Here is a 144,179-nt window from a genome sequence, read left to right as displayed (position 1 = left end):
TTTTATTTCCCATTCTTTTGTGTGTTATTCTTGTCAGCAACTTGGGTGCATGAGCTGTAAAGCTGATTGTGAGGTAATTCTCGCACTTGTTAGCTCTTGGAGTCTTCGGAATTGTGTGGATGACATGTTTTCCGAAAGACAGTTGGTATGTCGCCATACTTCTATATACTACACACCAACATGAATAATAGTTTTGCTGCCACATCCCCCATTGACTTTAGAAACTGAAACACGTATGTTGTGTGGCGGCGATGGCGAGGCATTGCAGAGTCTCTGACCAGAGAGCCATTTATCGTGGCTAGTCTGCGCTTGACCGAGCGAGTGTTGCGAGCAGTAGTCTGTGGGCAGTCTGTGAGCAGTGCAGTCTGTCAGTAGCAGTAGGCCAGTGCAGTCTGTCGGTAGTAGCAGTCCAGTGCAGTTGTGTGATGTAGTCTGTCGGCAGTAGTGGTCTAGTCCTATCACGGTCGCGAGCGGGACGCAGTCGCAGGCGTCGACATGGGTCTCTGGTCAAGATGCTGAATGAGGTATATTGTTAATTAAGGTAGCCATCAGATAATGTAAAGTTTATTTATTGTAATTAATTTTCAACAAGTGCCCCAATAATAATTTTGATTTCAAAGCAATATTTTTAACAAAAGAACTAATTAATTGAACGAACGATTTCCTTCCGTTTCCTTTAAAGAAAAGTTTCAGTTAAATTTAAAAAAAAAAAAAAAATATTACTTGCGATGCAGTTCCTCCAAGCCGTGGCCAACAGTAAGAGCAGAAATTTGACATGCAGTTTCAATGAGGTAAGAAATTAATTATGATTTTTTGCACAGGGCCAAAGACCGATATTTTGGTTTAATTGAGTTTACATTGTCACTGAAGTCTCATTAGCATTGAATTGTTTTTTCATTATTTTCGTGACAGCTTACACCTTGAGTCAGATTGCGATTCTCATTTTTATTGTCATTAAATTTAATTGCTAGGGAGGTTACGCTTGGCTCCCATTCATTTATTATTTATGTCTTTTAAAATTTTCGGTGGGGAGGTTACACTTAGCACAATGTCCATTAGCATTTAAAATAATATCTTTTAAATTTTTGTGGGGAGGTTACAAAACTCGTATACTATACCTTCTGCTTATTTGATCTTAAGCCCTCCAAAGCTCTTAAATTGATTCTAATATTGAATCCCCGAGCTCTTCTAAATTGACTCCTGTTTGTTCTTCTATCACAGACAGATTTTATCCTTCAGAGGCAGTCAAATGTACTCTCTCCTATCCACTCTCTCCTCTGCATTTAGCAATGGAATTCCACCATTGCTTTTAATTTCACAGGTTACTTTGACTTTCCTGTATGCTGAGACAGTCCTTCCGACAGTCATTTCGTTCTGTTAATTCACATATTTAATGCAACCATTTCGTATTCGTTTTCCTGCAATCCCTATTTATTTCATTTCTCAGTGACCTATTTCTGTATTCCTGAGTTTTCCGGGACATTTTTGTACTTTTTACCGATCAACTGAAGTAATTCTTCTGCTACCTATGATTTCTTCGGCGTTACCTTCTTTCTGCCTATGTTTTTCTTTCCAACTTCTGTGACTGCCCTTTTTAGAGATGTCCATTCATCTTCAACTGTACCGCTCGTGAGCTATTCCTTATGCTTTATCTATAGCCTTAGAAAACTTCAAGCGTATCTTGTCTTCTCTTAGTACTTCCGTATCCTGCTTCTTTGCCTATTGTTCCTTCCTGACCAACCACAAACTTCAGCCTACTTTTCGTTACTAAATTGTGATCAGATTCTATATCGGCTCGAGGGTACGCCTTACAATCCAGTATCCGATTTCGGAATCTCAGTCTGGCCATGATGTAATCTAATTGGTATCTTCCCGTATCACTCTGCCGTTCCCAAGTATACCTCCTGCCCTTGTGATTCTTTGACAGAATATTCGCTACTACTAGCTGAAATTTATTACAGAACTCAATTGGTCTTTCTCCTCATTCATTCCTTGTCCCAAACCCATATTCACCTGTAAACTTTACTTCGACTCCTTCCCCTACAACTGCATTACAGTCCCCCGTGACTATTAGACTTTCATCCCCCTTAACATACTGTAGTACCCATTCAGTATCCTCGTATCCTTTATGTCCTCTTCTTCAGCTTGTGACGTCGGCATTTATTCCAGAATTATCGTTGTCTGTGTTGGTTTGCTGTCGATTCTGGTAAGAACAACCCTGTCTCTGAACTGTTCACAGTAACACGCTGTTGTTGATATTACACTATACCCATCTCACCAGAAATCTGTCTTCTTTCCATTTCACTTCATTGACCCTACTATATCTAGACTGCGCCTTTGCATTTCCGCTTTCAGATTTTATAGCTTTCCTGTGACGTTCAAGCTTCTGACATTCCACACGCCAAACTCATAGAAAGGTAGCCTTTCGTTAGTTATTCCATCTTTTTCTCATTAACAGGAGAAAAAGATAGAATTACTAACGAAAGGATATTCCGGAATCATTTTAAATGAACACACCTCTATTTGACCCTACTACTGTCTAATTACGACACAGGTTACGACCTTTTATGCCATTTTCAAGTGACTGAGTTTATTTCATTAGCATTTATTGCAGGGTATGACATGACAAGCAAACGCAATCATTTGAAAATGGCAAAGGCTGAAACCACTGTTGTAATTAAATAAACGTAACAGTCAAATGGCGGTATATTCATTTGAAAGATATTGTACGACTTGCTCAGCGACATTAATATATCAAAAAATCAACGAACGAGCTTTCGTATGACATCGAGATTCGTTACTGTAATAATTAACGTATCATAGTATCGTTTGACGTGAAGAATGATCCAATACAACCTTCAGAAACATTTAGAAAAATCTTACTTCTCCGATACAACCCGACCTTCCCTTAGTAGCCAACAGATTTTTTGAAAGCAGCTTGTTTATTTGAATTGCTTAACAGAACCTGAGATTCCAGAACTACGCTGCGACTCCGCTATGCCAAAGAGGACATGCCAGTTCTACTACGGTCAGGAATTATCCGCAGGATCCAAGTCCTTGTGGGTGTGTCACTAGGTTGGGCTGGAGAACCATCTACCAGCTTGGTAGTGAAAGGTGTTAGTGTATCATAGGCCATGTATCAAATAGTGCAGTTCGAGAGGTAGCTTTATGGATTCCAGAAAATAAATTGATGTTAAAGCACAGTAACACTCGATTTTCACCGTTTCTAACACAAACCGAGACTGAAGTTTTAATTATACAGAACGGACATTAGTGAGGTTTAACAGTACAAATTCCTGTGTATTAAGGTGGACGGCGAGCTATCAAGGAAAGCCTTCGTTCAGTATTTCGGTGAGAACTTAATGCTGCTATATTTACCTTTAGAACAGTATCTGCAAGAAGTGATAGACACGAAAATTAGTCTACTTTGTTTATTTTCATTCGCTTATGACGCGCGACATATTCTGGGATAGCTCTTATTCACAAAATGGGATTTGGTCAAAGAAACGGGCAATTCGAACGATGTGAGGGGTAACTTCGCGAAACTCTTGTCGGTCCTTGTTCAGGAGGCTTCGAATTATGACATTTTCCTCTCAATATATATTTTTCCTAAAGTCGTTTGTGAAGAGTATGAACTTATTCGGAAGAATTAGCAGCTTTCACTCAGTTCATACCAGGCAGAAATCAAATCTGCGTTTGGACGAGACTTGCTTGACTCACGTGCAGAAAAGCGTGCGATATTTTCTGCTCTATCAAATCGCAAACTGTGAGAGCTAACACATTTTAGCAGTAGTCCACGCATTTCCAAGCCGAAACTGACGACTTCTCACGGTTCACCATTCTATTGTGGAGTCCCTGAAGAAATAATTAAGCTACTTCCTGTGTTATATTGTTCAATAAGATAGCATATATTTAGCAAATTGTCTGCATAGGGTTTGTGATTTTTTAGATGTTTTAACATTTCTGATAACTTCATGTACTGACTTGTTCCATCATCACGGATTTTTGCTCCTTAATTTGATGATAAATTACGTGCGGACAGAGACTGAGCACTTTCCAAAAGGCTTTATTGAAAGATATCTTACTGCATGCACAAGAGACTTCTTTTTTCCATAAATAATTTAAAACATTTAAAATTTGCCGTTTGCTTTGTACATTACCGGAGGGCTAACCTTTGCAAGGCAGTTTTGTCTTGACGAGAATCAGAACACAACACTGAGGTATTAAAAGAAACATTTTTTAGGAAAGTTAAGTTTCAGGACGTCAGAAGGCTAAAAACCGTACAAAATTTCGAGAATGTGACCGTGTGTAGCGTACTGTCAGCTGTGTTCGTTGACCGTATGTTCAGCAGTGTTTTCATCAACATCCTTAGGTAGGGATTCGGTGGTTTCCGTTTGTTTCGTAGCTCCAGCACCTTCCTCCTCCGCAGACATCGCCGAGTTATGCTCTTGCTTCGCCGGAGGAGAAATTCCTGGAATTGTTTCCGTAGGGCTCGAGATTCTGTGTCCCGGTTCGTTTAGTAGGAAAGGTTCGTCTTGAGCAACGAGTATCACTTTGCCATAGTTTTCCCTTTTGCACAGCTGCTCTATCGCGGTTGTAACCTGCAAGAAATACGACGGTAATTAGTCCGAAAAAATACTTCTTATAAAATGTTTCCGTCACAAGCCGCAAGGAAGGACTCACCTGTTCGATTTCGATTTTGGAGTGGATGCAAGGCCTTATCTTCCACAGCGCACGCAGTTCAAATATGCGATTCAGTATTGACTGCACCTTCTGTGGGTAACGTTCCAGGAAGTGTCCAATGTTTACACCGACTACCCTCTGGCTCTTTTGGATTAATGGAGTGGTAAATATGGATCTGCAATCCCACGTAGGCATTTTTCCTCGCCATGTAACTGATTTTGGGTATATAACTGTGCTGTTTGTACCTGGAACACCACAGAAGCATGGAACTGCCACTTTTATGAACAGAGTGGACTTTTAGATGAATCATATACCATAGTGGAGTATCTCTACTTGATCCACCGTTACTCCGAAAGTTTTTTTACTACCAATTTAGTCGCTGACTAATTATCTGTTAAGGAACAAAATACTTATAGGAAATGTTTTGCAAGCTCTTAGTTAGGCAGTTCATTCTGATGTGATGTAGTTAGTTCTGCCGAAAAATCTTAAATTAACAGAAATTCCTAGTATCTGAAATTACATATACCTTTGCGGGAATATTGATCTCTACCGATTTAAACTACGAAGTTCCTTGATAGGACTCTTGGACTTTCAGATTTAAGTTTTTGGAAGGTTTTGTAAGATTAAATTGTCGGTACTGAAACGTAATAATTACTTCCGCTCCAATAATATTGATAAAAGCACATGAATTACATTAAGCTTATATCGATCAGTTAACATTTCAAGAATTCGTGAAGTGTTGGTGTATATCGCTCTCAGACTGAGTCTGCTGGCGTATACAGCTCTTAGCAGTTGTTTGACTGGGTAAGGTTGGTTATTAATTCAGTAAATTGTCTCTTCTCTGAACAAGCAGAGAGGTAATTTTCATCGTCACGTAAATGTGAGACAAAGGCGCCTAAGACATAAGTGGCACCTTTGCAGTAAAACCGGTGCTTTCACAAACAGTCATCTACAATTTCTCTCATGTTGTCACAGGTATTTTCGGTTTCGTGATTCTGGTCTGTAGGTTAACCTCCAAGGTATCAATGACATGAGAAAATTGCATAAATGACAAGGTTGAATGGGGGCTGTCCCTGAGAGAGTCGCTCTATTTGCCTTTACGATTTTCAGCTAGTTTTGGCCATAAATATGAATGAAGTTGCGAATTTAATGAATGTTCTCAACCACTGTAATATCGATATGATCATATTCTTTGTAAGACTGTGAGAGACCAGAGATGTTGGTCAGAGTGAGGGAAGGTGGGACACAGTTTAACAGGAGAGTAATTTTTTGAAATTTCAAAATTGATGTAAAACTGCTGTTCGTTTCAGAGCTTTTGTTTAGGGAACCTTAATCATTAGAAACTAGCAGACTCAGTTTGGCTATGAAATTGGTTTATTTATAGATACTATTAAGAATGACTGCTGACTGTTACAGCGTACCCCAGTGTGAAGCATAGTTAAAGACATACTGGGGTACAGTGTAATAAGCATCCAAAAGTTCATTCATGTTGGCCTAACTTCTTTAACACATTCAGAACACAGGCTACATTTAAATGTTAGACAAATTTATTATATGGAATCTATGAAAATAATTGCAAGTGTTCTTACAATGTTCACTGACGTTTATTATTTTTAATTGATGTTAAATTTGAGGCAATCCTGCTGTCTTTTTGTTTTTCCCAAGCGAGCAGGTTTTGGTAAGAACATTACTGCACTTTTTCTGACATGTGATGAATCAGCTACGTATGGATATACAAACGCATTGGCATTTTTGGCCCCCTACGGAGAAATGTTACTTGATAGGCCCCATCATCTTTCAATGTAGTGAGCTGGGTTCTTGCCAGGAAACTCTACTGAAATTTAATCATCTTGAACAGCTGGGCAGTTTTCTTCTTCTTTGTCCTCAGTTGACTTGATTATCCACCGTTCGAATGATCGTAAATTTTACCTTTAACTATCCCAGTGAAATCAGACAGTCTTGAAAACGGACATCTCTTGCGAGTTTTAAATTTACTTTCTTCTTTCATCCTCCACAATCTTAAACGTTCTTCAGATACCTCTTTGATTGGATTATCTGTGGCGATGTAACGCATTCCCCTCTTTCTATTTCTTCTGTTGCTTATTCTTCCGTCGGCCTTAGGACAACTTCTGAAAAATATCGGAACCAATAACAGGCCTACTCTGCAATAATGGATCTTCCTCTGGTAGTATATTAGAAGAGACTCCCTTTGACCGTCAATAGCTCCTAGGGTAGGGACTGCACTGTTCGCATCACCATCTGTCGCAGGAAGAATAACTAAACTTTGATTTGATGAGACTTGAGAAAATGTTAGTACATTATCAGAAGCTACTGAAGGTGAGTTCTTTGATTAAAACACTGTCACAGAGTTAAACATAAAAAATTATCTGTGGAAACATCAGTCATATGAAATAATGCTCGTTTTCTTGAAACGTGTCAGGATGTTGGGTGGTGTCATTGACCAAGTGAAGGCTTCGCCAATACACCCAGCAACCTCAGACAGTTGCTTTCAGGGATGATGTATTAGCCATGCATCAGCTCCAGAACTGTAATGAGCCTGAAATGAACTAAACACACTATCGTATACAGGTTGCATTCGATTGCTGCAGTGTGATGGAATTCTTAGCACTGTTACACCATTTTCCTTGAGAATATTCATTGTCTCAGCAACAACGTGGCTCTGATGGTAGTCTAGAAAGAGAAGTGAAAGATTTTCCTTTGATGATTGTGTGCGCTTCACAAAATGCTCCATAACACGTGATAATAACTCACTGATTGTCCGCGTTATGCAGCTTCAAGTACTTGTGTCCCAGGAGGAGCGCATGTAAGTATCTGACCCTTGAAATTGACTCTGGGGAATATCATCGCTGGAGGAAGAGCAATACCAGAAACACCTATTACGCTTACTGTGGTCGCAAGTGTACCTTTTTCCCGATCGGTAACCTTGTTCAACTGCTTAATTCCTTTAGCAGCAAATACTTCTTTTGGTGTCTGTACTGCTGAGGTACCACTACCCTCATCCAAATTGGAACTTTTGTTCCATCACTAAACGCTGAATTGCGGTTCAAAATATTTTTCAGATTACTCAAGAATATTTCCACATTCGTTTTATTGAAGGATGTGGCCCCTGATAAACTGCAAGCTTCTGGCGAAGGCTTGGATGGTGTCCTCTGAAAGCCTAGAGCTAATCTAAGCCAGCCGTGTTTTCTCTTCCCAGATTCTTGCGACTGCTAGCTTATTATGCTGAGGCATTTGGAATGTCAAAGCCTTACTTCTGCAATGTCGAGATCTCAGAACACTTCAAGCAGTATACTAAAGACTGTTCCTGTTCATCACAGAAACTTCGCCGCAACTTTATTTTTGACACATGTGACCATCTGTTTTTGTTCTTTCCATACTCTTAACATACCTGCAATATATTGAAATGTAAATTGCTCAAATTAAATTTGCTGTGTTTTCTCCGTGAAGTGCTGATTGCTTAATCGCCGTTTTACCTGGAAAGAGTGCCATAGTTCAAATACTTAACAGCAGCTATCGCTAGTTCCAGAAAGCAGTAGTACAATGTCAGCCCTCTTATTCTTCGTTGTTTTGGTCCTTTTACAAATCATGTTGTGACAATCTATAATTGAATATCTTAATTTAAGACCTCTGGTTTATATTCTGTTCTTAGTTGTATTTGTAAGAAAAATTTTAGAAGCAAATAGCTACTTCTTATCAGCGTGCAACGTAATGGGATACACTGTAACATTGTTAACGAATTATATGAAGTTTTGAAAAAAAAAAAAGGGCAAAACATAAAATATTAGATATGTGGTATTATACACAACTATATGACTGTGGGATTATTACTCAGAATTGCTTTCCATTACAAACAGAGAAAATGTAACGAGAAAAATTTACTTCACATACATCGAAACAAGTTTTCTTCACTACACAAAAAACATGGATTCTGCTTGCTTCCATAGTACACTGGCCAGAAGCGGTGACAAACGATCGTGAACAGGTCGAACAACAGTCTGCACACCCGGATAAGCAACAGATCCAGACGTTAACGCTGTACCCACCTTCCTCAGTGAGAGAGTAGCGGCGGAAGAGAGAGAGAGAGAGAGAGAGAGAGAGAGAGAGAGAGAGAGAGAGAGAGAGAGAGAGTGTGTGTGTGTGTGTGTGTGTGTGTGTGTGTGTGTGTGTGTCAGGCCGGCAATGTACTTTGTTTAGAAGGACGGAAGCTGGTCTGCCCTGTAGAACAGACAGCATTATTTTAAAAAAAGATTTGGTAATAATACGTTTTAAGGAAAGATATTGAGCAAATGGGATTATATATTAAAGGAATAATGGTAAAAGCCAACTTTTAAGGTAATCCAATTTTTTTTGTATTGATGACTGTGTAGCTTCTTATTGTAGAAACATTGCTTATGGCTGAAGTTTGCTGTACAAATTTTGTAGTCCAACATATGGTATTGTCTTTTAGTTTAAAGAAGTGTCGAGAACAGCAGTTCTTAATAAATATTTTTGCGAACTTGTCTAGGCGTGGGAACTTCATGAAATACTGGACTGTTGTCATGGCTTAATGAAGCGTAGTTATACTGAGTCTGTTCCGCTATATCAGTTGTTAAGATTAATTCCTGTTTTCATTTTCACTTTCGCGACTGTTTGCACACTCGCACTGCACGTCGCGAGTTGCGTATTGAGAAACATTTATGAACTGGTAAGATACCGTCTTGCATTGCACATCGCAAGTACGTCAAACGAAATTAGATTTTTGAGAGTCGTGTCATTATTCCTAATAGCAACAACTTTTAAAGCAGACAAGCCTTCCGTGCGCACAGGTAGGCCAATTAATTACCATCAAAGTCCATGTATAAGGCACCGTGTTGTCAGTTTTTTTCAGAGCCTTATACCAGTAGATTTCAGTAAGTACTACCTTGTAAATTCTTAAATAGTTTTATGAGAAAGACGCGTTAATTTTTATGTTCATTTGCTGTGTAATTATAGTAACAGTTCTGATACAGTGATTATATTCGAAGCCAACATTGTAATCTGTGTAGTCTTGTTTTGCCGTCAGATGACACAGGCCAAGTAAATTTAATTGAAAACCATACTTCAGTCTATCTGGGAAAATACCCTGCTTCAGAGAGCTATTACATATGTGGCTAAGAATCCCACTTATTTCTTGGGAACAAGCTTTTCTTATCCTGCTGAACATACCATCAATTCCATGTGAGCTTTTATTCTTGAGAGAGTTTATTATCTTCCTAATTTCAGAAGGAGAGGTGAGTGGAATTTCCATTGTATCAAATGGTGTGGGTAAGGCCTCTTCCATTAATTGCCTTGCTTCTTCTAATGAACATTTAGATCCTATTTTTTCTACAACATTTAAAAATTGATTATTCAAAATGATTTCGACTTCTGGCTTCTTGTTTATCAAGTTTCCATTCGCTTTGATGGTGATACCGTCATCCTGTACTCTTCGTTGCCCTATCTCCCTTATAATAATATTCCAAATTGTTTTGATCTTGTTATCAGAGGTATTAATCTCAGACATGATGCACATGCTTCTGGACTTTCTTAATGTAGCACAGTAGTTTTTATAATATTTGGCTGTTTCTGGGTCATTACTATTTCTTGTTGTTAGATACAGTTCCCTTTTGTGGTTACAAGATATTTTTATTCCTTTAGTAAGCCGAGGTTTTTTGCATGGTTTCTTATAATTAGATTTAACTACTTTCTTGGGGAAACAGTTTTCAAATTCTCTTACAAGTGTATCATGAAATATGTTATATTTTAAATTAGCATCGGGTTCCTTGTACACCTCATCCCAGTCTAACTGCTGAAGATTTTCTCTGAAATTTCTAATTGTTGAGTCATTAATTGAATGCACAACTTTGGAGGGTGATTTTGAATTACTGAATGGAGCTATGTCATATACTGTAACTAGCTGAGCATCATGATCAGAAAGCCCATTCTCAACAGGACAAGAATTTATGTTTTTAAACCTATCTTGGGCTATAAAAGTGTTATCTATCAATGTGCTGCTGTCCTTTACTACTCCAGTAGGAAAATTAATGACAGATGTCAAATTGAAAGAACCGAGCAAGACTTCCAGGTCATTCTTCCTATTACACTCTTTCAGTGAATCAACATTGAAGTCCCCACAAATAATAATTTGCTTTCCCCTATCTGACAACTCGCACAACGAGGCATCCAAGTTTTCCAGGAATAAATGAAAGTTTCCTGAGGGGGACCTATATACTGTTGCAATTATAAAAGAGCCCTTCTTCAGTTTAAGTTGACAGGCACATGCTTCTGTATGTTGCTCTAGACAAAACCTTTTCTGTATCTAAGCGTTCTACACAGTGATAACTTTTGACATATATGGCAACTCCTCCTCCCACCTTATTCTCTCTACTCATATGCGCAGCTAGTTTATTACCACTGATATTTATCTTTTCCATATCGGACACAATGTGATGCTCAGACTGGCATAGTATATATATTACATTATCAGATTCAATATCATCTAAACAAATCAGGAGCTCATCTACTTTATTCTTCAATCCTGGAATATTTTGGTGAAAAATGGTAGTTTTTACTTTTGAGAGAATCTACCTTTTTCTTTAATCCACCAATATTTTGGTTAAATATGGTAACATTATTATTTACTTTCCTGTTGTGAGAATTTTGCGAGTTTTGGATCTCATTAGCACCTGCCTGCCTGAACACCTCATTGGACACTGATATTAGTCTAAAAAAGAGGTACATCCATGAGTACTAGTGTCCCCCGTTATGGATTTCGCTAACAACCCTGCCAGTTTACCCTTCCCTTTCCTATTGAAATGTAGGCCATGCCTTGTGGAATCCCCCTGTCAATAGCCTCGACAGGAACAAATACAATGTCTGACAGAGTGGCCGCCCTACGCAAGCGATCCAACTCCATATTTACTCTCCTGACAGAGCGGTTAAAGTGGGGCTGATCACGCCGCACGAAAGCAGGCACCAGCCCAACATTTGTATGGGTCATTGCCGAGGCTATTTTCACCAGGTCGCACTCAGTACTGTAGCCCTGATCCCTATCAATACTGTTTCCCACTACACCCACTACCATCACCTGATCCTGCTTTGTGAATCCCTTGCACAAGGAATCTGTATCCTCTACCATCTGGCTAAGACTTTCACTTGGCATTAAAATGTTTGTGACCTGGTACCTAAGTTTTCCAGCAAAATCTGGCCCACATCTCTTCCATGGCTGCTACCTAGCAAACAGAACTTTCCTCTTACTTTCTACTTTTTTTTTTGAAACAGTTGGTTTCCTAGTGAGATTCTGTTGCATCTTAACTACTTCTACTGGAGCCACTTCCCTACTTAACTGTGGTAGCAAGGCAAATCTATTGGTTGTGCCAATTGGGAAACTGTCAGACACTGTCCTCTTTCTGTGGCCCCTGTTCCCAGCTGTCCTCCTCCCCTCTTAACCTCTTCAATTCCTCCCTCGCTCTGTCCAAATCAGCCTGAAGGGCTGTTCAGCTATAATCCTATCTCTTGAGCAAACCCTGCAAAAGAATGGAAGAGTCTCGTTTCCTCCCCCAATTCCCACGCCGCTACAATTCCCCCAATGAAACCACCTGTCACAACAGCTGCACAAAACCCCGGAACTCACTTTCCTACTGCAGCTCAGACACTTAGTATCCATGGTAGTTTGGAAATTAAGAGATTTACTAAGCGATAACGATAATATATTAAATACAGATGCAAAATGACACTAAATATGTTTTGGAAACTAATATGTAATTAAACTATTACTGCACTTAAATTTGGGGTACAATGCTAAATATGCACCATCAAAAATTAGGCCTAAACAGCCGAATGTAACCCAAACGAACTTTTTGCGATAAGTGGAAGAATACGTAACTAAAAGAAAAACCTTTAATGGCAAGCTTGGAGAGCACACTAATGAATGTATTTCATTAGTTAATCTATACCAAATGCACTTAAGATTGCGGTATAACGCTAAGTATGCACAATCGGAAAGTAAGGCAAAGCCGCGAAATATAAACAAAACGAACTTTTCGCGACTACTGGAACAACACGCAAATAAAAGAAAAACCTAATGGTGGGCTTGAAGAGTACACTAAAGAGCGTATTTAATTAGTTAAAAGTGTTCAACTACAATTAATTACAACCTAAATTACGTATCTTTCACGAGGGCTCTGTCTCCGTACGTGCGGCCTTGTGCAGAGCTACCAACACAGCCAACATTTCTGACGGAAACAAATTAGGAAATTACACGCTGAAAGTTTTAGGGGAGGTTTGACAATCTGCCTTGCATCAGTGTTGTACGAGGGGGCGTTCAATAAGTAATGCAACACAGTTTTTTCCTCGGCCAATTTCGACTGAAAAATGCGGAATTTGTAGGACATTGTGAAATGTTCCCGCTTCAGCCCCTATAGCTTCATGAAGTTCTGGGAAGTGACGGCGCCTTTCGTATCCGTCAAAATGGGGTCTGTAACAGAGGTGCGTTCGAAACGAAGACCTGTCATTGAATTTCGTTTGGCGTAAACCACAGCAACGCAGTCATTCGTACGCTCTGGTAGAATATCTACGAAGACTTGGCAGTGAACAAAAGCACGGTAGGTCGTAAGGCGAGGCTGATCATGACAATTTTTTTGTCAAACATCGTCACAGGCAATGAAGCATGGGTCCGTTACTCCGAACAGACAACAAAACTGCCTTCCCCCGAACGAACAGTTCAGAGCCGCTCAACTTCAGCGTATTCGTCGCTACAAAAATGCGTACGAACTTTATGGAAACCTAAGGCCTGAGAAGTCTGTGCAGCTGGGAGCAGCTCTCAAAACTTCATTGGACTCTCCCTCAAACACCTACAGCTCCGATCTTACTCTTTTCATCAGTTTGGCCCAATGAAGGATGCACTCCGCGGGAAGCAGCATGAGGTTATTGAAGTAGCAAAACGTTAGCTCCGACGTCGACCAGACCAGTCCATACGGGCGCACAAGCCCTCCCAGTAATAAGGTGTAAGACTTTCGCATTTAACAGAGATTATATTCCAAAACAGGATCTGGTAGCCAAAAGGGTGGGGAGTAATATGGTGTATTTGAATCATGAAGAAATTTCTATCAGAAAAAAAAATTGTCATTACTTACTGAATCCCCCTCATAATATGTAAACCTGTGACAGCAAGGAAAGGTTTATCGGTTTATTTACTATCGGTTTATTTACTATCGGTTTATTTACTATCGGTTTATTTACTATCGGTTTATTTACTATCGGTTTATTTACTATCGGTTTATTTACTATCGGTTTATTTACTATCGGTTTATTTACTATCGGTTTATTTACTATCGGTTTATTTACTATCGGTTTATTTACTATCGGTTTATTTACTATCGGTTTATTTACTATCGGTTTATTTACTATCGGTTTATTTACTATCGGTTTATTTACTATCGGTTTATTTACTATCGGTTTATTTACTATCGGTTTATTTACTATCGGTTTATTTACTATCGGTTTATTTACTATCGGTTTATTTACTATCGGTTTATTTACTATCGGTTTATTTACTATCGGTTTATTTACTATCGGTTTATTTACTATCGGTTTATTTACTATCGGTTTATTTACTATCGGTTTATTTACTATCGGTTTATTTACTATCGGTTTATTTACTATCGGTTTATTTACTATCGGTTTATTTACTATCGGTTTATTTATTTTGTAAAAAATACGCTAGCGAAGAGTCTTAATTTGAAGTATTTGGAAGTCTTATTAGAAAGTACATAAAAGAAGTTAATAGCTTTGGGGATCAACTACAAAAAGTTGAGATATAGATGGGTGGATCGGATCAGTAAATGTGCCGAATTTTGGAAAAATAAACGTTGTTACAGTTTTGTCAGTAACGGAGTAGCTGATGGGTCAAACCCTGTAGGCATCAACGAGCAATTATTTCCGCAATGAAGCTAAGTATAGGGATAATGTAGAAATAATAGAGGGAGATCAGTGATTGTCTACAGTAATCAGACAAACCAATGCTGGTTGTAGTCGTAATGCGGGGGCGAAGAGCTTGCACAGGGATAACTAACATAGAAAGCTAAATGAAGTAAGTGTTCGGAATGAAAACTACAAAATCAATGGTGTCAAATTCATTTACCAAGTTTGTAAAAATTTTAACAAGAGATGTAATTAATTATCTGAATTTAGAATTATCTGATTTCTAATTATGAAGTGGGGATTTCAGCTACTCCGGTAGTTTACTTACCTATGTTTATTAATCTTCCACAAGGTTTTAGGAATTTCAAACACTTTTCGATGTCTCTTCCGCCGTTACTGTTTATGATAATATCGGCGCCATCAGGATATTCTTTCAAGATCTTGTCTAAATATTTTTCCTTGTGGTGGAAAATTCGATTCACTCCGAGAGCTAATGCTCTTTTGTGTTTGGACTCTGAAGCTGTCCCTAAGACTGTGACATTGGGAACAGTCCGGGCTAACTGGATAACAGATGTGCCGACGCCACCTGCAATGAACATTCTATACAAATACCAGACAACAATCTAAGCAAAAACAAACGAACCAGACGAACAGGTATACGTATGTTAGGATACCAGGGGTATAAAAGACAGTAATTTCAAGAAACAGCACAAATTTCAAAATACGAAGGATGACCCACACTAACGGCAGGAAAGAGATAACTAGCGATTCACCATTAGCTGAGTAAGTTGTAAAACAAAACTGTACACTTTCGAATATAGATTGTCGATTATTAGCTGCACCATTTACAAATATATTTTGTGTCTAACTCGGTACAATATTTGGTATAAACTCCGGTAAGAAATATGGAATAGTTTTCTTTTTAGAGTCGGTGGAGTCTATGGGAGACAAGCTGAAGTAATGTAAAAACGTCCAAAGGAAAAGACAAAACACTGTTACATTGATATAATCTAGTCACCTGTTCTAAGACTTATGTTTCGGTGCGGATGCACAAATACCATTCGACTCTCTTTGGGAATCAAAAATTTGCGAGTAGGAGGTGTAACGTGCGACGGACGCAGCGATATGTTACGAATTTCGGTCAGACAGGAAGTGTGTCCGGATGGAAGAGAGCGTTAACGTAACCGATATAGAGAGTTTGAGCATGAAGGTTCGAGTCCCAGTCCGCCACTGCAATACCGGAAGCCCCATGTGCGGCTGGTAGTCATGATTTCCCACCTACAACTCTCTTCCCCCTACGACACGATTGTGAAGTTTTAATGCAAGTGACGGTTACAGATACTGCAGTTCGCGCTATCTACATTGATACCCTGCAAATCATATTTTAGTGCCTAGCAGAGGGTTCATCGAACCATCTTCGCAACTTACTATTATTCCAATCTCGTATAGCGCGCGGAAAGAACGAACCCCTGTATCTTTCCGTACAAACTCTCATTTCCCTTACTTTATCGTGGCGATCGTTTCTTCCTATGTAGGTCGGTGTCAACAAAAGATTTTCGCATTCGGTGGAGAAAGTTGGTGATTGGAAATTCGTGAAGCATTCCGTCGCAACGAAAAACTTCTTTCTTTCAATGATATCCAGCCCAGTTCCTGTATCATTTCGGTGGAACTCTCGTATTTCGCGATAATACAAAACGTGCTGCCCTCTTTGACTTTTTCGATGTACTCCGTCAGTCCTATCTGGTAAGGATCTCACACTGCGCAGCAGTATCCCGAAAGAGAACGGACAAGCGTAGTGTAGGCAGTCTCCTTAGTAGATCAGTTTCATTTTCTAAGTGTCCTGCCATTAAAACGCAGTCTTGGGTTAGCCTTCCCCACAACATTTTCTGTGTGTTCCTTCTAATTTAAGTTGTTCGTAATTGTAATACCTATGTATTTAGTTGAATTTACGGCCTTTAGATTTGACTGATTTATCGTGTAACTGAAGTTTAATGAATTCCTTTTAGCACTCATATGGATGACCTCTCACTTTTCGTTATTTAGGGTTAACTGCCAATTTTTCGCATCATTTAGATATCTTTTCTAAATCTTTCTACAATTTGATCTTCTGAAGACTTTATTAGTCGATAAACGACAGCGTCATCTGAAAACAACCGCAGACGGCTGCTCAGATTGTCCCCCAAATCCTTTATATGGATAAGGAACAAAAAAAGGGCCCGTAACACTACCTTGGGGAACGGCAGAAATCACTTCTGTTTTACTCGATGACTTTTCTTCAGTTAGTACGAGCTGCATCCTCTGACAGGTCACAGATTCAGTCACATAACTGAGACGATATTCCACACGCAGGCAAATTTCACTTCAAGCAGCTTGTGTGGTATAGTGTCAAAAGCCTTCCGGAAATCCAGAAATACGGAATCTATCTGAAATCCCTTGTCAGTAGCAGTCAATATTTCATGTGAATAAAGAGCTAACTGTGTTTCACAAGAACACACATTTCAGCCTATCACTATTCTCTTCATTCCATAGCCATCAACAGTATAACGTCTACAGTGATGAGTCCAGTACAGTGCTCCTTATTTGTGGACAACTTTGCTGTTTTCTGTTCCTCCTCCAGTGTTGCAACCGTGAGCCGTCAGTTGCAGCTAACAATGCGGCGGTTAGAGGAGTGGGCTGCGAAAACGGGTTTTCGGTTTTCTGCCGAAAAGTGTGTTTGTGTTCATTTTAATCGTTCTCGTCATCTTTTTACTTTGCCTGCCTTGCATATGGGGGATACTGTCCTACATTTTAGAGACGCAGTGCGGTTTCTGGGCCTAATTTTTGACTCCAGGTTGTCATGGCTGCCACACCTACGTGACTTGAAAGCCAGAACGCTGAAGGCACTGAACATCCTCAAGTGCCTCAGCCACAGGTCTTTGGGGCACGGACAGGGCGCGTCTCCTACAGTTTTATGGAGCTTTTGTGCGTTCACGGCTGGACTATGGGTGCACAGTATATGGGTCAGCGAGGCCATCTTATTTGCGGATCCTTGACGCTGTTCACCATGCTGGGATCCGACTGGCCACGGGTCCTTATCGGACCAGTCCCGTACCCAGCCTCTGTGCTGAGTCTGGCGAACCGCCACTTACCATCCGGCGGCAGCTCTTGCTGGTGCGCCAGGCTTGTAAGTTTCTTGCAGCTCCCAGATCGCCTGCTCACCATCTTGTTGCCCATCCACCTCTGGACCGCCTTTTTCCCCGCCGTCCCCGGGCTACGTTGCCGTTTGGGATCCGTGTGCAACGTGTACTAGAGCCCCTCGGTGTAGAGTCTGTACAACCCCAAATCCAAGGTTTTAACCGCCTGCCACCCTGGTTACTGAAGAGGCCCGGAGTGATTTTAGATTTATTGCAATACAAGAGAGATTGCACTCCTGCCACCGTTTTTAATGCAGCATTTTCTGCCATTTTATCTGAACACCACGACTATGTAGCTGTTTTTACGGCTGGGTCGAAACAAGGGGATTCTGTTGGTTGCTCAGTTGTTTTTCCATATCGTGTCTTCAAGGTCCGACTGCCTCAGACTTTTACTGTCTTTGATGCAGAATTGCTTGCGATCTTGCGGGCACTGGAGCACATGAGACATTCTTCCTCTCCTAAATTTCTTGTCTGTTCCGATTCACTCAGTGCCCTTCATTCATAGCAACGTTTGTATCTGGCAGACAAAATTGTCCAGACCATCCAGAATGCCCTCCTCCGACTACAGCGACTGGGGAAGGTTGTAGCTTTCTGCTGGGTTCCGGGGCATGTTGGGATTGCTGGGAATGAAAGGGCAGATTTCACAACCAAGGAAGCGTGTCTCGCCCTACAAGTATCTCACTGTGCTATCCCCTTGCACGCACTCACCTCGCTGTTGAGCTCACGGGTCATGCGTCGGTGGGAGGATGAGTGGCTGGAAGTGACTGACAATAAGCTCCGTATAGTCAAGCCCACAACGCGTGTGTGGTGTACTTCCTTTCAGCCCCATCGACGGGACGAGGTTCTCCTCTGTCGGCTTCGAATAGGCCACAGCCCTATGACGCACGGCTTCCTGCTCCGGCGAGAGGACACTCCAATTTGTGGTGCTTGCGGCGTCCAGGTCACTGTGCGCCACGTTTTATTGGACTGCGTTTTATTTTCTGACCAGCGGGTCGCGGCTGACTTGCCAGCGGACCTGCCATCTCTTTTAGGCAACACTCGGACGAATGTGGTTAAAGTTTTAAAGTTCTGTGCCCTGTCAAATGTTTTTACAAAGATTTTATGGAGAGGATTTTAATTTGCTCACTGTGTGACAAGCTCGCCCATATTTTATGTAAGTGGCCAGCCAGTAATTTCCTGTGACATTCTTGTTGCTATGTTTCCCCTTTCCGTAGGTTTTACTTTCTCAGCTAGCATTTTCCTTCTTTTCCTGCTTTGTTTGAGTGTGTGTTTTAGTTTTCTTAGGTCTGTCCACATTCGTTCCTTTTAATGTGCGTCAGGGAGCTGATGACCTCGATGTTGAGCGCCCATAAGCCCCAACACACCACCACCACCACCACCACCACCACCACCACCACCACCACCACCACCAGTCACACATTTAGCGAACAATAAGCGGTTTGACATAAAGAAACAAGCTCTCCGAATTAGAAGTAAACTCTTAAATTTGTGCTTACTTTCATACTGTACATCTGACGATTTAAACGAACGGAAGCTAATCAAATCATTGCGTTCAGGTACATCAATAGAGTATTCTTCATAAAATTTGATATAGTGATAAGTGGGCGTATCCGTCGTCACGGATTTTTTTAACATTGTATACAATTAAGTGCCACGTACTATCAGCGTACTCACAGTTTTTACATTCTAGAAAGAACTTCCCATTTGGATTGAACCAGTTTTAAATTTCATTCTTGCAGTTTATACTGCTCACGAAAATACAATGCTGGAAAAAATTAGTAATCTCTTTTACAAGTTTTCAATTCACTCAATATATGCAACCGTGCATATGGAACAGACGATGTGATTACATTTGCAGAGCAATAGTGCAAGCAGTTCTGAACACTGAGAACAGACCCATACTGAAACACCCATATTAAAACGTGGTGTAGCGTCCAGGGGCGGCAATGCAGGCGCTGACTCCAGCATATAGTCGACCGTACAGATGATGAAGACTGTCCTCGGATGTATTATGCCATCCCCGCTCGACCCGTTCACGTAGTTCTGTGAGAGTAGTAGTTTGACAAATTGCACCAGTCACTTCTCGTCCTATCACATCCCACACGTGCTCGAATGGAGACAAGTTGGGAGATCGTGCTGGCGAGGGAAGTTGCAGCACGTCTTAAAGAACACGTTGATTTTAATGCCGTGTGGGTTAGGACTATCCTGGTGGACGTTTTCATCGCTGAAGACCACGGCGCGCTATTCCGCCTTCCAAGTGATCCTCCGACGGCATCAGTCGAGCCGTCACCAGGTGTGAGAATGTTGACGTCACCGTTCGTGCCAATGTCGTTGAACAACTGCCGCAGCACGTCAACTTGTGTGGCATTTCTCCTAGAGTATCTTCCCGCCCCTTGGAATACCACGATTTGACCCCTGTGAGAAGCACGAGTGGCATAGTTTTCAGCTTGCTTCACACATTCGTACCACAATGAGCCTTCTGCCTGTGATGATTCCTTATTGAAAGGCAGACACAGATGCCGCTCTGATAGTTATGTCGCTACAGTATCTATTGGCGGTCGACTCGAAATCTTTATCAGTACATCTACTATCACCACATGGTATGTGCCGCCACCGGATCAATATCGACGTCGTATGTTCAACTGCAGTAGTTTTCTCTTCGGCTGTGTGTATAAATAATTTATCGTCCTCGACATGGCGGCGGAAGAATTACATACCCTGAGGATCGAAAACCTTGTAACGAACTGCTTAAGTGAGTATTTCTCCATCTTTGAAACGTGGAAAGGCAGTAATTTTGAATATTATGGACTCTATAGTTGGTAGATTTCTGGAAGTATGTGGCACCATTACACCAGGTGACTACTCACAGGTAGCACTATTACCATGAATTACAGGCTAGTGGTTTGTGGGTGCGAAACAGGTCGCATATGGATTTCTTCAAGTAAAAATCTGGAGAATTTGGTACCCAAGACGTCCACGTGGGTTCAGTATCATGCTGTTCAAGGCAGTTAATCAGGATTCTGGCCTTGCGAGAAGGGCAGATTCCCTACTGGAAGATGCCATCGACATCGGGGAAACACCATGCATGAAATGAAGTTGGCGGTCCGCAGTAACGTCTGTGGTATCTTGAAACTACAGTTTTGACTTCTGTTACCTAACTAGTTAGTTTTACGATGCAAACAGTTTAATAGCTATAAATGTGTAATTCTACGTCATCCTCGAAAATTTGTTGTGTCCACTACGTATTTAGCTGGTGAACCACCACCACCTGCAAGACGACACCTACGTTGTTGGCTTTAGTGAAGAGCACTGCTGATTTTGTGCAGCAGAATGTGACGCAACCACGTTGTTATATTATGATTTGCACTGCTGATAACTGGGCACTTACAGATGTGATGTAGCACATATTTTAGAGACTTTAGAGGTAGTAGTATTGGTTGCGCATTCTGCTGCTCAAAATATGTCGCTGTTTAATAAAGGAGTTACTTTTACCGCTAAATAAATTTAAAACCAAACAGCTTACATAGCAATCATTGCAGACCAAGAAAGTGATTAAGGTACGTATGTGTAACTGACATGGGACACTGGGCATGAACAAGGATCGGTAACCACACAGGAACCGGGGGTCGTTGCTGTGCAAGGGCGAATCACACGGAGACCATCGCCATTCACGCCGCGGAAGCATTGGGAGTAACATGGCTGGCTGTACTTATCGCGAAATGGCTGACATGTACCGGGTGATCAAAAAGTCAGTATAAATTTGAAAACGTAGTAAACCACGGAATAATGTAGATAGAGAGGTAAAAATTTTCAAACATGCTTGGAATGACATGGGATTCTATTAGATCACAAAAAAACGAAGTTCAAAAATATCAGACAGATGGCGCTGGACTGCAAAACGTCAGTGACTACGCATGACAATCGTGTATAAAAGGAGCTATAATGAGAATAAGAGAGAGAGAGAGAGAGAGAGAGAGAGAGAGAGAGAGAGAGAGAGAGAGAGAGAGAGAGAGAAAATCAGATGCGCCAGCAGTTACAGCATGTTGACGTTATCTGAAAAGGCGCTTTTAGTGAAGCTGTATTATCAGAATGGTGAATATGCTAATTGAGCGTTACGATCCTATCGCCATAGGAAGGGGATTCGAACGGCTGCGTTGACAAATGCAGCTGTGGGGAGAATGATTTCGAAGTTCGAAGCCACGGGTTCTTTAGACGATGGACCCCGTAGTGGGCGACCGAGGACAAGGCGTAATGCTGCTGAGACATTTCAGGAAGAAATGGAGACTGTAGCGGGTTCGTCTATGCACGGGGAAGTCAGCGCTCGTGCAGTCGCACCGGCGTTCCATACACTACTGTTTGGTTGGCACTTAGGGGTACCCTCCGATGCTATCCGTACAAAATCCATCAGCATCATGATCTGTTACCTGGCGATTTGGGGTTGGGTTGTTTGGGAAGGAGACCAGACAGCGAGGTCATCGGTCTCATCGGATTAGGGAAGGACTGGGAAGGAAGTCGGCCGTGCCCTTTCAAAGGAACCATCCCGGCATTTGCCTGGAGCGATTTAGGGAAATCACGGAAAACCTAAATCAGGATGGCCGGACGCGGGATTGAACCGTCGTCCTCCCGAATGCGAGTCCAGTGTTTAACCACTACGACCTGGCGATTTAGTGAAGCGGAGGGCATTTGCGGTGTAGTCGTTTCAAAAGATGGCGGAAGATGTCGATTGGTTGAGTAACGTGTTGTGGACCGACGAAGCTCATTTCACGCTCCGAGAGTCTGTCAACGCCCACAACTGCAGAATTTGGCGTGGAAACTCCATTGCACGACGAGAAAGTCACGGTATGGGTTGAATTTACCACATCTACCGTTATCGGGCCATTTTTCTTCGAGGAAATGCGTGATTCTGGTTTTGCACGGCTGGCTGATAAACACCTGGTGTAACGTACGATGTTTATGCAGGATGGCGCTCCACCCCAAATCGCTAGACGCGTGAAAGATCTCTTGCGCGCGTCGTTTGGTGATGATCGTGTGGTCAGCCGCCACTTTCGTCATGCTTTGCCTCCCAGTTCCGCAGACCTCAGTCCGTGCGATTATTGACTTTGGGGTTACCTGAAGTCGCAAGTCTATCGTGATCGACCGACATCTCTAGGGATGCTGAAAGACAACATCCGACGCCAATGCCTCACCATAACACCGGACTGCTTTACAGTGCTGTTCAAAACATTATTCCTCGGCTACAGCTATTGTTGAGGAATGATGGTGGACATATTGAGCATTTCCTGTAAAGATCATCATCTTTGCTTTGTCTTACTTTGTTATGCTAATTATTGCTATTCTGATCAGATGATGCGCCATCTGTCTGACAATAATAAAAAATAACAGGATACCCCAGTCAGAATTAGAAAACATCAAACAACAAGTACAACAAATACTAGAACAAAATAACGTGTAATCAGAAGAAGAAGAAAATACAGTAATGGACTCAAACATCCCAGAGCAAACAAACAAAGAACAACACGCATCAATGAAACAATCAGAGGAAAACGAAATCTTAAGACAGCCACCAGAACAAGCACAAATAGAACACGAAGTGACACACATGTTAGATATAGAAGAAAAATTTCAGCTGACATATATAGAATACAAAGACACAAATACAGACATCAGACCATTCTTGCATAGACTGCCAAATAACCCACAAGTCGAAACAACAATAAAAACTATCAACACAATCATACACAACAAAATAAATGAAAATACAACTATGGAAGAGTTACAACTACTGGTTTATATAGGAGCACTCACTACACTAAATATACACACTAGGCAGAGATCAGAACAAACCAACACACAGAAGAAACCCACAAAACCAGCATGGCAACACAGGCTACAGATCAGAATAGAAAAACTGAGAAAAGACATCGGACAGCTAACACAATTTATAAGAAATGAAATATCAGACAAAAAACGAAAAAGGTTAGGTAAAATCTCACAACAAGAAGCAATAGAGCAATTAGATGAAAAGAAGCAGAAATTACAAGCATTGGCCAAACGACTTAGAAGATACAAAAAAGTGAAAATAGAAGGAAACAAAACCAAACATTCAACACAAATTAAATGAAAATTTTACCAGACAATAGATAACACACACATTAAAATAGACAATCCACCAAACATAACAGACATGGAACACTTCTGGAGCAACATATGGTCAAACCCGGTACAACATAACAGGCATGCACGGTGGATACAAGCAGAAACAGACACATACAAGATGATACCACAAATGCCTGAAGTGATAATTTTGCAACATGAAGTCACCCGAGCAATTAATTCTACACACAATTGGAAAGCCCCTGGAAAAGATAAAATAGCAAATTTCTGGTTAAAGAAGTTCGCCTCAACACATTCACATCTAACTAAATTATTTAACAGTTACATTGCAGACCCATACACATTCCCTGATACACTTGCACATGGAATAACCTATCTGAAACCTAAAGATCAAGCAGACACAGCAAACCCAGCTAAATATCACCCCATAACATGCCTACCAACAATCTACAAAATATTAACTTCAGTCATTACACAGAAATTAATGACACATACAACACAGAACAAAATTTTAAATGAACAAAAAGGCTGCTGCAAAGGAGCATGAGGATGTAAAGAGCAACTGATAATAGATACAGAGGTGACATATCAAGCTAAAACTAAACAAAGGTCGCTACACTACGCATACATTGATTACCAAAAAGCCTTTGATAGTGTACCCCACTCATGGTTACTACAGATATTGGAAATATACAAAGTAGATCCTAAATTGATACAATTTCTAAACATAGTAATGAAAAACTGGAAAACCACACTTAATATTCAAACAAATTCAGATAACATCACATCACAGCCAATACAGATTAAGCGTGGACTATACCAAGGAGAAATATTAAGGCCTTTCTGGTTCTGCCTTGCTCTGAACCCACTATCCAACATGCTAAATAATACAAATTATGGATACAATATTACTGGAACATACCCACACAAAATCACACATTTGCTATACATGGATGATCTAAAACTACTGGCAGCAACAAATCAACAACTCAACCAATTACTAAAGATAACAGAAGGATTCAGCAATGATATAAGTATGGCTTTTGGAAGAGACAAATTTAAGAAAAATAGCATAGTCAAGGGAAAACACACTAAACAAGAAGATTACATATTGGATAACCACAGCGACTGCATAGAAGCGATGGAAAAAACAGATGCCTATAAATATCTAGGATACAGACAAAAAATTGGAATAGATAATACAAATATTAAAGAAGAACTAAAAGAAAAATATAGACAAAGACTAACAAAAATACTGAAAACAGAATCGACAGCAAGAAACAAGACAAAAGCTATAAATACTTATGCTACACGAATATTGACCCACTCATTTGGAGTAGTGAAACGGAGTAACACAGACCTAGAAGCACTCAATACACTTACACGATCACAATGCCACAAATATAGAATACATCACATACATTTGGCAACAGAAAGATTCACATTAAGCAGAAAGGAAGGAGGAAGGGGATTTATCGACATAAAAAACCTATATTATGGACAGGTAGACAATTTAAGAAAATTCTCTATAGAACGAGCAGAAACTAGCAAAATACACAAAGCAATCACTCATATCAATACATCGGCTACACCACTGCAATTTCATAACCACTTCTACAACCCTTTAGATCACATAACATTAACAGATACGGAGAAAGTAAACTGGAAAAAGAAAACACTACATGGCAAGCACCCGTATCATCTAACACAGCCACACATCGATCAAGACGCATCCAACACATGGCTAAGAAGAGGCAATATATACAGTGAGACAGAAGGATTCATGATTGCAATACAGGATATAACAATAAACACCAGGTATTACAGCAAGCATATTATTAAAGATCCCAATACCACAACGGATAAATGCAGACTTTGTAAACAACAAATAGAAACAGTAGATCACATCACAAGCGGATGTACAATACTAGCAAATACAGAATACCCCAGAAGACATGACAATGTCGAAAAAATAATACATCAACAGCTTGCCTTACAACATAAACTTTTAAATAACACGTTCCTACATACAAGTATACACCACAAAATGTACTGGAGAATGATGAATACAAATTATACTGGAACAGAACCATTATAACAGATAAAACAACGCCACATAAACCTGACATCATACTCACCAATAAAAAGAAGAAATTAACACAACTAATCGAAATATCCATACCCAATACAACAAATATACAAAAGAAAACAGGAGAAAAATACATCCAACTGGCTGAGGAAGTCAAGGACATGTGGCATCAGGATAAAGTTGACATTATACCAATTACACATCAACTACAGGAGTCATACCACACAATATCCACCAGTACATCAATGCAATACAGCTACATCCAAACATATATATACAACTACAGAAATCCGTAATTATTGATACATGTTCAATTACCCGAAAGTTCCTATATATGCAATATAACATACCGTACAGTTAAAAGGAAGTGACGCTTGATCAAGGTCCGCGTCACTCCATTTTTAACCGGATTTAACGTCTGAGAAAGTGAAGGAAATAATAATAACAATAATAATTATTATTATTATGAACATCACGAGAAAACAGAATACCTCAATAATGATCCAGATGACATACGTAGAGGGAAAGGAAATTAAGGTGGTCAATATTTATGATCCATTTTAGAAATGGAGTGAAAAATCAAAGGTAGAAATGAATAGAAGAATTAGCAGTGGACGGAAGGTCATTGGGATGCTCAACTCAATCTTACGGAGCAGAAATATAAGAAAACAAACTTCAAATGGCTCTGAGCACTATAGGATTTAACTTCTGAGGTCACCAGTCCCCTAGAGCTTAGAACTACTTAAACCTAACTAACCTAAGGACATCACACATCTATGCCCGACGCAGGATTCGAACCTGCGACCGTAGCAGTCGCGCGGTTCCCGACTGTAGCGCCTAGAACCGCTCGGCCACACCAGCCGGCGAAAACAAACTGAAAAAAAGATTCATATATAAATTGATAGAGAACATCGTTATCTATGGAGTGGCGAATTTGACTACTTACATGAAAAAACGAAACTGCAAGCAGTAAAGATGGATTTCTGGGAGAGACCAGCAAGAATCACGAGAAAAGAGAAATAAGAAACGACGAAACAATGAAGAGAGTGAATGTAAGAGAATGAATACATGACGTGATGGATAAAATGAAGTTATAATACGGGCATTTGAGAAGAATGGAGGAAGCCAGAATTCCGAAAATGATCCTGAAATGGGAACTGGTAGGAAACAAGAGAAGACATCCTATGACAACCTGGCTCCAAAATATACTATTAACAATGAAAAGACTGGATCAGAGAAAGAAGATATACAAGATCGAAACACCTGTAGGGATTTCCTGAGGAGACGAAGTGACAGATTTAACATTTTCCGAGTATTAATGTTGGAGAAAACCTTCGTGTAGAGGCAAATCTCAATAAATAAATATTACTATTGTTTCTAAAGTGAGATTCCTGCAACTGTGGTGTGGAACAGGGCCCTGAAAACTAGACATTTTATCACAAACAACATCAAGAGGTATATTCGTTAACCAAATTTCACTGATGTTTTTACCACAGAAATTATTCTGTTTTTACTGGCACATATCGTGGCAGTGGAATTAGAATGTCAACATACCTGCTATGGACTGCATGAACACAGTTTGCCCCTCTCTGAGATCACCTAGTTCGAACAGACACAGGTGTGCTATCAACGAGTTAAGACCCAAGGCAACTGCGCTTCTCAAGCTGATGTTATCCGGAAGCACGAAGCAGTTTTTCCTCGGCACGTTGACCGCACGACGAAACAAACCGCCCTGCATTTTTAAAACCAGGACTCCTTGTCCTATCTGGAACAAAAATCCTTGTATTTTTCCCCGTTACTAACACGAGACGGAAAGGTGTTCCTCAGTTTGGCCTACCTTTATGTCTGTGACGCCAGCACCCACTCTCATTATGATCCCAGAACACTCGCTGCCCATAATGACTGGGAAGTCGCTGTTCCTAATGATGCCCAAACGTAAGTAGTTGTCCGTGAAGTTGAGGCCACAGTAGTAAACCTCCACCTCGACTTCCTCTTCTCCAAGCTGTACTGCGAGCGGAGACCGCTTCACCTGGAGATGAACAATACGGCATCAGTGGCGTGTCACAATATTTAGAAACTTTTTTCCGAAAGAGCATAAAACGGCTGGAGTATGTGCACACACATGCTCCAAGTCCAACCAGACAACTACTACAGAAATGATTTCCACACGACTGTGTTGCTTCTTACTATAACATATCAAAATTAATGGAATGACACTGGGTTACTGTTCTTATAAAGTAACATGACACAGTCATATTAATTTGGCGTTCCTCCTCTTTCTCAGGCAAGTATAGGTACGTGCCGACTTAGCTTGGAAAACCGCGAAATGGCCTTCCCCAAAGTTTAACTATTATTCGTAATTTGAAATTCTCAGCCTGTAATGTACTACTTATTACTGTTGTTATTTTATTGTTGAAGTAAATTAAATTTTCTACTAAACAATCTTATTAAATTTTGTGACGTTTTTCAATGTCGTCGATAGTTACAAGAAAACTGTGGGGAATAAAAAGCAAAACGGCTTTTCTAAACTATACCATCGTAGCAGTAAAATCGCGAACCTCACTTTAAGGACCTTCCCATGACAGGAATGTCAGAACTTTCCCTTCTCAAAATGAGGAAATCATTCCAAGCGTTTTACTGTTCTACCTTTTAACGAATGCACTAAGCAATATTTTCATGCGACAAAATCAGACTTCGTGGCAAGTCTTTCAGGAAACGAAATCTTCAAGTAGAAAGATAATAAACGTTCCATACGTGTAATCTCTTAAGTTGGAATACCTTTGCTACCAATAGCTAGGAATACCGAACTAACAGCTTTCTCAGTATTGTTTGCTCTTTATTACTAAAAATTGAAGCAAGAAACATGAGCTTGAGGGTTTGCTCGTTGCGGAGGACGTGAATTGGCGTGACTGGACATGACGTGACGGTCAGTGTGAACTGGCCCTAAGCAACTAACGTCGTCCCGAGATCATGTGACAATTTCAGATTAATGTTGGCAATATGCGCAGATCGCAATGCTTTCTTCAGAGGTATATCTACACTATAAGGAAACAAGATTACGGACGATTGATAAACTTGCAGCTCTCCAATCTGCCTGGCAGCAAAAGAAGACCGTGTCATTGGAAGTCCTTATATGAGTTTCACCCCTTTGCGTTCCAAGTCGGACGATCTCTCTCAAGGTACAGCAGCGCTGTGAATTCAGTGCCTTAGCATGGAAGTTTAGATAGTTACCGTGAATGATTTCTGGTCTTTTCCGGGGTAAGGTTGTTCAGACACTGTTATATTCTTCGTTCCGCGCTGTTTAATTCGTTGAATTATGAGATGGGTCTTTGTGATTGTTAACATGTGCGTGTGGTTAGGTGGGCATTTGTGATGCCTTGCAATATGAATCAAATTTGTGCTGTGGCTTTCCTTCTAATATATTAGTCTGGATGATCATGAAACATTCGCGATCTGGATTCAAGGGATAGGAAAAATAATGGGAACAACTGTACTTGGGAATGGTGTATAAATAAGGGATTCGATCTCTATTTGCCCATAATACAGCTGCGATTCTTCTTTGAGTACTGTAATATAATGATTGTATACTCTCCTGTGGAAAGTTATGCCACTCTTCGATAAGAACCTTTTCTAGCTGCTGTGGTGACGAGGGAGGCGGAAATCTGCTCCGGAGTCTGCGCTCCAATATCGCTGACAAGGGTTCGATGATGTTCAAGTCCGAGACTGTGCTGGCCAGGGAAGACGTTGCAGTTCTCAGTCTAATGCTCCTCGTACCACCATTGTACTGTCCTGTCTGTGTGAATGGGTGCATTATCGTCCTGAAATATGGCATCATTCTTGGGGAACAACATTTGAATCATGGGGTGCACCTGATCACCTAAAAATATTGATATAATTGCTGGCTGCAACATGACCTTTGAGAGCAATGATGAGACCAGCAGAATACCATTGTATGGCTGCCCACACCATCACACTTCCACCTCCACGTTTAACCGTTGGAATCAAGGAATCAGGATTGTTGGCTTTTTTGGCGTTCTCTTTACGAAAACCCGACCCGATGTTGGAAATAACGAAAACGTTGACTCGTCGGACCGTATGACGTGTTTCCACTTATCAGCCGTCCAGGATTTATGCTCCGGACACCATGTTTTACGCTTCCTTACGTTGGTTGCCGTCACTATTTCGGTATAGTAGCTCGTCCATGAATATTCACTTAAGGAGTTCTCGGAGGACAGTATCGATAGATAAGAGGTCTCGATGATGGGTATTGAATTCTGCAGTCACTTCAGCCGCCGTAGTTTTGTGTTTTTTGACAATTCGTGTTAGTGTACGCCGATCTGTCATTTACCTTTGATTTGCGCTTGTTATAATGTTTACACGATGATGTCTTTCCATATTTTGTGTAGGTAGTCATGACTTTTGAAACAGTTGCGCTTTAAACATTGAATAAGTTGGCTGTCTTGCTCCAGCTAATCGGGCCCCCACTATCTGCCCTCTATGGAACTCTGTTAGGTCTTTCATTTCATTTCATTTCGCGCCAACCTCTACCTCTGAATGCAAATACGAAGTGTGCAGTACTCGTAAACAACCTGCACTGATGCCTAGTCCGTAATGATCACGCACAGTCCAGCGTGAAACGTGCCTTGCCTGCGTTGTTGCCCGTCAAACAACCATTCCATTTCTATCACTGTTAACATTATTTTGCCTGTCCCTTGCATTTGAATTCTTAACCAACATTTTATTGTTGCTTGTTTCCACGTGGTGCTTATCTGCGTTTCGTGTGGCTCCTGGCTCAAAATCAATCCACCGTATTTCCTCATCCATATTAATCATCCAATTTAGCTCTTCAAATTTTTAATGAGTGGTATTGTTTCATAATTGTTTCCTCTTTGTGAGTGGCTGCATGTGGCATTAAACAGTATGCTACGTCGTTCACATTTCTAAATGGTGTTCTCAAATCAATTAAAATGAATCAGGCCGAGATCTAACTTTTTCCCATACTTTTTGTGGGTTATTTCTACATATCTGACGAGTTTCCTTTCTAAAATAACCCACTTGGAACAAGGAAGCCTGCTGTATGTTGCTTGGCATTAGAGCAGTTATTACTCTATAGATTCGCCTTATGTTTTATCACGTCCCATTTGCATTTTGAAATATTCTAACAACTATTAGTTTTAAATATAACAGAATGAGTGTAGTAATTTTAGATTCTAAGCGTTGTCTGTGTGAATCCTTTGAATGAACGTGGAATTAACTTCATTCCCCCTCTTGTGGAGAAACTAGACCGTGTTCCCTTCTTTTCTCAAGTTGGTTAATGCCGACGAATATATGGATACATAGACGCCGTCCCTCGCTATTTTTGATGCGACGAGGCCCATAATGAAACTTAAAAACATTCCACGTGACATCTTGCAACTTCTTGTTTGTGACTCTCGATCCATGGTAACACCCAACATCCTCTCTACGAAAAAATCCTTAAAGCAGTCGTGAATTTCATTTGATAACATGTCTCAAAGTACTTTAACAAGCGTTGGTGTTAAAAGTTCGTCAGAATATATTATGGTGAAGACTTAGTGAAATGCTAACAACTAAAAACTCCGTATCTGTTTTCACGAAGAACCTCATGTACTGAGCAAATTTATCCACAACAGATAGTCTCTACGCTACAGGCGTCGACAAATATTGTCAAGCAGCGCAGTAACTGTCTCAATGTTTACCGAGATGGATACGCTCGAGGAATACTCGCTGCGCCTGGAATCGAGGTTTTAGACGCCACGCTACCTCCTCCTGCCCCTACCTTCTCCGCATCACCCACCACTTCGTTCTAGAGCGGACCTTGTAGCCTGCTTCCGACGGGATAGCTCTGAGACACTTGGCATTTAGCTTTAGCGTGTAGTTGACTTGCTAGATTACGCACGGTTACCATGCCTGTCTTTTGGTTCTAAATACCACAAGTCACGGTAGATACAGAACGTGAGAGTGGAATCCAGGCGTCAATAGGCAAATCTTTTGCTTATCTGGTTCCTTTGATTTAGTGTTCAGTAGCTACTACTAGTGTAACACTGTTGTGTACACAAATCTCTTACATAAAGCAACGGTGGCCTCATGGCAAATTTGTCTACTTGAGTGAAGTGTCACTATACCTATTCAAATATTGCGATACACAGACCATATAGGTGGAAAGACCTAACTCCAAATATAAATACCCTCAAAGCTTCTGGATGCCTGTTCAAGAAGTGGCAACACCACCTTTTGTCGATAACAAATAATACGGCTATTTGGCAGCTACTATGCACGAAAGTGTAACGTCGGTTTACTAGCGCACTAAATGTTCGTAAATTGTGTTGAAATTTCTCTGAAGTTATTTTTATCGTCCAAATAAGCTTCAGCACATCAGTGTAATCATGAGTGGCTTTATTTTTGTACTGAAATGCGAAAACTTATATTTTGTGTTTACCAGACAAGCTATTACAACATTTCACCACAATTTCTCTCTGTCACGCTTTGTAGGATCTTCATCAACTGGTCGAATAGCGCGTCATTTGCAACAACATTACGCAAAGAAATTTTTTTTCACTGTAAAATCATCGCGTAAACCTATAACATTGCAAATGACGCGTCGGTTAAGTTTTCAGAAAGTTCGATTAGCAGCAGCTCTAGTCACATGTGCAGCACGCTAATAAATATTTTGTTTCAGGTTTCGTGTTTAAGAAGCTTGAATGCTATCACTGATCTCCTGTCCAGTTTCTACTGGTTCTTGACACGAAGAATGTACACGATATGGACGCCGAAATTAAATACGACATGCAGCGAAAGGTGAAAAAAAGGGTAATCAGTTGCAGTACTACAAGGTTTATTGAAAACCCATTGACCTAGGTTTCGACGTCTTTAAAAACGTCTTCACAAGGATCAATGAATAATGCCTAAAATTGTTAACATAGTACACATGTCAAACAACAAATCAATGAATTGCGAAAACTTTTTGCACTTACTGGTTACATGATTTTGTGGGAGTTAAAAATGTAGACATAAAGCACAAATGACGGTCAAATTCACCTCCATAATAAAAGAACAACAAAATATAGTGCTGACTCATTAGGAAATTTTCCCAAATGCAACTAGTGAACTGTCGTCGTGCCAATGTCTCGAGTTAAGCTAAATTTATAAAACAAGATGACAGTATATTTATGTGCGCAGTAAGTGTGCAAAATTGCGGGAGAGAATAGCAGTAAAATAACTAGAAAACGGCTAAGTTATTAAAATACTTATATGGAAAATAGACTTTGTACTCGTATGGTAGCATACAAAACAAACGTACAGCTTTTGTTTTGTTACCGCCTAAAAAAATTATAGAAATAAAGCATACTTCAAATATAAAATAACTAAGCACATTTGTAAGTGAAAAAAGGAGTGTAGTTATGTACGCTGTAATTATGTCATTTCCTCTTTACACATTTTCCTAGTATTATTACCAGTTGCAAAGAGATGTTTGTACAGATTTTTTTGGTTTAGACGTTCACCTTTCTGTATGAAATACATCAGTTTTCTCTATAGAGAGCACATTATGTAGCACCCAATGTTTATGGATACATTTCATTGTAATTATAATGGCTTCGGTATATGCTCTGGATTTTTTCCTACGAATTTATGATGAGACATTGCAGTTCATTAAATTTCTCCCTTTCCCTCCCATCCCCAGTATTTTCCACAGTTTACCGACATTTCACCTACCACCTCCTTGTCCCTTCCCCCTTTTTACACTTACAAATGATTTACTGCAAGTTATGTTATATTTGACTTAATTCAGTAGTTCGTATTAATTTTTGGTCGGTATCCAAATTAAACACTGTACGTTTATCTTTTATATTATCATCGTATAATAAGACCCTTCTATATCGATATTTTAATAATTAAGTTGTTTTGTTCCTACGTCAGTGCTATTCTTTTCCGCACTTATTCCGCGGATGTGTGTATTGCCCTTTCGCATCCTAATTTGTTTCAAATCAAGAGACATCGTCGCGATGTTAGTTTAGTTGATTTTGTGAAACACTTACAAGTGAGAGTCAGCACGATATTGTGTGGTTTTATTGTTATAACAGAGGTGAATCTGACCTTCATTTGAGCCTTTGGGTACACGTTTAACGAACCTCCATAACATTAAATAACCAAAAAGTGTAAAAATTCTATGGAAGTCAGTGATTTGTTTTTACTTTGCCTCGAACCTATATTTTAACATGTATGCAATCAATGATGTTAATCATTTTAGCTGTTAATCACTGATACTTATGAATAAGACATCTTTAAAGACGTCGAAATCTCCGTCAAAGGTTTTCAATAAAACTCTTACTCCTGCATGTGATTTGGCTGTTTTTCACCTTTTGCTACACTGAGAGTACATTACATTTGCTGCCTCCGGCCATGTTCAAGATCCAGAATATTTACGAAATGTTTTCACTCAGATAAATTACAACGAGAACTATTATTTTCTTTACTGTCTTCACGGAACGCTAAGATGTTGCAGATGGCAACTTATCCATCCAGGTAATGAGCGGTCTAAAACGCACAAGCAGTTATTACAGAATGCAACAGACTGCAATAGATGTTTTAGGTCTTTTTCTGTATCAAATATGTTATCAAAGGCGTTTTTCAGATTCAAATGAAAAGTAGCCCATTGATGATGGTATAAATATGAAGGTACGTGGTTTTGTGAGAACAGTAAAATAAGAGGAATGTTTGATTCTCAGACATTCTGAATCCGGTTCAAAAATTGTTCTAGGAACACAGCTGCTGTTACAGCTTTAAAAAAAGAAACAACGGGTAACCGTAGAAATTGTTCAATAAACTGATTACTTTACAGTTTGGTCGTGGGTTCTGTGTTTGATGTCGCTCCCAGATGACGAAAGAAGGACGGATTTCTAGTCACGTCGACGCCAGGTTATCGGAGGCGCTACAAGCTCGGACAGCGAAGTGATAGAGAAAGAAACTGGTCTCGATATTTCCAAATCAGCCATCCCGGCATTAAGCAATTCAGATAAATCACGAAAAAAAGAACTGCGGCACACGTGGTATGAGGGAAAGTGTCTATGAAGGCAGCTGAGTGTACATTGGCTACATCGTTCTCTTTAGTACCAAAGATCAAAGTGTGCCGTAATAATTTTTCGTGAATATACGAGCCTGTGTGTATGTGAAGCTTATTTAATAATAATATATGTTCCAGAAAAATTTCCATGCTGATTAAGTTTTTACCTCGATTTTATCCATTTCTCCATGACCGTTGAGTAGAGCTGAGTGCTCCACCCGGGAGGATGCACTTGGCGGGAGCTGAAAAATTTCAGAAAATTGCGCTTAATCACAGTAATGTTTCTTCTGTGTCTGCGTATAGTAAAATTATTTTAAGTTATGTTGGCAACATGTGTTACTGTTTTAAAAGATCCAACATCGTCATTCGTAAGGTTTTGAATAACTAAGTGAAGGATGGCCTGAAGCTAACATTAATCCATCAATTATTAGGTCTACAACTTTGCTTCCGCCATTTTGCAATAGACGGCAGTAGCGGCAAGTGGGGTTCTGGTGGTCGGTCATAGGCGTAATGCGATAGTTTTAGGCATCTGTAGACATAATGCCATAAAAACAATAGTCTATTTGTGATTGCTTCGTAAGATTATTCTCGATTAAGTGCATCAACTTACGTACCCATTTCTCGCTATTTGCGGGAAGTTTTAATTTTCTGCTTTAACATTAAGAAATCTGTGGCTGTCTCTCTTAAAATGCTGGATAAGACCAATGGTGAGGGAACTATTAGTGGAAGAACGTGCACAGAATGATTTCAAAGCATTAAGAAGGTGATTTTGTTGTCTAAGACTGGCAACGGTGGAAGACGTTTTCGTAGCTACTGAATCAGACGAAGAGTCACAGGACATTATCGAAAGCAATTCATGCGTTAGAGCCCAGCACTGAAACACAAACGGCCACAACACAGCGATAGACACGCAAAGGTAATTTTCAGCAGGTCAGTGCTCGACCCCATGTCGCGAAACCCGTCAAAATATACATGGAAACGTTGAACTGGGAAGTCCTATCCCTCCCACTGTATTCCCCATACGTTGCTATCTCTGACTACCACCTTTTTCGATCAGTGGCATACAGTCTGGCTGACCAGCACTTAACGATCATATGAACAAGTGCAAAATTGAATCGATTCATGGATCCCCACAAATGACACCCAGTTCATCCACCACGGGCTTCGTATGCTCTCCGAAAGATGGGAGAATCTAGTGGCCAGCGATGGGAAATACTATGAATCAATTTTTGTAAGTGTTTCACAATAAAGCCCCGAACTTCAAGAAAAAACGGTGGAAGCAAAGTTTTAGACCCAGTATATTCGTTGTCTGCCGTAAAGCAACTGGGGAAACATGGGAAAGATATTATGGAAGACGACATAGGACACTACAAGATAATATGTAAAATTATACGACGTTCCAATGACTTTAATAGTAAGCAGTCCTTTTATGAACATGCTGTACAATTTTTTTGGCATGAATGTGGAGTGCTGAGGCACTGTGACAGTGCGTTGCTCTAGACCACAAACGAACTAGTCTACCTGAAAAGCAATATGCGATGTTACGTGTCTATATATCACCACCTACCTATGTTCATAGTTAGAACTGACCATAATGGATAAAAAATCTGGCTGCTGCTGCTATTGTTTTTCATCTACATCTGTACTCCACAAACCACCTTAGGCTGTCTCCTGGAGGTTACTTTTCACACTAGTATCGTACCCTCCTTCCTTATTTCATTTATGAGTAGTATAGGGATGAACGTTTGTCTTTAAGCCTCCGAACGTACACTAATTTCTATGATTTTCTCGTCGTGCTCATTTAGCGGGACACATGTAGAAGTAATAAGTTGCTAGACTTCTTCCAACACATACCCTCTGAATTTAAACAATCTTCTCTTTAATACACCGTACAAAGCCTTTCTTGTAACGATTGCCCTGGAGTTTGTTGAGTATCTGCTTAACGCTCTCTCCGACTGAACGATCCTGTGACAATGTTTTGCTTTCTTTTGGATCTTATATCCTCCGTTTGTCTGGTACTGATCACAGACTGATGAGTAACACTCGGGAATTGGGTTTAACAGTGTTTCTTACGCCATGTCTTTCGCAGGTGAACTGCATTCTATCAATGAGTCTCAGCCTGTTTTACTTTCTCATTGCACTTTAGGTTGCTCCGGCCTGTCAGCCCTAGACAGATTATTATTTTTACGATATCTTATTGGCCAATGTGTAGTCACACAGTAACGGATGTATTCGCCAATTTTTGAGCAGTCCGTTACTTTTATTTACGTTGACAGGCCAACTACCAGCCCTGTACCAATAATCCATCCTCTGCACATCTTCCACGAATTTACGACATTCTTCTACAGTTGCTACCTTTCTGTCGACAACAACATCGTCTGTCGACAACAACATCGTCTGTCGACAACAACATCGTCTGTCGACAACAACATCGTCTGTCGACAACAACATCGTCTGTCGACAACAACATCGTCTGTCGACAACAACATCGTCTGTCGACAACAACATCGTCTGTCGACAACAACATCGTCTGTCGACAACAACATCGTCTGTTAACAGCCTGAAAGCTTACTGCATTTTGAACTAAACCCATATACAGGGTGAACATCAACCCAACCAGCAAACTGCAGGGATGGATTCCCGACTGCAAATGGAGGAAAAAAGGTCCTATGCACACTTATCCGGAAATGCATCGCTGCCACAGTGTACGGCACTGACTACTAGAAGTTCCTCTGACCACGTGCCATGTGTTTCTTGCGTGTTGCAGGCTGTATCACTGGCGCAGTGTACTGTAAGCAGCAGAATGGTCCGATATTCACGTCGGGAACAAGCCGAGGTGGCGATTTTGTGCGATCAAGCAGATGGAAACGGTCGACAGGCAGAAATTGGTCCTCCATACCTGGTGTGCGCACAGTCCGCCACCTCCCTGCACGTTAGTCTGTCCTAAACGACCAATAATGACACAAACGTCGAAAACGGGCTTTAAATGTTGTGATACGGTAAGAGTGTGAGGGTACTTGTTTTGGTATGGCAGTGCTGCCTCTCGATCGTTTTCATCTGCTTGGCACTACACAAATACCATCTCGCCGTATTCCCGACATCAATGCCGGACTGTTATGCTACTTTACAGTGCGCTGCATCCATCACACATCCTGCAACACACCTGGAACACACGGCACATGGTCAGAGGAATTGTAGTTCGTCAGCGCATCTTCCGTGGCAACGATGCATTTCCGGATAAACTTCATAGGACTTTTTGACTCCATTTCCAGTCGGGAATCCGTCCGTGCAGTTTGTCGGTTTTGCTACTGTTCAACCTTTATGTGAAAAACGTATCCGACTGTTAGTCATACAGTTTTATTCTGATCTTAATGAAATTTAGCGCATTTTATCTTGAAGACAAGAGGAAGCTCACTGTCTAGATAAGATTTCGTATTCTGACTTTAAACATATGACTAATATATAAAAGGGAAACGCTTCCAGACATCTCGGAACGTACTTGACCGATTTACTCCATTGTTCTTGGCCAATTTACTTCAAATTTCTACATTCAGGAGAAGCAAAGAAGAAATTAATGACATTACTTGCCTAACAAACGTTATATATCGTAATAAATCGACTAATTCCTAGAGTGAGATTAAATTATGGCGGCAATATCCATGAAACGTCACTGGATCACGGGACGAGTAAAAGCTCGAGAATTTGACAGAAACGTGATTGCAAATTCTTATTTATTGATTAGTTGCCGTTGTGAGGTATGACATACACTCTTTAAGATATTTTAGTCCGTGTTTCATAGTCATTTTTACTGTTAAAATCAAAATACCGTCACTAAGGCAGGTCATGGATATAGTAATAACAAAAGTCTCTAGATCGCGAGCCTATCAGAAAATCGAACAGAACCCAAGATTTCCCGAACTCTGTTGCAAGTTTTTCGAATGGTTCGTTCTCAAACACAAACCTACTTGAAACTGTAAAACTGAGCTGAAACAATGGTCGCATTCTCCAAAATCACAATGATATAGTTATCGCATATGTAACAACAGATGGCGCCAGCTAATCCTTTAATGTAGATGGAGATATTCGTTCGTCGCATTCCGATGACACTCAGTGATTCAAATATGCCCTTCGATTTAAAGCGAATGCAGTTTCCCATTTGGCTTGCATTCGCTGTGTCAACTAGACACAGGACCAATTACTGTGACAGATGTTACATATCCTGGCAATGCCGGGCACTGCAGGTAGTCATTAATATAAATTGTAGATAATAACGGCTCTTTTATACTACCTTTGAGTATTACGGAAATCTGTCGCTTTCGTTTCGTAAAGGAGGACTTGTGTTCTCTACAGTGAAGTCCCGTATCGAGTAACAGACAGATATCCGGTAAAATCGGAGTTTAGTCACTAACAGCGATGTGGAAAAGGAACACGGCATCGAAGTTGGCGTCTTTGTGGCGCTCTTGATAAGATGAACAGAGCAAGCTGAGTTTCGCAAGATCTGTTGGCAGAAACCATTTTTATTACTACACAGTAGTTTTTCTTTCCAGAAAAAACTCATATGTACGAGCAGAAAATATGTTTGATTCTACAGCAAACTAACAGCAGCGATAAAGACCAATAATTGTGTGTGTCTGTATGTCTGACAACCCATCTCGAAAACGAATAGATCTGCCCTTTTTTCCAACCCCATGCAACCATTTCTTGGTCCAGCAGCTTACAACAAATACTACTGAAAGCAGAGAGGGAGTTCATTCACATAATATTCGTAGAATTTAACAGATATCTCATCCGTTACAAATAATTTATCACTGTTAGGAGACTTTATTTTGTCTTTCACTCCGCGATCACTTAACTATCAGTATCTATTTATTCTGCATTTATGCAGTGATTGAAAGGAAACGTATTTCGATCTTCCGCTGTGAAACAGTTTCGGATGACTGAATCGTATCTGGCCTTGTCTCTGATGTTCCATTTCTGTGTCGGGATTGAGATTATTTAGATCTGCTTACAAACTTTTCATACGTCCAAAATTTCTTAGGATTTTTAGATTAGTTTACAAAATTGCACTTTCAAAATCTTATCTCTTAATAGCAAGAGACAGTATAGATCGATGGTAGCGAGAGTGTCAGTCTACAAATGCAAGAGCTTCGTCCGTTGTGTGGAAATTCTAACACATCACTACGTTTACTTCTGTTAATGATTTGCCTATGTATAACATGAGAAGCTGCACTGTGCTTCGGAACCTACGCTAAGCTATACGTCCACCGTACTGGCTCGTTAAATCGGCTCAAAGGTAATGAGAGCACATCGGTACACCACTTCCATTGGGGCGACGGCAATTTAACATTTGAGTTCAACAATAGGATTGACGTCTGATTTTCTTCACAGTAGCGAGATAAACCAGGGAGGGGGAGAGGAGGGGACGAAGGGAGTCAAGTTGTGCCCACCAGTGCCATAAATAAGCTAGTGTATAACGTTGGAGCTTTAAAGTTATTCGTGGATGATGTGGTACAAGGAATTTTGGAACGCCGGAAGACTGTAGGGAACAATGGAAGACTTGCACAGAACCAGCAATAAGTGCAAGGACTGGTAATTGACCCTGAACGTAAATCTACATGAAGTATAGTGCATAAAGAAGCGGAGAGGTCCTTTATTGTTCAACTACACTACTGGCGATATATCACTGAAAATACTAATCGTAAAGTACCGAGGAGTAAACGGTCACGCCGATCTGAAGTGTAGTAACCAAACCAGTAGTTGAAGACAATGCCAGGTTGTTACAGACATGCTCAACGAAGTGCAATTGCAGACCCTACAAGAGAGACGCTGCTCATTACGGACAGGTTTACTGTTGAAATTACGAGGGTGTACGTTCGCAGATGAGTCAGGCAACACATTAACTCCTCCCACATCTATTCCACGAAATGATCACAACTAGAAAATCAGAGCAATTAGATCTCATATGAAGCTTTGCAGCTTCCCACGCATCAAGCACAAATTAAACAACGAAGATGGAGACGACGGTAGTACGAGAAGAATCTTCCGCCACACACAAAGGTGGTTTCTGGGGGTACAAACGTGCTTTCCTGATCTAGCGACACAGTTGACAGAAGTCAACAACAATGGAAATGTCAGACAGGGCGCTTTCCTTGTGTGATATAGAGGCTGGCGTTCTGTTTTGCGCAACTAATGAGAGGATAGATTTCGGTAATGAAGGATGGGACCGAGAGAAGTAGCGACTTCTTTTGAGCGAAAAACTGAAACAAGGTGTTCTTAACAGATTAAAGTGGAAAGTTGCTTTAAACAGCTGACAGCAGAATTTTCACATTTTTTCAACTATTTTAGAAATTGGTGTGGTAAATCGTTCTCTAATTTTTTGCGAGATCTGAGATTACAGTGTTGTACGACAGCGAAGCCAACGGACGTGGCGCGAGAGCAACATTTGCCACAGTTACTGTTCAATTCTAGTGCTTACTGCGGCTATTTCATTTGCCACAAAATTATTCTAGTGATTATCTTGGGAGCCTCTGAGATTACGATGGCATTTTTGATATTTTACAGTTTTATTCGCTCCGTACTTGGCACAGTTATTACTGGCACGAAAGAAGTTGGCCTATTGCTCTCTTGGTGGGCAATTAAACTGCTGAAACCTCACCTCGTGTTCCCTCCCGGCCACTCTCTATGGGCTGCCAACATTGTGCCAAGGAGCACGTAAGTAACGGCACTGTGTCTAGGCTAGACACTTATCGCCACGGATAACGGTTACACAGTATATTTAGCGCACGGTCATCAATCGTCTTCCGAACTCTGGCCCTAATGACAAAAGATTTAAAGGTCAGAAAACCCCTCCCTTGGGATCAAAGACGATTTGCCTGGTAAGTTAGCCACAATGTCCCCAGAAAACGTTCGTCGTCGCAGATCAGATACAGAAGAGGTTAATATGATTTTAGTAAACTGCAAAAGCATCCAAAGAAAGATGCGAGAACTAGTATCGCTTACGGAAGGTTATAAAGAACAGATAGTATTAGGAACAGAAAGTTGGTTGAAACCGGACATTAATGACAACGAAATCCTTAGTTCAGATTGGAATATTTATCGTAAGGATAGATTAGACGCCAACAGTGGCGGCGTGTTTATTGCACTAAAGAATTCGATAAAATCTACCGAGTTTATCACAGATTCCGATTGAGAATTATCTGGATGAAGTATCAAACATCGATGAAAAATGGTTATCGGATGCTTTTATAGACCGCCTGGGTCAGGAGCTCTAGTGGTAGAGTGCTACAGATAATGTGGAGAATATCGTTAGTAATTTTCCTGATCATGACGTTGTAATTTGGGGGGGGGGGGGCGGGAAAGGGGGGGGGGACTTCAACTTGACAGGCATACATGCGAGTGTCATGCTACGAAAACTGGTGCCAAGACAGGAATTCATGCGACATTGTTCTCAATGTCTTGTCCGGAAATTACTTAGAGCAGACAGAGAACGAACTAGCGAGGGTGACGTCTTAGCCCTCCTGGCATAGACAGACCTGAACTCATCAACTCAGTTAACGTAGAGGAAGATACCAGTGATCACAAGAGTGTGACAGCATGGTAACGGGTGACAAAGAATGTTAAGATAGATAGGACGGTTTTTGCTTTTCAAAAGTGACAGGTTACAAATTTCTCCGAGTATCTGAGCAATCAGCATCAAATATTCGGTGATAAGGACGAAGATGTGGAAAACAAATCGAAAAAAATGCAAAGGAATCGTGCAATGTGCCCTAGACATTTATGTTATGTCAGGTCTTAAGGGATGGGAAAGACCCACCATTGTATAGTAGCCCCGTTAGAAAACTGCTATGTAAACAAAGAGAAATTCACATCAGATTCAAGAGAAGTAAAAACTTAGCTGACCAACAAAAGAACGAAGCGAATATGAGAGTAAGGAGAGCAATGAGAGAACCGTTCAACGACTTTGAAAGTAAAACTTTGTCAACCGATCTGAATAAAAACGCTAAGACTTTGGTCTTATATAAAATCAGTAAGTGGGTCAAAATCATCTATTCCACTCACGTCAGTGACAATACAGCACCGAAACGGAAGATGAGAGAGAGACGGCAGGAATACCGAATTCGGTCTTCCAGAATAGTTTTATCACTGAAGATCGTAACACGGTTCCTCCTTTCAATCGTCGCAAGAACGTCAGTATGGCAGTAATTGAGAACTGATAGCGATATAGAAAAACCAACTGAACTCGCTTAATAGTGGAAAGGCATCAGGACCAGATGAGATATCTATGCGATTTTACGAAGATTATGCGAAAGAACTTGCTCCCCTTCTAGCAGTAATTTAACCCAAATCGCTTGCTCAACGAAGGGTACCTAGCGACCGGAAAAAGGGCAGGTCATTCCCGTTTTTAAGAAGGGCCGTAGCACAGGTGCAAAGAATTAGAGACCTGTATCGTTGACGTCAATCTGTTTTGGAATTACGAAATATGTTTTATGTTAAAGAACTATGACTTTCTTGGAGGAGGAAAGTCTCCTCCATAAAAATCAACATGAATTCGGAAAACAGAGATCCTGTACAACTCAGCTCGCTCTGTTCCTCCATGACATCCATAGTCCCGTACACAATGGCGCTTAAACAGATGCTGTGTTCCTTGACTTAAGGAAAGCATTTGACACCGTCCCACACTACCTATCAGTGAAAAAAATACGAGCTTATCGGGTATCGGTGCAGACTTGTTGCTGGATTCAGAACTTCCTTGTAGACAGAACTAAACGCACTGCTCTTAACGGAACGAAATCGACAGATTTAAAGAATTTCTGGAGTCCCCCAACTAAATGTGATAGGACTTACTTTTTAGAATATATGTATGATCAAGTAGGAAGCGTCGAATGATCTCTAAGGCTGTTCGCAGATGATGCTGTTTTCTATAACAAAGTAGCAAAGCCGGAAGTTAGTAACAATCTACAGAATGACCTCCAGAGATTGAGGAATGGTGCAGACTGGCAGTTGACACTGAACGTAAATGAATGTAACATACTGCGCATACATAGGAAAAGAAATACACTACTGCATAGCTACGCTATTGATGATAAACCGCTGGAAACCGTATCTGCTGTAAAATATCTTTTAATTATCCGGTACGACGTGATGTGGAATAACCACATAAAACAAATAGTGGGAAAAGCAAATTCACCGATTCATAGGAAGAATTTTAAGGAAATGTAACTCATCCACGAAGAAGTGGCTTATAAGGCGCTTGTTGGACCCATTCTTGAATACTGTTCATCTATGTGGGATCCCTACTACGTAGGACAGATAGAAGAGAGAAAAACCAACGAGGAGCGGTGCGTTTCGTCACGGTATCGTTTAGAAAGCGTTACGGAGATGCTCAATAAACTGTTTACATACTTTACAAGAGGCGTTGCGCATCACTGAGAGATCTATTATTGAAATTTCGAGAGAGTACTTTCCGGGAATACTCGGACAACAGATTGCTTCCCCTACATACTTCTCGCGTAATAACCATGAGGAGAAAATTCGAGAAGCTAGAGCCAGTACAGAGGCCTACCGACAATCCTTCTCAAGCGCTACTCGTGAGTGGAACAAGCTTGGAGGGCACAAAAGTACCCTCCGCCACACAACGTTAGGTGTCTCGCGGAGTATGCTGTAGATGTAGACTAGCGCACTCGGCTGACATGGTTCAAAAACCTCCACAGTTCTACCGGCGGCGCTGTTCCACAAGCTTGACCATCATTTCGGAGTGACCGTCGTCACTTCACTCAGGGAAAGTTATAGCCGCTAGGCGATGATTTAAGAGTCCTTTTAACAGCGTCCATTGCCACTGGCGTCTGTGGCGATGTCCTGCCAAACCAGGAGGCAGGGCCGGCGTTCATATAGAATTACTTTGCTGTCTTTACGACGTCGTGTTAACTTTCGGGAACTACAGACAGTTTAAGACGATAAGAAAACAACGAATTAAAACGAGGAGACTAACTAAGCTGTCACAACTGTGAGCAGTATAACTCTCGTAGGTGAACGTCAAACTCTGTAGCAAGTGAAAAAAAAACCTGGAGATAGTGACACGGTAGTCGTAGGTATTTTAAATTGTAGCCCCAGGACAAATCTATGGTACATGGCTGAAATATGTAAACACCACTCAGGCAGCACTTCTTTAATTTTCTCTTTCTGAGTAGGTTTGTTTCTACATCCTTGCTTGGTTCATTGAAGTTATGGCAAATGATACTGATTGTCAGTACTCTATTGTTCATAGTTGAAGCAACAGCGAAGTTTGCATTTTAGAAAGCAGTGAATTAACTACGATGCAGAAATGTTTTTTTCCGCTACTCTTCCTATGTACATAAAGACTGTAACAATGAATAGCAGCCAGAACTTGGCAAGAGATTTATAAACAACGCTACACGGAATTGAGTCACTGATTTAAGGTCATCTGCTCATGAGTTATGAGCCTTGCGAAACGACCAGTGGATGACGACACTAGTAACACAAGAAAGTATCAAAACAAACTGACTTATGAGGCCTCAACGGTAACAGTACTTTTCGGCGGGTTTCTCGCAACGCCTTAAAATATCAAGAACTTTCAATTGTCATACCACAATGATTAAATGGGTGCTATATTTGCGGACGCAAATATGACAAACGTGCAACGTACGAAGATTATTTTGACACATTCTTTGGCTTCGCCGTACCACAATCAGATTATTACCTTCCAACCTATAGGAGACTTCGCGCTACGTTACAGACGAATGTCACAGCACTGCAGGTGAAAATTAATGAAATTAGTTCGAACGGTGAAGTCACAGGTCAAAGCAGAAACCCATTTCAACTACTTCTACGCAAGTCTAACAGCACCATCAAAGCTACCATCAACAACAGAACTTCTTTTGGACACAAAGCACTCTTAAGATGTCAAACTGTGGCATTTAAACAGAATCAGAGGCATCGTCTATGTAATGTACCGGTACGTCACACTTCGAAGAACAAGAAATACGGGCTCTGCTACGAATATGTAAGATTATACTAGTCGCCTTATCTACCACACTTCGTAAATGTTCGGCTTCGTGCACGCCCCATAGGATATCAATGTCAATGAAAAAGTACCCAATAAAGGTCTTAACTTTTTCGTGTGCTCTCAAGAGACTGCTTGCATTTAAACGCATAGATAAGAATTATTGAACTCATCTAGTTATTGAACTCATCTGAAATAGTTATTCGCTTCCCGCCGGTGGTAGGGGACGTAAGCGCTTCGCTCTCTTTAGCGTGGGTCTCGTTACAGAATAAACCGATCGCTCTTTCATTGGCTCCTACTCATGTCCCCGGTCTCAGACAATATGAGACTCAATTTTTTTGTAAACAACAAATAATGAATCGAGTAAAATTGCAGATATCTTACCACAGTTGGCGCACTGTACTGCAAAGGGAAGTATTCCATGGCTGCTAGAACGTGCTAAAAAAAAAAAAATAATCAGGTAAGTATCTGGTGCTTCACAAATCCTCACACACTAAAAAAATATGAACATCGTAAATACAAGGAAAGGGTGAGATTTACATTTTGCTTCGTGACTTCAGTGACATCACTATCGCCTTGGCTGCTGCTAAAGGTAAACATTCCACATTCTTCTTGAGAGTTAATTCTTCCGAAGATCAGTAGCGTTCTGTGTAGCTACACGAAGTTTCAGACAACCATGCATTTTAACTCTCCGGTTGTAGCACTATTGGTTTCCGAAAAGCCAATAATTTCTTCCAAATCACTTAAAGCGCAGAGGTACTTCACTTTAAATGAAACTTCCTGCATTTATTGTTATAGGCTGCCATAGGGCCATTATTAGTGATATGCAAAGTCGATGTTTCAAATGAAATGCAGTGGTCAGGTTGATGTTAGTTATGCTGTATCAGACGCGTCACTCTGAACGCTTGCATTTGTACTTTCGTGTTACGTTTGTTGATATCTTGTGTGACCTCACTATTGATCTACTGATCTGCGAATTTTTGTAGCGAGTAAGTGTAATGTCTCTTGCAGCGGTCTCTCCACGATATTTTCAGAAATTTTATAAATTATATAAATCAGTACATATCTCGAAATATCTCTTCTTATCTTACCGATTCCTAAACTTTAATATACGATGATTATCAATGCAAAGTAGTTTCAAGCCCTATTATTCCTTGGAGCGTGCATTTCCTCCTTGGAATAGCTTCTCTGCTATCTATGTTTTCTCTTATGAAAAGAATGATTGAGATCTTGCCGATTAGCCGTGAAAGAACGAAGATGTATATGTATGCATTGTTGAGTTAGTCGCCATCTTGATGAGATTCTGTATGAGAAGGAATTTAATACATGAACTAAACTAAAGTGTGTTCGCGTATTATTTAGCCGATTATTATTGACAGTGTCTTCTTACTACGCTGTGTTGCACGGGATCAGAGGGGAACGTCTGATTTACACTGGACGAACCTGCCGTTTTGTATGCTCAAGATATCCTGTTTATTACTTTCAATAAATGGGCAAACACGGTCTTACCAGCAGATCTCCGGTCTTCCCCATGTGATCACCGGAAGTTAATAATTATTACAAATGTTTTCAAGAGATCGACTGACAATTTTTGTCGCACCGAGACTTCGAAATTGTTTCACTGCCTTATGGTATTTAAGTTAAGCTCAATTTAATCAGGATAGAACAGTATTGAACTGTGTGAATGTGATAAGCCTGCTTTGTGAATGAAAATTCCCTTAATATACGCATGTTTTTTACTATCCTGATCAGTGAAGCTAAATCAGACCAGTGTGAGAGGTTTTTAAATTTCAGATCCCACAAAAAAATATTAAATAAGGTACTTATTAAAACGGTTACGAGTAACTCGCTAGTTTTTAAAAGAACTCGTGAAAATTAGATAATATTCTTTATCATACAACTTTAACAAGAGTCACACGGTATGCATGGGGCGTAGCTGCATGTTTACATATTTCGAGTCAGCTTTCCTCAGACACGGGAGGGAGTGAAGAGGTCATTGTAGGATATTTCTACCCTCGAAAAAGTTTTTATTTGGATCTTACAATATCATTTAAGACAAATTTCTATATGGTTTGTTCAGCAAAGCCACCTACCCTATGCTTGGCATTATGTACGAGACAGCATTTTGGGCAATTTATTTTCAATGTATTACTATGTCAACTGATCTCTCGATGAATAAACAAACCCAGTCATATCATCATGGGTGAGCAAGACTCTTCAACACAGTATTTACTGTTTTAACTAACCATGGAAAACAACGCTGCTACCGATAGGGCACATGTAAAGATGCCAAAAATGTAGTCACTCTTGCTAAGAAACCTAGATACTACTGCAGTACATATCTTACCTGAGATATTCTAATAGGAATGAACAAGGAACAGGAGCACAATAACATAGCTCTTGTAAAACCCCAGACCAGACGCACTTTTCCATTTACAAGCTACGGTTGGAACAATTTTCAGCAGTCATTGTTTCTTATTAAACTCGTGTGAAACAATACTTGTCCTGAATTGTATGATTCATGTTGTGGAAGGCAAACACGATTGGAACGGACTTTAAGGAAACAAAACTGCTACTAGTTAACATGACACTTCACGACTGCGTCAACTGTATTTATTTTTGGATTCACTAGAGCATTTAGTTTTTTCGCCCAGGTTACTCGCGAAACCTTACGCGCTACAATACGTGGCAATATTCTTTAAAGCTATTATTTCAGACACACCAAAGAGTCGCCAGTGTCAGTTACATTTGGAAGAACATGAGAGTTTCACACCGTTAAATTTTAATTACCTATATTTTCATTCCCTTTGTAACTGTATGAGCAGACTACATGGAAAAAAGGTGTAATCTTTAGCTGGGTAGTTAGTCCCTATTGTAATAGGCGTTAGGGAAACGTCCGATTCCACCCGTCTCCTCTGACTCATAACGTCATCAATATGGTGGAAAATCCTCCTTTCAGCGTTACAAAATGACTATGTCGTCACTACATACAGATTGCAACAATATGAACAAAAATATAAACACAGGAACGTCTCACTCCAATAATAAAATGAAACTAACAAGACAACAGCGGGGAATAGGTGTTTAGGGCGGGTACAAGTTAACTAAATAATACAAAACACTGCACCATCCTAAAACAAATATTATCCAAAAAACTCAACTTACGAACGACATAACGCTACAGCGACAAAACCAACAGGACTCTTACACGTCTCTCGAATTATATAGCTCAAAGAAAGTCCATGGTAACACAAAACCAATCTCTGATATTCTGGAATGCGGAATCGGAAATTTCCCTTTACCTATATAGCTCAAACGAAGCCCCCACACCAAAAAAACAACACCTATGACTCCAAAAAGTGGAATTGGACATTTCTGTTGACCTATACAACTCTAACTCGAAAAGCCAAAAGCACACACACACACACACACACACACACACACACACACACACACACACACACACACACGAACGTCTCACTCCACTAATAAAATGAATATCAGGAAAATGGGGGTTTAATGCAGAGACAAGCTAAATAAATAACGATATAAAATACCACACCATTCCAAAAATCACACAAAAATTCTCACCTTACGACATAACGTGGGACTAGTGTAGCAGGGGATACAACCCGTCGGCTTTGGACAATGACGTCACAAGTCGCCAAACGAGAAGCGATTCTTCTTAGTGTTGTAGCTCCCTTCAGTAGCTGATAAGTGTTTTTCGGCTTTTTGAAAAAAAATCTCACGAGATAGAATAAACAGATCCACTTTATTAAGCAATCAGTAAAAAAACGAAACAAACATAACAGTAAAAGCGAAAATGGTAAACTGCTCTCTGGCGGCTTGTGACGTCATTGTCCAAAGCCGACGGGTTGTATCCCCTGCTACACTAGACCCCATAACGTTATATATTATTTCGTCGTTTCTTAGAATAAATGTACGGTCCTGGCCATTTATTATTTATCAGCGAATTTAGTATTGTTATTGAGTTTTTCCTTTTTATGCCCGGCTCCCATATCTTCCCAAATGTCGCAACGCCAGCGGGAAGAACAGACCTTATCCAGAAACATCTGTGGGTCCCCGTCCGAGAAGTCAAGTAATCAAAGAAAGCATTACAAAAAACTGATTTTGTTTACTTTCAAAATATTTTGTCTAGCATTCAAACCGCAAGACAGTAATGCAAGATAAAGCAACGGACGTGAAAATCGAAAAACAAAAACACTTTCTTGTGACTGTTCTGTCAGCCTAGTGACTCATGTGGTTCCACACTGCTGCCACTACTTACACAACTACACTTACCGCGCCGTTGTTGCCCAGGAGCCACAGCTGACTGTGCTTTGTGTACGCTGCGAGATACCACGAGAAAGCACTGACTTCTGAGACTGGCAGGCGGCTGGCCACGTGACTGCAGACGACAGCTTCACCACCAGGGAGAGCCAACAGCGCCGCCTGGTTTGCAGAAAACGTATGGGACTGAAACCTTCTCACTGTCTTTACATCTGACACGTCTTGCGAGAGACGAAGATCGAATTTTGTATTTTCCCTGTCGTGTTTACATTTTGGGCTTGAATCGGTTGTGCTAGTCCGGCGGAATGTAGGTTTTCCGAGATTATCAGTATCTTCGTAATTTTTTAAAGAGTTCGATTTCCGTATAGATGCCACTGAACTCATTAGAAGAAAGAGGAAAGCCCGCATCTCGTGGTCGTGTGGTAGCGTTCTCGTTTCCCACGCCCGGGTTCCCGGGTTCGATTCCCGGCGGGGTCAGGGATTTTCTCTGCCTCGTGATGGCTGGGTGTTGTTTGCTGTCCTTAAGTTAGTTAGGTTTAAGTAGTTCTAAGTTCTAGGGGACTGATGACCATGGATGTTAAGTCCCATAGTGCTCAGAGCCATTTGAACCATTTGAAGAAAGAGGAAACTGTTGTTAAGAATGAGGGCGAGGATATCTACTCACCCCCTATCTTTTGTTTTTTTCTCTCCTCCCCCCCCCTTTTTCCCCCTCATCTGTCTAGTTCCACCTCCCCCTCTCCCCTCCATCTGCCCTTGCCTGTGGTGTGTCATCTTCGTGCCGACTTTTTACTTTTTAGTGCAGTGTTTCCAGTGACTGTTAAGTGTTGTGCGTCTTTTCGCAGTGTTGCGGACGGACATCATACTGTCGCAGGGTGTGATTTTTACATCTCTTGAGAACAGAAATCAGACTGTTACCGTGTTTTTTAATTGCCTGTCTACTATTTTCCCTGTCTGCTTCCTGTGTATTTTATTACGATCGCCTACCATTTGTTTTATGTTTTAACTTTCCACAATTTTCCGCTGCTTTACAATTTACGTCACTCTTTTATCGCCTGCTTTTTGTGTGTTTCTTTTCTTCTTATGTTTTAAAAATTTTGTAGGCTGCAGAGCAGCATACTAAGCTGCTGCCAGCCCGCCCCCTTAGGGGGGAATCGAAATCCAATAAAGGAAAAAACAAAAATGATATCTACTCACCCATCATCCATTCCTGTATAATGCGTATGTAGCCCCTCTCAGCTGGAAGCAAGTTAGTTATTTCCTAGGTTTTCTATTGTGTGTTTTCTTCAAGTAGTGTGAGTCATAGTTATTTGATAGTTGCCTTTCTTTGTGAAGCTAAAGATCAGGGAGTACAGTATGGATAGGGAATACAGTTGTTTTCTTCCCTCTTGCGTTGATATTTTGTGAATTACATAGGTTGTTACATGTTAATATATACATTGTGAGTGGACTTTCACATTCTTCTCGTGATTTCATATACTCAGCGAATTCATGTTATATGACAGAGTTTTTTTGTACAATGTTATCAGCTAAATACAGGACAGCTAAACTAGACGTACAGAGGTGAGTGATTTTCCCGAGATTTTCTTCTGTCGTCCCAAGTTACCACCTATTCCAAGCCTTCACAAGACTGCCGCAAGCGGTTTTTGACGTACTGTATATGACGCCATTTACCCTATTTTCCTCTCCAGATGTCTTTCAGCAGTAGCTGTATTACTAAAACTGTTGATCACCTGTAATTTTCAGCTTCAAAAGGCAAGTTGCCGAGCAGTGCATACACTAACACGTGTAGTACATTTCTTTGAATTAGTATCAAGGACGCTCCTCACTTTATGCTGAATTATTACTCTCGTGTCTTACAGACGGTGGCATATCCTCCCTTTCGCTCGTTTTTCGATAAATTCGTATAGGTTTTTCACCTTGTACGGATTGCACTTGCATGTCCATTACGCGGACTATTCCCACTAGGGAGAATCCAATTACATTATAGTTTTCAGTTGCATCTAATTTGCAGGGCCTAAATATCTTTTTTACGTAGTGGACTGAATTTCACATAGTTTATCGCGACCGAAGAAGAGGTAGTTCGATGAAAAAGATATTCAGTAAATCTCTTTGACAGAGGTAGTTATCATGAACCAAGCAAAATCAGATGCGTTGTACTCGGTCTTCATCCAGCCTTGAAGTGCATTCAGACACAAGCACCAAACTTAAAACTGACTTAAACCTCCCAGGATTCACGTTAATTATTACAGCTATCTTCAAAAGGAAAATTTGAAGACCTATTTTCAGCCACATTTAGGAGATAGCCCTACAAATTTGACGCAGTGGCTGCCCCTTCCTCCTGATCGAGGTCTACAGTCCCTCATACAAGTTGTAGTTACTTGAAATCGCGTCATCACGCCGAAGCTATGTTGCGTTATGCCATTCACATTTCCACACTGCTGCGTTACGACACTCCTGTAGCTTCCAGCATCGACGTCTAAGACGAGACCTTCGTACCCCTACACCCTCTCACATTCCACGAAGCCACTTACCCAGATATGGAGCTATTTGAGATAAATGTCATCAGCGACACACAGAAGCTCCCCACATCGACAACAGCACAACATCTTTATCTACCGTAGTGAGACATCAGTAGCTGCGCTACACACTTTTCTTAAGCACGATGAACATATTTCGGAACAAAGTCCATTTTCAGAAGTCGACACGAAACAAATAAAGGTAAGAGCACGTGTGTTATCTTGGTGTTCTAGTCACGCAAAAATTCACTGACGGGAACAAAACCCCACAAAAAAATGTAGAGCACTGACATTTTGGGAATACATTTTTCTAGGTAACGTGATCAATATTGCAAGATCACAGGTTAATGTAAGCACGAGATAAGCCATTGCAGATGTGAAATGCTGGTATAATAATAACTGGTGTAATCACCAGAAAATTGAATACAAGCATCGAAACTTGCATGCATTGTGTTGTACGTACCTGGTGCACCTGCTCTGTCAATACAGGGGTGGTTAATGCTGTTTGTGGATGACGCTGGAATTGGTGTCTGATGATGTCCCATATGTGCTCGACTGGAGACAGTTCTGGTGATCGAGCAGGCAAGGCAATACGTCGACATTTTTCAGAATTTGTTGGGTTACAACACCGGTATATGCGCCAGCGTTATCTTGTTAGAAAACACCCCATGGAGTGCTGTTCATGAATGGCAGCACAACAGATGAATCACCAGATTGATGAACAAAGTTGCGGTCGGGGCTCGTGGAATGACTATGTGAGTGCTCCTGCTCTCATATGAAATTGCACCCCAGACCATAATTCCAAATATAGCACGCAGACAGTTTTGCTGCAGGCCCTCAGCCTGCCACCTTCTAACACATGGTGGTCACTGGCACCGAGGCAGAACCATGTTTCATCAGGAAACACAACAGACCTCTACCTTGCCCTCCAATGAGCTCTCGCTTCACGCACTAAAGTCGCAAATGATGGTGGCTTGGGGTCAGTGCAATGCACGTTACAGAGTGTCTGTCTTGGAATTGTCCTTGAAGTAACCGATTTTTCACAGTTCGTTGTGTACCAGGGGTGCCACCTGCTGCTAAAATTGCTACTGCAGACGCAGTACGATGCTCCAGAGCCATACACCGAACACGATGGTCTTCTCTCTCGTCAGTGCCACGCGGCCATCCGGAGCCCCGTCTTCTTGCGACCGTAGATTCCCATGACCACCACAGCCAGTAATCACGTGCAGTGGCTACATTCCTGCAACGTCTTTCTGCATTATCGCAGAAGGAACATCCATCTTCTCGTAGCCCTATTACACGACCTGCTTCAAATTCAGTGAGGTGCTGATAATGGTGTCTTTACAGTTAATAAAACATTCCAGGCTATTATGTCGCGGTTGAAGGGATTTCACTTTAAAACCTGACGTTTCGTCCCCATTTGCTGAGGACATTTTCAGGGGGGATCGTAGCTTTGTTGAATGTCCGATTCACATCCTGGCTCGCTATTGACTACAGCATAATTTCGCTTCCGCGAGCTTCTGCCCAGTGGCGTGACGTCACATGTTCTGAGTACGCAAGAGCAACTGGCCGTTGTCGATTGCCGTCATCCACTGTTACCTTCATCCTGTGGGCATATTCTTCAGCATCGGAATCCAAATTTCATTCAAATTCACGCCCTCCTTCTTCCTACTAAAATTCCTTGAGTGTTTCACTATCTCTATGGCTTCTCTGAAGAGCCTTTCGTGGTATCCGTTTGTGGCTGCCAGTACTTAAGTCCGACCGAAATGCGTGTGGTGGTCTCCTGGCTGTAACGCATGTTTCGCAACAGCTGATCTGTCAATCTGCCCTCTTCTGCAATTGCCCTTGTGCTCTTCGAATCGGTATTTGACAGTTTTTTTGGTAGTACCTACGTACAGCTCCCCACAACTACTCGGAATTCTATAAATTCCAGCTTCCTTGCAGCGGTTGGCGAGCATCTTTGGCCGATTTTAGATGATCTTGTATCTTCCGTGTTGGAGTGTAAATTATCGTGATATTCCGCTTTCTCAAGATTTTTCCTATCCGTTCAGCCACGACCTTAACGATTGGCAGGAAAACTTTCGATTTCACCGGCGCTTAAGCATTACTATGATTTCTACGTGGTGATCTTAACGCTCTTTTCCCCTCAGAGAACGAATAACCACTCTTGAGCAATCTAGTGGTGACATGTTTAAATTCTACGTCAAGCAGCTCTGGATCACAGACTTCCCTTGCTCAGTTCATCAACGTTTTTATGACGCTTCGCATTTGTTCTGGGTGGTGCTTCGAATCCCGGTGGATGTAACGGCCTCGGTGCGTTGGTTTTCGGTAAACTGTGTGCCCCAACTGCTATCTTCTTTCTTGAAAACTAGCACACCAAAAAAATTTAATCTTCCGCCTGCCTCCTCCTCCTTAGTAAACTGAATCTTCGGATTGATCCCGTTCAGATGTTTGTGAAAACGATCCACTTCCTCCCAGCCAAGCCGCCACAAGACAAACGTATCATCGAAGTAATGGAACCAAATATTGAGTTTCTTGTTCGCAGTTTCCAATGCCTTTTTCTCCAATTTTTCCATAAAGAAGTGCGCTATAACAGGGTTTAAGGGCCTCCCCATAACGACACCATCCGTCTGTTCATAGAAATCGTCGTTCCACTTGAAACACGTGGCTGTGAGGCAATATTTAAACAGTTCTGCAACATCGGAAGGAAAAATACGATTCAGCTATTGCAACACTTCATTGAGTGGAACCATTGTGAACAGCGGCACCACAGCAGAACTAACATGTCCTTCGGCTGTACCACAATGCCATTTAATTTACTGATAAAATGTGCTGAATTCTTGATATACCAGTCCGATCGACTCTCATACGGTCGTAATAATGTCGTCAAAAACTTGGTAATCGAATGGGTGGACGAACCAATAGCACTCACTATAGGCCTTAGAGGAACGTGTTCTTTGTGCACCTTCGGCAATCCGTAAAGTCTTGGTGCTGGCGCAATTGAATTGAACAGACTTTTCTCAACCCTCTGTTCGACAGAGGACTCCTTTATCAACAACGTAACACTTCTAAGAACATTGTCAGTGGGGTCTTTACTTAGTTTCCTATATGTTTGCGGATCTAATAAGTCGTTAATCTTACTATAATAGTCGGCCACATTCAAAACAACCGCCGCATTTCCCTTGTCAGCGGTGAGAATGATAACTCAATCGTCCTCATTCAGGCGCTTTAAGGCATTCCTCTCACCCATAGTTAACTTCCTGTTTGGAGGCTCTGCGTGAGACAATACTCTTACAGCTTCTACACAGATTTCTTCAGCCGTAACCTTGTCCACACTACGGATGCCTGCTTCTAACTGGCTATTATTTCTTCCGTGGGCACAACTCGCAGGCTAATAGCAAAGCACAGATCTCTCGTCGTCAGGTAACGAACGTCCGGATAAATTGATAACGGTGCGGGAAGCGTCTAAATGGTGGATCCTCTTATTAGGTTGCAAGTTATCACATTTCGTTTTCTGTCTATTAGACGTTGTCAGCATTTTTTTTTTTTTTTTTTGGTCATCAGTCTACTGACTGGTTTGATGTGGCCCGCCACGAATTCCTTTCCTGTGCTAACCTCCTCATCTCAGAGTAGCACTTGCAACCTACGTCCTCAATTATTTGCTTGACGTATTCCAATCTCTGTCTTCCTCTACAGTTTTTGCCCTCTACAGCTCCCTCTAGTACCATGGAAGTCATTCCTTCGTGTCTTAGCAGATGTCCTATCATCCTGTCCCTTCTCCTTATCAGTGTTTTCCACATATTCCTTTCCTCTCCGATTCTGCGTAGGACCTCCTCATTCCTTACCTTATCAGCCCACCTAATTTTCAACATTCGTCTATAGCACCACATCTCAAATGCTTCGTTTCCCTTCTGTTCCGGTTTTCCCACAGTCCATGTTTCACTACCATACAATGCTGTACTCCAGACGTACATCCTCAGAAATTTCTTCCTCAAATTAAGGCCGGCATTTGATATTAGTAGAGTTCTCTTGGCCAGAAATGTCTTTTTTGCCATAGCGAGTCTGCTTTTGATGTCCTCCTTGCTCCGTCCGTCATTGGTTATATTACTGCCTAGGTAGCAGAATTCCTTAACTTCATTGACTTCGTGACCATCAATCCTGATGTTAAGTTTCTCGCTGTTCTCATTTCTACTACTTCTCATTACCTTCGTCTTTCTCCGATTTACTCTCAAACCATACTGTGTACTCATTAGACTGTTCATTCCGTTCAGCAGATCATTTAATTCTTCTTCATTTTCACTCAGGATAGCAATGTCATCAGCGAATCGTATCATTGATATCCTTTCACCTTGTATTTTAATTCCACTCCTGAACCGTTCTTTTATTTCCATCATTGCTTCCTCGATGTACAGATTGAAGAGCAGGGGCGAAAGGCTACAGCCTTGTCTTACACTCTTCTTAATACGAGCACTTCGTTCTTGATCGTCCACTCTTATTATTCCCTCTTGGTTGTTGTACATATCGTATATGACCCGTCTCTCCCTATAGCTTACCCCTACTTTTTTCAGAATCTCGAACAGCTTGCACCATTTTATATTGTCGAACGCTTTTTCCAGGTCGACAAATCCTATGAAAGTGTCTTGATTTTTCTTTAGCCTTGCTTCCATTATTAGCCGTAACGTCAGAATTGCCTCTCTCGTCCCTTTACTTTTCCTAAAGCCAAACTGATCGCCAGCTAGCGCATTCTCAATTTTCTGTTCCATTCTTCTGTATATTATTCTTGTAAGCAGCTTCGATGCATGAGCTGTTAAGCTGATTGTGCGATAATTCTCGCACTTGTCAGCTTTTGCCGTCTTCGGAATTGTGTGGATGATGCTTTTCCGAAAGTCAGATGGTATATCGCCAGACTCATATATTCTACACACCAACGTGAATAGTCGTTTTGTTGCGACTTCCCCCAATGATTTTAGAAATTCTGATGGAATGTTATCTATCCCTTCTGCCTTATTTGACCGTAAGTCCTCCAAAGCTCTTTTAAATTCCGATTCTAATACTGGATCCCCTATCTCTTCTAAATCGTCTCCTGTTTCTTCTTCTATCACATCAGACAAATCTTCACCCTCATAGAGACTTTCAATGTATTCTTTCCACCTATCTGCTCTCTCCTCTGCATTTAACAGTTGAATTCCCGTTGCACTCTTAATGTTACCACCGTTGCTTTTTTTAATATCACCAAAGGTTGTTTTGACTTTCCTGTATGCTGAGTCTGTCCTTCCGACAATCATATCTTTTTCGATGTCTTCACATTTTTCCTGCAGCCATTTCGTCTTAGCTTCCCTGCACTTCCTATTTATTTCGTTCCTCAGCGACTTGTATTTCTGTATTCCTGATTTTCCCGGAACCTGTTTGTACTTCCTTCTTTCATCAATCAACTGAAGTATTTCTTCTGTTACCCATGGTTTCTTCGCAGCTACCTTCTTTGTACCTATGTTTTCCTTCCCAACTGCTGTGGTGGCCCTTTTTAGAGATGTCCATTCCTCTTCAACTGTACTGCATACTGCGCTATTCCTTATTGCTGTATCTACAGCGTTAGAGAACTTCAAACGTATCTCGTCATTCCTTAGTACTTCCGTATCCCACTTCTTTGCGTATTGATTCTTCCTGACTAATGTCTTGAACTTCAGCCTACTCTTCATCACTACTATATTGTGATCTGAGTCCTTATCTGCTCCTGGGTACGCCTTACAATCCAGTATCTGATTTCGGAATCTCTGTCTGACCATGATGTAATCTAATTGAAATCTTCCCGTATCTCCCGGCCTTTTCCAAGTATACCTCCTCCTCTTGTGATTCTTGAACAGGGTGTTCGCTATTACTAGCTGAAACTTGTTACAGAACTCAATTAGTCTTTCTCCTCTTTCATTCCTTGTCCCAAGCCCATATTCTCCTGTAACCTTTTCTTCTACTCCTTCCCCTACAACTGCATTCCAGTCGCCCATGACTATTAGATTTTCGTCCCCCTTTACATACTGCATTACCCTTTCTCTACCTGTTCATCTTCAGCTTGCGACGTCGGCATGTATACCTGAACTATCGTTGTCGGTGTTGGTCTGCTGTCGATTCTGATTAGAACAACCCGGTCACTGAACTGTTCACGGTAACACACCCTCTGCCCTACCTTCCTATTCATAACGAATCCTACACCTGTTATACCATTTTCTGCTGCTGTTGATATTACCCGATACTCATCTGACCAGAAATCCTTGTCTTCCTTCCACTTCTCTTCACTAACCCCTACTATATCTAGATTGAGCCTTTGCATTTCCCTTTTCAGATTTTCTAGTTTCCCTACCACGTTCAAGCTTCTGACATTCCACGCCCCGACTCGTAAAACGTTATCCTTTCGTTGATTATTCAGTCTTTATCTCATGGTAACCTCCCCCTTGGCAGTCCCCTCCCGGAGATCCGTATGGGGGACTATTCCGGAATCTCTTGTCAATGGAGAGATCATCTTGACACTTCTTCAATTACAGGCCACATGTCCTGTGGATACACGTTACGTGTCTTTAATGCAGTGGTTTCCATTGCCTTCTGCATCCTCACGTCGTTGATCATTGCTGATTCTTTCGCCTTTAGGGGCAATATCCCACCCCTAGGGCAAGAGAATGCCCTGAACCTCTATCCGCTCCTCCGCCCTCTTTGAGAAGGCCGTTGCCAGAATGAGGCTGACTTCTTATGCCGGAAGTCTTCGACCGCCAATGCTGATTATTTATCAAAATTTAGGCAGTGGCGGGGATCGAACCCGGGACCGATGACGTTTTGGTTATGAATCAAAGACGCTACCCCTTTTTTTTTAAATCTCATTTTGTTCTCTTGTGTTCGTTGCATCTGCTCGGGGCGGACGTCGTAAGACTTCCATTTATGTTCGTTGTTGATCGATTGACTCAGTTTCTTTTTTTTTATTACAGAGGGCAGCTAACCCTCTGACCGGACACGCTGAGCTACCGTGCCGGCGTCCCCTAGACCATACGCTTTCTAATAGAATCGTGCAACAGGCTGTCAGTTCTATCTCAGTCACAGTACACAATTTATTGCTGACAGTAATATGGAGAGACATTAACTCACAGTCTGTGCTTGCCAGGGCCCGGCGGGTCTGTTGAATCTGCGCTCGTAGTAAAGCCTTTTTCCTCCGTTTGAACATCCGCTGTGCCTTGGCGGAGCTGCATAGTCGCTTAACCCTCAAAAACTTCGGAATAACACCGACCGCTCTACAACGAGACAGAAATGTGAAGGAACACAGGGGGTGCACTCTCTTCTTTGGGGGCCTTCCATGCGTCGCACATTTCTTGACATCTCCTCCCCGTAGAGGCGTCTTAATGAAAAAAGTAAACTTTCATGGCCAGAATTATAACAATTAATAAAATATTCCAGGCTGTTATGCCGTAGTCGAAGGGATTCCACAACAAAACCCGAATTTTTGTCCCTATTCTGCGGAGCGAGGCGTCATAAACACGTTGGCGGTTAGAGAAAGCAAAATCTGTCAGCCAGAACTATTTGACGCAGAATTAAAACATCTCACCACTGCATTTCTCAAGAATTGTTATTTGTTCGCTGAGGTGAAAAGAGTGTTAAGACCGCCGCGTAGGAATCACAGTGATGCTCAAGCGCCGGTTAAATCGAAGGTTTCCTTGCCATTTATTAAGGACTTGACTGACGGCATAGGAAGAATCTTGAGATAGTGGAATATCGCGGTAACTTACACAGTCAAACGGAAGATACAAGATCACCTAAAATCGGTCAAGGAAGCTCGCCAACCGCTGGAAAAAATCTGGAATTTATAGGATTCCGTGTAGTTGTAGGTTGGTGTACGTGGCTAGTACAAAAATAACTGTCAAAAAACGATTCGAAGAGCACAAGTGCAATTACAGAAGAGGGCAGATTGACAGATCAGTTCTTGCGGAACATGCTTCACAGCCAGGGGATCACCACATTCATTTTGGCCGGACTCAGGTACTGGCAGCCACAAACGGATACCAGGAAAGCCTCTGCAGAGACGCCGTAGATATTGTGAAACACCCCAGGAATATTAACAGGAAGGAGGAGGGGGTGAAATTGAATGAAATTTGGATTCTGGTGCTGAGGAAGATGTGTACGAGTCCTCCACCATACGACGGCAATCAACAACGGCCAGTTACGCTTGCGTACTCAAAACTTCTGACGTCACGCCACTGCGCAGAAGCTCGCGGAAGCAGAATTTTGCTGTAGTCAGTAGCGAGCCAGGGTGTGAATCGGACATTCAAAAAAGCTACGATACCCCGTGAAAATATCCTCCACAGATGAGGACGAAACATCAGGTTTTAAAGTGAAGTCCCTTCGATCACGGCTTAATAGCCCGAAATACTTTATTAATAGTGACAATTTCAGCCGTGAATGTTTACATTTTAAGATATTGTTTTTGTCGCCTTTCTCACCACGTCGCCTTACTCACCACGTCGCCTTACTCACTACGTCCAGGTAAGGGCAGCACGGATTGGCCGCGTGGTTTGAGGCGCCACGTCACGGACTGCGCGGCCGCTCCCGCCGGAGGTTCGAGTCCTCCCTCGGGCATGGGTGTATGTGTTGTTCTTAGCATAAGTTAGTTTAAGTAGTGTGTTAGTCTAGAGACCGATGAACTCAGCAGTTTGGTCCCTTAGGAATTTCACACACATTTCAACATTCTCTAAGGTAACTAACGCTCACGAGCGTTACAGCGTTTATTTAATGCGAAAGTGATTGCATCCTCATAGTGACTATACTAGCACCACTCTTATGCGGCTGGCGTGAAGTTTGAATAGACATGACCTTTCAGATTGGGAAAACCCGTACCAACTTTCGTTTGTGTCGACAACTCCTTCTTTGTGTTGCATTTTTTTTTCGGTCAGTGTGTGTGCATTCAAGAGCATCTAACCAATGACAGGACCCGTAATCGTTAACTATAGTGTACATTTTTGGGAAAAGGAGGTAGTAATAAAGATAATAATGAGGCAAGAAGCATCACGTCTCATGAAGAGCTGACGATCTCAAACGCTGAAACATAAGGGATTGTGTTTTATATAAACGGTGATTCACACAAATTACCCACCGCTGTTGCGACGTAAGGCAATATTCCGCTAGACATGCTTTTAAAAAAATCAGCTCACCTATTTAATTGTACGCTAGTGAGTTTTCTAGCCTTTAAAAATGGTAAGTATTAGACTGAAGAGAAACAGGACAACTGACTGCGTGGTTATTCTGCTGCCACCATAGTATATCCCGTTAACCTATAATATACGAAGTAGCCTCCGCCTTGCTCTGTACAGTGACTTTGAAGAGTATGCCTTTAGCTTAACACTATGTCGCGTAGGAAATGGAGGTGTGGAGGATGTAATGAAGTGAACGAAACGAGGGCGACCTACTTTTTGATCGAACGGATTCTTTATCTTTTTTAACTGTAAACTATACACTTTACTTGCAATGTCTTTTTCTTGTCCCCTGAAACGAATGAGTTCCATTCAGAATGTTAATGTTACTTGCAGCGAGGAACGCGATAAACAGACAGTTAAAACGTAATAACGCGATCTGAGTATAAATGGGTAGCTGCGGGTTTCACCATGTTCACGGATGCACTTGCTACAGTAAGTCTAAAAGAGCGCTCTGATGCTGTGACATTACGGTTGGATCGCGGCACCACCGTGTTTGTGATTCCGCGCTGGTAGAACAAAATGAATAGGAAGATTAGAGTAATGACCGCCAACAATTAGGTCATTAGACACGGGTGATAGAACAGTGTGACATGGACTGAGCTAGCCATCTGAGGGGGCAGCAGGATGGTATTTCAGGTGTACTACTGTGTGAAATCTGTGCTCTGAACGAAGTCCTTGTAGACAACATTTTTCAGATCAGCTAGAAGTCATAATATGCATCAATTATTCAATCATCGGGCACGCGGAGTGGCCGCGCAGTTTGAGGTGCCATGTCACAGACTGTGCGGCCCCTCCCGCCGGAGGTTCGAGTCCTCCTTCGGGCATGGGTGTTTATGTTGTTCTTAGTATAAGTTAGTTTAAGTAGTGTGTAAGTCTAGAGACCGATGACCTCAGCAGTTTGGTCCCTTAGGAATTCACACACATTGGAACATATACAATCACCTCCAATGGACTGGAAAGCATAGAGGATTGTAGTGCATGCTAGCAGAACACAATCAAAGCTTGTAAGCAAAATACTTCACCAAAGGTAGAATAAAAAACCTGCAATTTAATAATATCGATTAAAAACCCACTTATCATATTTGGTACAGTTTCACAGTCAATTATCGTTTACCGAAGCAAAGTCGATCGCGACACCTACCAGCAAACCGTACAAGCCCAGTAAAGATTTATATCAAGCGAATTCCATATTATTCTTCCCGTCAGCAAAAATTTCTGAGAACAGCACAACATGACGCAATTAGCCAACTCCAAAACTGTATCACGTATTAACAAAGGAAAGAGTTGTGGAGCAAAAAAAATTCAATTAAACAGCTGTTCCGAAAAGTAATATTTATACAACAGATGATGAAGGAAAGAAGATCTTATTTTACTTACACAGCTGTAACGCAAAATCGTCTGTTGATATGATGTTAGTAAAATATAAATCATTATATCAAATTCTCCATAACTTCGATAGTATTACAGATTCACAAAAATCTAAGAGCAGTTTAGGAATCAGCACGAAAATTCATTAAGATCAGACGCTTTACAAATCAGTTCCCGATTGTTTCAAATTTCGTGAAATGAAATTTTTGTTTTAGTTAATTAGATGGCAGACAGGTTTGTGTAAATATTAGAGGACTCTACCACGTTAATATACATTCAAAGAAATATAATATGCATCAGAAATTCTGTTTTAAGTTTACACTAAAATAAGTTAAAATAGCGCCAACTTTCGACCTGCTCAGTTCTCCATATTACTAAATGTACGTATATATTTCGATCTGCGAGATCACATTCCTGAAACTGGTAGGCAGAGAGGGTCTTTACACAGGGTGGTCCATTGATAGTGATCGGGACAAACATCTCACGAAATAAGCATCAACGAAAAAACTACAAAGAACGAAACTCGTCTAGCTTGATGGGGGAAACCCGCTAGATGGCGCGGCCATAGGTCAAACGGATAACAACTGCGTTTTTTTTTAAAATAGGAACCCCCAGTTTTATTACATATTCGTATAGTACGTAAAGAAATATGAATGTTTTAGTTGGACCACTATTTTCGCTTTGTGATAGATGGCGCTGTAATAGTCACAAATGTATAAGTACGTGGTATCACGTAACATTCCGCCAGTGCGGACGGTATTTGCTTCATGATACATTACCCGTGTTAAAATGGACCGTTTACCAATTGCGGAAAAGGTCGATATCGTGTTGCTGTATGGTTACTGTGATCAAAATGCCCAACGGGCGTGTACTATGTATGCTGCTCGGTATCCTGGACGACATCATCCAAGTGTCCAGACCGTTCACCGGATAGTGACGTTCTTTGAGGAAACAGAAGTGTTCAGCCACATGTGAAATGTCAGCCACGACCTGCAACAAATGATGATGGCCAAGAAGGTGTTTTAGCTGCTGTCGCGGCTAATTCGCACATCAGTAGCAGACAAATTGCGCGAGAATCGGGAATCTCAAAAACGTCGATGTTGAGAATGCTACATCAACATCGGTTGCACCCGTACCATATTTGTATGCACCAGGAATTGCATGGCGACGACTTTGAACGTCGTGTACAGTTCTGCCAGCAGGCACAAGAGAAATTACGGGACGATGACAGATTTTTTTGCACGCATTCTATTTAGCAACGAAGCGTCATTCACCAACAGCGGTAACGTAAACCAACATAATATACGCTATTGGGCAACGGAAAATCTACGATGGCTGCGAGAAGTGGAACATCAGCGCTATTATGGGAGGAAGGATAATTGACCCCCATTTTATCGATGGCAATCTAAATGGTGCAATGTATGCTGATTTCCTACGTAACGTTCTACCGATGTTACTACAAGATGATTCACTACATGACAGAATGGCGAAGTACTTCCAATATGATGGATGTCCGGCACATAGCTTGCGTGCGGTTGAAGCGGTATTGAATAGCATATTTCATGACAGGTGAATTGGTCGTCGAAGCACCATACCGTGACCCGCACGTTCACCGGATCTGATGTCCCCGGATTTCTTTCTGTGGGGAAAGTTGAAGGACATTTGCTATTGTGATCCACCGACAACGCCTGACAACATGCGTCAGAGCGAACTATTCGCTGTTGAGAGGAATTACGTTACACGTATTGCCAAATGCATTGAGGTTGACGGACATCATTTTGAGCATTTATTGCATTAATGTGGTATATACAGGTAATCACGCTGTAACAGCAAGCGTTCACATAAATGATAAGTTCACAAAGGTACATGTATCACGTTGGAATAACCTAAATAAAATATTCAAACGTACCTACTTTCTGTATTTTAATTTGAAAAACCTACCTGTTTCCAACAGTTCGTCTAAAATTGTGAGCCATATGTTTGTGACTATTACAGCGCCATCTAGCACAAAGCGAAAAAAGTGGTCCAACTAAAACATTCATATTTCTTTACGTACTACACGAATATGTCATAAAAAATGAGGGTCCCTATTTTAAAAAAACGCAGTTGATATCTGTTTGACCTATGGCAGCGCCATCTAGCGGGCCAACCATAGCGCCATCTGGTTTCCCCCTTCAAAGTAGACAAGTTTCTTCCTTTGTAGTTTTTTCGTTTGACGCTTATTTCGTGACATATATGGCCCGGTCACGATATATATATATATATATATATATATATATATATATATATATATATATATATATATATATATTTGTGTGTGTGTTAAGTTTAAGCAGTGACCAGTGAAGCAATCTGAACATAAGTCTACCAGCATTGTTTTGGCATTAATTGTTAATTAGTTTAGACAAACCCAACTCTGACAACAATGTAAGGTAGCACAGATGGGTTCAAAAATGTCATGAAATGCCACAGAAGTGGATGACGCCACCACACGACGTACCTCGCCACACGTGCAGCGGTTGAGCTTGTCGATCCTGCCCTGGCCAGTAGGAAGCAGTGCTCCGCTGAGTTACTCTTTTTTCGAACACTTTCTGTAAAAGTGATCTTTTATGAACGTATAAAATATAAAATTGTTGTCTTCGCTGTGGTTTGTGTTCCTTTCCTTTCGTCCTTTCTGTTTTTTTTTTGTTTACGCACTTTATTAGTAAAGAAAATGTAGATAATCTACTGGTAGCAAAGCAGTTCGGAAGCTGATACTCATTTACTTGTGACGAAATACGCTAGGTTTTGTTGTACTGCACTTTGCTGTAAACCAATGGAGACAGTGAGACAGATAAATCAAATAATTAAGGCAGCTGTCTAATACAAGGCAAAAAATACTGCCTGCCACACGCAAGACTCGAATTCTGAACCACAAGCTCTAAAGTCGCGCTCATAGGCTCAGAGCCACACAGACGTGAATAATTAGTTTGGGTTGGTATGATCAGGTGCGACAGTCCGAAAGGCTGAACTACTGCACGTGCGTCATCTTGTGACGTCATATGTTCGACATTTGTCATCAGCATTTAGGTTATTTCCCGACAGTTTGTAACTTCCCCGCAAGAAATTTGTAAAGTCAATGTTAATGAAAATGTGCCAAATGTTGTCTTTCCACAAAACTGAATAATAAAAATGAGCCAAGCGTAACCTGCTTGCAAAATTAAAGAATAATAATGGCCCAAATGTAAACTCCACACAAAAATTAAGGAATGATAATTGCTCATTAAACCCACAATAATATTAATTAAATAATGAAGCATGAAGTGAATGTAACATGTGAACAGAAATAATTAAACCTGATAAATTTTATAAGGGCAGCAGCGCTGACCTTTGGCCCTGTGAAATAATTAAACCTGATAAATTCTTACCTCAGTAAAACTGCATCTATATCTGCTCTTATTTTTCGGCACAGCTCCGTGCAATGCTGGCCCATATTTAATTTTGATTCTTGGAGGGAATGCATAGGAAGTATTCTTTAAATTGAAATGAATGCTTTTTCTTCAAAAGAGTGGAAAAATTCCTTAAATTGAAATGAATACTTTTCTCTAAAAGAGTTACTTTATAAAAAGATTATTATTGGGGCATTTTTTTGAACAAATTAAATTACAATTAACATACATTATTAAATATGCGCAAGGCTGCTTTTTTACCTTCTACAACAATACTCATCCTCCAGAGTCCTGACCAGAGTCGCGACCAGAGCACAGAGCCGACACATGCCGACTCCCTACTACCGTATCCGACTGACTACTACTGCAGACAGACTCCGACTACTGTCGACTCGCGCAGACAAGCGCAGACTAGCAACGATAAATAACTCTCTGGTCAGAGATTCTGTCATGCCTCGCCATCGCTGGTAATGAATACATACGTGTTTCATAACCCTCCACTGGGTGGGGGGGGGGGGGGGGGCAAAAATTTGGCAGCGATGGTGAGTCATTTGGACTTGCCATGAGCAACAAATTTTTTTTTAACTGACTAACTTTACAATCACAAAATATAAGTATATAGGTGTAGAACATGAAGTAAATGTAGTGCGCATGCACAAAGTACACAACATATCAGACAATGACAAAAAATATATATACAATGAGTACAGAACATATCAGCAAATCACAAAAAATCTATATACAAATGATATTGATAAATGACAAAAGTGCACACTCACTGAAGTTCAGTACAAAACATATTAACAAATGGCAGAAGTGCACACACACTGTAGTTCAGAACATATTAAGTAAAGACAAAATGTATATACAGTGAGTACAGAACATATTCGCAAATGGCAAAAGTGCACATGCACTGTAGTTCAGAACATATTAGCAAATCACAAAAATGTATAGGCCATAAATACAAATCATGATAACAAAAATGATTTTTTTTACTATGTCACAAGAATTAGGATAGGAAAGGGAAGGATTGCATCATGGTTGTAGCACTTTAGGTTGCACGCAGCTGCACTGAAAGTCCATATCTTTCTACAGAAGCACAACACCAAGTGAGGCAATCTAAAGTTCTTTTCCCAGAAGTATTAATCAGCGTAGCCAAGACACTGAAATGCCGTAGTAATATTCCATGTTATCTTTTTGGTGGTACATTAGGTACACCAAACAGTGGGACCATAATAACATCTCCATCGCTCAAAGTGGTGGACAGCATGTCGTGTCAACACCATGTTCTTGTAAAGTAGACCAACGTAGAATTAGTGCAAAAACGAAATATAGTGCTCCATGATCATGAGGATAGACAGGACAAATGGATATTGCAGTAATTTCTGGTAATTAGGTCAGAAGATGAAGGACATTAAGTCACATAGTAGTCTTCATTGAGAATTACACTAGTAATGGGTGGCACTCATCGCCCAGTTATTGAACATTTCTGTATCACGTATGTAGTATTACAGAATAATGTTCATAAAATTAACTGAATATAGTAATTATTGGCATCATGGGTAATCTTATTACTATACACAGTGGCATTCATTGGCCAGTTACAAAGCATCATTTTTTTGTATTATTAAGAAGTCATTATTGAAAACGAGTTAATTATTGGCATAGCATTTATACATAATTAAATAATGGGCATCATAGGTAATCTTATTACAATAAACAGTGGCATTCATTGGCCAGTTACAAAACATCAGAAGTCATCATTCAAAACATAACCTAATGAATGGCATAGTATTAACATAATTCACTTAATTATAGTAATTATTGGCATCATGGGTAATCTTATTACAATAAAGAGTGGCATTCATTCGTCAGTTACAAAGCATCATTTTTTTGGATTATTAAGAAGTCATTATTGAAAATTAGTTAACTATTGGCGTAGCATTTATACATAATTAATAATCATGGGCATCATAAGTAATCTTACTACAATAAACAGTGGCATTTACTGGCCAGTTACAAAGCATTTTTGTTTTTGTATTATTCAGAAGTCATTACTGAAGTGACATACTATTCAGAGCTGATCAGTATTATTCAGAATTCTCTTAAACTAGTAGCATTATTTGGGACTGGTAATTACTTTGTTTGCTTTTGAGTTATTGCTGCAAATAAAAATGTGCAATGTCATTCGTCATGAGTCAGCTGTAGCAAGGTTATGAAACAAGGCAGTATATGTGATCACATTTATAAATGATAGACACAACTGGGTAAAAAAAAAAAATGTAAGTACTAGTACAGGTTTAATAAGTAACAGGTTTAGTAAGTATCATGAAAAGCTTCTCCTGGAAAAAATACAAAATGGATTATTGAGCTGAAAGAAGAAACGCATATTATGCTGAAAAGTAGTGAACTTCGAATTAACAGGTAGTGAAATGTGTATAAAAATGTGTTCTCTAGCTGTTCTTTCCAAAACCTTCAGTCATCCTACTATGCGATATAACACATACTGTCAAAACGAACTCCAACAAATACTTAAATAACTACATAGCATCTCTTAACTAACAACAAATATATAAACTTCATCATCATTTTCATCTGCAAAGAAAAACTTTATTATCCATATCACCATAACTCCATTACAATCATCACCTGTAAAGAAAAACTTCATTATCCATAGTAGCATACTCTTCATCATTATTCATCATCATTCATTATCATCTGCAAAAAAAATCACTTCATTATTCATTACACAACTATTCCTTATTTCTAGCATATTTCCTCACTAAAACTAAGATGTGAAGTTCTGTCTGACAGCCTGCATCAATCGCTTCGTATTCTGAAAGAAAAAATTAGTTAAGACTGCTATTCTACGATGTGTATAGTATATTCTTGTTAATGCTTGTTAATTCTGATCCATTTACTCTTCTTCACGAAGTATTGCATCCTCTTTTGTTCTTCCGAAGGTGAAATTCTCGTTTCTGTTTAATTTATTTCGTTTACACGTTATTTCTTTCTGAAAATGATGAACAAAGATTAATGTCTTTCATTTAAATCATATACCCATTAAATAAAAACTGGTTTATAGTAACATAATTTGAGCATACAGCATACCATGACAGAAAACGTAATGTGTCAAAAAAAATAGACAGTGTTCAGAAGCAAAAAAGTACACAGTGTATCACAATGTAGCAGCAAAAAAAAAAGTAAAGTAGTCACGATGTTTAGCTATCATAAGGCAAAATGTTAAAGTCAACTGGTGTTTGTTATATCTTAAATATTTCATAGTACATACAAACAAACAGGAAAACAATCATAAATACATAAAAATGGAAAATATGCACGGTCTAGGGCGTATAACGACAAGAAATGTTATCTTGTTTGTGTACAGCTTGTATGTTGTGTAGTTAATAGAGGCGAGAATTGAAGACTTTAATAGAGAAAAAATTTGATAAAATTAATTTATCACTAGATAGAATTGCATAATTATTCGTAAGATACGTAATTTTATCTGGAAAATGTGCACTGTCTAATGTGTAACAACACGAAAAGCGACCTGCTACCCTTACCTTGCCGGGCACTTGCCAAGAAAAAAATACAATCATCAGTAAGTAGTCACATAAATATAATTGCATAAGTGGTCATAAAAATGTGTAAGTTCAACTGGAAAAATATGCACGGTCTGACGTGTAACGACAGGAAGAGCGACCTGCTAACCCTACCTTGCCGGGCACTTGCCAAGAAAAAATACGATAATCATCAGTAAGTGTTCATGTGAATATAATTGCATAAGTGGTCATAAAAAAAAATAGGAAATGGCATTACAGTGTGATAAATCATAAAGTATCTTCATTCAATAAAAGGTTTGACGTTCAACACGTGATGGTTCCCTTTGGTTTTTCTGGTTCTCAAAGTTTCGACGTGTACTACATTGGGGTGAGGAATGCTGCGAATTCGATATGGACCTGCGTATAGAAGCTCAAATTTACTGCACCTACTCTTTCCTTTGTTGGATAAATAGTGTGTACGTACTAATATCTTCGGTCCAATGTGAAATTCACGGCGTGTACAAACCTGTTTTTGCTGTCTTCTCCGGCGCTCTGCGGCACGTTTAATGTTGTTCAGCGCAATGTCAATTATTTCATGGTGTCGTAGTCGACGAGATGTAGGAAATGTTACTAATTCTTTAATTTTGTTAGGTGGTTCAGCATTTTTCAGTATAACAGACGGAGATAGCATAGTAGATTCATTCGGTATGGAATTAATTACATCTTGGAATGAGAGTATGTGTGCGTCCCAATCAATATGTTTTTTATGGCAGTAAATTCTACACAGTTTACCAGTTTCTTTCATTAATCGTTCACAAGGGTTCGAAGAAGCATGGTACCTGGATATATAGATCGGAGAAATGTTTCTAGCTCGTAACATACGTGTCTATATAGCGGATCGAAACTGTGGTCCATTGTCAGAAATTACTTTCAACACATGCCCTACATGAAATAAAAAACGTTTTACAAATGCTTTCGAAACAGTTTTAGCAGTAGCTTTGCGTAGCGGAGTGAAGGTAACAAATTTTGAAGTGAGTTCAACCGCGACAAAGATGTAGCAAAAACCTCTATTAGTTCTGGGAATCGGACCAAAAATGTCTACAGCGGCCATATGTCTTAATTTAACAGGCACAATGGGATGTAATGGAGGAATATGTGAAGTCGTATCTGATTTAGCTTTCTGGCAGATTTTACATGACGCTAAAACTCGTCGAATACGTTTCTCCGTGTTCGTAAAATAACAGTTCTGTCTCAGTATAAGTTTATTCTGCTCTTGTGCTATGTCTTGTAATGACGACGAAATAAAATTTTCAAATGCAACTTGTTGAATGTACATAACGCTGAAATTTGCTTTGCAGAAGTTGGTTGCGATGTCTTGCTGATTGTTGCTGAGAGAACGGGATAGTGCGTCTGCTACAATATTTTGTGTGCCGGGAATGTGAACAATTGTAAAATTAAATTCCTGCAGATAAAGTTTCCATCTACTTAATCTGTCGTGTGTAAATTTAGCGGAAAGTAAAAATTGTATCGCTCTGTGGTCTGTGTAAACCGTAGTGTGTCTTCCATAAAGTAAATGCCTAAATCTGGTAAAAGCCCATACAATACATAATGTTTCAAGTTCAGTAACAGAATAATTACGTTCAGCAGGTGACAGAATGCGACTTGCAAAGGCGATGTTTTTAATTACTGTAGAACCATCTTCTTCAATTTCCTGAAAAATATGTACGCCTAAAGCGGTGTTAGAACTGTCGGTGGCAATGGAAAAATTTCTGGTAAGATCTGGGTGCGATAAAAGTGGTGCATTCAACAAAGCATGTTTCAAATAACATTCTCATGAACAAGATTCTGCGTATCAAAAGTATTGCTTGCGTTACTGGAATATGCAACCTGTACTGTATCTAGTCAAATTCTATCTGACGTGTCATTATTTGCGGGAGGATGCTGTAGCATTTCAACTATTTGTACTGTTCTATTATTTCTTCCTGACGTATTACGTTCTGGATGATACCTACTGTCTGGTTCATTCATGATTATTTGTTGTTGCTAATGTTCTTGCTGCTGATAAGATAGACTGTTATTATACGTACGCTGAAAATTGTGCTCATTAATTTTACGTCTGTCATGATAGTCATTTCTATACGGCGCATTGCGATAGGAATTGAAATAGTGTGTTTTCTGTACGTAGTTATTTCCTTGTTGCTTTGCCTTACTATTTGTTGGAGCTGAGATTGTACGTGCACGCGGCGAAACATTAAAGCCTGGTTGACCTTGTAGACTGCATTGTTGGTTAGGTATGCTAACCGGTTGGTTTTGTTGCTGTTGCGGAGAAAAACCTGTATTGTTACCAAAATGCGTTCGCTATTGCTGACAATTTTACACATACTGATGATTAAAATTTTTTCTGTTATTAAGTTCTCGTGTTTGTCATTTCTGGAGCGTCTAATGATAAAATGTCACATTCGGTATAACTTGTCGTATCGGATTTTCATTATTCATTCTTAATCCTAGGTAGAGCAATAGTTGAAGAGCTGTTTTAATAGATATAAAAGATAGTAGAAGAGAAGGCAGCAGTGCAGAAAACTAAAGATGAAACAGCACTACTACAGCTCGGGGCCCTATGCACGCTGCGGCACATATTCATTAAAGCGTAATGAATCCCCTGAGGTCAATTACGCGCTGCAAATAAATTTTAGCTTTTGTGTTACAGGCAATGCCAGTGAAAATTCGAAAGCAAATTGCTGTATCCATGCTAATTGTAGTTTCTGTATTACACGAAGTGTTGGTAAAAATTCAAGAGCAAATTGTCGTATCCAGTTCAAAGCTAGTTTCTGCATTACAGCTAATAGCGGTGAAAGTATAAAAATAAATTGTCGTATACAGGTCAAATCGTGTATCTGTGCTCTGTCATTATTAAATTCCTTAGATTTTCTTACAGATAAAAATTGCTCGTAATCAACGTTATCGTCTCTGAGTTTGTGAACACGTTCAGGTTTGTCTGAGAATCTGTTTGTCTGTGTCATTTCGGATTTCAAGTTGCGTAGCTTTTCAGATTTTAAGTCGCGTAGCTTTTCGGATTTTAAGTCGCGTACTCTCTGTAAATTATTCAAATTACACTGGCTGTGTGAGTGTGACAAATACTCGCAACGTGGCGTATGCTGTGACGTGTTAGTGAGTGAAACATTTTTCATTTCTGTTACTTTAATACGTTCGTCATTCTGCTTGTTCTGTTGTTCACACTTCTTCTCGACTTCCGTATCCACAGTGTGTGAAAGTTCTGGTGACATTAAATTAAATTCGTCGTGTAACTGTGTCGCATTTTCAGAACATTGTTCAGCGACTGCATTAATTTCATCTCTAACTAACTCTGTTGTCGCTAAGGCAAAAACATTTTTCATTTGTTACTTTAATGCGTTCGTCAATTTGGTTGTTTTGTCGTTCAAATTTCTTATCGACTTCCGTATTCAGAGTGCGTGAAAGTTCCGGTGACTTTGAATTAAACTCGTCGCGTATCTGTGTTGCATTTTTTGAACATTGTTCAGTGATTGCACTAATTTCCTCTCTACGTGATTCTGTTGTCGCTGCATCTGTATTACCTAATCCTTGTGCAACAGTTCCAACTTCTTCATTACTGTTACTAGCACAAGCCTTAATTTCGTCACGTAATTGTCTTTTAGTATCATAATATTGCGCGGCAATGGCTTTAATCTGTTCATCAAGCTGTTTATTCCGTTCACTAAGTTGTTTGATTTTTTCATTAATGTTGTCTTGTCCTTCATTCGACTGTTTATAACTTTCATTAATTAGTTTACGTTGTTTGAGATCGTTTACCTGTATTTCATTCATTAGTCGTAATATTGCCACAATGTGATCCCAGCCAAAATTATCGGCTCTATTCTCTGTGCTGTTTGATGGCGTACCTGCAATTGTCACGTTTTGTGTAACCATTCGGTCATTTTGTGATTCTCCAAAAGGTTTGCCCATCGGATGTGCACTGTTAGTCACTACCTTGGAATTAAATAACTCCGACGCATTCTGATTACACTGTTCGTTTTCATTAGACAAATCTGTCTGTTCATTACGTAAATCCTGCAAACCGGGTGTGTTAAGCTGTGCAGCGCTCATTGCAGAACGCCCTGCGTCATCAATTGTCGTCAATTTAACAGAGGACACAATTAAGTTCGTCTGTTCATCACTAGGATCAAAATCAACATTAGTGGTCGGTACGCACTGATTGTCCGTAAATGGAGGATTGTCATCATTACACTGCATGTCGCAAGTACTATCGGTCAAGTTGTTTAAGTTGGTTATTTCACTCATTAACAGTTTTTCGCGGCATTTTTACACAAATCACAATTATTCAGTAATGAAACAAAGACAATACAAAATCCAACAAACACTATTACAACAAAGAGCAACAAATTGCCGATGATCTGTGGAAGAAAGTGACAAAGTTAGTAAAAGCGTTGCGCAAAAATGCTAATTATATTAAGTAAATAAGAGCAGATATCTGACTACTTCTCAAAAGATTCACAAAGGAATACGATCCTGGTCCGGATGTCGCCAAGTGTAACCTCCCCGCAAAATTTTAAAAGTCAATAATAGTGAAATTGTAACCTCCCAGCAAGAATATGAAAGTCAATGTTAAGTGAAATGTTGTCTTCCCACAAAACTGCATAATAAAAATGAGCCAAGCGTAACCTCCTTGCAAAATTACAGAATAATAATTGCCCAAAAATGTAAACTCTACACAAAAGTTAAAGAATGAAGATTGCTCATTAAACCCACAATAATGTTAATTAAATAATAAACCATGAACTGAATGTAACATCTCAACACAAATATCTTATAAGGGCAGCAACGCTGACCTTCGGCCCTGTGAAATAATTAAACCTGACAAATTCTTACCTCAGTAAAACTGCATCTATATCTGCTCTTATTTAAAAAAAATTTCCGGCACAGCTCTGTGCAATGCTGGCCCATATTTAATTTTGATTCTTGGAGGGAATGCATGGGAAATATTATTTAACTTGAAATGAATCTTTTTCTTTAAAACAGTTACTTTATAAAAAATTATTATTGGGGCAATTCTTGAACAAATTAATTACAATTAACATGTGTTATTAGCTGAGTGCAATGCTGCTTCATTACCTTCTATAACAATATACCTCGTCCCGAACCGTCACCAGAGATGCAAGGAGAGCACGCCGCCGACGCATGCCGACGGCCGCTCAGTACAACCGTCCACTCGCTACACGCAACTGCACCAGACTACAACTGCCGACAGAGTGCCACTCGCAACTCAACACTCGCGCGGTCAAGCGCAGACTAACAACGATAAGTAACTCTCTGGTCAGAGATTCTGACATGCCTCGCCATCGCTGGTAATGAATACATACGTGTTTCAAGTTGCTGCCCCATGTGTCCTACATTAAAATACACTACTGGCCATTAAAATTGCTACACCACGAAGATGACGTGCTACAGACGCGAAATTTAACCGACAGGAAGAAGATGCTGTGATATGCAAATGATTAGCTTTTCAGAGCGTTCACACAAGGTTGGCGCCGGTGGCGACACCTACAACGTGGTGACATGAGGAAAGTTTCCAACCGATTTCTCATATACAAACAGCAGTTGACCGGCGTTGCCTGGTGAAACGTTGTTCTGATGCCTCGTGTAAGCAGGAGAAATGTGTACCATCACGTTTCCGACTTTGATAAAGGCCGGATTGTAGCCTATCGCGATTGCGGTTTATCGTATCGCGACATTGCTGCTCGCGTTAGTCGAGATCCAATGACTGTTAGCAGAATATGGAATCGGTGGGTTCAGGAGTGTAATACGGAACGGCGTGCTGGATCCCAACAGCCTCGTATCACCAGCAGTCAAGATGACAGGAATCTTATCCGCATGGCTATAACGGATCGTGCAGCCACGTCTCGATCCCTGAGAAAACAGATGGGGACGTTTGCAAGACAACAACCATCTGCACGAACAGTTCGACGACGTTTGGAGCAGCATGGACTATCATCTCAGAGACCATGGCTGCGGCTACCCTTGAGGCTGCATCGCAGACAGGAGCGCCTGCGATGGTGTAGTCAACGACGAACCTGGGTGCACGAATGGCAAAACGTCATTTTTTCGGATGAATCCAGGTTCTGTTTACAGCATCATGATGGTCGCATCCGTGTTTGGCGACATCGCGGTGAACGCACATTGGAAGCGTATATTCGTCATCGCCATACTGGCGTATCACCCGGCGTGATGGTATGGGGTGGCATTGGTTACACGTCTCGGTCACCTCTTGTTCGCATTGACGCACTTTGAACAGTGGACCTTACATTTCAGATGTGTTACGATCCGTGGCTCTACCCTTCATTCGATCCCTGCGAAACCCTACATTTCATGTGTTACGATCCGTGGCTCTACCCTTCATTCGATCCCTGCGAAACCCTACATTTCAGCAGGATAATGCACGAACGCAAGTTGCAATTCCTGTGCGGGCCTTTCTGGATACAGAAAATATTCGACTGCTGCCCTGGCCAGCACATTCTCCAGATCTCTCACCAATCGAAAACGTCTGGTCAATGGTGGCCGAGCAACCGGCTCGTCTCAATACGCCAGTCACTACTCTTGATGAACTGTGGTATCGTGCTGAAGCTGCATGTGCAGCTGTACTTGTACACGCCATCACTCTGACTCAATGCCCTCGAGTATCAAGGCCGTTATTATGGCCAGAGGTGGTTGTTCTGGGTACTGATTTCTCAGGATCTATGTACCCAAATTGCGCGAAAATGTAATCACATGTCAGTTCCAGTATAATATATTTGTCCAATGAATACCCGTTTATTATCAGCATTTCGTCTTGGTGTAGCAATTTTAGTGGTCAGTAGTGTACTTGTCTCAGCGTCATCGCTTCTGAGATTTTTAAACGTTAATAAGAATCACCTTGTATCTACAAAAAAAGCAATGTACACAACGAGTAAATAATTTGTCTACTATACCCCCTATAATAATAATGTTGCACGCATGACATGATTAAATTTTTTATTGGTTATCACCTCGTTTTTGGATGACATCCGAAACAAATTGGTGTAATTGATCTCTGATCCAATAAAGGAACCAACTATTCGACATAACCAACTATTGTTGTGTTGTGCTCTAGAACTGCTGCGGGAAGTTTGGTTACAACCATATACAGAGAGCCGTAGCTAACTGCTGGTGTTCCCGCAACATGAAGCGAAAGAAGCATCCCCTTGTAGTCAGCGTTGTAACTGTCTGTCTGCAGGCGGTGTAAGCCAGGAGATAACGAGGTACCGGCTGTCAGAAGCAGAGCTCCTGTGCAGTTGTCTGGCCTGTGCTCGGAGCAGCTGGCGTGACACCTCATTAAGGCGGCCGCGGCGGCGTCCTCTCGGTGGACAATCGGTGCGCTCCTGCTCCATCCCTGGCGGAAAACGTCTGTCTCCGGGCTTAAAGGAGAGAGAGGTTCAAACCGACAGGGAACGAGCTGCACACCCACGTGGCGAAATCATGAAATATCATTTCTCTGGCGTACTAATTTCTACCTCTACACCTACATCTATATTCCGCAACCCACATTACGGTGCGTGGCAGTAGGTAGTTGCTACTGAAGAAAGTCTTGCCTTTCCCGTTCCAGTTGAGAATGGTGTGCGGGTATAGCGATCGTTGACAACCCTCCGCGTGAGCCCTAATCTGTCTAATTCAACTTCCTTGATTTTTTCCACTGGACATACTCTGTCAGTCCAGAACGTTTAGAGACTGGATACGTAGAAAGTAGATAAAGGTTAAGATTGGTTTTAATGCTTCGGGTTCTCTTCATACTCGTTCCCCAGTTGAGTACAACGCACAAAAGGTTCATACGACCATGCGGAACTGTCAGGAAAGATCTTTTTTGGGACATCGTTCTTCTCGCGAATCACATTGGTTTGATTGTCCGTTATGTCCTTCCTATAAATATGCAATAATCGTTTTGTAGTACGTTCCTATGGTAACACCATGTCTCGTTAACCATGATAATCTTTTCGAGAAAACAACATGAAAGGAGTGTACAGGGGCGCACTTGTATGTGTCACCAGACTAAGATAAGAATATTAATAAATTAAAATGAAACTAGTATACTATAAACGATGAAAGTCTCTGACAGGCTCGATAATGCGGATCGCTGAAGTATGCGACCGCAGAGCTAAAGATACTGCTAGTGTTGGAGTAAGACAGCGCTTGGCGCACAGTTGTAGGTAGCTGTGTGTGAGGGAAAGACAATGCAGTAAATAGTTTTTGGGGAGTGCTGCGTGAAGCCACCAAGAGTTAGATTAATGTAGTTATGTCAATATTGTCGAACATGGAAGCAGAAGTCTTCATGCAAACAAGGTAAAGATGTTCAATAATTATGACTTCTGTTCTTGCAAGTGCCTTAGTATAGATGAGTTGGCTGATAATTTGTAATTGTTGAGTAACTCCAGATTGTGCGTTAACGGTTTTTACAAACCTGCTAATTAGATATTTCATTTTTATAATGCTTTTAAGATTTTTTAACAGAGCTATGTGTAATTTGATGATTTGGATTTATGTTGGATTATTGGAACACATGAGGCAATACTGACCCTACGACTTATCTTAGAAAATAGATTAAGGAAAGGCAAACCTACGTTTCTAGCATTTGTAGACTTAGAGAAAGCTTTTGACAATGTTGACTGGAATACTCTCTTTCAAATTCTGAAGGTGGCAGGGGTAAAATACAGGGAGCGAAAGGCTATTTACAATTTGTACAGAAACCAGATGGCAGTTATAAGAGTCGAGGGACACGAAACGGGAGCAGTGGTTGGGAAGGGAGTGAGACAGGGTTGTAGCCTCTCCCCGACGTTATTCAATCTGTATACTGAGCAAGCAGTGAAGGAAACAAAAGAAAAATTCGGAGTAAGTACTAAACCCCATGGAAAAGAAATAAAAACTTTGAGGTTCAAATGGTTCAGATGGTTCTGAGCACTATGGGACTTAACATCTGTGGTCATCAGTCCCCTAGAACTTAGAACTACTTAAACCTAACTAACCTAAGGACATCACACACATCCATGCCCGAGGCAGGATTCTAACCTGCGACCGTAGCAGTCGCGCGGTTCCGGACTGTGCTTTGAGGTTCGCCGATGACATTGTATTTCTGTCAGAGACAGCAAAGGACTTAGAAGAGCAGTTGAACGGAATTGATAGTGTCTTGAAAGGAGGATATAAGATGAACATCAACAAAAGCAGTACGAGGATAATGGAATGTAGTCGAATTAAGTCGGGTGATGCTGAGGGAATTAGATTAGGAAATGAGACACTTGAAGTAGTAAGGGAGTTTGCTATTTGGGGAGCAAAATAACTGATGATGGTCGAAGTAGAGAGGATATAGAACGTAGACTGGCAATGGCAAGGAAAGCGTTTCTGAAGAAGAGAAATTTGTTAACATCGAGTATAGATTTAAGTGTCAGGAAATCGTTTCTGAAAGTATTTGTTTGGAGCGTAGTGAAACATGGACGATAACTAGTTTGGACATGAAGAGAATAGAAGCTTTCGAAATGTGGTGCTACAGAAGAATGCTGAAGATTAGATGGGTAGATCACATAACTAATGAGGAGGTACTGAACAGGGGAGAAGAGAAGTTTGTGGCACAACTTGGCTAGAAGAAGGGATCGGTTGGTAGGACATGTTCTGAGGCATGAAGGGATCAACAATTTAGTATTGGAGGGCAGTGTGGAGGGTAAAAATCGTAGAGGGCGACCAAGAGATGAATACACTAAGCAGATTCAGAGGGATGTAGGTTGCAGTAGGTACTGCGAGATGAAGAAGCTTGCACAGGACAGAGTAGCATGAAGAGCTGCATCAAACCAGTCTCAGGACTGAAGACCACAAAAAAAATGAAGTTAGATAATACTTGCTGTATAAATGTCATTGTTTTTAGATAATACTTGCTGTTTAAATCTCATTGTTTGTGAATCAATTGTGAGTAATGGAACTTCAATTGTCAGATGTTTTTAAAAAACAAACTGAACTTGCAATACAATTTTGCTAAAGAACTGAGGGTTAGTAATTCAACATAATCAGTACCGCCTCCAATTCCAGGTCATATACTTTTCAAATAATTTGGATTTCCTTAAATGTTCTAGTTTATCAGCGAAATGAATTTCATGTGAATTTCAAGTGTTATGGCCAGCGATATATATATATATATATATATATATATATATATATATATATATTGAGAGACCAGAATATATCGCGTTCCACCAGAATATATCGCGTTCCACCGTTGCTGCTTTGGAGGTAAGACAATTTAGTTTATTTGTTATGTGTACAGGGACGAAAGTGATTAGTTTTGAACAGGGCCTTAGGATTCAGTGGTTGAGGGACTGGATGTATTTTGCAGTGACTGCTGCTTCTTATGCCCCGCCTCGTTTTTTTCATTGAGTTGATTGTTGAAATTTGTCTTTCGATTTCTGCTCTGTATTTGGTTTGATTTACGATGCCGCGCAGAAGTGTCACAGTTCCGGCGCGTAATCTTACAATCAGAGATAGCGAAACAGACGATTTTCCTGTTATTGACAACAATGTTGAGAGATAGTGACCACTCTGCGACGCAACAGTTGCAATGCACCACAGAAAACGTGAGTTCCGTTTCCAAAAATAATGTTCAGTTTCCTGACACTATAACTTCACCCACAAATTTGACTAGTAAAGAGACGGTGGATTCCGGTGTTGCGGACGCCACTGTTATGCACATGGCTGATGTGCACAATTCAAAACTTGATAGTTTACCGAATGAGGTCGGTGATTTACCTACGATTCACACAATTCATCAAATTGCCAACAGTACGTCAGAGGACACATTAGTGCAAAGCACTCAGTCTGTTCTTAAAAATCCGTCACATTTCATTAACCGTAATTGTGTGGATAATGAAACAAACGTGATGTCCATGGTTGTAGATAATGTCTCCACACAACAAAGCACAACACAGGTGACACCCGTCGCATCAGTTCAAAACAATATGCATGCTATGTTTCCAAATCTCTTGCACATGTTCAATGAACAATTTTACATAGTCCGAGAAATAAAAGTTGACACCACCACTCAGTTCAATGAATGATTTAATAAAAATGATGAACAATTTTCCATCATTCGAGAAATACAAGTTGACACCACTACTCAGTTCAATGAACAATTTTCCACCATACGTGACGAAACGACTGGTAACCGTTTCAAATAGGTAGCTAAAGACATCAAGGCCAATGAAAACTGTCTTTGCGTTGGAATTGAAGCCATAGCCAGGCAATGCGCGGAAAGCATCAAACCTTTGAGAGATGACATTAACGCTATAAGACATCCATGTAGTGAAACGTATCAAAATGTTACTGAGAAATTAACCATGACCTCTATTAAGCGGCATGAGACTGTTTTTCCTCTAACGCTACCGTCAGCAACAGCTGTTCGATAATCTCGGAAAACATTAATGAACCAATTGTGCCTACTGAATCTGATAACAAAGTTAAGTTTCCCATTTCAGAAATTTCATTACATACCATTGATACCGACGACAATACCGTCTGGAGTGACGCACGTGACCGCTCTGTTGAGCTACCCACGCAGTCTGAAAGAGTTAATAGTCAAGTTAACAAGCCCCACATGAAGCATGGTGACACTAACAGTAAAGGAGTTTTCCATCAACCCAAAAATGGTACACACAACGCCGCCTTTTATCGTGAAAACCTTCCGTTCACACCACAGCTTTCCGCGTCATCGTGTGCAAACATTTCTCTTCAGTCAACCTTTGTGCTGATAAATGTTATTCCTCACCGATCGATTTGCAGACCAGCTTCATATGGCAAAATCAACCCTCAATAAATAACTTTTTATTTCCCTTAGATTAAGGATGCAAACAATCAAACATCAGACGCCACGCTCAGTTTCAACAAAGAACAGAGTCTGTTTCCTTCCGTGACGCATACCAGAAATATTAGATTGTCTCTGCGCCACAACGCTAAATTTCTTGAAGAACAAGATGATTTCCCTTACAGTGAAACTGAATTGTGCAACTAATACTGCGGAAAAGCAAACTACGTATACCCCTCACAGCGCATTGACATACTTAGCAGCCCATTCTGAGACGCAAAATTTTTCTAACAACACTCCTGTTCGATCTACTATTGCTTCATATTCCTGTGAAACCATGCAGTATATCACCATTCCGTTTAATCATGACAACCTACAGTCAGAACGCAAAATTAACAGCTACAAGAAGACGATGTCCTTTACAAGCAACTTCGTGGAAGTCACAGTCAGAATTTAAGCACCGATGAACAAGTTATTTTGAGCACGCAGAGTTTCATTACCGACGATAATCCAGCCCAAATTGATGTCACAGCCCCTAAGAATGATGGTCACAGCAGTTCGAATTTATTTCAACAGCTCACTTCTAATTCTAACGAACAGCATATTCACTTTGATTGTTTTAGAGAACTGCAGTTAACAGCAGCTTTCATAAAAAAATTATCTTCTGGTACATTTGACCTTACACTGTCAAGCAACATTTCTAATATTTCAGATAAAATTTGTGAAACCGCTCCGAGTTAATACTTTCAGCATCAGTACAGAAAAGTTTAAGCCACGAAAGCAACGTCGTGGGAAGCATATCCAGAAGACCAGTATATACGCAGATGTCATTTTATGTGAACAGGATTTTATTATCTACGATCAGTCAGTTCTATCTCACGAGACAGCCCGTCCGGATAATGCCAAAAACAATTCCAAATTGTTTTCGCAACAGACTGTGCAAGAGGAAGAGATATTTTATATTCACTTCACCCTGTATTGTCACAAGCAAAATCTTACAGACTCCGATATACCGAACCCGCACAGTTATCCTACACAAGCTGAAAGCAGCTCTGATAACACTTATGATTCCTCCAGTGTTACAAATTATTCAAGGTCAAGTTCAATCGGTAGTACAGCCTATTGGAAGCACAGAGGCCACGAACAGACGGAGTATGATATCTGCGACAGGTAAGTGTCATGTCGTTTTTGAAACCAGCAGCGACGCGGTCAACAATACCGTCGGTCCTCACAGCGGCACGCCACAGCTTACTTTAACGCAATGTAGCGCTACGCCGAACAAAACAAAACACTGCTCCCCATATTTCAATCCAACTGACTTCAAACCTACTTCCTTTTACTCACAATACCCATCTGATTTAACAGCAGTGAACACATCCTACGAGATTAATTGCCAAATCATCAACAGCAAATCAGCCCACTATAAAATAACCTGAACTGAATACCGCCAGCAGCAAACTGTCAAGCAGATTTATTTGAAAACATCGACTTCGAAAACTAATCACACCTACATCCACCTCAAAAATATCATGCCAAGCCAAACACAGAGCTGGACCTAATATTGCGCTATGTAAATACCACATAGCAGATTCTTCCATCGCATTTATTACTTTTGTACGATTTTGGTTTCCCGGACTGCGAAGTTACACTCGATTTTGACACTGATACGCTGAACTTGTCCATTTTTTTTACGACTTTTGTACCTATGCAACACCTGAATACGTACTGAATTTCAATTTACATCGTATAGCAATAATGAGAAATTACTGAAATACCAATAATGTAAGTTTTAGCCCCAAAAATACTGCAGAGATTATGAAAGAAATTATGCGCATGCTTCTTTCAGCAGCAACAATTTCAGAAGAAACTTTTATGGCATTTATTCTACGAATTTGTATGTAACGAGCTGCTTTATTTTCACTACTGATATGCACAAATTTTGACGACATAAATTATTTCTTCACTTCGACGTCTTGCATTGTGAAGACATATTACATTCTACTATTAATATACTTTTTCGCCGTTCAGCTTGGTATAAAAAATGTTTTCGCTATTTTTCAGGAACTATGCTAATTGCCAATTTTTTTCACAGATGTTTGTATTTATATTGCCAACTTTAATATATGCTTATTCTTATTTACGTATGAGTGTACATAATAATATGACACAACACAGATTCCCTTTACCTGGTGTATTTCCCATGCTTATACAAATTTTATTTGTACCTGGTTTTCACGTTTCCTTGATTATTCAGCATTTCATTAGGTGGCGACGTGCCCGGCGGGGAGAGTCTTGCAGGTCGGTTCTCCTGCCGTAAACGTAGGCTACGCATTTTTTTCTGTTTTCATACACATGTTCATGAAAACAACAATTGAAGGAGACACCAATTATTTTGACATGTGTCCAGCGGATCACATCCCTCGAGTGGTCTGACCGCTGCAAACTCGAAATTTTTTTTATACAATACGAATTTGTGTCCTTTTTGTTTATAGGCTCTATATATCGTATGTTCATTTATTTCTGGTACTATTTTGTCTTTACTGATACCATGAAATGTGCCATTTTTTGATGCTATGCTACTCCACTTTTCCATTATTGCACACCCTAGGCAAGATAGTATTACTACTGACATATATGCTATTGTCTGAAAAATTATTATTACGTTTTTGTTAGGTTAGTCACTCTTCGTACTTTATAATGTTGCCATGTTTCATTTATGCCCAGTCTTGTGCTCTAATTTCCTGTACATCTCTTGTATTTGATGATGACTGGTTTACTTGCTTTCAACTATGTAGATTTAAGAAATCAATGTATAAGGGGAGCTCAAAAACAAACGAGCCGGAGGCATAATTACAGAAACCAGTATCTGTATGTTAGAAGTATTGACCCTGGCTGTTGAGACACTTGTCCCACTGTGACACAAGGCGGTGAATGGCTGTCTCACAAAATTCCCGGGGCTGCGGTGTTTACCAGTTCCGCACATACAACTGGACGTCGTCCTCCGAGGTGAATCGTTTGCTCCTCCGAGCCTTTTCAAGGGGATCAAAAATGGCGTAATCACAGGGACAGAAATCCGACCTGTATGGAGAGTGGCCGAGAACCTCCCATTTGAATTTCTGGAGGAGTGCCGCGACGGTGTTGGACGTACGAGGCTTTGCGTTGTCGTGGAGCAGAATGACCCCACGGGTGAAATTGCCTGGTCGTTTTGATTTGATCGCTTGGCGAAGGGTAGCCAAGGTTTGCGAGTAACGTTGGGCATTCACTGTTGTCCCGTGCGGCAGGAACTGAATCAGAAGGGGACCATCTTGGTCAAAGAAGAACATCAGCATAACCTTTCCGATTCACCTCGGAAAGTATTATGGCCAGTATTGCACACTACTTAGCCTGTAGTTAGCATATTTATATTTGTTTATGAGATATCAGAATATTTCGCATTTCATCGTTGCTGCTTTAGAGGTAAGACTACTTAATTTATTTGTTATGTGAACAGGGTCCAAAGTTATTAGTTTTGAACAGGGTATTAGGAATTAGTGCTTAAGGAGCTGAATGTATTTTGCAGTGATTGTATTTCTTTATTGGTATTGGGAGTTGCATTGCCCAATCTATTCGTAACGTTTTGCTAACAATAACAAAGTGTAAGTACACCACTTGCAGTTCCTACACGCTACACGATAATTCGAGTTTTGTATCCATTCGACAATTCAGACATTCCTTCAACGTAATCGTAATCTTTCTCTTTCTTTTTATTAAAGAACGTTACAAACTGTCAGTGTTTTGCATTTCTGTCAAATCCTATAATGCATCTATGCGATAGCTTTTCCTTGCAGTCAAGGTGTGCGCCTCAAACTTGGCACACACTTTTCTATTTTTCAGAATTTTTCTGGAGAATATCTTGAACATTTGATTTAGAGATGTTGCTCCAGTGCGATTAGTGACACAACAGTTTGAACACACTGCGATCGCAAGCCCACTTCTTATCACAGCCTGCTCCCAACTCACAGGTTGGATGCACATGTTTTGTTTACAGTTGTCAGCTCAAGCCGTGTGCATAGTAACTGTGCTGACGTCACTTACACACCAGAAATAAGATCAGTGTTGGAGCTTTTTGAACAGATGTGGGAGGAACTTACACGTCGCACGTAAACAATAACAGTTTACAATAGGGGAACTTGCAATGAACAATTTCATATGGGACCCTTGCCGTTTATCAGACTGGGAAATGTCAAACTAAAAGGCATATAAACTATAGCACGCGCGTGTCATGCGAGATTTTCGACATCCTCTCACTCGTTTAGTCGGTTATTTCTTTAACATAATTGATTTAAACTTGTCCGAGAAGGTATTTAAATGAAAAACTCGTTTCTAAACCTTAAGCAAAAACTATTTGCGTTTGCTATTCGATTTAAACTCATTCCTTACATTCACAGCATTTTAATAGTATGAAGGCCAGAGAAATAAAACGATCCAGTTGTTAATTTTATGCCGCTAAAATTCACAATATTTTCATGTAACATGTACACAAACGTCATTTTTACATTTCGTAAGTACAATAACAAGGAGTTTTTCATATTGGGGAACGATTTTAGCCAAAATGTCTCACGACAAGCATGCGCTGTTGTTTAAATAACTTTTATGGGCCAATTAGAGGGCGTTTCCCGAGTCGATAATCCGCAAGTGTGTTAGATCAATTTGTTCGTCTCGATTTCACATACACCACTGTGGAAGTTATAAACAGTTTTCGGTTACACCCTGTATATTGGTTGACTCTTCTAGGAAGACAAAATCTAGGAATTCAAAACTATATCGCACAATGACGCACGCCATCTCTCCTGTATCTTCTGTCAGTGGTGCTGAATGCCTGCTCCATGACATTTTCACGCTTGCTGAACGAAATCGTGATTAAACGCACTGGTTCGTCATTGAGTCTCCTCTGTTTCCTTTGTTATTCCTACCTGATACCGATCCCAGACTGATAACCAACACCGAAGTTCCGGTCGAATTAGTTTCGATGTAAGCTACACGAGTATCTTTCTTAGGATTACTTTTATGTGGTTGTTTCACTTTAAACCGCCCTGCTCAAATACCATCAGATAGCTAATGGATGTGAATGCTTCCATTTATTGTCTGGAAATTATGTGATCACACAGCAACGGACCCATTCGCCTATTTGTCCGTAATACGTTACGTTTCTTTGTGTAAAGGGTCAACTATTAGTCCCAGCACCAGACGTCGATCTTTTGCGGGTCTTCCACAGTCTCCCAGCCTTCCGATTTCTCTGTATACACTGAGGTGACAAAAGTCATGGGATAGTGATATGCACATTTACAAATGGTGGTAGCATCGCGTACACAAACTATTAATGGGTTGTGTATTGGCGTAGCTGTCATTTGTACTCAGGTGATTCATGTGAAAAGGTTTCCGATGAGCCTCAATTTCAGTTGGCAGGAGGTGATAGCAGAGTTCCAGTGTGGCACAGACCCTACGAAGGCATGAACACTTTGCATGCTGGTGGTGGCTCCATAATGGTGTAGGTTGTGCATACTAGGAACGGAGTGGCTTCTCTGGTTCAACTGAATCGATCATTGACTGGAAATGGTTATTTTCGGCTACTTTTAGACCATTTGCAGCCATTCATGGACTTCAAGTTCCCAAACAACGACGGAATTTTTACGGACGAAAATGCGCCAGTTATCGGGCTACAATTGTTCTCGAAGAAGAACATTCTGGACAGTCCAAGCGAATGATTAGGCCACCCACATCACCCGATATCAATCCCATCAAACATTTATGGGACAGAACCTAGAGGTCAGTTAGTGCAGAAAATTCTGCACGGGCTATACTTTCGTAATTAAAGACGGCTATAGAGGCAGTATGGCTCAATATTTGTGCAGGGGACTTCTAATGACTTGAGTCCGAGACACGTCGGGTTGCAGCATTAGGCCGGGCAAAAGAGTGTCCGACATCATTTTCGGGGGTATCCCATGACTTTTGTCACCTCGGTGTACAAGGACGTCAGCTTCTCGTGGTCTAATGGTTAGCGCGGCTGTCTCTAGACCACGAGGCCCTCGTTTAGATTCCCGGCCTTGTTGTGGATTTTCCCCGAATGACACAAGGCGTCATCACATTCCATTAGAAGTGCAAGTCACCTAAGAGGCGTCAAATGGAAAGACTTGCACCAGGATGCCAAGCATCCCCCAGTCGCAAAATATATCTATTTAAAATAGCAGATAAAAATTCGCGCCGGCCGCTGTGGCCGAGCGGTTCTAGGCGCTTCAGTCCGAAACCGCCCTAAGCACTATGGGACTTAACACCTGAGGTCATCAGTCCCTTAGTACTACGTAAATCTAACTAATCTAAGGACATCACACACATCCATGCCTAAGGCAGCATTCCAACTTGCGACCGTAACAGCCGCGTGGTTCCGGACTGAAGCGCCTAGAACCGCTCAGCCAAGATGTTGTCCCATAGCGCTTAGAGCCATTTGAACCATTTGAAAATTCGCTTGATGCCTTCCTAAGAGAGAGTCTCCATTCCTTTCAAACTAATTATGTAAGTGTAGACCAGATATGGCTCAAATTCAAAGATACACTATCGACAGCAACAGATAGATTCATGCCGCATAAGTTAATAAGAGACGGGACTGATCCACCATGGTACACAAAACACGTCAGAACACTGTTCCAGAAGCAACGAAAAATCATCCCAAATTCAGAAGAACGCAAAATCCCCAAGACTGGCTAAGTTAAACGGAAGCTCGAAATTTAGTGCGGACGTCAATGCGAGATGCTTTTAATAGTTTCCACAATGAAACATTGTCTCAAAATATGGCAGATAACCCAAAGAGATTTCGGTCGTATGTGAAGTACATCGGTGGCAAAAAACAGTCAATACCGTCACTGCGCGATAGCGGTGGAAATGTTACCGATCATGGTGCCACGAAAGCGGAGTTACTAAATACAGTTTTCCGTAATACCTTCACGAAAGAAGACGAAGTAAATATTCCAGAATTCGAAACCAGAACAGCTGTTAGCATGAGTGACATAAAAGTAGATATCTTAGGTGTTGCGAAACAACTCAAATCACTTAAGAAAGGCAAGTCTTCCGATCCAGACGGTATACCAATCAGGTTCCTTTCAGAGTATGCAGGCACGATAGCTCCTTTCTTAGCAATCATATACAACCGCTCACTTGACGAAGGCTCTGTTCCTAATGACTGGAAAGTAACACAGGTCACACCAGTATTCAAGAAAGGAAATAGGAGTAACCCATTGAATTACAGACCCATGTCACTGACTTCAATTTGCAATAGGATTTTGGGGAACATACTGTACTCGAACATTATGAATCATCTTGAAGAAAATGACTTATTGATACATAGCCAACACGGATTCAGAAAATATCGTTCTTGTGCAACAGAGCTAGTCCTTATTCCCAGTCCGCAGCTTGTGGTCGTGCGGTAGCGTTCTCGCTTCCCACGCCCGGGTTCCCGGGTTCGATTCCCGGCGGGGTCAGGGATTTTCTCTGCCTCGTGATGACTGGGTGTTGTGTGATTAGTTAGGTTTAAGTAGTTCTAAGTCCTAGGGGACTGATGACCATAGATGTTAAGTCCCATAGTGCTCAGAGCCATTTTTGAACCTTATTCCCATGAAGTAATGAGTGCTGTCGACAAGGGATCTCAAAAAAAAAAAAAAAAAAAATGGTGCAAATGGCTCTGAGCACTATGGGACTTAACATCTGAGGTCATCAGTTCCCTAGAACTACTTAAACCTAACTAACCTAAAAACATCACACACATCCATCCCCGAGGCAGGATTCAAACCTGCGACCGCAGCGGTCGCGCCAAGGGATCTCAGATCGATTCCATATTCCTAGATATCCAGAAGGCTTTTGATACCGTTCCTCACAAGCGGCTATTAATCAAATTGCGTGCATATGGGGTATCGTGTCAGTTGTGTGACTGGATTCGTGATTTCCTCTCAGAGAGGTCACAGTTCGCAGTGATAGACGGTAAATCCTCGAGGAGAACAGAAGTGCTATTTGGCGTTCCGCAAGGTAGTGTCATGGGCCCTCTGCTGTTCCTGATTTACATAAATCATCTAGGTGATAATCTGAGCAGCCCCCTTAGATTTTTTGCAGATGACGCTGTAATTTACCGTCTAGTAAAATCATCAAACGATCAATTCCAATTACAAAATGATCTAGAGAGAATTTCTGTATGGTGGGAAAAGTGGCAATTGGCACTAAACAAAGAAAAGTGCAAGGTCATCGAAATGGGTACTAAAAGAAATACGATAAATTTTGGGTGTACCATAAATCTTACAAATCTAAGGGCTGTCAATTCGACTAAATACCTAGGAATAACAATTACGAGCAACTTAAATTGGGAAGACCACATAGATAATATTGTGGGGAAGGTGAAACAAAGACTGCGCTTTGTTGGCAGGACACTTAGAAGATGCGACAAACCCACTAAAGAGACAGCCTACATTATACTTGTCCGTCCTCTGCTGGAATATTGCTGCGCGGTTTGGGATCCGTACCAGGTAGGATTGTCGGAGGACATCGAAAAAGTGCAAAGAAGGACAGCTCGTTCCGGTTATCGCGCAGTAGTGGTGAGAGTGTCACTGATATGATAAGCGAGTTGGGGTGGCAGTCACTGAAAAAAGGCGGTTTTCTTTGAGACGAGATCTATTTACGAAATTTCAATCGCCAACTTTCTCTTCCGAATGCGAAAATATTTTGTTGACATCCACCTACGTAGGGAGAAATGATCATCATAATAAAATTAGAGAAATAAGAGCTTGAACGGAAAGATTTAGGTGTTCCATTTTCCCACGCGCCATTCGAGAGTGGAATGGTAGAGAAGTAGTATGAAAGTGGTTCGATGAACCCTCTGCCAGGCACTTAAAGTGTGAATTGCAGAGTAATCATGTAGATGTAGATGTAGATGTCGGGCTATCCCGGCCAGTAGAGTCTTACCACCATTTATCATGTACGTAACAGTGTCATTCACGTACAGTCACATGGAGGTTCCGACCTTATACAGTACGTTATTCAAAATGGTTCAAATGGCTCTGAGCACTATGGGACTTAACTTCTGAGGTCATCAGTCCCCTAGAACTTAGAACTACTTAAACCTAACTAACCTAAAGACATCACACACATCCATGCGCGAGGCAGGATTCGAGCCTGCGCCCATAGCGGTCGCGCGGTTCCGGACTGTAGCGCCTAGAACCGCTCGGCCACTCCGGCCGGCCAGTACGTTATTGTTGCTGACTCCACAATACTTCCTTGGGGTACACCCGAAGTTACTTTTAGATCAGCAGATTTCTCTCCGTTAAGAGCAGCATGCGGTATTTGATAGGGATCCCTCAGTGCTATCACAGACTTTAGGGAATCTGACCAGTCATTAAATCTGGAGAGAGATGTTAGGCGTGGCATTGTCGTCACAGCTGACACAAGCGAGCCATTGTGGCGGCTACAGAGGGCGCAGCCTAACAGAGAGTGGCGGTAGTCCACTGGCCGCGCAGACGGAGTGCGACTAATTAGTTATATGTAAAGCGGGCGGCGGCGGCGCGCTCTCTGTGTGGCGACTGCCGCCTTTGATCCGCCGCTGGCCGCTCCCAACTACCAGGCTCTGCCCTGCTCTGCTCTCACGGTAGGCAGCAGAGGGCCGGCAACCGCATTAGTGCTGCCACTGCAGCGCGTTGGACCAATTACAGCACCAGCCACCGGCTCCTGCCCTACGCGCTGACGTATGTGCTGACGTGGCACAACCGCACTGCGGCACAGGAGGCAAAGTCTCTATTAGTAGGTACCCTCTGAAAAGGAAAACTTCGGACTAAAACGTCCCATTCATGCTAGAAGAAATTTTTTATTTTGACTAAAAGCTGTCCCATTAGTAATAAATTTTTATGTCTGATAACCGGTTTCGATCTACAAGACTATCCTCAGACCAAGACTCCAGACGATGTGACAGTCCAGTGCACCGAGCTACTGTGTAGTACCGACTGCTACCTCTCACGAACAGTTCAACTCTTTTTCAGCTATCTAATAAGTAACAAAAAAAACCTACGGTTATTTCACGCAGAACAATGCAACAGCACACATCACCTACGCTTCTGCGACCTTGTAACGAGGTGCTTTTCTTGATATTATCCTCGTGGTCCTGAAGTGCTAAATACCGCAACGATTTTTCTGACTATTTCAAAGGCCGCCCATAATTCTTCCAGTTTATTCTCAGCTGTCCAAGCAAAGGGGTCGGAGTGCCATGCAGAGATCGAAGTTGATACAATCGTGGCAATAAATAGCAAACAAAGTATAGTCTTAGGAAGATCGGTTATTAAACATCTCGTGGATATTGATAAGTGATTCCTAGCCAATGATTTGTCACTAAACGTAAAAAAAGGGCACTGTAGACAGATCCGAACTTGTAAGATATTTTCCGTCACAATATGCCTAAGATGTGAACACACGCAGATAGAACAAGTTCACAGTGTTAAGTTCTTGGGATTACAGCTTGATGATAATTTCAGCTTGGAGGAGCATACTACAGAACTGTTGAAGCACCTACAAGAATCTTTATTTGCAATGCGAACGTTGTCAGACAGACACGATATAAAATTAAGAACATAGCGTAGTATGGCTACTTTCGTTCTATGATGTGATATGGTATCATTTTTTGGGATAACTCATCAAACCAAGCTAAAGTTTTCCACGTCCAGAAACGTGTAATAACAATTATCTGTTTAGTGAACCAGGAATATTAACAGCTGTTTCCATTTGTGAAATTTGTCATTGAGATAAAACCTCTTTTCCAAACCAACGGTTTAGCTCATGAAACCAATACTAAACATAATACTAATCTTCAGAAAGAAGTAAAAATTTGTCACTTACTTTGGCCTAGAAAGGCGTTCACTATTCGGGAACAGTAACATGTCAGCAGTCATAAAAAGTTGAACTGCTGATAAGGTTCAGTATAAGAGAAGCCTAAAGGATTTATTGGCTGCCAACCGCTTCCACACTATTAATGAATTTCTTGGTAGAACCAACTGATGTGTATATGTTACTAATAACATCATAAAGCGCAAGTAATATGTATAATCTCTGATCTCTGTACAAATTAAGTGAAGTAAGGGGATAAGTGTAAATAAGCGCTGTAATATAATTTTTTTATCTGATGATGTTTGACTACAATAGCCCAAGAATTCTCTTGTGCACCTCATTGAGTTGAACATTTACATCTTTTGTGACAAATTTGTTATTACCTTTTAAATGAAAATATGTTTTAAGATTTTTTGACTATTTCACATCCATCAGAAACGTTTCACTTTAGGTCTGTGTAATTTATATTAGCTTATGTGTTGTTATTTGTATATGTTTATTGTGTAATCTTGTTTTTTTGGCACGTTCTACATGCTGTTACAACTTTTAATCGATCAATATATCTGTATTGGAAATTGATCTTCGAAGCAGTCGTTCTCTCTGTATAAACAAACTGCCATAATTTGCATCCGAAGTGGTTAACTGTTCACATGACTTTATGTTTATCTCTTGGGTAGGGGTGTTGATATTTCCTCTGAATATTACCGCCTCCACAGCAGATCGCTAACGTACCCGTGGCACTCGACAAGGAGAGAAGCCGATTCAAATACCGGTGGTGGCAGAAATTTTAATAGCGACTATTTGGTCGGCAAGGGGAGGAATGGTGATACTCAAAGTTCCTCATCATCATATTTTGCGCCAATGTCCTAAATTAAATAGCAGACCTGTTCAGAGTGCCTCATGGGGTCAGGGGATGAGACTGTGTTAATACAGATTGCGCTTCGAACGGGGATGTTAAGCCTCTAGGTGATAATCGAGAGGAGAAGACTGTGCCGGCACCCGTTTTCACCCTCTCCATTTTCTCATCATCATACAACACAAACATGATACAACACTAAACACACACAAACACATCCACTACAGTTACCAACAATCAAGAGAAACACCTAACACATAACTCATATTTTGCGAGGGAAAGGCCCAAATGTGCGCCGGGGGAAGAAAGACATTTGCTATCAGGCGACAGAATCTTCACCTCAGTCTCGGGTCGGTTTATGATCAACGGCCGTTCTCAGGCAGTTAAGAGTGAGGGTATGTGCGAGTAAATGTAATATGATGTGCATAAATCACGAAATGACACGATATAATTTGATTACGTAGCACCAATCGCCTGTTTAGCCACAAATGCCAGTTCTGCACGGAGCTATTTGAAGTGGAACAGCAACGTAAATCCAGATTGAAAAGGAAATGTTATTTGAAAAATACCGAGCAGTGAGACTGATATTTGGTGTTAAACGAAAATCATCTTATAGACACTTCTTCAAGAAGTCAGAAATTTTAAGCGCTCCTTCAGTGTAATCCGGAATAATAATGATGTCCACAGCTGCAACACTATGAGAAAACTCGATCTTTATTACTGTCTAGGTGAAAAGTATCTGCTTTATTTGATGACGTTTCATTTGTTTCCTGAATGGGAAAAAGATGTACAATTAATCATATCATTTATATCTCATCTAACTTACTCAAAGTACAATAGATTCGTCTGATGTATTTCGTACCTCACTTTTCGTTGCGAAGACGAATAAGATCTGTGGTTGTTGAAACCGCAAAAACGTTTTGCTTAGTTGTTCAAGCGAGAAATACGATTTATTTTTAAATTCCCTCCGAAACATTCGAATGTTTGCCCTTGTGTCTTATGGATAGTTACAGTGTACGCCAAATCTTACCGGAAATTGAGCATTTAAAGCTAAGTGGTATGGTAATTGAATTGAATGTTACTCGTGGTTTGAATATTAACTTTAGTTTTTCTTTTCCAGTTAATATTTCTTAGTCTGTGATGTTGTTTAGAAGCATTTTTGCCTGATTATACCATGACGGTCGGAGGAACGCAGTGGCAAACCATCTCTGCGAGGACCTTGCCTAGTCGGTGGTGCGGGCCTCCCGCATCGTCCCCTACGCTCCTCGAAGTAGGGTACCTCATCATCATTATCATCATACCAGGAACATTAGGTGAAAGTAAGAATTCTGTTCGGACGATTACACTCCTGTATTTAAATATTTTTCTGTCTCTGGTATTATATTCTGTATTTGCTGATTTGTTTGCTGGACTATGTGCTTTTTTGTTGCTCTAACTGTTCACTCATGTAAACATTCTTTGCTTACGTAGCTTCTCTCTATAATCGGATACATTTTTCCGAAGAGGTGTACATCGGTTAGCACAATTTTTCCTGAGTGTAGATCAGTGGGATATGTGCCGTTTCCAAGTAGTGTTCTAAGACATTCGGAAATATTCATAAACATTCGACAATATTCGATGACGTTATGGAACAAGCTCGAATTTTTTCCCCTCGAAAAATATATTGATGTGAAAAAGACAGAATATGTGCCAGGGCCCACCATGATGTGATGGCGACCACTGAAACACTCGTGTCTGTACAACCATAACAGCTACCGCTGGACGACCAGTATAGCGCACATGAGGTTAACATATTCAAGCTCTTAAAAAAAAAGTCCTCCAAATTTTCAGAGTTGGACGTACGGACCAAGACAAGAAAATACGTCCAGTCCACAAGTGCTCTTGAATGCATAATTTAAGACCTTTGAGCGCTTGTTCTACTTCACTGTGAAACACATCTCTACCAGAATAATGGGAGCCTAGTATACTAGATGGGAAAAGGCAGTCTTGATCTTTTGTTATGGTCTGGCAAGTAAGTGCAGGTCGTGCATGTGTTCTCATTTGTTTTCTGCAGTCTGTATGTCGTTTGCGATACTTGATGTATAGACTTGGTGTATAGACAAGTGTTATCAGGGGTATTAAGACACAAGGTATAACCAGTTATCCATCAGCGACTGATCACATTAGAATCCCCACAATAGATTAATGTGTTCTCATTTGTTTTCTGCAGTCTGTATGTCGTTTGCTATACTTGATGTATAGAATTGGTGTATAGACAAGTGTTATCAGGGGTATTAAGACACAAGGTATAACCAGTTATCCATCAGCGACTGATCACATTAGAATCCCCACAATAGATTAATGTGTTCTCATTTGTTTTCTGCAGTCTGTATGTCGTTTGCGATACTTGATGTATAGACTTGGTGTATAGACAAGTGTTATCAGGGGTATTAAGACACAAGGTATAACCAGTAATCCATCAGCGACTGATCACATTAGAATCCCCACAATAGATTAATGTGTTCTCATTTGTTTTCTGCAGTCTGTATGTCGTTTGCGATAGCAAAGAGCTTGCAGTAGAACAGATATGTTCACAACAGCGAAAATGGGAAAGTCTTCATCGATTTTAAGGTTTGCGTTTCAGAGCCCATGTTCACTAGACTTTTTTCAGGTTTTGGTCCATAATGTCACCTCCAAAAATATGGAATACTTTCTTAATATCATATGTACATACCGGTCATCCATTCTGAGGGTCGTTAGGCGCTTTTTCTCTGGCATTTCGGTAGATATTTGCAATTTCGTTTTCGTGATGTGAACCTGGAGTGACCCCAAACAAATACTTCTCTTCCAGTCTTTAATGAGACGCCCACTCCCACCGTAAAGCGTTGTTTGTTTCCCGTTACGAACAATGATTTTTAAATAGTAATTTCACGTTACCGTTCTGTAAAGTGGTCCTAAATTAGTCTGATGCGATACTTGGTATATAGACAAGTGTTATCAGGGGTATTAAGACACAGGGTATAACTAGTAATCCATCAGCGACTGAGCTGCGGTGCTGCATGGCTACAACAGCCAGCGGGAGCACGGCCATGCTGTCGCCACTGTAGTACAGTACTGGTTAGTCTTCGTGTTCTGCTGTCCGTGTTAACCCACGTCGATAAAACTAATATCGTACTATTTTGGGACCACTCTGCCGAATGGGCCCCTAAATTCCGCTTTAAAACCAATTTTATTCGTAAAGGGAAACAAACCGATGCTTGCCGTAAACCCTGGGCGTCACAGGAAAGACGTGATTCACAGTATTTATTTGACATGACTCCGTCTGCGTTTTGCAAAAACAAAACTGCAAATATCTGAAAAAATATCAGAGAAAATGTGTGTCACGAGTTGGAGGGACATTAAAGCTATGGCTGGCTCGGATTTGTTCAGTTACGCAGTGAAATAAAATGTCTGATACACAATGTGATCAAAAATATCTGGAAACCTAGCTGAAAATGACTTACGAGTTGGTGGCGCCCTCCGCCGGTAATGCTGGAATTCAGTATGGTGTTGGCCCACCCTTAGCCATGATGACCGCTTCCACTCTCGCAGGCATACGTTCAATCGGTGCTGGAAGGTTTCTTGGGGAATGGCTGCCCATTCTTCAAGGAGTGCGGCACTGAGGAGAGGTATCGATGTCGGTCGGTGAGGCCTGGCACGAAGTCGACGTTCCAAAACATCCCAGACGTGTTCTATAGGATTCAAATCAAGGACTCTGTGCCGGCCAGTCCATTACAAGGATGTTATTGTCGTGTAACCACTCCGCCACCGGCCGTACATTATGAACAGTTGCTCGATCGTGTTGAAAGGTGCAATCGCCATCCCCGAGTTGCTCTTCAACAGTGGGAAGCAAGAATATGCTTAAAATATCAGTGGAGGCCTGTACTGTGATAATGCCACGCAAAACAACAAGGGGTGCAAGCCCCCTCAATGAAAAATACGATCACACCACAACACCACCGCCTCCGAATTTCACTGCTGACACTACACACTCTGGTAGATGACGATCACCGGGCACTCTCTGTACCCACACCCTGCCATCGGATCTCCACATTGTGTACCTTGAATCGTCACTCCACACAACGTTTTTCCACTGTTCAATCGTCCATTGTTTACGCTCCTTACACCAAGCCGGGCGTCGTTTGGCATTTACCGGCGTAATGTGTGGCTTATGAACAGCCGCTCAACCATGAAATCCAAGTTTTCTCACCTCCCGCCTAACTGTCATAGTACTTGCAGTGGATCTTGTTGCAGTTTGGAATTCCTGTGTGATGGTCTGGATAGATGTCCACCTATTACACATTACGACCCTCTTCAACTGTCGTTGGTCTTGTTAGTCAACAGACGAGGTCAGCCTGCAAGCTTTTGTGCTGTACGTGTTCTTTCACGTTTCCTCTTCACTATCACTTCTGAAACAGTGGACCTAGGGATGTTTCGTAGTGTGGAAGTCTCACCTACAGACGTGTGACACAAGTGACACACAATCACCTGATCACGAAAGAAGTCCGTAATTTCCGCGGAGCGCTCCATTCTCCTCTCTCCCGATGTCTAATGACTACAGAGGTCACTGATATGTAGTACCTGGCAGTAGGTGGCAGTACAATGCACCTAATATGTAAAACGTATGTTTTTTGGAGTGTTCGGATACTTTCGATCACATAGTGTAGGTAGCAAACAGTTGTGTAAAGCAAGCGTGGAATACTTGTTGTCTCCTGTAGACGAATTTATAACTGAAATCTGGTAGTATGAGTAAGTAATAAAAACTAATATAATTTTGTTAAATTAAAACAAGTTTACTGTTTAACATACTGCGGATTTGCAGGATATAGTGACATACATCAACAAATCATATATAGATAGCCTTTAAACTGACTAGTTCCAGGTCATTTCGATTAGAACGTGTAGATGGTCTTTGGTAGACGTAATTACGGAACATCGTTCCTTGTAATGGGATTATTTCAATTTCTCTACGTAATTTTAATTACCTTAATCAAACGTAGGTAAAACTCAAGCAACACTACTTTCTCCTGGATACTTATCAAGTAATGATAATCTGGATAAAATGAAAGGAATTCGGCTTATACGGTGTATAATGGCAAATTTCCTTCCGACACGCCTGCCAGAAACAGCTTGAAATTTTACCCTACGTACCCTTCACCACCTTCGGTTCGATGGCCTGCAGGGTACTTTCGAATAAAGAGATGTCTGTGGTCCTGAGACATACTCCACAGATATTCTATTGCTGTTAATTCCATGTTCGTTTGTAGCTTCAGAATTGGTCGTTGCTAGCTTCTTCATTTCCGCCTCTCCACTGTGCGATCGCGCGTAGTCGAGACCCCCCGCGTTTCTGCTCTGGCCCAGCTAAGGGGCGAGGCACGGGGTGGGGCCGAAACGAATGGGCGGCAAACTGGGGCGTAACCGTGATTGCGCGTCCCAGGCCGGAGCGGCAGCTGGCGCTGTCCGACACAGCGGGAAGCCGTCTCCAGAAGACGGCAGGAGAGAGGCGGCGTATCTCCAGAATCGGAGTGAGATAGCTGCCGGTGAATCCGTCAACATTCTTTAATAAGTTTATTTATAAAAGCATTTCAGCTACATTTTTTTCTTTATTGCTGTTTCATCCCCCTCTCCCTCACGGCTAGGGAGGGGGGGGAGGGGTAGGAGGGGTGGTTATCAGCGACTGATACGAACAGGAAATTCGTGTTTACAACTACTTTTATACCATCATCAAACTCATCAGATTAATGTGTGCGTTGGGAACTCTATTCCGTGCTCGCAGGGGAAAAAAGGACAAGAAACTGAACTGAAAAATTAAATGACTCACTGGCCGCTTGGCGCGCTGCTGTCGCAGCTTATAACAAATTTACCAGAATGTGGCGACTGTATGTGTTGGTAGAGCAATACGACGCTACTATATTTCCAGACCTCGTAAGCTGTCACGCGCGCCTCACACTCCCGCTACATAACAGTGATTTTCTTTGTCCCCAGCGGTATCGAAGTCACAGCCCATTGCTTCAGGAAACTGTGTAATTGCGTGTCGAGTGAGACTGAACATATATACAGATTGTTAAAGGTAGACAACTTTAGGACTGCATAGTGTAGTGCGTCTTCCACCAGTGTTTCAAGATATGTTGCTATTATTATTTCAGTCACATATTCGTGAATAGACCAACGCAAGTTATGCAGATCTGTATGTTATTGTGTAAGTAGACGGTAAACTACTGTCATTCATAAAATTTTCGAGGCTGGATTAACAAAAAATAGATATATTCTAATATGATCTTGATGCTTCAGGTGTTTTAAATAGTTTCCCCACACTTAAGTTAAATACGCAGAATACTCATACAACTATGTGAAACTGTGACCCGTAGTGTGAATTTCTGTACTTTGTCGTTTTATGGTAGGTGCATATTAATAACACGAAATCTCCTTCTCCTGTGGTAATTTTTTCTGGAAAAGAATGTTCCATATTTTAATGAATATATATATATATATATATATATATATATATATATATATATATATATATATATATATATAATGTAAAATGAATGGATGAAAATGGGGAAGAAATGGCTTTAAATATTTTTGTTATTTACTCTTTCAGTACGAACTTTGTTGTAGAACCCCTTTTTTTACGTGTGGTAATAAAAATTCATTTAGACAGAATTAAGCACATTTAAAATTACGTGAACTTTAGCAACCCTCTTATGCTGATAAATTCAAACTAACTGATTAATAACATTTATGACTTTGAAAATTATTTAAATTAAATTTTTTACTTATTTCGGCCTTGGCACATACTTTCTAGATGCAGTGGGTTTTTAAATATTTACTTAATTCTTTCCTGGCGTTAGCTATGGAACACAAGACTGTCTCTGTTAGCATAAAATGGTTAAATATTGCCAAGCCGACCTGAACGTTTAATTATCATTGACAAAACACACTTCACTATACGTTTAAGTTATTTGCTTTAGAAACTGAAAGAATCAACAGATTAACAATTTCAACGTTAATTATCCGCCTATGAATGCATAAATGTAAAACCAGTAATAAATTCAATCAGCCTCAGGATCGCTGTAAAAGAAAAATATTTCGTAATTCACTGCTAATTTTACCTGCTCCCGATTTACGGGTTTGGTTAATTTTATAGCGGAACAACTTTGTAAATGTGCCGCCGCTGCAAATCGTTCGGTCGCGGCACAGCCCAGCAACACCAACGATAATCGCTAAAAGTGCTGAAAATTCTTTAAAGAAATATTATAGATGACATGGGCAAGCTAATTTACATTAGTAATACACAATTTTGATAAATTATAATGTATTTAGACCATAACAATAATTAAAATTACACACCTTTATAATTTCTCCTCTAATGGCGGCTAAAGATAGAAAGAGACAAAAGAAGTCTACTCATTCATATACTACTGCGTCACAGGTTCCTCTCTCTCTCAGCTCTCGAGGAAGAGGACAAAGAATGCACATTATGTAGTGCTATTTGAGGTGTCACCGCCAGACACCACACTTGCTAGGTGGTAGCCTTTAAATCGGCCGCGGTCCGTTAGTATACGTCGGACCCGCGTGTCGCCACTATCAGTGATTGCAGACCGAGCGCTGCCACTCGGCAGGTCTAGAGAGACTTCCTAGCACTCGCCCCAGTTGTACAGCCGACTTTGCTAGCGATGGTTTACTGACAAATTACGCTCTCATTTGCCGAGACGATAGTTAGCACAGCCTTCAGCTACGTCATTTGCTGTGACCTAGCAAGGCGCCATTATCATTTGCTATTTATCTTGTGATGCATGTACCGTCAGACCGATGTTCACCAATTACGGATTAAAGTTAAGCATTCCAGCAGCTACGTACTTTATTTGCTAGTCTCAATTACTTTACCTGTTCCAGACCTCACGCCAGCCTGCGTGAGCTTAAACGCGTGCCTTTCGACTACCGCGTAGTGGCTTGGCTGTCTCGCCAAGTCACAACACTATTTATACTATTGCTGATTATGAATATCTCTTTGTAATCTTACAACATTATTTTCCTCTGTGGCTATATTTTACATTTTTTTCATCGCAGATATTAACATATTTCGTAATTACATTATGAGTATAGAAATATTACAATCATAAATACATCGAGAATATTATTACAGAAAATATTACAATAATAACCAACGTCCTTTATACAAAATTAAATAATATTTTTTTGTTAAACAATTACAGTACATAGGAATTGCTTCATAGCGGCGTACATAGTACAATTATATGTCATTTCAGTTTATTAATAGTGTGTGTGCTGCCAGGGAACGTTACAGTATTTAGCCGTTAAATCAAGCCATGGCAGGTGTCCCCGCGTCAAGGGGTCAAGTTGTGCAGGACCAACTTCGCATGAACTTCTCTATCCTTCAAAAGTACATAGAGCATAACTTGAACACTTAATTTAGAGATGTTGCTCCGTTGTGATTTATGACATAACAAAGCTGCCACTCTGTCAAGGAACGTCACTACGCAACATAGCCTGCTCAAAACTGGCTGCACCAGTGCCCATTTGTTGTTTGCTAGTTCAAACTGCTACGATAGTTATTGTGCTGACGTTGCATCCATCCAGGAATAAAATCAGTCCCGGAAATTTTTAGACGGACGATGTATGTAACACATTTGTTAATTTTTTTCTTACGTAATACTTTTCAAACAATCGTAAAACTGTGGTGATACTATAATATTAATTTGGAATACAAGATCTACTAGGCGGGTAGAAACAGTTTGAAAAGCTTGTAAACCTGTTGCACGGGAGATTGTGCTCAGAAATAATTGTTAAGAAAAAAAAAATCGATACGTTGCACCGTTTCCTAGTTACTTAGCATAGAAGTTGACCAAACAGGTCGTCACGCACGAAAATTCAAGCAGCATCCCAGAGGCATTGTCACCAAACGTATTCTTCGTTTGATTTCCTCAGTTCAGACAAACGTAGCTTTTTGTCACCAAGCTTAAATTCCGAAAAAAGGCACAGTGTAACTGGGAATTAACATTTTAACCAGTGGTAACTTACAGACTCACAGATGTCTGTGCATTACCGCATTTTAGCGTGTGTAAGTGCTTGGGTTTGAGAGTGGAACGATCAGACTGGATAAATTCAATGTTAAATAATTCGGAAATGGCGTAACCTATCGAATTTTGTTCTTAACAAGCACACCTGCCCCTGCAACACCCTTACAGTTTTTTGAGAATATTTCTGACCGCTCTGAATATTGAGGTAAGTATGCTTGGCAGTGATTTTTTTTAGTGATCATTCAATTAAAAAACTTCATCAGATATACGTTTAGACCAACAGGTATCTGACGTATTTACATTTCCTCTACATTAATTTGATTTGATCTGATTAACACAAGGAGACAAAACAACAGATGTCTTTGCCCACTATTGCGGTTTCGCTCCCTATAATTCTAGTAAATCCAGCCAGTGCCCTTAAGTGGGAGACCCTATACTAGCTCCTTGTTAGACACGATTTCTTCAAGACTTGATGATCTGAATATTCTGTACCTTTTGTCATGCAAAGCTCCACATTAAAAGATTACGTGCGACGCGGGTTCTTCGTCCGCATCTCATAATCTACTTTAAGGGGCTTCTTCCGCTACACACATCGTTTGTCGGTTTATCTACATATACATTGTATTAATTGCTTTTACTTTTATAATTAAGAAATTTGTGTCCATCTACGAAGCAATCTAAGATTTCTCCTTTTGTATGGGGATGCTATTAGACGATAATAATTGTAATTCGGTATAAACATGTAAATGTAGTTGTGTCTAATCATTACTCTACTTTCACTAATACATTTAATTGTGACCATAAATAGTCCTGAGTTGGTCCACATGTACCTATTCTTGCTTGTGCAAATATTTTCGTATGTATATGGTCTGGCAAAGAAAAGTAGGACGCTCAAAAGAAGAAAAGGTAAGGAAATGAAACTTTGCGACTAGAGATGTATGCGATGTTATTACAATGTTAGCAAAGTCAAGTCAAATTTATAAAGAACTTGGCAGTATGATCTCACTTATTAGTATGACATTGCACCACTCTGGAGTGAATGCGAGCGCTGGTTCGGTTGGGCAGGGCGTCATAGCATCCTTGTATACTCTCCTGAGACAAGCTTTGTTGTAACTGGTCATCATCAATATCCTGGATAGCTACATATCGCACTGATGTCCTGTAATATCGTTTGAGTACAGTAACCTGGCAATGACGTAATTAAGCACAATTAGCAATGTGTGGCAAGTAATTAATTAACCAAGTACAAGTTACTAATCACACTGTTCTTCCAAACAATTAATAATATCAGAAAGAATTAAGTGTGCACAGTAAGTAACAATATTAAGCAAAGCTATGGTCATGACCTAGCTCTATTGTCAAAGTTGATGATCATCATCATTAAATTTTGACATAGTCCATGATACTAATTAGAAGTATACAGTTCTTCACTAAAAGTCAGTAGCTGAATCACAAATTACGCTCCAGGACGCGAAATTTATACGAAACTCGGTTGATTTTGTGAGTTTTATCTTGTACTAACTAGTCTGCAATACGTTTCCCCACAGTGGCAAACATAGATCTCGTACATTTCATAACTTTCCACAAGATGAAAGTGGATGGCTTCCAACAAGTTTGTAAGTTCAGAGTAACTAAAACTGTGGTTATCTATTGTTGTTTACTGGATTTTCATAAATTACAGTTGAATATTTACATTTTTGTGTCACTGAATCATGAGGGAGATAAATTTCAACAAGGACTTCCAAATACAGTAATACTTTCTCTGAAATGACACTCATTACTTTGCTTATATATGGAGCTCTATTTTAGTAATAATGTTTTTAGTAAGGATGTTAATTAATGAGTATAAGACTTCGAAACATATTTGCATCATTGTTTGATAGGTTGCATTAGTTATTTATATAACTTTTTCATCTAATTTATCAAGAAATTAGTAATTGGTGATATGTTTATCTATGAACAAATACAACGAATTCTGGGGTTACTGATGTTTTTTAATTAGCACTGTTTTTAGGTAAGGTATCTAGCTCCTTAACTACTGATAATCAAAGAAGTTTGATAGATAATTAACTTAAGTTAAAGCCATGGGTCAATATTTGAGATTTTTTGGTACTGTGCTCTTGTTATACATGTGACACTATTGAAGATAGATTTGCAGAGTGAAGAAAAACGTAACAGCGGAAGGAAGCAGCCTTCTTTGTTACATCCCAATACTGGTTTATATAAACAGATATTTTCAACTAGGTAACTAAATAACGCAGTGTCTAGAGAATAAAGCACAAAATATTTACAAAAAATATCACACATTCAGGTTCAAAGTTATTTTGATTACCAAAACTGGCCATAAACTTGCAATGCAAAGGATAACAAACAGGTCGAAACACTTTCAAATATAAAATGATATATCATAAAGCATAAACACATTTCATTTAAAATGTCTGTCCCTGAAAATCAGAAATTACATAACAAAAGAAAGCAAATTAGAAATACTTCACACTCTTTACTTTTCAAAAAGAAAGGAATTTAGAGCTTCCCATCACTTCACTACTTGTTGACCACCAATACACATCTCACTGTTACGGTTAGCAGTATCTGGAATCATGTCTTTTTCAGGTCCAAAGGGTTGTCGAATGGTCACTAATTTCACTGGTGCTCTTGGAGGTGGTTACCTCCTTCATTGTACATGGAAAGCAAAAGAAAACTTCCTATTTTAGTATACCAATAATTATCACAACTAGATCTGAAATATAATGGCTCATACTATCACTTGATAATTGTTGCATATATTACAAATGTCCAGTTTCATATTTCATACGAAAAGCACTAATTTTATATATTAAAGAGAGGAAAAACCATCATCACAGTGCAATTATATAATTACTACTTCATTCACATTAAGGGGATCATTACATTACGTCATTCAACTTACATTATTACCTTTACCAAACACAAAAATTAAATCCTCATGAAATTCTCAGAATGTCACTAAATTGCTCTTGACAGAATATTCATATTATGTTTCAGTTACTATTGTCAGTTAATTACTAAAAATATTTTTCCTGTGTAGTATCATCATTATCTTAAGCCAGTTGTTACCCAGAAGACGAATAGCAATTTCCATTAATGTGTAAAACCAAACAAGCAACGGTACATAATCAGCACTGTATCAAACTACTAACTTTTCAGTCAAATTTCCATTTTCACTCTCACAAATTAAACAGTGTAAGTAGTACCAAATGATTCCTAGTTTAAACACGTTTTCACTATAACAGAACGTCTCCTGTATACAGTTAACATCACATTTCTAGTTCATTTCTGTTAGTTTCTGTCATAACATTGTTATCTTGAGGAGTGAATTCTCAATAATTACTCTACTGCAATGTCTGGCTCCCTAACCATTAATACCCTACGTAACACATTTCTTAATATGTAAATGTGAATTGCTAAAATCATTACTTCAATATCTTTCACCATATTGAGGCCTCAAGGGCAATATACACAAAAATCTTGATTTTGCTTTCCACATTATTATCATAGGGAGTTGTATTTTTATTCCATTTTACTGAGGCCTGAACGGCTATAGTATGACATCTTTTGACACGAATGGGTAAATCTGTTCATAAATAGTATTGCACTGAATACAAAACTTTTATGTTACCACAAATAGCACCAAATCATAACGGTTGTCAGTTCAGTGCTAAACACAACAGGATTTCTGTACTTACTACTACAGCTAACAGAAATCTACTGACCATTTTTCATCCAGTAAATATAAAAGAAATGAGCATTATTAACATAATAAGGAATACTATTTGCGTATTTACATTGGGCATAAATTTTTGAAAGTTATTTTTTTCATTGCCAATACCAAAAATTTTTTCTATGCTCATTATACTGTTTACCTTGTTATTAACTATCAATAGTTTGCATGTAGTAACTGCTGGTAATTTACAAACACAATTCATTGCTTTGGCAACCCTTCCCTTTTCAACAGAACCATATTCTGCTAGAGCATTAATTTCATTGATACTTACTAGCTGCATTTCATTTGCCTTAATATCGATTTCCATACCTTTACATTCACTATTAATAAGATAACTAAAACTCTCGTTCACTACCTATACACACTGCCTTTCCAAATCAAGAACGTCAATATGTACATCCACAATTTTCTGATCAACTCCCAGATCTAGAATGTTGACATTACTTACTTGCACTGCATTCAAAAATAATTCATAATTATTATCATCACATATACCAGTATTTATATCCATGTCTTTCTGCACCACCTCCAGAACACCAACTTGGTTAACCTTTTCATCTGAAATATTGGTATATTCGTTTTCAACTCTCATATTTTTCTCATTCTCATATCCATTCACTCTATTAGCTACTATGGCCAGAACATCACCCACTACTTCCATAAACTTTGCCTAAATGTCGACAAAGACGTCAATACTTTCTGTTAGACAAAAACATCCATACTACCACCACACTTTTTCACAATTTCACACACATCCCTTACACTCTTGCTCAACTCTATTTACTTCAGTTTCAGTCATCGGAACTCACTTACAGTACTAATAACAGGCTACGTTTCGTACATCTTCTCCTCACTTAACTTATAAACCTGGCTGACCAAGGTACTGATAAATACCCTGTTTCCATTACAGCATCTATCTTAGTCTCAATAGACCAATCTTCATTTACATCAATCACTGACCTCCATCTTTGTCGTTAGCCTCCTGCCCCAAATAATTTACTTTCCCAACAGCGTCATTTACTGTCTGCACACTAGCCATTCCAGCCTTACTTCAGAGCCCTCTGCTTGCTCTTCTTTTACGTCTATGTCACTAATTACTATTTCATCCTGACATTCATTCTCGTAATACTCTGTAGCGTTATAAAAATCCCTCACTGTCTGCACCTGTTCTGCATAAATTTGTTTCCATTTATCATCAACTTTATCGTAACTATATTTCCCCTTTGTCTTTTTAACCCATTTATATTCCATCTTAGCTGGTATTCCCGCAGGACATTAATTCTTCAACCGCTCGTATTCCCACTGCTTTGTGACTTTCTTTGTTACAGGGACTAAGTGCTCCAGACACAGCTGCAAATTGTTATGCGCATCGTACAAGAAAGTAGGATACACCCTGTCCGTCTCCATGAGATATCCTCCCCCAGAATCAGTCACACCTTGGAACATCTTGGAACTTAACCAATCTGACGATTTGCTCACATCACTAACATTGGAAGCGTCCAAACGGCTGAGATTGCTGCAGAGCATGCCTGTAGCGGTAGTTTACACCAAAGTAAAGTGTGTAACTGAAACCGACAGATGCCTTGCACTCGTCCTTCATCATTCGCGGGTTATTTAGAGTTGGGAAAAATTTATAGTTGGTATGATGTGTGGCAGCTTGCTCTACATGTTGAAAAATGTAAGTTGATGCAGATGAGTAGAAAAAACAGTCCTGTAACGTTCTTATACAGCATTAGTAGGGTGCAGCTTGAAACAGTCTCTTTGGTTAAATGTTTAGGTGTAACATTCGAAAGCAACATGAAGTGGAATGAGGATGTCAGGTTGGGAATATGGAAGGGGAACGGTCAACTTCATTTTATATGGAAAATTTTGGGAACGTGTAGTTCACCCATAATGGAGTCGGCATATAGAACGATAGTGCAATCCATGCTCGAGTATCTGGGAGCCCCAAAAGTCTGATTAAGGAAGACATCAAAGCAATTCAGAAGTGTACTGCTAAATTTGTTCAAAAATGGTTCAAATGGCTCTGAACACTATGGGACTTAACATCTATGGTCATCAGTCCCCTAGAACTTAGAACTACTTAAACCTAACTAACCTAAGGACAGCACACAACACCCAGCCATCACGAGGCAGAGAAAATCCCTGACCCCGCCGAGAATCGAACCCGGGAACCCGGGCGTGGGAAGCGAGAACGCTACCGCACGACCACGAGATGCGGGCGCTAAATTTGTTACCAGTAGGTTTGATCAGCATGCAAATATTATGGAGATACCTCATGAACACCAATGGGAATCCATGGATGGAAGACGATGCTCTTTCTGCAAAGCACCATCGCACAAATGTAAAACACTGGCATTTGATGCCAACTGCAGAACGATTCTTCTGCCGCCAATGTACATTTCTCGTAAGGACCACGAAGATAAGGTGAGGTAAAGAGGGCTTGTACAGCTGTTTTTCCCTCGCTCTATTTGTGAGTGGAACAGAAAAGGAAATGACTTGTAGTAGTACAGGGAACCATGCACTGTACGTGATTTGAGAAGTATGTGTGTAGATGTAGATATTTCCACTGTATGATGGTTTGAGGAGTATGAATTTAGATGTAGATATTTGCCTTCGTGTACCAGTATACACAATGGCTAAGTCCCCACAAATCCCACGTTCGAAAAAGAACAATGCGTCAATACTGGTCAACTGTTCGATACAGACACGTGTCTTTTTTAACACTGTGTGCCATGGAAGCTCTGGTGCAGTGTAATGGATGGTAGGATCTAGAGTGTACGTGCCCATACACACACTCTGAAATTTCTCAAAACTATCAGCGAGCAGGGAAGTGCAACTCCTGACAAACATTCAGCACTTGCCCATCCTTTACAGCAGTGCCTTTGAGTCTACTGGTGATTAGGCTTCGTAGGGAAACGTGGTTTCGGTGAGTCTCACCTTTGAATCCATGTATTCGTGAGGGAAGACCCACTTCTCCATCACAGGCTGAAACTTCACAGCATCAAGATATGCATCTCTGGTTGTATGTATATCCTCATGACGCCTCTTCTTAATAAATTTATGAAGTAACACATGCATGAAACATAGGGAATCCAGAAAACGAAGTGTCATTCTAGGAGTGATTCGTTTGGAAAATGTCGTTTTCAACAGTGTCAGGTATGACACTGACCTTATCGGTTTCGAAACCATCTACGCAGATGTGTGTATTATTTTTCGTCAAATATTTTAACTGTTCTTGGAAAGTCGCTTGATGTTGAATGATCAGCCAGTATTACTCGTGGAGAGTGAGTGTTTCCTTGGCACAAAGCAAAAATTTCCAGTGAAGTATCACACAGGCATACACATTCATCCACAGATAACGTGACTTTGGCATCACCATATCGTCTATTTTCAAAAACCGCCACTAAATACAACTCACACTCTGACAGAATACCCTCACTGATGTGTTTACTGCTGTTGTTGTTCAAACTGCAATGGCTTTATGTCTTATGCAGGGAAAAAAGAAGAAATTAGTAGTTAAACATATCTTTTTGACTGCATTCTGAGTCAGCATCACTAACACTGATACTTACATGATGGCTGTTCTGCAGTTGGGAGTCTTACTATATGTTATGACACATTTACGCTTTGAGAGTTCTGATATGGCTGAGTGAATGATTCTAAGCCTGCTGAATGCAGAGTGATGGTACTCACTGTTGACTTGAGTGAGGACCACTAATTTGAATTCAGCTACAAATTCACTCTTAAAGCTGAATGGTAACTACATGACATTGGTGTATTCGAGATATCTGTTTATCCCACAGGTCCTAAATATTCTAGAATTAATTATTCCTGAATATGGCTTCATGTTTCAGCTGAAGGACTATGGTTTTGACAAGAGAAACGAAGAGAAAACTGTTATTGGTTATTACATGTTCGATTGGCTGAAATCCAAAAACGCCTGTAAACTGTTTCTAAATTCGTTGCGATACTTACAAAAAGACATTTAATCGCTATTGACTGTTGTTTCCTACACAATTTACAACTGATATTTCACACAGGTTCAACTGGTTACATTACTTGCTTAAGAGTTATGTACTTATTTCTACGTAGGAGCCCTGCTATAAACATTGTACTGCAAATACACAACACCGTATTAAAGGCCCTCGTCCTGTTAAACTGAACAGGGAGAGTTGTAAAAAATAGCAAATAAGAAAATGATTTCTCAGTAAACTATTTTTCCCTTCTTTCTTAAAAATGATAGTAATGTATGTAGTCATCGCAATATAGCAAGTTGGTTGGATTATGGCAATAGGGAAACTATTTCCATTTAGGAAATGATCACTGTATCCACTAACCCCTGGTGAGTATGAGTGTTGATAATCTCTTAATTATCGTTTGATTTCTGACTGTTGTCAGTCAAGGAAGTGGTGCATCTGTGTGTACCTCACTTTCATATGTGAGGTAACCGGTATGGCTAAGCTGTTAGCCAGAGCTTTGCAAAGGTCCGCATATGTGGGCAGTTTATAGAGTCTGCGGCTATCAATCCCTGTCTCTCTCTCTCGGTGGCAAGTCGCTAGGGAGACATTGATGGCTGCTTTGGCAGCAGCTGCAATGGTTTTCAATTTGGCAGTGGCGTCACCATTGGAGGAGGCAGCAGTGGCCACTGCAGAGACATCCACTGCGATGACAGCTGGAGACTCATATATGAGCACTAGCGATTGGTAAGTAGCAGTATTTTATGTGGTGCATGCTTCTTTTCCTGACAGAGTCGGTGGCACTCCACTCCGTCGAGTTGCAGCTATAAACCATTTGAAGGATGGGGAGGGGTGCGGTGAAAAATAAAAACATTTTGTAAGAAATATTACTTTTTACTTTTACACAACACACACACACACACACACAGGCTCTCGAGAAATTATTTTGTGGCATCAGGTACCATCAAAATTACCAATGAGGTGGCCCCACGTTTGGCGCCAAAGATGTAGTGAACTAGAGAAATTATTTTATGATATCAGGTACCATGAAAGTTACCAATCAGGTCGCTCCACACTGGTCTCCAAAAATGTAGTCAACTATGAATTCTTCTCTCTTCTGTCGGACGTGAAATGACGAGCATATGAGTGACGAGATTGCCTCACATTATAAGCCAATAATTAATTTCTATCAGTAATTAAATGAAATCACACACAAAGGGTTCAAAATTTAGGGGTTCATGTACGAATGTAAAAGATTGCTTATTGGATCAAAACATGAAAGAAATGTATTTATTTTCGTGCTGTTTACACAAACGAAAACAAAATTAAAAATGTCAGGGCCGGTTTGAGTGGACCTGGATGCCACTTAGTTATTAAGGGAAGGAGGAGGGAACGAATCGACTCACCATTCTTCGTCATCGTTCGTCGTATACTACTGTCGGCGGCGGGCGCTGCGCCTGTACGGCGCGTCGCCTTGGAGCCGTGATGCCCGAGTCTGCTGTCGTCAACAGCAATCGCGGCATTGCGGCGGGTCCGATATATGATCTCCACGTTGTCTCACAGTTGTCGGTCACGTGGCCGAAGCTGTGCTATCACGGTGTCGGAAGGCGGTGGTTGGAGATGGGTGGAGGAGCGCCCAAGTCCTCTCGCTTCCGCGGTGTCTCCACGACCCCCCGCCTCTCCCCCCCCCCCCTTTCTCACTTCTACTCCCATCTCTCAGCTCAACTCCTCTTCGAAATATTCTTTCTTTCGGCGTTGTAATTGGCGGGCGAAATTTAGAATGTAGCCCAATAACAGACGGCCGTTTCATCGCCAAGCCTCTCCGTGCGGGGTGGAAATTTCCTATCTGGCGTGGGCTGGTGTGTGCCTCGTGGATTGTCATCTTTCTGTCGATTTCATTCTTTCACTTCACGTCCTTAAGATGTTTACCTACATTCCAAGGCTGTTGGGAGAGCAGCTACACAACACTTCTTTATAACCGATCTCTCTGCGTGAGCCCTGGACAGATTCATGTTAGGGCTCCGACTCAAAATCTACCTGCGTCCGTGATTTGTAAGTAATATCCTCACTGTTGAGAAATCTTCTTAAGAACGCTGACTTCTTTCACACGCCTCCCTGCGCCAATTACCAGTGCTTTGTGTACTCTCCTCGCTGTGCCCGTGGGTGCTGGAAATGTCTGCACATTTCTGCTTTCTAATATGGGTAAAATGACTGCCACCCGGCCAGAAGAAACTCAGACGCCTTTGCGCGTACATCCTAATGGCTGCAGATGTCCATCAGTTCCCGGCACGGCACGCTTCTCGCTGTCAGACAGGCCCTTCGCATCGTGTCCCTTCTAGAGCGAGGCGCGGGCGTCCGCCCCGCCTTCCCACTGTGTCATTGCAGAATGACTGCGGTAATCTATTAACTACCTTAAATCGTCCTTTCACATGCTCTGACCGATTTAAGGCAAGCATATTTTGAGATATCTTGGCGTCCTTCTTCTGATCAGCAGAGAGATCCTGGAGTGCAGCGAGACAGTCACTATCTTCATCAAAGTCTTGATGATCTTGTACAGGGTTTCTTGAGAGACAATCGACATCTTGGTGTTTTCTTCCACTTTTGTACACTATGGTAATGTCATACTCTTGAAGACGTAGTGCCCACCTGGCTAGTCGTCCTGTTGGATGCTTAAGACCAGTCAGCCAAGAAAGTGAATGATGGTCTGTAACAATTGTGAATGGCCTTCCATAGAGATACTGTCGAAATTTGCACATGGCCCAGATCACAGCAAGACATTTTCTTTCTGTAGTTGAGTAGTTTCTCTCAGCTTTTGTAAGTGTCCTAGAAGCATAGGCTATAAGCTTCTCTTTTCCCTCCGCAATTTGCTCCAGAACAGCACTGATCCCATACCCACTGGCATCATTGTGTAGTTCCGTAGGTGCTCTCTCATCATACGGACCAAGTACAGGGTCAGTCATTAACGCTTTTTGCAGCACATCGAAACAATCTTGTTGAGCACCACCCAAGACAAATTTAGCATCAGCTTTTAACAACTCTTGGAGTGGCCTGGCTTTGAAATAAAAATCTTTGATAAAATGACAGTAATAACAACACAATCCGAGAAAGCTTCTCAAATCTCTAATACTTTTAGGAATAGGAAATTCTGTTATAGATCTCACCTTTTCTGGGTCTGACCGCACACCTTCTTTTGACACAAAGTGTCCACGTATTTTGATTTCTTATGCTCCAAAGAGACATTTTCTTGGATTAAGGTTCAGTCCGCCTTGTTGGAGACACTTAAGAGCGGCCCTCAGTCTTTTTATATGTTCATCAGATATCTCTGAGAACACTGTAATGTCATCTAAATAACAAAGACACATCGTCCACTTCAGGTCACGTAGGAGATTATCCATCATCCGTTCAAAAGTTGCTGGTGCATTACAGAAACCAAACGGCATTACCTTAAACTCATACAGGCCATCACGGGTGATGAATGCAGTTTTCTCACGATCAGCCTCACCTACTTCGATTTGCCAGTATCCCGAGTACATGTCCATGGTTGACAAAAACTTAGTCCCCTTCAGATAATCTAGTGTATCGTCAATTCGTGGAAGAGGGTAAATGTCCTTTTTAGTTATCTTATTAAGATTCCTGTAATCAACACAAAAGTGCCAACTGCTATCCTTCTTCCTGACAGGGACCACTGGTGACGACCATGGGCTCTGCGAAGGCTGAATGATATCATTCTTCATCATTTTCTCTGCCTCGTCGCGAATTATTCGACGTTCCGTTGCTGACACACGGTATGCTCTCTGTCTTATTGGTTGATGGTCTCCAGTGCTAATCCGGTGCTTGACCGACAATTTGTCTAATTTGCTCTTTACCTGTGGATTGAAGCATTCAGAGAACTTTTGAAGAATGGCAAGTAACTTCTTCTGTTTTCCTTAATGAGATCTGGTGATAGTCGAGCTAGAAGATCTTGTCTTGTAGGGATAGAGCTAATTTCACCCACAGACTCGGCATGGGAGGTTTCTGTGACGCTCAGCTGTTCTTCAGTTAACGGCTCAGCGTTTGCTACGCACAAGCGTCTTGGAAGGATCTGCGGTTCTCGGCGACAGTTAACTATTCACAATTCACCGACTCCGTTCTTAAACGAGACGACAGAGGCTGGTATGACCAAGTGGTATGCTTCTCTTACATTCGACTACAGGATCCATGGTTTGATGCATGGCATGACACGTGACAGTTACCTTTCTAGCGCTGACTGCAGGAATGATCACTTCATCCAGCACACATAGTCTCCTCACACTCGGATGCGCATCTTCCTGTCCACAGTATCTCATATCGTCTAGCATAATCTTCGAACGACCACAATCTTTAACTGCCTGAGAAGCTTTCAAAAAGTCTCATCCGAGAACGACGTCATGACTACACTCTTGTAAGACGATGAATTCTAAGGGCTCTATATGGCGACTTATACCCCCACGAATGGTACATCTTCTTGTAGGTTTTACATATTTCCTATAGCCACCTTCAGCAGAGATGTTTTGCTGTCGACGAATGCGGTTTTCTGCAACTAGCGACTGTACTTCTCCGAAATGACTGAATATGATACTCCGAGGCCACAAGAGCTTGGGCTGGTAGGCCATCCATGAGTATATCGACGTAGTTTCCTATCATTTTTGTAGTGATCGACGGCGGAGGATTTTTCTCTTCGGGGGACTCACCTCCAAGGAAGGTCGTACCATTTAGTTTTCCAGGTTGCGGCGGCTAGGTGATCGGCTGGAGCTTCTAAAGGCCGATGGAGACCTTGATCGGCGTGTTGGGGAGCGTCCTCCCCAGCGGCTAGCTTGCGGCGATGGTAACCTACGTCGACCTGTACCAACATCTTGTTCATCTTCGTCGTCCCGGAGTTGGTGTCGGCTAAGATTGGTCTGCTGTCTTCTGGCGCGGGCGTCATAAAATACCTGCCGCCTTTCTCGACAATAGCGCATCATATGTCCCGGTCGTCCGCAGTGGAAACACACTGGTTGGTTTTCCTGGGTCCTTCAGACGTCAGTCTTCCTTGGTGTCCAAACAAGTTCCTCATGCGGCATTGTAGGAACGTAACTTCGTCTGGGTCTCGACTTTTTCATCGTTTTAAAGGGAAATGAAGGACGAGAGATTGTGATCAATGCCTGGTCCTCTTCCTCCCTTATGACCTCTTCAAGCGTCTCGGTTTTTTTATTGCCGTGCAATCCAAGTGTCTTCTGAACTTCCTCTGTCACTATCTGACGAAGAACACTTGTGGAATCAGTTGCTTCCTCCCTTACAGACATCGATACGACGTTGGGAAGCCGTTCAAACTTCTTGCGTGTATTTCTTTTTTGATGCATTATCTCGATATACTGGCACCATTTTATGAAGTCGTCTGCTGTCGAAACTTCCTTCAGGAGCAGGGTTTGCTACATATCCTCAGCAACACCCTTCATTAGATGTTCAACCTTGTCTTCCTCCTTCATTCTAGGATCCAGCTCCAAGGCGTCTTGAATGTAGGATGCTGTAGTTTCTCCTGAATTCTGTGCCCTGCACTTTAATTTATCTTGCTGCTACGGTCGCAGGTTCGAATCCTGCCTGGGGCATGGATGTGTGTGCTGTCCTTATTTTAGTTAGGTTTAAGTAGTTCTAAATCTAGGGCACTGATGACCTCAGATGTTAAGTCCCATAGTGCTTAGAGCCATTAATTTATCTTCAGCCTTGCACTTCTGTCGTTGTGTGTCGCCGAAATACTTGCTGAGTTCCGCCTGAAATACTTCCCAGCTTGTGAACTTCTCCTCGTTGTTCTCGCACCATTGCTTGGCAGTGCCCTCGAAGTAGAAAAATACGTTAGCCCAACACACAGTGTCATCCCATTTGTTACATTTGGCTATACGCCCATATACCTTCAGACACTTGTTTGGATCTTGGCCATCGTCAGCAGAGAACCCGGAAGGATGTCTCATGTGGTGGCACACAGTTGCTGTCATTGTAACGTCCTGTTCTTCTTCTTCTGTCTCCAATAGATTGCGATCTCTTGAACATGGCTCGAACTCGGGTTTCTCGCCTCGTAATCGGCGGCTCTGTCGTGGCCTGATGGGAGCCACTGGCTCGTCGATAATGTGCGCTATCACAAGTTCCAAAGGCGGCACCTCCACCAGAATAATGATAACGTAGAAGACGGTGTGATTAGATAGATGATGAAATCTAACTTCACTTAACGAAGGTTTATTCAGCACTTGCAGATACAAGAACGATGAGCGAACTGCCTCCCGCCAGAACACGTACAGTATATGTACAGCTACAGAACATTCCAGTGCAATGATGCTTGACATTGGTGGATACTTCTAGGATGTACTCGAACCGAATATAGTAATTAAAAATATACAGTCTAGGTGAGTTTAGAACTCACGACACTCCATGCAACAGTTTAGTAGCATAACCACTATACCACAGTGGCACTCACTTTGCTCTGCGGCAATACGTATATAGTTTCAAAATTTTTACAAAATAATTTTGTGTATGCCTTAAATTCAGCTTGTATCCCGGTAGGGACAACTACATACATGGGTATCCCGCCCTTAAATTTAGTTTTTACAACTTCGTGCTTACAGGAGCAACAGTAATTACGGCACAAAGCCTAACCAAAGGCAACGAAAATTTGTCAGTAAAGGTGGGTTCTGTATGTAACCTGTGCGCAAGGGTTGGTTTTCGAAAGTATGATCTAGCATTCGTGGCTGTAAAAGTTGACTCATCCGAAAAGAAGCCAAAAAACAACGCTTTCATGAAAATGTTTACGGGCATGTGTCTCATTTACGTCCGAAGTGTATTTTTCACAAATAAATTGGAAGATGGCATTTACACGATTCAGGAGAGGTGTGATACATCAAAGATGATCATACCATGACTCATATGAAGTGAATGACAATAACCACCTTCTCCATATTGTGAAATAACTTGAAACGAGCAAAAGTTATTGGGTATTTCTGATCCTATGCATCTTATCAAAATCATTGCACAACTCGACACAAAAAAAAGCACGCGTAAAGCGGTTCGCCAAAATTTGAAATGTTCTCGCGTGAGCTGGCAGCAATCGAAGAGTGAAACATGCGTATCGTGAAAAGCGAATGCGCTATATCAAGTAATTTACATCTTTTAGTGAGACGAATATGACAGATATTCTTGAAATCACCTTCTACACAAATGAGGTCTCGTTCCATCTCTCTGATGACGTTAACACACAAAACAGACGATCATTGTCACCGGAGGGTCCTTATGCTGTGCTTGATACGCCAATGGATGACCAGAAAACTGAAGTGTGTCTAGCGAAATCCGAAAAGCACAATACCGGACTTTCAATTTTTTAAGAAACTATTAGTAGTGAAGAGGAAATGAACTACAGATGATTTGAGCAGGCTGGTGCTACTGTACGCACAGCTAACAATACCCGCCGGAGTTTCGAGTCCTCCCTCAGGCATGGGTGTGTGTGTGTGTGTTGTTCTTAGCATAGGTTAGTTTAAGTTAGTTTAAGTTAGTTTAAGTAGTGTGTAAGTCTAGGGACCAATGACCTTTGCAGTTTGGTCCCTTAAGAACTTACACACATTTGAACGTTTTGAGCTAAGAATACCCTGCGCCTTCTGGAAAAGCTTTTTTCGGAACGCTTTTGGGAATGTGTCATCTCAAAAGCTATGGCTCCCACTCTCGCCAGACCTTACTCCACCAGACTTTTTTCTTTGTTGAGCAACAAAATCTGTAGTGTATCGCAATCGCCCACACATGCTTTTTGACTTAAAAATTGATATCACTTAGCAAGTGAGAACCATATCACAATCAGATCTGCAGAAAGTGTTTCTAGTAATATTAAGCGTCTTCAGATTTGTATAGCCGACCTTCGACGCCATTTCCGACATGTGTTGTAGCTGCACAGCAACTTTGTGAAGATCCTGTATATACCCACAATAATAAATATTACCTTATTTCTTTATCCATCCTGGAGTCCTTTTAACTGATAGCGGTGTGTCTCTCTACAGTTGCTGTACTGAATGAAACGTTCCATGAAAATTGGCCTATTTTTGTCTATAGTTGACGCTTCAAGCAATATCTGCATAGAACTGTGAAGGTAAACTCTCTATACTGTCAGTGCGGAGGGGAAGAGGACATTAACAACGTGGTCCTCGGCTGCCAACGGGCATCCTGCTTGGTCAGTTACTGAACTTGAGACGCAGGGGACCTCACAGCACTACATCGTTTCTGGTTATTGTCTACTGTCGACGTCAGAGCTTTCTTAGTACTGTGGAGCTTCCTTGCTGTGGAGAGTCTTCTTTTTCTTCTGCACTCCGTGGACTGGGCAGTATTGCCTGTTCGATCTTCAAAACGTATCTTGCCCTCGTTTTCTTGGTCTTCCTGGACATCGTATTCCCTTAGGCCTTTTGTACATCACTCTTCCTGGCATTCTCTCCTTCGTCATTCTACTAAAATGTTCTCTCTAATCATTTCTATAATTTAAAAAAATTTCTTAAAGTTTATTTCTCAAAATTTTAAACATGGCTGAAGCAGCAACGGTTGAAAACCTTCACGATAAATGATAACAGCCAAACAGTTGCAGGATAAAGATTTATTGAAATCCTTGACAATGGTTTCGGTATATCTAAATATACCGAAGCAAAAATACACTTCGTGTAGCAATTCTACGTCATCCAGTTTACATGGCGTATCCATGTAGATCTTCAGAACATATCTCACCCTCCTTTCCTTGGTCTTTCAGGACATCGTGTTTCCTTAGGCCTTTTGTACAACACTCTTCCTGGCATTCTCTCCTTCATCATTCTACCACTGCTGTTGTAACAGCTGGACTCCGTCTGTTGCAGTATCATTTGTAAAGAGTCTTCGTTCATTCGGAGAAATCCAAGTTCAGTAAATCTTCTGTTTGCTGTATTACTTGTTCACTAATAATTTCTGCTCCTCTCTAGTTTTCCTGTGACAACATTTGCCACACCACTCTGTAGTCCACCTCTCCTTATCGTTATGTGCGAAGTCGTGCTAAACAAGAATGGTGAAAGGATGTAATCTTTCAAATAAAATATCAAATGAAGAAATAAGGGCATAACTAGAAATAAACTTCACGGTAAATAATAACAACCAAACAGTTGCAGGATAAAGATTTATTGAAATTCTTGACCACGGATTCGGTATATGTAAATACACCTACATCAGAAGCAGAGACATACTTCGTGTAGCAATTTCTACGTCATCCAATCTACATTGGTCCAGTGTGGAGGTCACAGTCAAGCCTTTACAGAAACATTTGTGATGCCCTACACGTCAGAAACGTAGTGTAGAATTTGTATTTGGTTGAATTACGAAAATTTTGTGAATGTAAACAGTAGTTTGTATGTGACCTGGCTGTATGATTGTCAAATCATTTACGAATACGTTTAAAAACGCGATTTCAGTTTGAAGTATCTCTGCTAGATTCGTGGTCTTCAGCGTCTGACGGCGACAGTAAATATAACGTAGGGGTTGTCCGATGCCTAAAAAACTGATTGAGTTGGTAAACTGAGGCCTGAGAAACAGTTTCTCACTGTTTTTTTTTCAAGGTTCATGCTGCGATGCTGCTTCCACAGTAATGCGGTTCTCGTACAGCTGCCACACAATGGAACAGCATCCCTGTATATGTCACTAGTTCACAATTCGATGAAACAGCAGCACCTCTTCTATTCTGAATACGATTTGCTTCATTGCCATGGTCATAAGTCATTCAATATGTCCGCGTGGGTTTCCTGTCGGAGATGAATGATGCGAGCTATCAATGCTGGCCATGCGTATTTCGTTGTTTTTTAAGTCTTCCGCTTCCCGCTCGCTTGTTTTTCTGGCGATATATCTCTGTCATACCAACAAACGCCGGCTTCGTCGATCCTGCTGCTAGATGCAACACACGCCACCAAAATTTGCTGCGTAGTCTCAGCGTAATTACGCCATACATCATGGTGTTACGTGAACGCTTCACTCCGGATTTTCACGCCACCCTATATCGGTAAAATCTGGGTCACATTTACTACGTCTTCCTGGTTCTGTAACTTAGGACACAATTAAAGCCATACTTAAAATTTCCTCTAACTGTGTCAGTCTTCATCTATTTGCACAATGCAAAATCAGTTTATTACCTGTTACAGTGGATCTGATTAAATAATGTTTGCTTTATGTCAGAGCCTGTTTGGTCGCTTCCGACACACTTTTTGCGGCAATATATATGGAGAACGCTACAAGTGCAAAAGTGTCTCTCCGCATCATTTGTAGTTCTGTACCGTTATCCAGTGTTCAACGTATTCAGGTTCATTACAGAATTACTCAGGAAACCCGGTCAGTTAAATACACGTTTATTACGTAAACAAAAGCATCACACTTCCAACACAAACCACTGTGCCTAAGTATTGTGAAAAACCCTGAAGTATTGTTGGGTTGGGTTGTTTTGGGGAAGGAGACCAGACAGCGAGGTCATCGGTCTCATCAGATTAGGGAAGGACGGGGAAGGAAGTCGGCCGTGCTCTTTGAAAGGGACCATCCTGGCATTTGCCTGGAGCGATTTAGGGAAATCACGGAAAACCTAAATCAGGGTGGCCGGACGCGGGATTGAACCGTCGTCCTCCCGAATGCGAGTCCAGTGTCTAACCACTGCGCTACCTCGCTCGGTGAAGTATTGTAAAAAATCATTTACAGAAGGCGTAAACAGATTTAACAGATGTCATATTCGTGCAGAAGCTCACAAAAAACTCGCACATATGTCCGAAGAGTTTCCAATTAAAGTAAACACCATCCACTTGATAATTCATGAATTTTAAATGTTATTATTTTGAAATAAATTCCAAATTCAGACGGAAAGTAAACATTTTTAATGTATTCCTCTGGAGAACAGCGGTACTGTTGGCTCGGAATCAAGATTTGTAATTGGTTGGTTAGACCTGGTTTCCAAGAAGATGGCTAATGAGTAACTTTTGGTAACACAAATAAGTGCTTTTCCAAATATATATAAAATTGTAAAAGTAATTCGCTGACGCATGTGATTCACTTTCATTGCATGCAAAGGGTGGTCTCTGGAATTTCAATATTGCTCTGACTGTACGTTATCTCTTATTATTTTCATTGGGAATGGCAGAGGAAATCTATTCATGGCTCCTTCATTTGATACGCTACAGGCATCTTTCAGCGTCCTTCTAGTATTATAAATGGAAAAGAAATGAATGGGTTATTAATGACTGTAGTTCACACCAACATTATTCTGACTGACTATTTATTGAGTCCATTTGTTACAAAAACGTGAGCCCACTTCCCCTTGCCTCCGCTTAGTACAGTATCCACCAGGAAAAGATAAATTACGTCTCTCCTCCTCTCTCTCTCCGTTTTCATTTATTTCGAGAGAATTGAAAATTGGACGCCGGCAGAAGTAAAACTGTGCAAGTGAGCGCCCAATCGATAATAAATGGTAAATGACAAAGAACAATAAAGATGAAAACGCTGTATAAAACCACGAAACAAAACGGGAAAGAGTTACGTCACGGCCAGGGAAAGTTTGATATATTGACATATTTCAGGGCTCCCAGCTACGCCATAACCCAAACGGTTACAGATTTATATAGTGTAATGGCAGGCTGTCACTTGTCTTGATTCAGGAGTAGTGCCTGTATTTGTGTGACAGTTTTTCATTATTAATTTGGTATTAAAAAGAGGAAGAAAAAAACAAAAAGATTAATTCTTGATTTTAAATTCTACACTGTTAAACTTAATTAACCAAAACCTTCAGTCATATCGCTTTCCCTAACTTATATGAATACGACACCCATTCCTCTTGTTTATAAACGAAGTACTTTATGTATTGTAATTTGCTACACAGTTTTCGAAAACGAACTACGTATGATTACATATAAATGGCATTATTTATGAAGACGGGTTGTTCTGTAATTATTTCTCAGTCTACATATCGAATTTTTTTTATGTGATGAGTTTTAATTGGAGGCCTCTAGCACCTTCTCCTTCCCAGCATTCGCCACTGTTAGATGCATGGGAAAGGTCTCCTAAGAAAATCCGTGGAATCGATTCACAAAGTATAAATTTTACTGCAAAGCTGTATAGGACGCGATGTCCGATGTCTTCCATCCAGTTATTCCTTCTTGGATCTGCCTCATCAGAACTGTGGGCACGTAACAGTTGTACAAGTGTTTGAATATTCTACGTAACATTGATAGTAATCTACTTCCTGAAAGTGGGAGCTACCGTTAATACACAATTTAGCACATACACATTCCCCGATGGAATACTCTATAAGATAATATTTTTGTTAGTCTCAGTTCACTATTATTATACAAATGTTTGCATAAATTACATTCCTCGAGTCACACATTAATAGTTTCTCCGTGAGAGAATCCATCGCTCATCATCGTTAGCACCCAAAGCGGAGATTGTTCGTATAAACATGTTTACGCAACATGAATCCGCACCAACTGGAGTGAAATATATGAACTGTCTTACTTTAAGATATATGAAACGGAATTCTGGCAGAATCTTGTTCTGCTCACGCCAGTTAAGCTGTGTGACCTTGCTGCAACCTTAGCTGCATTTGATATCATCTGATAAAAGCAATGATATTAACACTTTCATCATTATTTTAGAGCAAACTGAACAGTCTTACAGACGTTAAACCCATTTGTACTTTCTCAGTAGGTATTAATTAAGCTATAGTACTTCTTCCAGAGTATTTAGTGGAAAAACTAGGGTTGTCTTATCAAGAAACAAAGTTTATACTTCACTCTTATCTTCACTTATCGTTCTGATAATAAATGTTACCACTTACCACTGAGCCAGGAACAAGTATTAACTAACTTAGGGACTTTCCACCTGAAAATTATTTCTACTTACTGAAACAAGCCACCAAGTCCAGAAAGGGCGAATTTTGTTAGTAGATCTGATCATGAATTACTTGCCTTATTTCAATAAATATAATTGGTTCTTTTTGTACCAGACGAAGAAAACAAAAATAATGAAGTTACTAATATTGTCGTTAGACTGAGGTTACTTTCAGCTTGAGACTTTTAGCAATCGAATTTAAGCAAACTAAATTTAAGCAAGTACTTTTCCAATGCGACCCATCATAGTTGCGTTTCTCCACTTCCTGACTTTAATAAATTACACCAACAGTGAATTGAAAGTTGTAACTTTTCCACTCAATAAATAATAATTTTAACGTATGATTTAATCAAGTAAATGATAGGTTCTTGAAATGAGAGGGACACGTTTTAGAATTAACTGTCAATACATTAAATTAAACACACTTTCCGTAAGCTTCTGTTAACATAAGTCTGGCTTTCCTTACACGAAAAATGAAATAAATTTGTCTTCAGGTTACCTTGTCAGAAGCTGTGCAGTTGCGAATGTGGAGCAAAAGTACTTCTGTAGAGTCTTCATGCCTGTTATTAATTACGAGACTGGAACAGAAGGGAGAACCGATGGAGGTACTCAAAGTACCCTCCGCCACACACCGTCAGGTGGCTTGCGGAGTGTGGATGTAGATGTAGAGTTGGATAGGCCAAAGACGCCATAATGTACACATTTGAGGAGCATTCATGAAATATGGTGGCGTAATTCTTGCAACACTCCATTTTGTCTTCGTAAAGTCTTTCATCCGCAGCCATAATTTACATTAGACAGCAGATCTGCTAGTTACCACCTTTTTGCATAATCTGTGCCGATGTTAACACAACTCTTTCACTTATTGAGGAATGCATCAGTACATGATCTCATACACCCACTGCTAGCTGGCTACTTCCCAAAGCTAATTCTGTCTGTGGTACACTTCGTTCCACATAAAAGGTATTCACAAAATGGAAACGACAGGACACATGAGCCAATCCTATCTCGACGTTGTACAATGGGTCATCGTACTGTGCATTTTTCCTCGTACTAAAGGCTTTTCTAAAATGGAGCGACAGGGGAAAAAGGTCAGCCATTCTCAAGTCTAATAGCTTCCTCATTTCTTTGCCAAAATCTTTTCATAATAATAAAATATAGTATCGTCAGGAAGAGTACGGACTTCACGAACATGATTTTGCATCCTTCAATACATAATAATGAAATAAATGAGCAGTAACTAATCGCAGTTTACTTTTGCAATTATTTAATAACATCTCCTCTCCCAACAATCTTATTTAATTGATCATTAACATATCGGCAACATATTGCATATATGTAAAAGTAACACTGTTCTGTTTCATGTTCATTTCGATCTTTGTTCATAAACATCAGTTCATGCTTATAATCTGTAGAGAGTGATAGATTTTTCATGATCTTCTGACACTGATTTAGATTGTCAAAGCACCTTCTTTGACTTTGGGAGCAATTTATTTTCACAAATTGGTTCAGTTCACGAAAAACTCATTCGGATGGGTTGACTTATAAATTTAATTTTATGTAGGCTATGTCCTTGTCCTATCGACAAAACACCATAAATATCCACAGTAGCTATACTCAGTGGCTGAGTTGGCATAATCAGGTATAACTTTCCATTTCTTCTTTTATTTCTTGGTTTTTTTTTTATATAATAAGCAAGACGTCAAAAGATTCACTAATTTTCTTCTTATGATGAGGAAGTAACAGTATTTGTTTAGATTACTGGCAAATTTGATGCAACCAAAATGCCCTCAGATTTAGTTTGTATGCTAAAACAGTTTGTTTTCAGTCTCTAAAGATATGGAAGCTAACCAATAATCTTGCTGTCTGCTTCAGTTTTCACGGTTTATTTTACTTTTGACCAAGTAGGCTATGTGTATGCCCTATGACTCATATTTTTACACATAAACAGAAAGTATATATACACTTCATTGATACTGTTCTTCAATAAAATCTGTGTAAATACTGTTCAAATTTTGTGAGAGTCTCATTACTGGTACTAAAATTTTATTCATTGCTCTTTCATCCACAATTAATCGAATTCCTTCTCCTGAGTTTGTTATAGCTTAAAGGGGACTACAATCTCGATCCTTTTAATTTATCATTTACTTCCGAAAGTTCAGGCCTAGGTATAGAATATGTCCAAAGAAAAATCTTTTATGGAGCTTTAAATCAAGACTATGTTAGTATTGTTTAATTATTTCAGGTCATTCCTAAAAAAAATCTAAATAAATACACAGTATGTCGTTCAGCTCCTGGTTTTATGTGGCGTTTAAATAACCTAATTCGTTTACTTTATCTTCAGTTGCTTCCAGTGCAGCCATTTCAACCTGTTCCCTCTTGTACACTTGTCGCGATGGCCTATCTTCAGTAACTACTACTTGTATTTTCCTTTGATCATAGAATGTTCCGAGTGTGGTGTTGGACCTTAGCAAATCAGCTTCAGAAAATCACCTTTAGTACACGTCATTAGCTTACCAGCAAAGAAGTTTATGTTTGCGACTTTCTTCCACAAAAATTCAGACCCCAAATGCAGTCAAAATTCAAATCTCCAGCTACCGAAAAAGAATGTTCGATTTTCCTACCATTCAACTCTACTTCAGATGCATTTGGCGCTTAATAGGCTTGGTTCTCTGTACTACAGCTCTTATCAGTTTCAACTTACTGACTGGAAATGTTTGTATTTTATTGTCTCCAATCAGGAAGCGAAATAAATATGCAGAAACTGATTTCAGATCCATGTCTGTGTCCACAACTAACATAACTGGTTTCTTATTTATATCTACTTCGGGGTTTGCTTGCTTGGTTTTGGACTGTTGCTTTTTTGTTCCGTCCGATTCCCATTGTAATAGCATAAGAGCCCTAGTTCTTTTGTGCTGCCCTTCCCATACCTTTGATAAATGTTTTAGTGCTATGAATGACTGCCCTTTTAGTTTTCCAGTTGTAATAAATCCATCCTCCTTCATTCCAGTTCTAATCCCTGTTAGGAGGTTATTACAATAACCAGATTGGTACCAGTGGTTCTGGTACGACTGTAAATACCTTCTATTAATATATATGTCATGCCCATGACTGTTTCCTTCTCTTCATTTTTCTCCACTGTTCTTGTGTTGTAACTCTCTCCCATTGGGTCTTGCATATCCCTTACTCCAACTGTGCTCATTATTCTCACCACCATTCCATGTCGTCCTAAAACTAAGCCAAATTATGACTCTCTGATCTTTGTCTAACATGCAGGTGCTCTCAAGTACAACAAAAATTTCTATAAGGCATAGTCTGGTATTGCTAATAATTTTTCTGTGATGTTGAGGTTTCCTCCTTCAAAATCTTTAAAATCTGTACTTGTGACATATCCTGATTACCATACTTTCCTTTGATTAAATAGGATGGAAAACCTCCTTACACAATTTTTCTTACTCTCTTTGTGATGAACATTTTAACAAAAGGCCTTCACAAAAGAAGACGAAGTAAATATTCCAGAATTCGAATCGAGAACAGCTGCCAACATGAGTAACGTAGAAGTAAATATCCTCGGAGTAGTGAAGCAACTTAAATCACTTAATAAAAGTAAGTAGTCTGGTCCAGACTGTGTACCAATTAGGTTCCTTTCGGAGTATGCTGATGGATTAGTTCCATACTTAACAATCATATACAACCCTTCGCTCGACAAAAGATCCGTACCCAAAGACTGGAAAGTTGCACAAGTCACAACAATATTCAAGAAAGGTAGTAGGAGTAATCCACTAAATTACAGGCCCATATTGTTAACGTCGATATGCAGTAGGATTTTCGAACATATATTGTGCTCAAACATTATGAATTATATCGAAGAAAACTGTATATTGAAACACAGTCAACATGGGTTTAGAAAACATCGTTCCTGTGAAACACAACTAGCTCTTTATTCACATGAAGTGTTCAGTGCTTTTGACATTGTACCACACAAGCTTATGGAATATCATCTCAGTCACGTGACTGGATTTATGCTTTCCTGTCAGAGAGGTTACGGTTCGTAGTAGTTGACGGAAAGTCATCGAGTAAAACAGAAGTGATTTCTGGCGTTCCCCAAGGTAGTGTTATAGGCCCTTTGCTGTTCCTTATCTATATAAACGATTTGGGGGACTATATGAGCAGCCGTCTTAGGTTGTTTGCAAATGACGTTGTTGTTTATCGACTATTAAAGTCATCAGAAGAACAAAACAAATTGCTAAACGATTTATAAAAGATATATCAATGGTGCAAAAATCGGCGGTTGACTTTAAATAACTAAAACTGTGAGGTTATCCACATGAGTGCTAAAAGGAATTCGTTAACTTCGGTTACACGATAAATCAGTCTAATACAAAAGCCGTAAATTCAACTAAATATTTAGGTATTACAATTGCGAACAACTTATATTGGAAGGAACACATGGAAAATATTGTGGGGAAGGCTAAGCCAAGACTGGGTTTTATTGACAGGACACTTAGAAAATGTAACAGATCTACTAAGGAAACTGCCTACATTACGCTTGTCCGTCCTCTTTTAGAATACTGTTGCGCGGTGCGGGATCCTTACCAGATAGGACTGACGGAGTACATCGACAAACTTCAAAGAAGGGCAGCACGTTTTGTATTATCGCGAAATATCGGAGAGAGTGTCACAGAAATGATACAGGATATGGGCAGGACATCATTAAAAGAAAGGCGTTTTTCGCTGCGACGGAATCTTCTCACGAAATTCCAATCACCTAATGTCTCCTCCGAATGCGAAAATACTTTGTTGACACCGAGGTACATAGGGAGAAACGATCACCACGATAAAATAAGGGAAATAACAGCTTGAACGGAAATATATAGGTGTTCGTTGTTTCCGCGCGCTAGGCCTATACGAGATTGGAATAATAGAGAACTGTGAAGATGGTTCGATGAACCCTCTGCCAGCCACTTAAATGTGATTTTCAGAGTATCAATGTAGATGTAGATGTGAAAAATCCACTCTCAGATCCTTGGTGTGTGTAGCATGTGTCAGCAGCTACTGTTGCTCACACTGCGGCTTCATATTGCATATAACCTCCAAAAAATCTGATTTTCTGATATTTGATCTGAGTCTCTGACAGTACACAGTGGAAAGACTTTGTCAATAACACTGAGTGCTTTTCACGTTTTTTGGATATAAATGTAGAACACTGCCTGTACCGTGTCATACTATTGTGTAGCTAGTAGTATAAACGTGATTTAAATAAAACTCACAACTGCATGTGGATTCACTTGGAACAAAGTATTCTTATTCACCTCTTAACCGTCGTTTCATGAAATGCATTGCCTAGGTAGGTGCAATCAGTCACAAAGGAATAAATACTGTCCAGGAGTTCATGCTCTACATGTATGTTTAATTTGGTGCTGTGTTTATAAAAAACTTAGGCGATTTTCGAAATATTTTGAATTTCTTAATGGAGAGGAATTGCTTGTGAGCAAAGTCCTGCATATCCAGCCTCATGACCCGTATCAGTCTCATTATAATCATCACGTTGAATCCGTGCACATGCTCTGTCCTCAATATCACACCCAAGAGGGTTCTCTATTTGAGATTCACTCTTTTGCATTCATTCAAGGCACCTCATTGCCTTCCAGTTACTTAATACTGCCTTACTGAGCTTCAGTAGGGATCTTATCCCCTCGCTTTTGCTAACAGGTCACAGGTGCCGTCCTATTACTATTTCCGGGAACCATTACATTCTCTATGCCCTCTATGAGCATTTTCAGCTGCTACTTGAACTTTAAATTTTCCTCTGAACCATTTAGTTTTAACGTCTCGTTTTTCTCCTCTACTCTAGTTTCATGGTAGCGGTACTGTTCTCTTCAGCCCTATCTTTTACTTCAGTAAGAAATTCATCTTGTTCTTGATCACATGTTTCACTCAACATGGCTAACTCAATATCTAAATTTTCAACTTGCGATTTAACTTCTTGGCTTACTCTTTTCTGTTCCTCCTCCATTGCATTTAAACGGCTTTATACGTATCAAATTTTGTCCCAAACTCAGTATCTATCTCATTTTTAATTTCAAGCGTCATGTTTTTGGAACCTTCCATCGATTTCTCCAACCTAATTGTTTTTTAACTTATCAGTTTCCGCAGCTAATTTTTACTTAAAGTTATCAATTCCCTCAGTTACTTTTGTCCTAGTTTCGCATTTTCCGTAATTAACTCTTTCCTCGACTTGTCACTCTGCTCTGCATATATGTTTACAATTTCTGCTATTAACTCTTCCTTTAACTTACCGTTTCTTTCGATTTCTGTTTCGGATTTGCATTTTTTGGACTGATTGTTTTTCTCATGTCAGGCAAATTTCCAAACAAAGACCGTTTGCAGCTCGGAGCCATGCTTACTCGTCAATTCTGATCATTTACTTGGGTTTCAATCTCGTCTGCAGTCGTATTTTGAAAACTGTATACAGTACTTGGCTCGAATTACCAGCGACTGTGAGTGGAGTGCACTGTATATACTTTAAATTTAGCATTTCCGCAAAGCCCATGAAATCCAGCTCAGTCATTTGCTCCTCTGTAAGCCTAGCACCAAGAGCACATGCTGTCTCGCTCTCAACATTTACCTCACAGAACGTGAGGAGATTCTTTCCTGTAACTGATTTTCCAGCGTCTAATTTCTTCCTTCTCGTGCTACTTCTTGGCGAGTACATGCATCAGTTTTACAACTCAAACTTGCGAATGAAATACTATCCTGGGAAACTTTCCTACACAACTTGGATCCCCGAAATAATACACTGAACTTTTTAATTTAGCAATGCAAAAGCAAAGTATAAGTCACATGGAAAGCTAACAAAATGAAATAATAATGAAATAGCAATTCACTTGTATTTACTAACACGTAAAATATTGCAAGCTGCCGCTCGCTTTAATCATAAATCATGTCTGAGTGAAACTAGATGTTAATATCTTTACATAAAGAAAAGTATCATATTGTCAGGACTTTCAAATCATGTGCTACTCACTTAAGTCTTCTATATGAATTAGTGGATATACTAATAGCACTTTTGTTGCTCTGTGCGTGTAATCACTTTCAGAAGTCAAAATAATAATCAAATTAACTCATTTAATAATATTGAATTTTAAAATGCTGGTGCACTCATGTACCATCACAATAAAACAAAAACAGTGAATCGTACAGAAACAAATGGCTCTGAGCACTATGGGACATAGCATATCAGGTCATCAGTCCCGTAGAACTTAGAACTACTTAAAACTAACTAACCTAAGGACATCACACACATCCATGCCCGAGGCAGGATTCGAACCTGCGACCATAGCGGTGGCGCGGTTCCAGACTGAAGCGCCTAGAACCGCTCGGCCACCATCGGCCGGCAGTGAATCGTACAGGGAGTAGGAATGAAAACTGTGGGAGTAGGAACGAAAACTGTGGCGTATTTAAGGTGACAAAATAATGACAAGTTTTATTAAACCTTTAGTAATGACAACTTTCTGGAGAACCAGCTGATAAATCTTACAAAAAAGTGACAAACAGTTTAGGAATAGTGTTTGACATACAAAGCTTGCAGGATGGTGGAAGCTATACAAATTCTCCCTGAATTAATCCCTTTTACATTACACTCGTACTTGACATACATGAATCCACTGAGGCCCAACAATATTCAAATGGAATCAACTATTATCAACTATATCACAAACTATGGTTCACATGAGAACAGGGAGCTGTGAATATTACTTGACAACCCTACGCTGGTCCTGCAGTACTTCACCCTTTCACCGTGATTCAGGCAGCAGCAGAAAACAGAGTGTGTGGGCGAGGAGCAGTTATTGTGACAACTGTAACGTTCTGACTCACCCACGAAAATATCTCCACTGATATCAGTGTGAGTTGCACCCGTTCGCTGGTCTAGCCAAAACAGTTTGACTAATTTGACTGACAGGCACGACGATACATGCTGGAACTGTGAAACGTCAGAGGGCCGACTCAGGATGAATAATTTCAGCCTTGTGCACACAATATGTCCAAGATGATATACAGTCCTCCTGTTGGTACCGTTGGTAAACTGCCATAGGATCTTAGTCCATCACAAGATACAGGCCACAAGTCTATCCACTAGGGAAAGACCTAATCTTCTCCACTAGGGAAGGACCAGAAGATGAAGGCCCCAAAGAATCACACCCGCATTCCACCAAGCCTCGGTATGGGAGCCCAGTTAGCAACACGAAACTGCCCTCACATTGCACAAACCAATCGCACTTTTCTCTACTCATTGTATCTCCCCTCTTGACTGTACCGTTGGTCTGGCTGCCAATCCAGATACAGCTCCAGGGTTTCCATGTTGGGGATCAAATCTCTTTTTTATGTATGCTGAGATGAGCCAATCACCACCTCAAAATCTATTGTTTGAAAAAAGAGAAGATTTTAGACTACGGAGGCGTTGTTTTCACGATAAGCATCGCCATGTTTTAGCGAAAAACATCTATCTAGATGGGACTACAGTCCCACATTTACGGAGTGATCTGATCTTTCAGAGCCAATCACTTACAATTTCTGAAAGATGGCTGTTAAGCTTCTCAGACAATGGTGCCTGAGAAATATATGTGTTTTCTCCGCTCATTAGAAGAACCTGTCAACATCATGGTGTCAGGGGTGGGGCTATAGTCCTCCCTCCACTGGACATTTACACCAGCTGCTCTGCCCATGTTGTCCTAGCTTACAACATGAGAATGCACAGAGTTTTATGAAATTCCTTCCGATTGCACAAAAGGTCAACAGACAGCAGTCTTTCTTAATTGGTTTTCTCCACCCTGTTTCAGCCATATGGCCATCTTCTATAATGAACTGGTGCCACGCCCAGTTAAAATGTCCACGTCTAAACTAAAGGAGGAGTCAGCTTCGGCCAGAAGTCAATCTGCAGGTAACAACCACTAAACACTGTTTCCCAGAATCACTCACATGGCCAGGTTGCTATGTTAAGCATTTATCTTGCTCCCTGTTCTTGGTCGCTTCTGCTGTGGCCACCTGGCTACAAGCTCTCTACAGGCTACACATGCAGTTACAAGAACATTCGGCCTACAGTTTCTTCATGTAGAAAAACTTATTAACCATACATAGGAAATGCAGTACCAGGGAACACCGACATTATGCCCTAAGATATCAATTTTAATGTGACTGGCAATGTTGTTAAAGTGAGAGAGTGCCATACCAACTCTCACTACCTCCCCATTACCCAATAATAATGGTGAGTGTCACACTTCAGTAAAGAGGTTAGTGTGAGATGGAGCAGAAGACATTATGACACTTTAAGTTGGTGTTCGAGAATGACATGCCAGACCATGACAGCTTTGAAACTTCCTGGCAATTAAAACTGTGTGCCAGACCGACACTCGAACTCGGGACCTTTCCTATCAGTGCACACTCCGTAGCAGAGTGAAAGTCTTATTCTGCATGACACCTTTGCCAACCAAAACCTAAAAAATATCATCCCCTGTCTTGACCTCATTCAATCAGGGATCATACACGCACTCATTTCTGCATGCCTGCAAAAATTTTGTGATTTTCTGGTTTCTTGAATTTTTCTCAGGTCTTTGACATGCATCCCAGAGGCTAAATATAATGAAAGGAAATGTCGTGAGGATAGGGCCTCCCGTCAGGTAGACCGGTCGCGTGAGGCAAGTATTTTTAGTTGACGCCACTTCGGCGACTTGCGTGTCAATGGGGATGAGATGATGATGAAGACAACACGACACCCTGAGCCGAGAAAATCTCAAACCTCACAGAGAGTCGAACCCGGGCCCCTTTGCATGGTATTCCATCGTACTGACCACTCAGCTATTGAGGCGAACAATACAATGATTGAATGGTTAAAAGGTCATGCACACTTTTAACTATCCCATTGACACCGAAGCTGAGGTCAGAGGTGACAGGTTGACCTAATCACAGTATACTTTCATTGAGCGTTGAGCATTCTGTACCACAGAGATTTTGTCACCACTACCGAAGCATTCCCAGTGATTTAATCCTCCAAAGAGACAAATAACATGACAGATTCTATCCAACCGTTCAACAAATCTAGGTGAGTCAAGTGTGTGTTCTTATGACGTATGTTATCTGTTAATGTTATTTCATGGTATGGTATCTTTGTGTACTTGTAGTATAATTGTGTAGATAGTGTTAAAACACAAAATAAACATAATTTAAATGACATGTCAGGCGTACTGAGACTTTACATAAATAAAAAAAACGAAATAAAAACACTAGTTAATTTCAAAAAGTTGTTTGAATATTAGTGTAATCATTGTGTGTGATCTATTGTTTGTCTTAAATTTTAGTTGGTAGTGACCATGTACCTGAATACACATCTGAAAATGGTGTTGTCTTTCATGATATACTTAGCTGGAACGAAAAGTGAAAAATTACATTGAACTCAATAAAATAAATACAGCAAGGCACACAAAAATAAGAATTAAAAAAAACGCAAATATATTTTAAGTCTCCTACTGCTTCAGAGGGTCTTTAGGCAGACCAAAAATGAACTTTATATTGACCACACGAATAAACACATCACTACACTCATGAGGTGTGTAACAGGCTGGATGTGCCAGCAATGGGGGTCAGCTGATGCTAAGAGAAGGGTGTTATCCCTTTACTTAACGTCATCAGTGGTGGCTACGGTGTCTGTGACAGGACCAAGCAGGCCATAAAGGCCTAATGGTACCGACCAGCCGTCATATCTACATCTACATCTACATCCATACTCCGCAAGCCACCTGACGGTGTGTGGCGGAGGGTACCTTGGCTGACTAAAGGGACTCTCTCTGACTGTATTCAAAACAATAACTAATAAACCCCTCCCCCCGTGTGCCTGCTCGGACCTTGGTGAAGGAGCAGCCACATGTCCACTCACAGGCAGAGCGGGCGATGCCACACGGCCAGCCTCCACATTGACCCTGGTGTAACTGGATGAGGATATGGATGGGCATGTGGTCAGCACACCGCTGTCCCAGCCATATGTCAGTTTACAAGACCAGCAGCAACAGGTAAGCATTTAGATTATTGACAGTCAAGAGACGGGGCAGCAGTTGACAAACTGTCGCACTTGTTGAAGACCGTCCTCCAGGAGCTGTTGTCAGTGTTCTGATGAGTGTCTGGAGATGTCAGTCGCTTGATTCGGCGCTCTCTAGCCCCGCCTTTTTCGATAGCAGTGGCATTGCCTTCAGGTATGGTCCCTCGAGACTCTTCTGTCAACCAACGGTGGCCCCAGGTGGTTGCGTTATGTGACGGGCGATCCTTCGTTACCTGCTGGCTGCAGGCGAGACTCCCCTGCAGGTGTGCTGCAGCGCCTGGAATTCCTTTCCCTCTCCACTGGCGCGAGTGAAAGGGACGATTGCTGGCGTGAGTGAAAGGGATGATCAGGATTCTGAGCATGCTTCTATAGCCTGTGAGCCACCCCAATGTAATCACGTCAGCCAGCTGCCCGCCCTGTGGCCTCAGGGTAGGGGTGGGGATGGGTGGCCTCTAGCTTACAGCTGCCGGTGTGTCCATGCTCCACATCCGCTAATCACTTGTGCCGGCTGATTGCCATGTGGTGGCATCACTCCGGCAACTCTGTGCATCGTAGTTCGCACATTAGGTGAGGTCAATCTGCGTCACGCCAGCCCCACCAGCCGCATTGCGACGAGTGCTACCTGCTCAATGCCCAGCTGTGGCCAGCCAGGGGTCTGCTTCTCGCTCGCCGTTCAGAACGTCATAGCACTCTGCACAATCCTTAGCGCATATTTTAGTGTCGTGTGTTTACAATCAGAGTTTACAGAAATACAAACATAGAAAAACTTAATGTAACTATGAACTGTTTGTAGTTGAAACTTTACAATATGATTAATGCAAAGAATTGAAACGTGCCTTATTGCTTTCTTCTATTTAAACAATGTTACTTCTAAGGTTCGTTAAAAAGAATTGTTATGCTTTATAGGTCTTGTTTGACTTTAATAAGCATCAATCATTAACCACTTATGTAAAGACATAAACTAATCATTTTATATTGGTGAAGTCGTGTTACTGTAGTGTATGTCAGAGTTGTTTTAGTTTCGCAACACCACAAATGCACCCCAATCGGCTAAGTCGGCATAGCCTGCACATTCATACTTCAAGCAGTCTCACACCATGCAACACTTACTTCTAATTACATTCTACCCATTACTCAAGTCCAGCTTCTCATCCTTTCTACTTTACGCTAATTTGGATATTGATATGGCTCCTAATGCCAACTAGTTGGATGGTGACACTAACGAGGCTACCTGGCATAGAATCTGAGGCGAATACCGCTCACCGCCATCTGTACACTCCTTACACAGTGCAGATAAGACTTTGGCACGAAAGCACCTTTCCCGCTGAAACTGACGTACAATTCTCAAAAATCAACGCATAGATATCATCCAATAACAGCTCATGTAAAGACGTAAAATACCAGTTTTCATGAAATGTAGAGCAAGAAGACTTGTGAGTATCATTAGTTTTCGCCGCCCGGTGTGGCCGTGCGGTTCTAGGCGCTTCAGTCTGGAACCGCGTGACCGCTACGGTCGCAGGTTCGAATCCTGCCTCGGGCATGGATGTGTGTCATATCCTTAGGTTAGTCAGGTTTAATTAGTTTCAAGTTCTAGGCGACTGATGACCTCAGAAGTTAAGTCGCACAGTGCTCAGAGCCATTTGAACCATATCATTGGTTTTCATATGGTCTCATTCGCCATATCTTTCCTATTCATCTAAAAACGTAGTATGTGACTCGCATTCCAAGGGCTAACGCCAAGTAATACAAAACTACGCCGATGACGCGCCTCTGGCGCTGGCGAGCCACAATCGCAACAGTACAAGGCGAAACTCATCGCACTACTGGCGATAATCAAATGGCTCAAATGGCTCTGAGCACTATGGGACTTAACTTCTGAGGTCATCAGTCCCCTAGAACTTAGAACTACTTAAACCTAAATAACCTAAGGACATCACACACATCCATGCCCGAGGTAGGATTCGAACCTGCGACCGTAGCGGTCGCACGGTTCCAGACTGTAGCGCCTAGAACCGCTCGGCCACGTCGGCTGGCTGGTGATAATCCATAAGAGATAACCACAGTTAAAAAAAAGTACCGCCAGCAAAAAATGTCGCTGTATAGGCGATTATCCGTAACCCGAAAACCACCAACGAGGACACATCGCTTCACTGGCAATAACCGTAATCGAACCACAGCGAAAAAAAGCCATACTTGAACGTCAACACGCCACTGGCGTGGACAACCGATGTCCGTCTAGCTAGATAGCACTATCGGTCTCGGTGGCATGATCAGCATCACGTCAAGATCCGCTATAGGATCGCGAATAAGCTTCTATGACACCAGTATCGCCTCCTCCCTCCGAACGGTGGAATAGACAGTGCATTCGGCCCACTGGCAATGCACACAACGTCGAAGGAAGAAACCAAGACGAATTCTGAGAAGCACTGTATCTCCAAGACCTGTGCAAGTATTTATGAATCAAAATTGGAATTTTCACTCTGTTCCAACATGTACTCCGCTGTGGCGTGATAGGCTACTAATATATCAATGCTCAAGTGGTAAACCAACTAGTTTTACCATAAATCCAAGAGTTTTTTGCTGAGAAATCAGCACATTCCTATCCACCAAATAATCTGTGAAACATGAGAGGATGCCAGTACAACTCAAATTTGCGGTTAATTATCAAAGTACAAATGCTGTACAAAAAAAGTGTAAATGCCTATCTCAAGGATCAGATGTCACAGGAGAAGATCTTATCCGCTAATAATAACAATAAATCCTTAAAAAAGTGTAAGCACAGACAAATGAAGAACAATACACTAAATGACTACATAAATGACATGAAAATAAATGATTCTTAGCACTAACTTAATAATATAACGAAGCCGCAGCGGCCAACTGTCAATATCTACGTGGACTTCTGCTGCTGTTTCTGTTTGAGGCATTAGGAGGTCTGATTTCCACTACGTCATTCTGGTGGTTATATTGCGGACTTCGCTTACCAATTCCTCCATTATTCCTTATTTGCCCTGAGTTCCACACCAGTTGCATGAACTGGTTAGAATTTTGCATTTCCCTCCTGTTGTTATTTCTGTTTACTTGAAAATTATCATCATATGTCCCCCTCTGCTCTTATCATTCCACTGAGGATCATTATTAAATCTTTGGCCTTCATACTGGTTTCTTCTCACCCAATTTCTGTTTCTGTTTTGTGTTTTGACCATCATTATTTCCACGAGATGCAAAAAATGGCTCTGAGCACAATGGGACTTAACTTCTGAAGTCATCAGTCCCCTAGAACTTACAACTACTTAAACCTAACTAACCGAAGGACATCACACACATCCATGCCCGAGGCAGGATTCGAACCTGTGACCGTAGCGGTCGCGCGGTTCCAGACTGTAGCGCCTAGAACCGCTCGGCCACCCCGGCCGGCTACACGAGATGCACCTTGCGAATTTCGTTCATTATGTCTGCTTCGGTCCCTTGCGTTTTGTGCTTCCTTGACAAAATCTAACTATCGTAGAGAGCTTTTGAATGACTCTCTTGTGTTATTACATTTCCCAGCGAGTAGTTCTTGGTACCTCAATGGCAGTTTCATGTAGCAGTGTCGCATTATCTCTTTATGGAGATTGGTCCACGTAACGCTTCTTGTTGACAAGCGTCTTGAAAAACTTTACCGAATTGCGCCACTCCGATACTCCGTAATAGCTCCCTAACATAATCTCCTGTTTAATCCTTTCTTGAGTTCCTGTAACCACTAGGTCTTTAGGAAAGCCTCTCTGAATTCGCTGTAGCTGCGACAGCTTGCTGCAACATTATCCATGCACTCTGGTATTGAACCTTCCAGGTAACCAAAAATTCCAATTTGCATACTAGAGACCAAGACTTTTTTGTAATACCATATCATTGTGAGCAATCTATGACTTGGAATGTAATGAATTGCAACTCTCTTTGTTGACCTGAAAATTTAGAATTGAGAGAAAATATTTTAAGTCGAAATATTCATAATTTGGCGCCACTGGACTTTCTCTGCTGTCAGTAGGGTAGTGCGCCCGATATTTCATGGCCGACAGATACCTGAATGTTGTTGGACCCTCGTCTCGTGTCATCAGAATCATGTAGTAATGTTTCCGTACGTTCGAGTCGCGCGCCATTGGGATCCGGCTCGGTACTTTGTTCGCTACGCGCCACTGACTGCGCGCGCTCCGCCGAGCGCCATACCCCATTAAGCGGGCGCCCGGCCGTTTATCGGACTGTGCCGGGGATGTGGCTTCGGGTTGTGTTGCAGTATTATGTTTTGACATTCCTGGTGACCAACGAACTCAAGGCGACGTGCTATAGCTTCTGACTGTGTTTCTGCAAGTGCGATCCTTTCGCGCATGTGTCCCATTTCATCCGCCGGCTCATTCTGCTGGGTAGTGAGACTTGTTTGCTCGTGTTTGATTTAGATAATTTCTTCCTGTGTCTTTTCGGCTAATCCCTGTCCCTGTTTATAAGAGTACAGGTAGCCGTCCTGCTTGCGCTCACATCTATCTTTCCCGGCGCAGCCTGGACTGGGGCAATTCGGGCATTTTTTTGCGCATCACGTACTACTAATCTGGCTGCCTTAGCCTCACGTTTGGACTCGACCGCCTCATCTGACGTTTTCCTAATGTCTTCAGCGTCTGATTTTTACACCCTACACTTCATTGCTGACCTGGTTTAAGTTTTCGATAAACTCATCAACACTCCTTTGAATTGGCTCTAAGCACTATGGGACTTAACATCGGAGGTCATCAATCCCTTAGACTTAGAACTAATTAAACCTAACTAACATAAAAACATCAGATACATCCATGCTCTAGGCAGGATTCGAACCTGGAACCCTAGGAGCAGCGCTGTTCCGCACTGAAGCGCCTAGAATCGCTCGGTAACAGCGGCTGGCTCTCCTTTGAATTTCTTTAATTTCTTTCATGACTTCGTCTTGTCTCTTTTCCTTCGTGTCTTGCCACTCCTGAATCTCCCTAATTTTATTAATGGTAATGTGCTGTTTTTTATCTTCATCGTCCTGTCGCTTTTCTTACCTTTGCTTCCTCTGTTCTTCCTCCTCCTGCCATCTCTTCTCTGCCTCTTGCATAAATTGAATGATCGATTTTAACAGCGCGCTTCCAGTAACGTACCCTGGAGCAGATGCATGCGTCTCAACTGCTCTATGACGCCTTTTCAGTGAAATCGGACTGTTACCTTCCCTGACTGTACCTCTTAGCGTATGCTGCCTCGGCATCGTTTCCACTTACATTTCCTGAGTGAATTGACCCGTCATCATCGAAATATTTTACATTAGATATTATCGATCTGTTTGCAGACCGATTTAAATGAACTTATTCCGCCGTTATGTCTTGTTCTGCTATAATACTGGCTCGTGTTTCATTTTGTACAACATTAGTGCCTTTCTCACTATACAAACGAGCTTTCCTTTTCGCAAGCATTGAAATCGAGTGCTACTTTCGCAAGTTTCCATTTCTAACGCATAAGGTGCCACAATTCTTCTCTCACTTTCTAAATAAAGCACCCATTTATGCCTAACTCCATGAAACAAAACGTACTCTAAAATACCGTACACACTACCATAATCAAATTTCACCCACAAAAGCTTGCACAGCGTTGTTGGCAACGACGCAACACCAGAAAACAAGTGACGCAGAAGTCAATGACAAGAAACAATCAGAAACGAAACCAAAAAAGGCACTAACAATACACACTGTGAAATGAAATGGCTACAACATAGTACTACACATTGCTGAGATACAATGCATAGCACGAAACACGAGTCCAAATTATCTCAGAGCTCCACATTCTCAACTGAAAAGAAATGCGCCTGTTCTGCAAGATAGCGCACTAAGTACCTCACAAATGTCCTATGATTCGAGATCATGGCAGGGTCCCCAATTGCTAGCTGTCTCTTTAATCTTAAATATATGTCTGAGTGAAGCTAAATGTTATTACTTTGTATAAAGAATGTACTATCTTGTCAGTACCTTCAAATCGTGCGCCACTCATATGAGTCTTTATATGAATTAGTGAATATACTCATGGCGCTTTTGTTGCCCTATGCGTTAATCACTTTTAGAAGTCAAATTAATAACCAAATTAACTAATTTAATAATACTGAATTTTAACATGCTGGTGTACGCATGTCTCACCACAATAAAATAAAAACTGTGAATAGTAAACGGTATATGAGTGAGAACTGTAGCGTATTTAAGTTTAAAAAATAATCACAAGTTTCATTAAACCTTTAGTAACTACAACTTTCTGCAGAACCAGCCGATAAATCTAACACAAAAGGTGTCAAACAAAAATCATCTAAGGAGCGGTGTTTGATATGCAAAGCATACTTTTTCGGAGGAAGCTATACAAATTCTCTCCTGAATTAATCCCTTTTACATTTCAATCTGACTTGGTTAACATGAATTCACTGTGACACCCAACTGTATTCACATGGAATTAACTTCGATCAACTTCGTAACAAACTATGGTTCACCCGAGAACAGGGAGCAGTGAATATCATTTAACAACTCTACTCCGGTGCAGCAGTAATTTACCCTTTCACCTTGATTCAGGCAGCAGCAGAAAACTGTGGCGAGAAGCGGTCATTGCGACAACTGTAATGTTCTGACGCGTCCACGAAAATATGCAAACTATGTGGTCTCGCATTCTCCTTACCAGAACATGGGAAACTTCCCAATCAGAACCCTGAACTCCACACAGATTTCAATGTGAGGTGCACCCGTTCATTGGTCAGGCCAAACCATTTTGAGTCACAGGCATGACGATGCATGCATGAATTGTCAAATGTCAGACGACTGAAACAGGACGAATAAGTTCAGCCTTTTGACACACGATATGTTCAAGATGATATACAGTCCGACCTGTCAGTACAGTTGGAAAACTGCCACAGACGACAAGTCTCACCTGCTAGGGAAAGACGTGAAATTCTCCACCAGAGCAGGATCAGGAAACGAAGATGCCAAATAATGACACACACACACACACACACACACACACACACACACACACACTTTCCACCATCCTCTGTATGGGAGCCCAATTAGCAACACGAAACTGCCCCCACATTGCTCTACACATTGAATCTCCCCTCTTGACAGGTCTGCTGGTCTAGTTGCCACTGACACAGTACCAGGTTTCTCACACTGGGGATCAAGTCTCTCCTTTGTATATACTGAGAGGAGCCAATCAGGGGCTCCAAATCTCTTGTTTGAAAAAACTAGATTTTAGTCTAGGTATGCGTCGTTCTCATAGTAAGTGTGCCCATGTTTTGGCAAAAACGTCTATCTAGATGGGACCACAGTCCCTTGTTTATGAAGTGATCAAAGTCGACCATTTCCAATTTTTGAAAGAAGGCTGTTCAGCTTCCCAGACAATCGACCCCATGCAATATAAGTTTTTGCTAGAAGACAATGTCGACATCCTGGCATATTGGGGGGGGATTTAAGTCCTATGTCAACTAAACACATATGCCAGCCACTGTGTCCATATCGTCCTAGATTCTAACATGAGAATCCACGAAGTTTTATTATCTTCCCACCGATTGCACAGAAGCTCAGTTGACAACAGTCTATCTGAAATGGGTCCCTCCATCCACTTTCAGCCATCCAGCCATTTTCTCTGATGGACTGACCCCTGGCCCAGGTAAAATGTTTTGCTAAATGATACCATTCTGTCTGGCCCTAAATAGAAGGAGGAGACAGCTTCGGCCAGAAGTCCATCTTCATGTAAGAACCACTGAACTCTGTCTCCTAGAATCACTCATACTCCCAGCTTGCTGTGCTCATGGCCCTCCATTTCATCTTATTACCTGTTTTCCGTCGCCTCTGCTGTGGTCCCCTGGGTACAAGCTCTCTGCTGGTTACACATGCAGTTACAAGAAAATTCTGCCCAGACTTGCTTCTAGTAGAAAAAGTCACTAACCACACATAGCAAATGTAGTACTAGGGAACACCGAGATTGTGCCCTAAATTGTGAATGTTGATCTGACTGACACTATTGTTAAAGTGAGAGAGCGGCATGGCATTTCTCAACATTGTCACCTAAAATAGTTGAAAAAAATTCACACACGACATGAAACAGTTTAGAATCCCGAAAAGATATAAATACTCTCCAAACAATAAATTTAAAACAGAAATACGATGCAGATTAACTATGCCGGTAAGGACCCTGCTCAAGTTCAATACAGAAAATGTGTGAGCTCTGTGGAAAAGAAAATTTGTATTACAAGACTCTAGTGGTCTTACTGCTTCAACAGGAAGTTTGCAGGCTAGCCGTGATCCTAGGCCAAAGGGGTTCCATTATCAATTATTTCTACTCATTTTCAACTAACATCCTATTCAGCTGTATGGTTGAATGGGAACCTAGTACTTTTTTTGTATGGAGTAAGGTTCTATCAATTAAACTTTTAAGTTAATAAATAACTAAAGCAATTAACATGAAATGAACAACTGAAAAGTTATCTCCCTGATTAGAATTTGATTGAATTCGTGATAAAAATTCTCATTCTAGAACATCAAATAAAATATTAAAAATCAAATATTCACTGATAGATGATTCTGAAAAGGCCAGACTGAAAAGTTGGGTGGACTGTTTTAAGTAATGTTAGGATCACAACTGAAAAACCATTGAATATTTATTTACGGATTATGTTAAAACAACATCAGTTAAAACTCATAATCGCAAGGAAATGCTTGAGATAATCGTTATATAATGCAGTACCCGCTTTATAAACCACACCTCAACATGTGAGAAGGACATCGGATACCTAAGTGAAGAAGAAGAATTCGTGAAATTGCACGCTCTCGCACATTCGTACCAACAATGAAGAAGAAGAATTCGTGAAATCGCACGCTCTCGCACATTCATACCAACAATTCACAGACAGAAGATGAAATCATAAACACAACGCCATACACCAAACATATACACATATACACTGATATCTAACTTACCAGTCAATCACATTATCATTAAGTTGCATAGAAATTCTATACTTTGGAAGTACGAAAAATGTGTAAACACTTAAAGGCCAGTCGGCACACGATTTGAAATTCAGTGTGAACAAAATACTTGAATAAATAGTTAGGTTGAGCCGAGGGCTCACCACATGATGTGAACACACATACCTGTACTTTGATCCAGATAACAAACTTAATGTGAAACAAAGAATTCGTGAAAGATATTCGAATAAAATAAAATATGAGGATGTGTGAACAATAGCACCACCTGTCCAATGTGAAAAATAGTTGTGCGACCTACTCTTTTATCATACTGCTTTTTCCTAGTTTGTT

The sequence above is a fragment of the Schistocerca americana genome, chromosome 4, assembly GCF_021461395.2.
Source record: "Schistocerca americana isolate TAMUIC-IGC-003095 chromosome 4, iqSchAmer2.1, whole genome shotgun sequence".
NCBI lineage: Eukaryota > Metazoa > Arthropoda > Insecta > Orthoptera > Acrididae > Schistocerca > Schistocerca americana.
The sequence above is the reverse complement of the archived record's forward strand: the minus strand, read 5'-3'. Positions refer to the sequence as shown.